The 144,179-nt window shown below is 41.9% G+C and overlaps 3 protein-coding genes across 4 annotated transcripts; all 3 read left to right on the plus strand.

Moving 5' to 3' along the window:
• The first annotated feature begins 11,968 nt into the window (after positions 1-11,968).
• On the plus strand, positions 11,969-57,972 carry LOC134347570 (ribose-phosphate pyrophosphokinase 2-like). Its single transcript, XM_063049924.1, has 7 exons — positions 11,969-12,132; positions 29,384-29,567; positions 42,653-42,751; positions 46,361-46,485; positions 46,670-46,843; positions 56,889-57,048; positions 57,135-57,972. The coding sequence occupies exons 1-7, from the start codon at positions 12,011-12,013 to the stop codon at positions 57,225-57,227; spliced, it is 957 nt and encodes a 318-aa protein (XP_062905994.1). The 5' UTR covers positions 11,969-12,010; the 3' UTR covers positions 57,228-57,972.
• Positions 57,973-63,223: 5,251 nt separating this feature from the next.
• tlr7 (toll-like receptor 7) lies at positions 63,224-110,838 on the plus strand. 2 transcript variants are annotated; one of them, XM_063051004.1, is made up of 3 exons: positions 63,224-63,371; positions 64,213-64,277; positions 105,266-110,838. In XM_063051004.1, the coding sequence occupies exons 2-3, from the start codon at positions 64,248-64,250 to the stop codon at positions 108,410-108,412; spliced, it is 3,177 nt and encodes a 1,058-aa protein (XP_062907074.1). In that variant the 5' UTR covers positions 63,224-63,371; positions 64,213-64,247; the 3' UTR covers positions 108,413-110,838. The 2 variants fall into 2 exon arrangements, with proteins under 2 accessions (XP_062907074.1, XP_062907075.1); XM_063051005.1 differs by lacking the exons at positions 63,224-63,371; positions 64,213-64,277 and adding an exon at positions 91,200-91,360.
• A 17,843-nt stretch (positions 110,839-128,681) lies between these two features.
• On the plus strand, positions 128,682-136,465 carry LOC134347573 (toll-like receptor 8). Its single transcript, XM_063049926.1, has 2 exons — positions 128,682-128,726; positions 133,069-136,465. The coding sequence occupies exons 1-2, from the start codon at positions 128,691-128,693 to the stop codon at positions 136,210-136,212; spliced, it is 3,180 nt and encodes a 1,059-aa protein (XP_062905996.1). The 5' UTR covers positions 128,682-128,690; the 3' UTR covers positions 136,213-136,465.
• The last annotated feature ends 7,714 nt before the right edge of the window (positions 136,466-144,179 follow it).

Below are 144,179 nucleotides of genomic sequence, written 5' to 3' on the forward strand. Positions count from 1 at the left end.
TCAAGTTACCTCGCCAAAGCGAGCCTGCAAAGTTTCCTCACCGAGGTGGGTCCGTTAGTTAACCCGCCGGAGGGAATCAAGAACTGCTGTCGACTGTTCCCGGGCTGAGTCGAGAGCTCGCCATTACCCAGAGGCTCCAAGTGAAGTCCTGGCTCCAGTGGCATTCAAGTACCCGGTCAAGTCCTGGCCCTGGCGGCATCCAAGTACCAAGTCAAGTCCTGGTCCTGGCGGCATCCAAGTTCCGAGTCGAGTCCTGGTCCTGGCGGCTTCCAAGTTCTGTGTTGGGTCCTGGCCCTGGCGGCTTCCAAGTTCTGAGTCGAGTCCTGGCCCTGGCGGTCTGTGATTCCTGATCTATCCCCCCTGTCTGTATCCCTTCTCTTTCCCTCTCGCCTTTAGCCCTCATCTGTAGCCCTCGCCTGCACTTTGGTCTAGTTCTATCGCCGGAGCTAGATAGGTACTGTCTGGTGTGCTTTCGTGTTGGTCTTGTCTTGTCCTCGCCTTTGTGGGGTAAGTCAGGCCGTCTTGCCGTTGCCCCGCGGGGGGATCATGTCCTGTCTGGTCCTTGCCTCCGTGGGGTAAGTCTGGCCATTTAGCTGTTGCCCCGCGGGGGGTCATATCATGTCTTGTCTTGTCCTTGCCTCCGTGGGGTAAGTCAGGCCGTCTTGCCGTTGCCCCGCGGGGGATCATGTTTTGTCTTGTCTTGTCCTCGCCTCCGTGGGGTAAGTCAGGCCGTCTTGCCGTTGCCCCACGGAGGGTCATGAGTCCTGGCCCTATGTCCTGTACCCAGGGAGGGGTCCTGGCTCCCTGTTCTGTGTGTGAGTCCCGGCCCTATGTCCTGTACTTAAGGAGGGGTCCCGACTCTGTGTTCTGTGTATGTGTCCATGGTTCCATGTACCTGCTCTCCCGAGACCGAGGCTCTGTGTTTCCATGTTCCTCCTCTCCCTAGCCCATGTCATGTCCTTGACTGATTCTGGGGTCCGAGCCAGAGGCAAGACCCAGGTACTGGGTCCTTGCCCAACCTTTGGCTCGGAGTCCATACCCTAGCCTCTTCATGTCTCCTCTAGTTCTGGGATCCAATTCCGAGTCCTAGCCCAGACCCTTGGTCCCAGCCTAGTCATAGTCCTCAGTCCTTGTCCAGTTCACTATTCCTACTCCTGCCTAGCTCTCCTGATATCAAACAATAAACTAAATCTAAGTAACCTCACAAGATGTGTCTTGCATTTGGGTCCACCCTTGCTCTCAATGCCCCCACCATTGTGACAGCCCCAAAATTAACTGAACTTAATTCCCCAGGAGATCTAGCAAATTTTAAGGTATGGGACAAACAAGAAAAGAAGAAAGAATGCAGGAAAATCCACAATGGATTGGAAAGTAGGAGACCATAAGATATAGGAGCAGAATTAGTCTATCTGACCCATCAAGTCTTTTCTGCCATTTCAACATGGCTGATCTATTTTTCTCTCAGCCCCAGTCTCCTGCCTTCTCCCCATATCCCTTCATGCCCTGATCAATCAAGAATCTATCAATCTCTGCCTTAAATATACATAAAGACCTGGCCTCCACAGTTGACTATGGCAAAGATTCCACGGATTCACCTCTCTCTGGCTAAAGAAATTCCCCTTCATTTTCATTCTAAAATCACACCCTCTATTTTGAGGCTGTGTCCTCTAGTCTTAGAATCTCCTTCCAAAAGAAAACATCCTCTCTACATCCACTCTATCATGGCCCTTCACCATGTGGTAGGTTTCAATGAGGTCATCCCTGATTCTTTTGGATTCCAGTGAGTGCAGGTCCAGAGCCATCAAACACTCTTCATGCAACAAGCCATTCAATGTGGAATCATTTTTATGAACCTCCTTTGAATCATATCCAGTTTCAACACATCCTTTCTAAGATAAGAGGCCCAAAACTGCTCATAGTACTCTAAGTGAGGCCTCACCAGTGCTTTATAAAGTCTCAACTTTCTATCTTTGCCTTTATATTCTTGTCCTCTTGAAATAAATGCTAACATTGCATTTGCCTTCCTCGACCTGCAAATTAACCTTTAGGGAATCTTGCACAAGGACTCCCAAGTCCCTTTGCATCTCTGATTTTTGTATTTTCCTTCCATTTAGAAAATAGTCAACCCTTTCATTTCTTCTACCGAAGTGCATGAACAGATACTTGCCAAAACTGTGTTTCATCTGCCACTTCACTTCCTATTCTCCTAATCTGTCTAAGTCCTTCTGTAGCCTCTCTACTTCCTCAAAACAACCTTCCCCTCCACCTATCTTCATATCATCTGCAAACTTTGCAACAAAGCCATCAATTCCATCATCCAAATCATTAACATCTAATATAAAAAGAAGCAGACCCCTGTGGAACACCACTAGTGACCAGCATCCAATCAGAAGTCTGTTTATTCCCACTCTTTGCCTCCTGCCCATCAACCACTGCTTTATCCATGTTAGAATCTTTCCTGTAATATCATGGGCTTTTATCATGTGTGGCACCTTGTCAAAAGCCTTCTGAGGATCCAAGTACACAACGTCAACTGATTCTGGTTTGACTATCCTGCTTGTTATTTCTTCAAAGAATTCCAACAGATTTGTCAAACAAGGTCTTCCCTTGAGGAAACTGTGCTGACTACAGCTTATTTTATCATGTCCCTCCAAGTATGCCAAAACTATGTGCTTAACAATTGACTCCAACATCTTCACAACCGTTGAGGTCACACTAACTGACCTATAATTTCCTTTCTTCTGTCTCTCTTCCTTCTCAAGGAGTGGAGCGACATTTGCAATTTTCCACTCTTCCAGAACCATTTCAGAATCCAGTGATTCTTGAAGGATCATTACTAATGCCTCCACAATCTCTTCAGTCACCTTGGGTCCAGGAGACTTATTTACCTTTAGACCTCTCAGTTTCCCAAGAACTTTCTCCTTAGTAATGGTAACTTCACACACTTCATGATCACTGATACCTGGAATGTTCACCATATTGCTAGTTTCTTCCACAGTGAAGACTGATACAAAATACTTATTCAGTTCATCTGCCATTCCTTTGTCCTCCATTACTACCTCTCCAGCATTGTTTTCCAGTGGTCTGATATCCACTCTCATCTCTCTTTTACACTTCATGTATCTGAAGAAGCTTTTGGTGTCCTTTTTTTATTATTGGCTAGTTTACTTTTGTATTCCATCTTTACCTTCTTAATGATTTTGTAGTTGCCTTCTTTTGGTTTTTAAAAGTTTCCCAATCCTCTAACTTCCCACTAATTTTTGCTCTATTATATTGTCTCTCTTTAGTTTTTATGTTGGCTTTGACTTCTCTTGTTAGCCACAGCTGTGTCATCTTACTTGTAGAATACTTCTTCCTCTTTGCGACGTATATTGAATTGCTTCTAGAAATTCCAGCCATTGTTCCTCTGTCATCATCCCTGCCAGTTTTCTTCTCCAATCAATTCTGGCCATCTTCTCTCTCATGCCACTGTAATTCCCTTTACCATAAGACAAAGGAGCAGAAGTTGGCCATTCGGCCCACCGTGCCTGCTCCACCATTTTATCATGATCTGATCCATTCTCCCATTTAGTCCTACTGCATCTCTGTTCTGAATGGGTGCCCTTCAATCTTTAAGTCATGCCCTCTCGTACTGGACTCCCCCATCATGGGGAACAATTTTGCCACATCCACTCTGTCCATGCCTTTCAACATTTGAAATGTTTCTATGAGGTCCCCCCTCATTCTTCAAAACTCCAAGGAATATAGTCCAAGAGCGGACAAACATTCCTCATATGTTAACCCTCTCATTCCTGGCTTCATTCTAGTGAATTTTCTCTGAACTCTCTCCAAAGTCAGCACATCCTTTCTTAAATAAGGAGCCCAAAACTGCCCATAGTACTCCAAGTGAGGTCTTACCAGTGCCTTATAGAGCCTCAACATCACATCCCTGCTCCTATACTCTATTCCTCTAGAAATGAATGCCAACATTGCAATTGCCTTCTTCACCACCGACTCAACCTGGAGGTTAACCTTAAGGGTATCCTGTACGAGGACTCCCAAGTCCTGTTGCATCTCAGAACTTTGAATTCTCTCCCCATTTAAATAATAGTCTGCCCGATTATTTCTTCTGCCAAAGTGCATAAACATACACTTTCCAACATTGTATTTCATTTGCCACTTCCTTGCCCATTCTTCCAATCTATCCAAGTCTCTCTGCAGACTCTCTGTTTCCTCAGCACTACCGGCCCCTCCACCTATCTCACTCTACTGTAGTACTGATATATCTTACATTAGCTTCTTCTCAAATTTCAGGGTGAATTTGATCATATTATGATCACTTTCCCTAAGGGTTCTTTTACTTTAAGCTCTCTAATCAATTCCAGTTCATTGCACAACACCCAGTCCAGAATAATGGAACCCCGAGTGGGCTCAACCACCAGATGCTCTAAAAAGGCATCTTGTAGGCATTCTAGAAATTTGCCCCCGTGGAATTCAGCACCAACCTGATTTTCCCAATCTACCTGCATATTGAAATCTCCCATTGCCTTTTTGGCATGCATTTTCTATCTCCTGTTATAATATGTGGACTACATCCTTACTACTGTTTGGGAGTATGTATATAATTCGCATCAGGGTGTTTTTACTCTTGCATTTCCTTAGCTCTATCCACAATCCCCAACGAAACCAAATTTCCCTCGGGATTAATAAAATATATCTATCTATCTACCTATAATAACTTAACACCTTCCAACACCATGACACCTCTTTCTAATGATTTGATTTCATTTCTTACCAACAGAGCAAGGCCACCCCTTCCTTCTCCCTGCCTGTCCCTTCAATACAATGTTAAGTGTTGGACATTAATCTCCCACTATAATTATCTTTCAGCCATGATTCAATGATGCCTACAACATCATACATGGCGATCTGTAGCTGTTCTACAAGTTTATCTGCTTTATTCTGTATACTGTGCACATTCAAATACAACACCTTCAGTCCTGTATTCACTCTTTTTGATTTTGTCTGCCTTTTACATTGCAACTCATCCTGTTGACTGCAATTTTGCGTTAGAGTTAGGGTTAGGGTTATCATCAGCCTCTGCTTGCTAGGAGTCTTCCTACAGATTATTTCTCTTTGTGAACCACCTACCTCATCTTCAGCACTATCACTCCAGTTCCCATCCCCCTGCCAAATAAGTTTAAACCCACCTAACCAACTCCAGCCAACCTGTCCACAAAGATATTGGACCTCCTCCTATTCAGGTGTAACCCATTGTTTTTTGACTGACCGTTCCTTCCGCAGAAGAAATCCCAATAATGCATAAATCTGTAACTCCTGCTCCCTGCACCAGTTCTTCAGCCCCGCATTCACCTGCCAGATCATCCTATTTTTACCCTCACTTTCATATGGTATAGGCAGAAATCCAGAGATTACTACCCTGGAGGTCCTGTTTCTCAACTTTCTACCTAGCTCCCTAAAATCTCCTTCCCTTGTCAACCTATGTCACTGATGCCAATAGGTACCAAAACTTCTGGCTGCTCACCCTCGCCCTTTGGAATGCCAGATATCTGGTCACTGTGCCCCCCACCCCCCAGCAGGTCGTCCCCCTCCATAGTATCTGAAGTTGTGTAATTATTACTGAGGGGAACAGCCACAAGTGTACTCTGTATGGACTGTGCACTTCCCCTCCTCCTCACAGACACCCAGTTACCTGTCTCCTGCAATCTAGGGGCAACTACCTCCCTGTAGTTCCAGTCTATAACCTCTTCATTTTCCCATTTGGGTCAAAGGTCATGGAGCTGCAGCTCCAGTTCCTTAGTACGTTCTCTTAAGAGCTGCAACTCGGTGCACCTGGTGCAGACATCCCACACACAATACAAAACACTGCCCCAGAGCCATTCACACTAAACTACAATGCACTATCAGATGAGGAATGAACAAATAAGAATAGAGAGAGAGAATCTTACAAGATACTTTATGTCGCCCAAGCCTGATCTCATCTCGGTCTGATGAGCCAAAGCTAGTCTAAAGACTGGCACACTCAAAAGAACGGCAGTTCCGCTTGCACTTGAGTTATTTTTTTGGACCCCTCAAATAAATGAGTATTGCTCTCCAACCCTGAGAAACTGCTGAAAAAGTCTGCTTTTTGAATCTTGAACGCAGACCTGACTGAATGGTAACTTTGTTTATGCACTGCCTCTTCCTGATTGGTCACTTCTCAACTCAGAAAAACTGCTGCGAAACTCTGTCTTTCAAATCACAGCCGCCATCCTGGTTAAAAGGTAGCTTCGTTTACTCACCCCCCTGATACTGATTGTCCAATGACAATGAGAAGTAGTGTTGTGGACGAAGCAGATAAATAGAATGTGTTTCCAGAGACAAATGTTGTAAACTCTGTTTCATACGGGAGAGGGTTTGCTGCATGGCTCTCACAGTTGGAGCAAGGGTTTTCCCAAATAACTAGTCCAATATCCAGATATCTGTCAAAATCATCTGACATCTGTACACAGTCTGCACCAATGCTATGAGTTATCTCAGAACTGGCAGAACCACAGATGAAGCAAGTCGTCCAGAGCACTTGGGCATGGCTAAGCAGAGAGGCAAAGATGATTCGTATTTGAATATTGAAGATAGAACAGAATTAGACAAGTCATTCAGTTTACAATGTTGTGCTGATCTAAATGCCAATCTATACCGTGTTCTCCTCCCATGTGTACGCCATATCCCTTCATTCCTTTTATATTTATGTGTCTATAAGAAAGCCTCTTAAAGTCCACCAAACTGCCTACTTCCACTACTACCCCAGTAACCTATTCCAGGCAACTACCACTCTGCATTAAAAAAAAACTTACCTCCCATGCCACCTTTAAAATTCCCCACTCTAACCTTTTAAAAAAGGTCCTCTGGTGTTTGACATCTCTACCCTATCGAAAAGGTTCTGACTGTCTACAACTATCCATGCTCCACGTAATTTTAAAAACCTCTGTCAGATCTCCCTTCAGCTGCTGATGATCCTTGTACCCTTTAATCTAGATAGCATCTTGGTAAAGAAACTACTTCTGCATCTTCTCCACATTCTTCCTATAATGTGATCAAACCTGTACACAATACTCCAAATGCAGTATGACTGAGGTTTTAGGGAACTGCACCATGACTTACTCTTACTCTCCTCACCCCTACCAATCAGTGCAAGCACTCTGTACACTTTCCTTAACACTTCATCTACTTGCGTAGCTATCTCCAGTGAACTATGGACCTAGATTCTAAGATCTTTCTGTACCTTGCTGCTTTTAAGGGGTCTACCATTAACTGTATACTTTCTCCTTCTATCTGCCACTTCTATGTCCATATCTACAAATGATCTATATCCTACAGTATTCTTTGATAGTTCTTTACATTGTCCATAACTCCACCAGTCTTGGTGTCATCCACAAACTTGCTAATCCACCTATCTACATTTTCATTTAAATCATTAATATACGTTTGTAGAATAAGGTGGTCACTTTATTTGGTAAGAGCCTTCCATCCCCACATCCTGTCTTCTATAGCCAAACCAATTCTCAATCCAAACTTGCAATTCACCCTGGGACAGCCTGGTGGCATAGTGGTTAGCACAACGCTTTACAGTACCGGCAACGTGGGTTCAATTCCCACCGCTTCCTGTACGGAGTTTGTACGTTCTCCCTGTCACTGCATGGGTTCCCTCCCGGTACTCCGGTTTCCTCCCACAGTACAAAGACCTACCAGTTGGTAGGTTAATTGGTCAGTGTGAAGTGCCCCATGATTAGACTGAGATTAATCAGGGGATTGCTGCATGATCTGGCTTGAAGTACTGGAAGGGCCTTCTCTGTGCTGTATCTCAGTAAATAAAAATCTCATGTATATTGATCTTCTGAATCAATCTACCATAAGGGACCTAATCAAATGCCTTACTAAAGCTTATGTAGATAATGAGCATTATTGTACCTCCTCCAAACTCCTCAGAAACCTCAGTCGAGTTTGTAAAGAAAGACCTGCCCCACTCCAAGTTATGCTGACTGTCTCTAAACAGGCTCTGCCTTTCTAACTATGCATTAATCCTTTCCCTCAGTATCCTGTCCAACAGCTTCCATTAATATGAGGCTGCCTGACCGACAGTATAATTACCTTGTTTACCTCTATTTCCTTTCTTGAACAAAGGAACAATATTTCCTCCCTTCCAGTCTTCTCAAGCTTCATCTGTTGCTAGTGAGGACACAAATACTTTTGTCAAAGCCCCAGAAATCTCCTTACTTGTTTCTTTCAATATTCTGGTCTACCTTAATCTCAAAATATCCCAGCTCATTAGCATGCCCCGCTCTGTCTGCACTATCTTTCAAATCCTTCTCCTTCATGAATACTGAAACAAAGCACTCACTTCGTACCGCAGCCACTTGTTCTGAATCTAAGCACAAATCCCCGTCTTTATCACTGAGTGGACCCACCTTCTCCTCAGTCATCCTCCTGTTTTGTAAAATGAGCATAACATGTGTTACATGCTCAAGGAGATCTGTTTTTTTTTGAGAATGCTGTAATGGTCTTTTGGAGGTCACCTGATGTGATTTTCCCACCGATGTGAGGTCATGTGCGCCCCCCCCGTGACTATATAAGGGTCGACTCAGGTGACGCAGTAGGGTTTTTTGAGTTTGTAGATTTCCAGGTAGAACGTGTTGTCCCTCCGTTTCCGTTGCGTGTTTGTTTTTGTGATGCAGTTTCATTTTTAAAACGGAAGGTGTGTTCTCTTACAAGATATGGTATTATTGGACTGGAAATTTGTGACTGGAAGTGCCAATTTACTCAATTCCGACAGTTTTGAAGGGAGAGTGAAGAATTCATCGAAGTGAAGGATCGAGAGAAGTCGGCATTATTTGGCAGTTTAATAAAGAATCGACCTTATTGAGTCTTCATTGAAGAGAACCTGCATCGAGATAACTCTTGCAAAAAGGCAATGAGTTCATGCAAAAAGGTGCTTTCTCTCTCTAAAGGAATTTAAGGTCAGTCGATTTAAACTGTTTATTTTCGGCATCGGGAGTCCTGTAGACAGAACCAGCAGTAAAGGTGCGTCTGTGAAGAAATCGTTCTCCAGAGAAGTCTCTCCCAATTGAATGTGTAAAACTGTTGGACTTTCGAAGTTATCGCTTTAAGAACTGTATCTGACTATCACTTTAAGAACTGTTTTTGCATTTAACGCTTTAAGAACCAGAGCCGAGTGGAGTTGGTGAACGGCTGCGTACCTGTTAACCTCCGGTTAAAGTTTTCCTTTGTTTTTTTTTCCTTATCGTTTATTCGTGTTTAATAAATGTTTGGTTGTTTTTATATACCCTGTCTTGATTAATATTCATTGTTGCCGGTTACGTAACACATGTTTTAGGATTGTCTGTGATCCGTCTCATCAAGGACACTTTATGGCCTGTTTTCCTAAACCTTATGTAGGAGCTTTGAATTATCCAGGATTCTGTTACCTTACTGTCTTTACTGGAATGTACTCCCTACTGTTACAGACTGATCTTGAACTCTAATCAGCTGCTCTTTAAGCAACTCCTACATGTCATGTGTGGACTTTTCCAACACCATTTGCTCTCAAACAATGCCCAATGCTCCTGGTTTATCTTGTTGGAAATTGCTCTCCCCCAGTTTAGTACCTTCCCACAAAATCTAATTTTACCCTTTAAAATAACTATCTTAAAAAATAATGAGTTATCGTCACTATTCCCAAAACATTCACTTAATATCAGGCCTATCACCCGGCCTGGATCATTTCCCAAAACCAGGTCCAGTATGTTCTCTCCTCTGGTTAGATTCTCCACGTACTCTTTCAAGAACCTCTTTTGGATACACTGAAGAAATCCTGCCCCGTCTAAGCTTCTTGTATGACAGAAATTGAGGAACAATATTGGGGAAGTTAAAGTCCCTCACTATGACAAACCTTTTGTTTCTGCACTTTTCCCTAATCTGATAACATATCTGCAGAACAGAGGGACTTAGGGGGTACAAGTGCATACTTTATTGAAAGCAGCATCACAGCTAGACAGGAGGGTGAAATAGCTGCTTAACACATTGGCCTCCATCTACCAGGGTATTGAGTATAGGAGTTGTGCAGAGTATAGGAGTATAGGATATCTTATAAGTAGTTGCTGAGGCTGGACTTGCAGTAATATATACCAGTTTTGGTCTCCCTGTCATAGGAAAGACATGAGTAAACTAGAAACAGTGAAGAAAAAATTTACAAGGTTGTTGCCAAGTGTGGAGGGCCTGAGTTAGAGGGAGAGATTGTCCAGGTTAGGTCTTAATTCAGAGCATCTGAGAGTAATATGATTTTACTTTCTCAAAGATATTTTAGGGATGTTCTTTTAGAAGAATGGAGGAAACTTAATAGAAATGTTTCAAATTATGAGAGGTATAGATAAGATGGATGGTCTTTTTCCTAGCATAGAGGAGACCAAAGCTTGGGGGCATAGCTTTAGGGTGAGAGGGGAAAGATTTAAAAGGGACCTGAGGAGGAACTTTCTCATATAGAAGGTGGTGAGCATATGGAACAAAATTCCAGAAAAAGTGTTTGAGGCAGGTATAATAGGTTTTTTTAAATTTATTCATTTACGGGATGTGGGCGTTGCCAGCTAAGCAAGCATTTATTGCTCATCCCCAGTTGCCCTTGAGAAGGTGGTGATGAGCTGCCTTCTTGAACCGCTGCAGTCCCTGAGGTGCAGGTTCACCCACAGTGCTGTGAGAGAGGGAATTCCAAGATTTTGGCCCAGTGACAATGAAGGATTGGCGATATGTTTCCAAGTCAGGATGGTGAATGACTTGGAAGGGGATTTCCAAGTGGAGGTGTATCTGCTGTTCTCGTCCTTCTAGCCCGTGGTGATTATGGGTCTGGAAAGTGCTGCCTTAGGAACTTTGGTGTATTGTCGCAGTGCATCTTGTAGATAGTACACACTGCTGAAACTGTACATCGATGATGCAGGGATTGGCTGCTTATGGAAGGGGTACCAATCAAGTGAGCTGTCTTGTCAAGCTTCTTTGAGTGTTGATGAAGCTGCACTCATCCAGGCAAGTGGCAAGTATTCCATTACACTCCTGACCTGAGCCTTGTAAATGGTGGACAGGATTTGGGGAGTCAGGAGATGAGTTGCATGTATCATTGAAGAAGCACTTGGACGGGTACATGGAGGGCAGGGCTTAGAGGGATGTGAGCCAAACACGGGAAATGGGGACTAGTTGTATTGGCATTCCTGCCACTGTCTGTAAGGAATTTGTACCTGCTCCCCATGACCACGAGGGTTTCCTCCAGGAGCTCCAGTTTCCTCCCACAGTCCAAAGACATACCGGTTGATAGGTTAAATTGTCCCATGATTAGGCTAAGATTAAATTGGGGGGTTGCTGGACAACTTGGTTCCATGCTTTATCTCAATAAATACATTTTTAAAATTGTGAACTGGTAAGGTTGAAAGGTCTGTATCTGTTCTGTATTGCTCTTAGCCTGGTGGCTGGTGGGGGCCTATAGTATAACCCAAACAGCATGATTGCACCTTTCTTGTTTCTGAGCTCCACACAAATTGTTTCTGAGGATTCTTCCTTATTACTACTGCAACACCTCTACCTCTCTTATCATCCCTCAATCACTCCAAAACAAGGAAACCCAGGATAACTGAACCGCCAGTCCTGTCCGTCACACTACACGCCACTATAATGGCAGCAATCTCGACAGGAGGAAGCGGGTTGGGGTGTGGGTGTTGACACGCCCGGGAAGGGTGGAGTACGGTCCCTTCATTGACAATCAGGAGCGAAGGTGGAGATTGCGGAGCAGGACAGAGGGTCTCATTCACGCTGGGGAGAAGGGGGCGGGCCTGCTCCTGATTGATAGGAGAGCGGCGCCTCACCTCAATGGCCAGGAGGTTCGAGCCTACTTTCCGATTGGCCAAGCGGGCTGGGGCGCGGGTGCGCTGTCATTCGCTGGGCGGTGGCTCGCCTTACCGCGCCAGCTGAGCCCGGTGCTCAGTTGCCTGTCACCATGCCGAACATCGTGCTGTTCAGCGGCAGCTCGCACCGGGAACTGTCGCAGCGGGTAGCTGACAGGCTCGGGCTGGAGCTGGGAAAAGTAGTGACCAAAAAATTCAGCAACCAGGAGACTTGGTGAGGGGAGGGGAAGGACGTGGTGAGGAGGCAGCGGGGACACGGGTCCGGACATGAGACGTTGTCAGGGCTGCACTGGGTTTGCCGTGCACTCATCTCCCCTCTCGTGGGTCCAGCCGCACCTGACTCTGGTTGGCGTGACCCCGCCGGTACAACAGCAAGCTTCCCGCACCTTCCCGGGCACTGGAGAGCAACGCTCTCTGAGAGAACGGAAGCTACTGTGCATTTCCATCAAGAGCTTTGGGTGCATGCCCTTGAATGGCCAGGCACGACACCACTGCCATGTGGCTGGGCTGCTGTTTAACGTGTGCTGGCTGAAAGCTCGCAATTTCCTATCTGCAACTCGGCAGCGCCCTGCTTTGTTGTGCCGGGGTGAGAATCCCTTCTGCTGGTGGGCAGCTCGATTACCGGCCGTTTCAGCTGCAATATAAGGGATGTGGCTGTTAGCTTTTGTTGTGGAATAAACGTTGCTGAAAGTGTTTACTCTGCAAGCATCCAGTAAATAATTATTGAAAGTGTGCGTTGTATCTTTTCGGGGGAACTTGCCGTCACGTTGCGCTTTTAGAATGAGTTGATCATTACGGTGATGCATATGGGTTTGTATTTTACAACCATGTGGGTATGATATTGAAACACTGATGCTCTGCAATTTCAGGTTACATTGCAGAAATGACGGAATCCTCTGCCTTTCTAAGTAAAGTGCAGCTGTGTCATAAATCATTACTAATTTGTCTTATTTTTGCGAGGTGCCTTAAATTGTTCACGTTAAATGTGTAATCATAAGTAGATTTGAGGGACTAGTACATGCAGCTACAGATGGAAAAAGCAGAGCAAAGGCAGGTAGAAAGTAAACTTTATTATTGTGCGTGATGAACTTTGCGAGGACTAACAAGATAGGAACCAATGAATGGAAGGGCCATAACTTGTAGTGAAGTCCAGGGCGATATATGTATGTGATGGTATGTAATGCATGTTTCTCGTTACTGTACTATAAAGAAGATACAGAAAAGATGCTGTGAAGCTTTATCAGGATGTTCAAAGTAAATTTATTATCAAAATACCTGTATGTCACCAGAGACAACCAGGAGATTCATTTTATTGTGGGCCTCTGATGGAGACATAGGACAGGCTGGTTAGTTTTCCTTGCACAGAGGAGGTTAAAGTATGTAAATGAGGTGTGTATTTATCTACAGGAAAGTTCCCTACTGAGCTGACCCAGCATAGGGGCAAGCAGGGGTACCAGTTTTCGAAGAGATCCAAGGACGGACTTTTCTACCTAGAAGGCAGTTGGAATAAAAAGATTTTTAAAGATTAGTTTTATTTGCATTGAAACACACAGTGAAATACATCATTTGCATCCAACAGCCGTCGCAGGATGTGGCGGGAGCAGCTGGCATCACACATCGGGCTTTCAACTTGCTATCCGCACATGGTTAGAATGTGGGAGGAAACCAGAGTACCTGGAGGGGACTCACTCAGTTACAGGGAGAATATATAAACTTACAAACAGAGCTTCAGTTGCTGGTGCTGTAAATTGTTACCCTAACTGCTGTACAACCACACTGCTCTTGTCTGGAATTTGGAACACTCTCCCTGATTGGGTGATGGAGTAAGCTATTTTGTAGCATTTAAGTATCCAGATGAACATTTGAATAGCTAATTTATAGAAGATGCGATTGTATTCGTAAACAGGAGTGGTATAAATTAGGTAGTTGTTGGTTCTCATGAATATCCTTTTGTTAAAGTCGGATGACGTGAACTCTGAAATCTGTTTGCTGTGGTCAAAACTGGAGCAAAGACCTCCAAAGGAAGGTTGTCTAAGATGTAAAGCCATGGGATATTGTTTACTCAAACATTTAAATTAATTGTTTGCCCAGCCAATTGGCAAAATGCAGTGTGATGAAATCAACATGAGATTTTGTATGAATTTTTTTTTGAAGCTGTGGTAAATTTCATCCTGTGAAGAATAGAAATTCAGTTTTGTCTGAGGACAACTGGGGATGTTTGGACTAGATACAATAGTTGGTAATGGTTTTCTTTAGTTGATCTGATACAAAACTTATTCGATTATCAGCATCTAGAGGGAAGTTTTAACGGTAAAGGTGTACAAAAAATTAAGAATTTTAGAAACAAATCATGTTTGGTAACCAAGACTTTAATTACATTTAAAACAACAGAGTGACATTATTATTGTGTTTAATATGAGACAGCAGTTTTCCAGAGCAGATGAATATTTGAACAAAGAGAGTTTAAGAAAATTACTAGGGACCAGAAACTCATGAGACTAATTTGGCCTCTGGATCTCTGTCACATTGCTCTAAGGGTAGATTGAGACTACAGAAAGATTTGTAATTTTTTTTGGTGTTTTTGTACAAGCTTGTAACAAGTAATAATTGTGGCTTTTTGGTGCAAACTCTGCATATGCTTTAAGCTTATGATTCCTTAAAATTGTGAGTTGTAAATTAGAGTTTAATATCACATGGATGAAGTTGCTGGTGATTTGTGAATTCTTGTGGACTGTAAGCCTTTTTCGAAGTCATTTCACTATAAATCAAAAGCAAAAATTTAACCTACTGCTGCAATCTAATGATATTCCATTTGGTCCAGGTTTTGTCTCATCCCATATCACTTCAGCATAAATGCAGGGAGGTTCAAATCTTTGTATTTAAATTTACTTTGAAATTTTTGAGGATGATAGTAGATACGTGCACATTTAGCTTTGACTGGTTAAGGCAAAGGTACCTGTTACTATTACAGTACTTGACAGTTCTGATATCTGAGATTTTGTGACTTTAAAGGGTACAACTTTTTTTTCTTTTGGCAAGCAGAAGCTAGTTATGAAGAAAATGTTAAGCATCATTAACTTTTGACCTCAAAGTCAGTAAGAATAAAGTGTTAATATTTTTCTCCTCCAACTTGCCTCCATTTTTATTTATTTTTTAAGTTTAAAATGAGTTGCTTTTCAGAGGACTGCTTCCTAAAGATGATTCAGGTTGGAGCATAGCATCCATTCAAATTCTGAGATGGATGACGAGTACATTTTAGCACTGAGTATTCCCCTCTGGGTCGCTGATTGAGGAGAACTAGGGGAAGTACATTCCTTCCGCAATTTTCATCGGGCTTCATGTGATCCTGACTAAGAGATTCTTGGTGTCATGCCAAGTGGTCAGGTTTCCCAGTAGTTTATAAGAATATTATGCTTTTTCAAGGAGGGTCTGACAACAATTTTTGGAAGTATTTCCTTCATCCTCCTGCCATGACAGCTGAATCTAAGTTTTGAAGGATTTGAAATTTCTCGTGTAGATTTGACTGTCAATCAGAACTGGTAATTTGAGATGGTGCCCTGGAAAAGGGGATTGCTGTTGGTTTGTGTATCCTGCCAATAAATTTGGATGATTTTGTAGGGCTGGTATTGGTTGTATCTTTCCAGTGCTCTGTGCTTATTGTAGATGTTCTGTGTCTCAAGTATATACCAACATACTGCATTTGAGCCTTGATATTGATGGTTAAAGGCTGTGAAAATGCCGGGTGGCTAATTTTGTATCCACTTTTGCTAAGAGGTGGCTCAGGAAAATGAAAAGTGGCCATATTTTCCTTGTCTGATTGTAGACATTTAATGTCAGATACCAGTACTTTGCTGATGCTTAGCATAAGCTTTTTGCACAGCTCTATTGAATGAGTTAATTATGCTTTGCAGCTTGTGAATGTGTACATTGCAAATATCTTTGCATTCCAAATGCCTCGCTGGTTGAAGTGACCTTCTGCATTGGACCTCCTTTATTTTGATAATTAGATTCACTCCAGCGGGGAGCCTGTTAGACGTGATATTCAATGTTGCAGTGAACAAGGTTGAGAAAACTGGATGGTAATTCAGCTTTTCTTGAACTGGTATTAGTGGCATTATGGTCCATCTAGCTAGTTTCATGGTTTGTATACTACCATGTAGCAGATGTAAAATGGAGATTTTTTTTTAACGGTAGCTAAATTTGCAAAATATTTTCTGTAATCTTTAACATTGAAAAATTAAGGTCAAAAGAGGCAATGTATTTTTTATGCTCCATGCATTTTCCTTGGACTTGTACAGTGAAGATCAAATCCATATTGCCACTTGACGAACTGAATCCACACTAATTCGGAAAGCACCTCTTTAGCCACTTGAAACAGTTCTTGACTCTTTGAGGCAGGTCATCGTTGGTGTTTGTTGTAACTGAGTTGACTGTTCACAGAAATTAACTGAGATATAAAAGGCTTTATTGAACAGAACCTATCTTCTGGAGAGGATCTCAAATCATGTTCTAATATTTCACTGTTTCAATGTACATGTGATAATAAAATGACTCTGAATCTTCTAGCAAACAACAGGAATTCTGCAGATGCTGGAAATTCAAGCAACACACATCAAAGTTGCTGGTGAACGCAGCAGGCCAGGCAGCATCTATAGGAAGAGGCGCAGTCGACGTTTCAGGCCGAGACCCTTCGTCAGGACTTCTGAATCTTCTAGCACAATGTTTTATACTTTTTATACACAGCCATAAATGATTAGCCACAATATCAATGGCTCTATGTGCACACTTTAACATTTTGAAGATAGACCAATAGTAACACATCCCAACCAGCAGAGCCTCTTTGAATATTCAATATCTGTTCCTAATAATAAAGTAGTCAAGTGGTTAAGGCACTGGACTAGTGACCTGAAGGTCGTGAGTTCGAGCCCCAGCTGAGGCAACATGTTGTGTCCTTGGACAAGGCACTTAATCACATATTGCTCTGCGATGACACTGGTGTCCAGCTGTATGGGTCCTAATGCCCTTCCCTTGGACAACATTGGTATCGTGGAGAGGGGAGACTTACAGCATGAGCAACTGCTGGTCTTCCATACAACTCTGTCTAGGCCTGCGCCCTGGAGAGTGAAGACTTTCCAGGCGCAGATCCATGGTCTCGCAAGACTAACGGATGCCTTTATTTATTTTTCTGTTCCTATAGTTTCTTAGAAGGACCTGCAGACACCCAAAGTATACTTCTTTTTGTTACAACAACGTACAATTTCTTTCCTTCCACCGATATTGCTTGGCTTGCTGAATTCTTCCAAAAGATTTTTTGTTACTCTAAGTTCTAGCGTCTGTAGCCTCTTGTGTCTCTATTACAGTATGGAGGGATGGCTCCCTCAATATACAATTGGACAAAAACGTCTGTGTTTGCTGTGTTGGTTCTATTATTTTGTCCATTCTTTTAGTTTTAGTTCTTAAAACAGTTTTTATAGATGTATTTTTCCCTGTATTGCACATCAAACAATGTAATACCAGCTAGCTTCATGAGTAGTCTGAACCTTAGTATATACTGGTGGTTGACAATCCATCTAGTAATTCTACCTTTTTTTTAATATTCTCACAGCTGCTTTACCATCATGCCACTGATATGATTATTAAAGTAGAAAAGCTGCTATAAAACGTGGCTCAGGTAGCAGGGATATGCCTTTAATTATGTGTTTATACAGGAGACGGCTACTTAATGCCTTCACTGATCTCATTCAGAAGTTTTCAATGAACACCGATTTAAAATGAATTGTTTTCCCTTACTGGTTTGTAATAGAGATCTGAATATCCCACACCCAGTGATCAGTTTCAAGAGCCTTAAACTTAAATTGAAGCCATAAAGTTAAATTGTGAAGTTTTTTCTCCCTGAAGGCTGGTTCTGCAGTCTCTTGTCCTCATTTTAATTAACTATCTAGAATATAATTCCAAAATAATCCCTAACAGTCTCAAAAGCGATAACGAATCACCACTTCAAAATTATCAGGAAGTTGTGGGATCATTTTCCATCCAGTATAGTTCGGGTATTTCTTACTTTAGTATGCCTTAATGCATGGACCTTCAAATTGAAGGCAGCTTTGGACTTCTGGTTAATTGGGCATTGATCATTCAATTACATTCCTATCATTCACTAGTCCTGTTGCCACAAAGTAACAGATTTCATTTTGTATGTCAGTGATAGTAATTCTGAATCTTGCAATCCCACTTTGTCTATGACACAATCTAACGTGCCGTGCGCCAGTGCTGGGTTTGGAGGATGCGACTATGGTTTCAATCCCCGTGCTCCCCCCCACCCAAGTTTCCTTTAAAATTGTGTTGGTTGTTTTCAAAACATCTGAAAAAGGAGAGGGCCCCATTGCCGATTCTATTTTCCAGTGTTTTGCAACTTATCCTAGTGCTGAAGCTGCTTAGGAGGGTTGGTTTGCATCCCTCTGGAATGTTGGCGAAATTTAACTCAGTACAGACTGTGGTGATATCATGTCAGAATGTGATTGGAGAGAGTTCTGAGCATGCGCAGAAATGTTAGAATGATCTGGAACATGGCTTGGTAAAAACGTGGTTTGGTTTTGTTGCTGTAAATAAAAGTTCTAATTCTTCCAGAATATGATTCTTTATTGTTAACCCACGGTATGTATAAATATAAAGACCACAACATGGTGTCAGAAGTCGGTCTGGAAGAATAATACGTTCGCTAACATGGGAGAAGCGAAGATAATCGAAGAAAAAAAATTCGAACTGTTTTGCTGTTTGCTAACAGTTTTTAAAAATGGAAGGTTTGCAACCTCCACCGACACTTCATCTGACTGGGAACGTAGCTGAGAACTGGAGAAAATTCAAGCAGCGTTTTGAAATATATTTATCGTTGATTGGAGCTGATGATAAACCGGAAAAAACAAAAGCTGTGCTTCTACTCCATGTAATAGGTGATGATGCAATTGAGGTATATAACCACTTAATTTTTGAAGATGGAGATAATATAAAATTGGATCGATAATGGACGAATTTGAAGTATTTTGTATACCGAAGTGCAATTTGTCATTTGAAAGGCATAAATTTTTTACACGTGCGCAGAGATCTGCTGAAACAATTGATCAATATGTTACTGAATTGAGACACCGGAGTAAAATATGCAGATTTGCAGAATTGACACACTCTCTCATTAAAGACAGAATTGTTTGTGGCATTCGGGATAATGGTCTGAAAGAAAGACTGTTAAGAGAACAAGATTTAGACTTGGAAAATGCTTTGATGCTTTGCAAAGCTTCAGAAACAGTGACGTTGCAGACTAAAGAACTTTTCACTGAGGGCTGCCAGGTAGACGCTGTGAAAAAGCGCGAACATATTAGAAATAATAATAAAACAACAACAAAACCGACAGAGAACAAGACACCATCTGAGAGAAAAAAGCTATCTGATCGCTGTGGACGGCAGCACTGGCCAAAACAGTGTCCAGCGTATGGGGAAAATGTGCAACGACTGCAGTAAGTATTTTTCACACTGTTGCAGAAGTAGAAAAAAAATAAAACAAGTAAATGCAGTGCTTGAAAATGAACTTGAGTTTTATATAGATGTGCTTTGTGAAAACAAGCAAAGTAAGAATGACTGGACTATTCCATTGCAAGTGAACCAAAACAATATTCAGTTTAAACTTGATACTGGAGCACAAGTAAATGTTCTTGGAGAATCTGAGTTTAATGCATTAAAGCCAAGACCAAAGTTACATAAGACAAATATGAAAGTGACTGGGTATTCAGGTGCAGACATTCCAGTTAAAGGAACATTTATGGCAAAAGTATCACACAAAAAGATTGTGCACACATTTTCATTTGTGGTGGTGCCAAAGAATGTACAGTCAATACTGGGTCTATCTGCCTGTGAGAGACTGAATTTGGTGAAAAGAGTATTAGTCCTGGACAGCGATACAGATACAGACTCAGAATACAGTGACAGAATGGAACGGCTAGAAGTCATAAAGAAAGCTCCCAGACCCAACCGTTTGTTACCAGCATCTGACAAAGCGTTGCCACCAAAACCAGGAGTTGCAATTTTTCCCTCTGGAAGTAACGCACATGCATCAATGGGCCAAGCATTCCATCACAATCTCACCTCTGCAGGAGGACAGAGGCCAAACTTGCCGGTACAGTACAATACGGATCTGAAGCCAAAGAGTGACAAGAATCAGGATCCAATTGAAGAAGTGAAAGCACGAGTGAGGCCTGGTTAAAGACGTGGTTTGGTTTTGTTGCTGTAAATAAAAGTTCTAATTCTTCCAGAATATGATTACTTATTGTTAACCCACGGTACGTATAGATATAAAGAACACAACACAGACCTCATCCATAGATTTGTTTTTGGTAGATAGTGGGGGTTTCTGCTAATGGGCATGGCATACTGTTTTTACATTAGTGAGTCAAAGGGTCCCTGGTCCCACTAGAATTGCTGAGGCATTAAAACATATTTTTGCTTTAAGGCAAAACCCACCCACCTCGTGTATCAGTCCTTGCCCTTCCTGTGGCCAAGTTGTTAAGGCGTTCGTCTAGTGATCTCAAGGTCGCTAGTTTGAGTCTCAGCTGTGGCAGTGTGTTTATGCCCTTGAGCAAGGCACTTAACCACACATTGCTCGAGTGTCTGTCTGAGGAGTGGCGCCCCACACAGACTTCCAATCTGCGCCTTGTAAGGCATGAAAATGCCCGATGCAGGCGCCTCGTGGTCTGAGTCGACGCTTCCTGCCCCCCCCCACCCCATGAAGATTGCATTACTATGATTACCTTTTGGAGGTATAGCCAACATGTTGTATTTTGAATTGGTCTTCTCATCACAGTGATGAAGAAATAACAATCAACAAAGACTGTCCAGCAACTAGCTACTGGCTAGTTAGAGTGTCAAAACACTCCAGACCCTGGGCTTCATATTGAGAAGTGAAAGGTGCATAAATGTGATTTCATTTAACACGGCATAGCTATGGCCTATCGGCTAACATGGGTTTGATGGTGAAGTCTTGGACCAATGGTATAATTGTCTTAGTTATGTGATTTCATTTAACAAGGCATAGCTATGGCCTATCGGCTAACGTGGGTTTGATGGTGAAGTCTTGGACCAATGGTATAATTGTCTTAGTTTTTCCACTCTCCGGCTTCCTCACTATCTCTTGTTCCCTACCAACCTCTCACACACCACCCCATTCTTTCCTCAAACTTTAGGCACCTTTCCCTTCTTCTTTCCCTGACCTTTTTTGCATTCTCCCTTCTCTCCACAGCTTCTGTCACTGTTCTTCAGCAAAGTGCAGAACAAGAACAGACCCTTTAGCCCACAATGTCTACACTGAACATGATGTCAAATTGAACTGATTCTCTTCTACCTCTATCAAATCCATACCCCACCCTCTCTGCAAAATTCTTTTGACTGTCTAGCAGCCTCTTGAACCCCATTATCATATCTGCTTGCCCCACACCCTGGCGGTTCATTCTAGGCACTCACCCCTTTTTGTATTTAAAAAGAAAAGTCTCTGCATGTCTCCTTCAAACTTTTGTCTTCTCACCATATTTTCTAGTACTTAACTCTTATACCTGGGTTTAAGGGGTTGGTGGAGTAACGGATTCTGATTATCTACCCTATCTATGCCTCACGTAAGCTTATAGACTCTCGCAAATTTCTACTGATGTACTGTGGGCACATGGCCAAGTGGTTAAGGCATTCGACTAGCGACCTGAAGGTCGTGTGTTTGAGCTCCAGCCAAGGCAGCGTGTTGTGTCCTTGAGCAAGGCACTTCACCACACAGCGCTCTGTGACGACACTGGTGCCAAGCTGTATCGGTCCTTGCCCTTCCCTTGGACAACATTGGTGTCATGGAGAGGGGAGACTTGCAGCATGGGCAACTGCCGGTCTTCCATACAACTTTGCCCAGGCCTGCACCCTGGTGAGTGAAAACTTTCCAGACGCAGATCAGTGGTCTAGAAAGACTAACGGATGCCTTTCTTACTGTGGAGAGCATTCCACCTGGTTACATCACCATCTGGTCTGGTATGCCACTGCACAGGATCAGAAAAAGCTGCAGAAGGTTGTAAACTCAGCCAGCTCCATCAGGGACACTGGCCTCCCCAGCACCAAGGGCTCCTTCAAAGGGTGATGCCCAAAAAAAGTGGCATCCATCATTCAGGACATGACCTTGTCTCATTGCTACCATCAAGAAGGTTTTACAGGAGCCTGAAGACACGCACTCAATGTTTTAGAAACAGCTTCTTCCCCTCCACCATCAGATTTATTTTTGCAGTACTTATTTGGTTTAATTTTTAAATATGTATTTCTTAAAGTAATTTGTAGTTTGTTTATTGTAAGTTCAAAGTAGATTTTATTATCAGTACATAGAGTATGGCTGGGTGGTGAGGAATTCTGAGGATGGATGCTGCTTTCTTACAACAGTTTGTTGCAGATGTGCTCAATTGTTCAGAAGGCTTTACCTGTGATGTACTGGGCCAAATCCACTATCTGTTGTAGGATTTTATGTTTTAGATGTCATGCCAAATCTCCACAGACCCCTAAGACGTTGCCATGTTTTCTTTTCACAATTGCATTTACATGCTGGGTCCAGGACAGGTCCTCTGAAATAGTAATACGCAAGAATTTAAAATTGCTAATCCTCTCCACTTCAGATCCTCCATTGAGGATGGGCTCATGGACCTCTGGTTTCCCTCTCCTGAAGTCTACAATCAGTTCCTTGGTCTTGCTGACATTGAGTGAGAGGTTGTGACTACACCACTCAGCTAAATTTTCAATCTCCCTCCGGAGTGCAGATTGATCACCACCTTTGATACAGCCCACGACGGTGGTGTCATCAGCGGATTTGAATAAGGTATTGGAGCTGTGCTTAGCCACACAGTCAAAGTGAATACAGAAAGGGACTAAGCACACAGCCTTGTGGTGCACCTATGCTGATGGAGTTCGTGGAGGAGACAATGTTGTCAATCCAAACTGGGGTCCAAAAATGAGGAAATCCAGGATCCAATTGCACAAGGAGGTATTGAGGCTAAGGACTTGGAGCTGATTGACTAGTTTTGAGGGGATGATGGTATTAAATGCTGAGCTGTAATTGATGAAGAGCATCTTGATGTATGCATCTTTGCTGTCCAGATGTTCCAGGGTTGTGTTAATAGCCAATGAGATGGCATTTGCTTTGGACCCATTGCTCCAGTAGGAAATCGGAGCGAATTCAAGTGGCCTCTCAGGCAGGAGCTGATGTTTCATCATCAGCTTCTCGAATCACTTTGTCACAGTGGATGTAAGTATAACTGGGTGATGGTCGTTGAGGCAGCTCACCACGCTCTTCTTGGACCCTGGTTTGATTGGAGCCTGCTTGAAGCAGGTGGGGACCACACACTGCCAAAGTGAGAGATTAAAGATCTCCGAGGACACACCAGCCAGCTGGTCATCACAGGATTTTAGTATGTGGCCAGATACCCCATCCTGTGGTGCACCTATGCTGATGGAGTTCGTGGAGGAGACGATGTTGTCAATCCAAACTGGGGTCCAAAAATGATTTCGCCCTCCTGAAGGCTGCCCGTACGTCAGCTCAGATACTGAGATCGTCAGGAGATGTGATGGTTCGTGATGGTTCCTCCCTGTTCTGATGGTCAAAGCTAGCATAGAAGACATAGAGCTCATCTGGAAGCGGCCCTGCTGTCCCCCATGTCTCTTGATTGAACTTTGTAGCTGGATATAGCAATCAAACCCTGCCACAGCTGCCATTTGGTCTGGAATCTCCCCCGTGAGATGGCTTTTCAGAGATCATACCTGCACCTGTTGTAGCATTCTTCGTCTCAAGACTCGAATGCCTCTGATCTGGCCCTCAGCAGATTTTCAGTGTTATAGTTTATCCAGGGCTTCTGATTGGGGAAGACTGAACGATTTAGTGGAGACACACTCATTTACAATTGTTTCAATAAAACCCATTACACCCTGTTCTATTCATTTAGATCTCTAGATGAGTGCTTCAACACTGCACAGTCCACTGACTCAAAGCAATCTGCCTCCTGCGACCACCTCTTAGTCATCCTAATCTCCAGAGACTTGTTTCTTTTTTTGCTCTGCCTGTATGCAGGTAGTAGGACAGCCAAGTAATCTGATTTAGCAAAATGCGATCAGGATCACATTTGATAGGTGTTCCAAGTTGGGGGGAACACAAGTTGGACATAACTGTCACATTGGAGTACAAGTGAGCATTGGCCGTAAAATATACGCCACTTCCCTTAGTCTTACCCGAGTCTGCAGTTCAGTCCATTCTGAAAATCGTAGATTGTTCTGATCTGACTGCTATGTTCGGCGTATCTGTAGATAACCAAATCTTGATACAGCAAACGATTGAGAGATTTCTCATCTGCCTCTACAGCAGACTTGTCCTCAGATCGTCAACTTTATTCTCATGTTTATGACTAAACATTCACCAACAAGATACTGGGTGGAGGAGGCCTCATTCCTCTGTGTTTCAGCCTGGCTTGGATTTTCCCTCTCCTGCAAAACAACAAATCTCACGATGTATGCCAGTGACATTAAAATTGATTCTGAAACTTCTATCAGGTCCCCCTTCAGCCTCTGCTGCAAAGATAACAAAGTTTGTCAACTTCCTTGTAGTTCATACCCTCTAATCCAGGCAGTATCCTGATAAAACCTAAAACACTTAACCCTTTCCAGAATCTCCATTATCTCTTATAATATGGTAACCAGAAACACAAATAGTAATACAGTTGGCAGAAATTTTTTGAAGGGTTTCAATTCACCACTGATGTGAAGCAGGCTGAACTACTTATCACTCAGCTACAAAGTTATGAGGTCCGTTATCAGCTGGAGAGAGGAAAAAAAAGTGTCGTACTTTGAAGTTGTGTGTTTCCCAGTGCTGTTTACAAGTGTTCCATTGCATTTATGTAATGGCTTTTGTAATACAAGGATGTTCCAAAAGTACAAGAACTATTGCCACTAGTTTAGCAGTAGCTTTGTGTGCAATAATATTTAGCATGCTGGATCTATTTTAATGCTCATTGAAGTCTTGACATTGGCTAGAATGCAAGAGCTCTGTCTGTCTTTCTTATATGTTAATAATGCAAATGGAGGTTCATTGCAAAAGAGGTTGCTTTGGATTCTTGGGGGAAAATCTTCATCAGCGATGGACTTGCAACTTGGAGATGAAAATACGTGATTTTATAGGGAGTAGGTTTCAAGGGTTTGAAGAAATGAAAATGAAGAACAATGTGTTCAGACAGGTGGAACTCTGCAGGGCCAGTAGTTGAGAGACCAGGACGGAAGTGGACAGCATGCTGCTGCAGAGGCTAAAGATGATAAGCAATGCAACATGGTCATGAGTGTCAACTGGAGGGTGTGTGGAAGGGAGGAAGCTGGAATGAAGAGGTTCAACTTTTTTTTAAATTGTGAGCTGGCTTGGAACAGGTCCTTCCAGTCCTTTGAGCCGTGCTGCCCAGCAATCCCCAATTTAATCCTATCTCAATTATGGCACATTTTACAATGACCAACTAACCTACCAGTCAGTGCATTTGTGGACTGTGGGAGGAAACCATAGCACCCGGAGGAAACCTCAGTCATGAGGGAATGTACAAACTCCTTACATGCAGCGATGGGAATTGAACCCGGGTCACTGGCAATGTAAAGCGTGGTGCTAACCACTACGCTACTGTGCCACTCCTGTATGAAGATCTGATCCATATATGTATGACATAGTGGTTGATAATGGTTTCAGATTTGCAGTTTATTGAATAGATTTGTTCATTTATTTGCATTTTGCTCTTGGCTATTGAATGTATTAGCGGCATATAGAAACATTGGGAAATTTTACATGTTGCCCTCTGCCCAATCCAAAACAGCTCACTGGCTTTATACATCATTGCATTACAGTGCAGCATACAGTACTGAATCATGTGGTACTGCCTTGAGAACTGAATGTTCAATAATTCCATAATTGCAGTGCTTCTGTAAAGAGCGGCCACAGTATGATAACTGCAGGAAATAGGATACTAAATACAGTATAAGGCTGTCGTGATTCATGTCAGCCTCAATCTTCAAATCTACTCCATTCATAATTTGTGGAAATAAATTCTTGGTCTTGTATAGGAGACCTTTTTCCTTGAGCTTTATATTTGAGAAACAAATGGTATAAAGATATTTTATACCCTTCACTAAATCTGGCTGGAACTAATCCTTGTTATGGGACACAACTGTTGATATTGGCAAAATAAACATTTTAAGTAGTTTCATTGATGCTCTAGGCAGCCTGCTATGAGCTCTGTATTCAAATGATTGCACAGTTAAGATTCAGTTCTTGGTTATTTAGCAGAAGTATAATATTTGGCTTACGATGATTATTGTTTGCTCGTTGTTCTCATTATTCTGTTGAACAGGATGGCAAGGCATTGTTTTATATGGATTGAGCAATAGTTTTTTCCTGTATTTGCATACACATCAAGTTGTGCTAACAAATTCTGTTCTAATCATCGGAGTTACTGAGAGCTCCTCCAGTCCCAAAATGTAATCATAATGGCTAAGAAATTCAGTTTGGATTGGAATGCCTATGCTTTGATAGTTTTACATCACCAAGCTTTACTATATGTGATCCAACAATTGCAGTTAAGGCAGCCCAGCTATTGATAGGAAAGATGGATCATGGTGTGGGGATTGATACTGTGGGGAACTGGTAATAATTCAGCCAGAATTGGGCTGCCTGCATAATTTTGCAATATAGTGAGGTTGGTACCATAATTCTGTGTATTCATAATGGGCTGACACTTTGCATTTTGTTAAAAGCTTGTGTAGAATCAATAAATTCTTGAATATAAGTAGGTGGTTGATTAAATAGATGCAACTTTTTTTCGGGGCGGGGGGTGAATTTGCATGTTGTAATAAAGCAGTTGAATTAGGCTTCAGTGCAAAGTTCCATCCGAGGAAACAGGGTGGATTTGGTTTCTTCTGAAGCCAGTCATGACCTTCATTTACTAAATTAGTTAATTTCATTTACTAAAATTCAGGCTTTAAATGGCTTTTTAAGAAGAAAACCTTTATATTTCCAAATCTAAAATTTGAAATACCTGCAGCTTGCATATGCTATTTGTTTCATAATATTTTAATACCAGTTTAATACTATCAGTTTTATTTTCAGTTGAACATTCTATGCTCTGTCACTTCATTTGGGTGTCAACATTGAAGCTAACTTTAAAATAACTTTGGATTTTAATTATGATCAAAGTCGATGATTACTGTTTCATATAATTGCCTAATAAAATGAAATGTGAACCAATCGTAAGAATAATGGTCGAACTACTAAATGCCCAGTGCATTAAGCCAGTACGGAAGATAGCTACCTTAAAACAGTTGTATGACGTTACCTACCTCCTGTGAATATAAATAGTAGGTAAGTGAATGGAACACATTTCTTCAATTATTTATGGTCTAAAGAAAAATATCATTCTACATAGTATATAATGGTGAAAATTAACCCTGGGTTGGTTGATTTGCAGTTTCTACAGAGCACTAATACTAGAACTATCTGGTCTCTTCCGATTTGAGATGTATGGTCAGAAATATACATGACATAAATGCCCCTTGGAACAAGTGAAATGTTACTATCTGAAACTCAGATTACCAGGTGTGTTCTCAGTTCAATTGTTTTCTACCATGTGAGAGGCATTTCTACTCTGATCCAATACCGATAACAATGTCTCTACCCACCTAACTCCCAGTGTAGTGTAGTCTTATTAAACTGTATAATCTCATACTACAAAAACCTCAATGTTTTGAGTAGAAATGTGCAATACTTTAAAAATTATTCATGGTGGTAAAAATGTGAATATTCTCGGAAGTATCTGAAGGAACAGTAGTATTTCATTCCATAATATTCTAAGTTTTCTAATAAGATGCTTGAAAATGTTATGAACTGTTTCGGAGTTTCTCTCCCGAAGTTGTTGAAGTTCTGTAGAATTGCTCTGCACACGTATGCTCTCATATGAACAGAAATTTCAGTTATGCCATCCAAGCAGTTTGCATGAGTTCAACTTTACCATCCCAGTGCGGGGATATAGGCTGATACTGGAAAATTACAGATTAAAGATCACTCTGAATCTTATTGAAAGACAGCAGGAATAATGGTCTGTTTCTGGTCCTTCCGAGGTATTGAAACTGAAGTACTTCATTTAGTAGGAATGAAAATTGATGCTGTGATTTACTCTTTTAGTTAGTCTTAACAATGTTCTATGGTTATTTTCTGTGCTGATTTACACAGCACTATAAACTGTTTGTCCACAGCATATTCTATATGTTTATTTAAAAAAAACACATGGGGTAGAAGACAGTCAGTCAAACCATTATTTAAATGTGGGTAGCCTACCCATATCCAGTTTGCAGAGGAAAGTTCAAAATGATTGGTCTGACTGTGTGGAGTAGCATTTTAATTGTATTTGTTATTTAATAAGATATTGCCTTTGTGTTTACACTAGTACACAAAGGATGTGTTCCCAGAGTAAGAATACTAATGGAATTAGCACTAAAAGGAGTAATTGAACCTTTGTAGAGAGATACATTATTGACAGTGCTGGGAATCTGGAGTGAATTCCTAGCAGTGCTACAGAGTTAAGGAACCCTTCACAGTCCAGCAGCAGATTACACCGTGGCTTGGTGTGGCCAGGCTGTCATTGGGGTATGGTATTGGAAGAGCCAGGGTAAGAACGTGCTCAGTGCAAATGTATGGGACTTTAGGCTGTATCCTGCTGCTGTGCAGAAACAAGCCATTGTTGGGCAAATGGGCAATGTTCTCCACGGTACTGACAGATCATCCTGACTCTATGGTCTCCTGTGTTGGATGTGCTGCCTTCCTTTCTTTGTTTGACTGCACAACGCTTCTCAGCCCTGATATTTTAGTTAAGTATGATGGAAGTTGCCCTTGACTTCCTTTGAGTGACTTTTATTGCATCCGATAGAAAATTGAGAGATGCTGGATCCTTAGGTCTGTCAGCACATGGAGTGGTCACCGCCAATCCCCAGCAATGGCTTTCATTCTTTGTGCTGCTCAAGATACTTAAGCCACATCACGGCACCAAGCAGCCTCCCTACTTAGCTGAACTAGTTCCCACAAACAACTCTCCACACTGAGTGATAGGTGACTCATTAATCCAGAGGGCAGGGATTTACACTAGGTTCCTGACAAGGACGCAACGAGGACAGTTACCGGCCTAGTTCCTGACATCACAGCTTGTAGCCTGAGTGGAGGCTCTGTACCAGTGAGTGATTAGACTGAAGGAGCAAGAACGTTGTAATGTACTGACGCTCTGTGAAATGACCCTGACCAGGTATCTCTGCTCCTGCTAGGAATTAAACAGTGAGTTGGTTTCTTTTTAAATATTGTTTTTTCTACAGAACATTTCAACAATGATGGCATGTCTTTTGTTTTGCAGTGTGGAAATTGGGGAGAGTGTGCGAGGTGAAGATGTATACGTCATCCAAAGTGGCTGTGGGGAAATCAATGATAATTTAATGGAGCTATTGATAATGATAAATGCCTGCAAGTTTGCATCGTCATCTCGAGTCACCGCAGTTATTCCTTGTTTTCCCTATGCTAGACAAGACAAGAAAGACAAGGTACCACTGAGTCTGACCATTTGTCTTTGCGTATATTGGGGAATGCAACTGAAAGCTGGTAACTGTCAAATAACACACCTTGATATCAATTTAGGATTGTTACTTATGGACTAAAATGTTGGTGTTGAAATGTGACTAAATATAGGAGAGATCTTTAATTTCCACTTACAATATTTTGTGTTTTTGCAGGCTAATTGCTTAAATCATAAGGTCGTTTTAAATTCTGAAACCAGTTCATATGGAATGCCTGCTAAATGAACTCATTTGAAAGTTGAGCATTCTTTTTGTGTTGGAGTGAATTCTTAGAAGTGGTTGCTTTGTAATATCATGCAGTCATTGACCTACTGGATGGAGATTCCTATATACTTAAATAGAGTTGGAAGTTGTAGAACATTTTGTTTTGCAGCCTATTAAAAGTCCTGTTTTGCCTGTGCACTTAATGCCTGCAAAATAGCTTGCAAATGTTCTTGGTAGTTTTTCATCCAGCTTTCAGTTTGGAAATTACTCCTACTTAAAGACTTAAGTGAACGAAGTAAAACAAGGTTTTTCATAAGTTAGACTGAACTCTTTAAATAGATGTGGCCAAAAGCAACAGAGCATGGTCAACCAACTCATTAAAAATGAATGTTTCTGTTGTTGACATTATTTCGGATGTTAGTCTGTGCTGCAGGCAATATGAATTAAAACTTTGCACAAGTCTTTATTTTTTGACCTGCAGCTTTGAACAGGGTTGTCAAATTAACGTAAACTAGCGGAAGTGACAGTTTTTGAGAACATAGAGCATGGATCAGTGTGCACAGTACAGGTCGATTGGCCCACAATGTTGTGCCAATCTTTTGACCTAAGGTTAATCTAATCCTTCCCTCCTGCAAAGTGTTCCATTTTTCCTTCATACATGTGCCTATCTGAGTCTCTTGGATGTCCCTAATGTATCTGCCTCTACCATCTGTCCGGCAGTGCACTCCGTCTCCTCATCACTCTGTACCTTAAAATACCTCTGACATTCCTCTCATATTTTCCTTCAATCACTTTTAAAATACCTTCTTGCCTAGGGGGAAAAAGGTGCCGGCTATTCACTCAAGTAACCCTTCTTGCTCCAAAGAGAGAAGCCCGATCTTGCTCAACCTTTTCTCATAAGATATGCTGTATAATCCGGGCTGCATCCTGGTAAATCTCTGCACCCTCTCTAAAGCTTCCAAATCCTTCCTGTACTGAGGTGACCAAAACTGAACACAATAGCAGTGTGTTCTAGCATGAGTGTAGCTGCACCATTACCTTGTGGCTCTTCAACTCAATGCCCTGACTAACGAAGGCCTACACACCATAAGCTGCCATAATCACCTCATTAACTTTGAGTGCTAAGAGAAGTGAATTTAGACCATAAGATGTAGGAGCAGAATTACAAACAAGAGAAAATCTGCAGACACTAGAAATCCAAGCCACAGACAGACATACACCCACATACACACTGCTGGAGGAACTCAGCAGGCCAGGCAGCATCTAAGGAAAAGAGTACAGTCAACGATTTGGGCTGAGACCCTTCATCCTGTCCTGATGAAAGGTCTTGGCCCAAAATGTTGACTGTACTATTTTCCGTAGATGCTGCCTGGCCTACTGAATTCCTCCATCATTGTGTGTATGTATGTGTGTGTGTTGCTAGCAGCAGAACTAGGCCACTTGGCCCATCGAGTCTGCTGCACCATTTCATCATGGCTGATCCATTTTCCTCTCAGCCCCAATCTCCTGTCTTTGACCCCCTCCCAATTATGAGGGTTAAGACGGGTGAATTTAAATGAACTACAGTAGTTACTGGAAGCAAGTTTTCTTTTTGGAAGGATGGAGATTATTTGTTTAAATTTAGCAAGCCAGTGAGAAGTTTAGCATTAAAATATAATCTGTCTTCATTTGAGCAAGGGGAGGCAGATGGAGTCATCTTCCTCATAATGAATCTGGTAGTTTGTTTTGTGAAAAAAGTGATAATGAGAAAAATGGCTGCTGAAACTTTTTTTTTAAATGCCTAATTAAGTTCTGGCTTTCACCTTGTGTTTCAGATTATTTTAAGACACTTAAAGTGAAAGGAGTTTGATGAATATTGATCTATTTGTAATTCAATGGTGTTTCACTGGTCAAGCTGAAAATGGGAATTTGTGTAAAATCACTGTTCTGCAGTTACTGATGTGAATTATGAAGACTTCTGTGGCTCTTGTTTTTGCAGGGTCCAAAATAACTTTTGTAAGCTGCTATATTTGGATAAATGTCAAAGATTCCGGAGAACAAATTAAATTTATACAGGACAGGGCACGTTTATTCATTCACCCAAGCAGAGAATAAATGAGTATAGAGATAATTCCTGAATGTTTGAATAGTGTGTAGAGTGCTGTGCGCATTTTGTTCACATTACAGGACAAAGTTGATTACAAAAAGGTGGTTTACAGCTGTGTAACAGGAATTACATCTACGGCTAAACTGGAGTTATTTGCTTTGGAACTGAGTCTCTCTCTCTCTCTCTCTCTCTATCTGGCTATCCATCCCATAAGATGATGATGGTTCCTTTCAGTCAGTTAGTGGGGTGGTACCGCACTCCTCAGAAAGGAACAGCGCGTGCGTGAGTGGATTTTAGGTGAGTAGGGGTTTGCACTGGTCCAGACCCACCCTCTCGACATCCCCTCCCGGATCCAGCAGCATGGTGGGGTCCAAGACGGCTGGGGGAAGTTCTGTTGCAGTGAATGGCCAGACCAAGCTTTGATGCAAGGGATGCTCTTTCCGCGCTTCACAGCACGTGTTTGCTAGATGGCCGTTGACCCTACGAGAGGGTTCATCCGCCCTTTGACAGGTCTTGTTTTTCGTCCTGCAGGGTGCCTAGCCACCCTCCTTACCAGGCGAGCCTGGTGGGGGAGCCGGTTTAGTTGCCGACCACCCGACCATGCGACAGGTGGGTTATGTGGTACCAGTAGCACTCAGACGAGCGTATACATTTAAGGGAGATTTAGCTAATTGTCTTCAGAGAGGCTGATAGCCAAGCATCGTAAAGTTAAAATAATTAGTATACAATTCAGAGGGAAGAACTTTTACTAAGATTGTCTTGAAGTTTGCTGCTGAAAGCATAATAGAAGGAGAAACCCTATCCCCTTTCGTTTTTAGAAAAAGTACATGGATGTGCATATCAGTTGCCATACGTATTACATAGCAGAGCAAAGTAGGAGACTAGGCTTTCTCGACTAACAGACAGTTGTCTGGATGGTTGCCACCTACCTCTCAAATTTGATTCTCTGAATGCAATTGCCTTACTATGCTCACCTTAATTGAGCTATTGTTCAAGGGGAATTGGCGTACTTTCTGAGTGAAAGTGAGTGGAGGGACATCATTTTGCCTGTTTAGGTCAAATAAGACTTTAAGGAGAAATACTTTTTTTTACAATTTCCTAATTTTTAGACATTATTTTGTAGAATTAAGTAAATAACACCATCTGGGCCAGTTGCTAAAGAGGAATATTTTTATGGCTGAAGTATGTCATTTTCATCTGTACCTCTACCGTAGATCTTGGGGAGGTATTTGTTCAACAAGGACCAGGATTGAGACCAAGATCTTGCACTTTGTTTGTTCAGCCACTTGGGTGCTGGTCCCACTGATAAGGGAAATGCATTGACACTCTTAGGCAATTTTGAGTTCTGAAGTGACTGATCAATCTGTTCCACAGTTGAGACGGGATATTCCTGAAGGAGATTAAGGCCATAAGTGCTTTCTGCCGTTTATTTATTCTCATTCCCAAGATCCATTCCATCCGACCTTCTGTTGCAGTCTTGCTTGTCTTTGTTTCCTAATCATAATTGTAAGTTCTGCAAGGTATCATGGACTGTCAGTTCAGTCAGACACATTTTACCATTCAGAATAACGTTTGAATGGCATAATTCTAAATGGTGTGCAATATGTCAACAACAGGAATTCTGCAGATGCTGGAAATTCAAGCAACACACATAAAAGTTGCTGGTGAACGCAACTTCAGTTAGTCCTGACGAAGGGTCTCGGCTTGAAACGTCGACTGCACCTCTTCCTAGAGATGTTGCCTGGCCTGCTGCGTTCACCAGCAACTTTTATGTGTGTTGCAATATGTCAACATGGCTGTAATTGTGCGTGGATATCTGAATGTAGCAGGACAAGTTGGCAGACGATTCATTTTAACTGCATTAGAACTTGAATATTGTAAATGGAAGCATCTGAAGCATAACAGAAGGTGACAGTAAAATAAAGACGGGGAGAATGCTGCTGTTGCTCGGCCAGATACGCAAGATCTCTGGAAGGAGGTAGAGTTGTTTCAGACCAAAGATTTCTCACCAGAATAGAGAGAAGTTAAAAATCAAATATGTGTTGAAGAGAAATGTGCTGCATCTTTCTCTCTCCACATTTATGATCTGGCCTGCAAATTTGGACAGAGAAACAGATTTTCCAGCATTGATTATGCTTTTTATAAATATAGTGATTTGCATTTTGGTTCCATCATTTCTTTTTATTTTAAGTTCTCTCAACTCCATTTCCGTTCAGCTTCTTTTGTTTCCTCCAGATGCACCATGTGTTTAATGTGTCTTCACTACCCCCACAATGGCTGCCATACAGTCATGGACTCCACTTGGTCACAGGCATTATTTTTGCTCTCTGCATCCTTCCTTTCTACTTTGCAACCAAATGTTTCTAATTTTTGAGTTTCATTCGCCCGAAACAATAACTTTCTCACTGTCTCTCCACAAATGGTATCTGACCCACCCTGCATTGTTTTGTATCTTTGCAGCTGTTACTATTGATTTCAGTTTAACATGAGACATTTAGTGCTTCCATCAATCTTGTGAGGCCTGCTGTTGTCTATGTTTGTATACATTGCCTGTTTATTTAAAAGTTTTGTCCAATCATTGATGTAACTTTTGAATAAACCAGTTAGTCAGTTATTCAAGTATCAGAATCAGATTTAATATCAGTGGCATATGTCGTGAAATTTGTTGTTTTTCCGCAACAGTACATTGCAATACATAAAAACTATATATGGCAGTGTATATATATAAAAAGATTAAACAATTATTGCAAAAAAGTGACAAAAATATTGAGGTAGTGTTAATAGATCCTTGTCTATCCTTATTATGGGAGGGAGGAGAAGATGGTGGTGCGACGCAGTGCGCGCGGCCATTCCGAATGAATATCGTATGTGTTAACTAGGGGGCCGTGCATCAATCTGGATTTGATGGGGACAGCCATGAAAGCACAGAGGAACATCTGGTGAAACTTCTGAAATGCCTGCTTCGCTGCCGCTGCTACTGTGCGATCGAGAATCTCAAGAGACAAAGGCCCCAAATCCTTTGCTTTGCGTATCACCTCTTGCCGGGGCCGCAGTCGAAACGCTCGGCAGAGATGGTGCTCGGTGTCGAATAGGTGGTCGGAGGCTCAGAGTTTTTTGGACGGACTCGGAGTTGGACTGTGGTCGGATGCTTCCGGGATGCTGCATCGGCAAGTTGGCGGCGCTGGAGGCTTACTGTCTGCGTGAGATGATGGGACTTTCAGGAGACTCTTGAGACTTTTACTGTGCTGTGGTCTGTTCTTATGAAATTACGGTATTGCTTTGCACTGTTGTAACTATATGTTATAATTACGTGGTTTTTGTTAGTTTTTAAGTCAGTTTGTCATGTGTTTTCATGATATCATTCTGGAAAAACATTTTTATCATTTCTTAACGCATGCATTACTAACTGACAATAAAAGGGGACTGCATGTCCTCATAATCATAATCATATTCAGAAATCTGGTGGTGAAGGAGAAGAAGCTGTTCCTGAAATGTTGAGTGTGGGTCTTCAGGCTCATGTACCACCTCCTTGATGGAGAAGATGAGAAGAGGGCATGTACTGGGGTTTTGGGGGCCCTTAGTGATGGATGCAGCCTTTTTGAGGCATCACCTTTTGAAGGTGTCCTTGATGCTGCGGGGGTGGGGACTAGTTCCTATGATGGAGCTGGCTGAATTTACAACATTCTGCAGCTTTTTCCGATCCTGTGTAGGGCCCCTCCACTCCAGACAGTGGTGCATCCAGTTAGAATGCTCTCCATTGTACATCTGTGGAAATCTACGAGTGTCTTTGCTGGTATATCAAATCTCAAACTCCTAGTACAATATTGCCGCGGTCGTGCCTTCTTTATAACTGCATCTATGTTGGGCCCAGGATAGATCCTCAGAGATGTTGACACACAGGAACTTGAAATTGCTCACCCTTTCCACTGCTGATCCCTGTGAGAACTGGTGTGTGTTCCTTCAACTTCCCTTTCCTGAAGTCCACAACCAATTCCTTGGTCTTACGGACGTTGAGTGCAAGGCTGTGACACCGCTCAACCAGCTGATCTATCTTGTACCTGTACGCCTCCTTGTCACCATTTGAAATTCTGACAACAATAGTGTGTACCCAGCAATTTTATAGTTGGCATTTGAGCTGCGCATAGCCTCACAGTCGTGGGTGTAGAGAGAGTAGAATGGTGGGCTAAGCAAGCATTCTTGAGGTGTGCCAGTATTGATTGTCAGCGAGGAGGAGATATTATTTCTGATCCACATAGACTATCATCTCCCAGTGAGGAAGCCAAGGATCCAGTTGCAGAGGGAAGTACAGGAGCTTGTTGGTTAGAACTGAGGGTATGATTATGTTGAGTGCTGAGCTGTGATCAATAGGCAGCAGGTTGATGTAGGCATTACTGTTGTCCAGGTAATCCAAAGCCGAGTGGAGAGCCAGTGAAGTTGCATGAACTGTAGGCTATTGTGGCAACAAGCAACTTCCATCAGGTGCAGGTACCTTAGGCAGGAGTTGATTCTAGCTACGAGCAACCTTTCATCACTGTAGATGTGAGTGCCACGGGAGAATAGTCACTGAGACAGCTCACCCTGCTCTTCTTGGGCACTGGTGGGATTCATTCAAGTAGCATTAAGTGGTTTGACTGCTTTGATCATTCATAGTTCGAATGCAGTATACTTATCCTATCTAATCTATTCCCAGGAGTATTATTTATATTTGTAATCAAATTCTTCCTCCTTAGTGGCCTCTGAATTGCCCCAGTATTGTTCAGCATTAATCTCTTGCTCTGGTTTATGCCACCATCTCTGTTGTTAATAGCCAATCCATGGTCCTCACAAAATCCACAAAGACACTGATTTTTTTTTAAGTTTTTAGAAGAGCTGTATTTTATCTGCTTATTGGTCCCTTTATGAAATTAATTGTATGCCTTGGTTTGAAAGCTGCTTCTATTACAGGGAAAAAACTTTCTTTATCCATTTTGCACATTCACTCTTAGCATGGTAAATAAAATGTGACGTGTACAGTTAGTGCTGTTATGCTTTCTGAGTCAGCAGTTTTAGTACCAGCAGCATTTATAGACAACCTCATCTCTAAGTTTTTTTTACTTGGACATGCAGTAATGTGGTTCCTTTTGCAATTACTTCACTTGCCGTAGAGTCACAGAGCAATACCGCATGGATACGGACCTTTCAGCTCAATCCGTCCCTGCCAAACAGGTCCCTTTTAAATCTCTCTCTAAATCTAGTAGGTGGGCACCCTAGTTTTGGACTCCTCTATCCAGGCATAAGATTGATATTGTCCACCTTATCTAATCCTAAACATTTTATTACCTCCTCTAATTTTTCTACAAGCCAATGTCTTTGAGATAGTAAAACCACTTTATTCTCATACACAGTGATATTTTGCTTTTCATTGTTAATCAACAATGAAATCCCAATTACTGAGAGTATAATTTTCTGATTTAGATTTCTAGCTATGTTTGAAATGTTGACCATATATGAAAGATTTTGGCTCTCAAGTTTTATTTTTCTGAGATATATAAATTGGTAAATATCTTTTAAATGTTTGCCAGTTTAATTCTTTGGCTGATGTCAGAACTAATTATTGTAGTTCTCTGCTCTTTACCTTAACAGGATCCTTGTTAAGCAGCAGTTATTTTCAACAGCCTCTTCAGTATTTCAAATTTAATGTAATCCCTTCCAGTCATTTCAACATCCATGACATATCTGCCCTTTCAGATTCCAATATCTTAATTTAATCTATATTTATTAGCATCAGTCTTTGGCCTTGCCTTAAGCTGTGGGGTTGATGTGCCGGTTCTGTTTTTGTTTGTTTTTTTGTGCAGAGGAGGGATTCGGGGGTTGATGATGGTGCTGCCATTCTTTTTTTCTTTGCTTTCTGGGTTTCATGACTATCTGGAGAAGAAGGATTTCAGAGTTGTATACTTTGATTAATAAATGAACCGTTGAATATTTTTTGAACCTTTTGAAGTTGGAAATCCCTAAGCTTTCTTCAAGAACACATCCTGAAGCCATCTCTGCTTAAACTTATCTTTTAAATTTGTAAATTTTTTGCAGAACTTTAGATAGTGTGCTTGAAACGTTGCACTATATTAAAACTGCTAATGAAGTTTGAGTTATCAGGTTCTAGTTGCAGTGGGTCTAGCCTATTTGACTCTAAGCCAGTAAAACTGATCATGTTACATTTAATATTTCACTTCAAGATTGAATTGTAGCTGTTTTGTTGATGTATTGAATGCAAGTGTGGCATTAATGAAATATTAACTAGTGGGGAGTTTTTTAATAACCAGCTTCATTTAAGCTGATTGCAAATAAGTGTAATTTATAATGTAAATTTTACTGTTTATATGCTCACATTGAGTTCAGTAAGGATTTTAATTACAGTAAATAAAGGTTAAGAATAGTTTTGATTATGCATGATTTTCTTAAATATTATGGCATAACTTTAGATTGTTTTTTAATAATCTGACAAACAGCTAAATTATTTGTGGTTGGTTAACACAATACACTGTTCAAACATAGTAAGCCAATTTACATTGCATGGTTACCTTATTAATCTAATTATTAGAATGCCTCATTTTTCTTTAAGTTGCATTACTGCCACTTAATGTACATCAGTCTTGGGATAAGTTGTCAATTTCTTTCTAGGCTGTGTGAGAGTTTCAGGTTTTTTGTTAGTGTTGATTTCATCTTTGTCGCCTAAATACTGATAGAATTCATTCTGAAGACAAATAAAATAGCTTTTGGTATCGGATGCAATTTCTGCAAATTCATACAGCAGTGGGTACAGTGGAATAGATAGATAGATATACTTTATTGATCCCGAGGGAAATTGGGTTTCGTTACAGCCGCACCAACCAAGAATAGAGCATAAATATAGCAATACAAAAACCACAAACAATCAAACAACAATATGCAAACTATGCCAGATGGAAATAAGTCCAGGACCAGCCTATTGGCTTAGGGTGTCTGACCTTCCGTGGGAGGAGCTGCAAAGTTCGATGGCCACAGGCAGGAACAACCTCCCATGATGCCCAGTGTTGTATCTCAGTGGAATATGGCCGGAGTCCAACGGCAAAAAGTTCAATATCCGGTCTACAAACATGTTCCTCGATCGTAATATGACCAGGATTGCACCATCCGTAGTTAACCAGAACAGCAAGCCCCCAACTCCTTTACGCTTACCACTCTCAGTGCACTTCCGGTCAGCCCGAACGGTCTGGAAGCCATCCATGGAAAAGTTTTGATCAGGTATGTCCTCATGCAGCCCCATTTCAGTAAAACACATAACACTGCACTCCCAAAGTGTTCTCTGACTCCTGGCTAGCGCCGTCACATATCACATATTTTGGTGGATAATCCCCATTCCCTCTGCAGTGGCACAGTAATCCAGCCAGACTGGAATTGTAGCAAAGTGAGCAAAAACAGAACCAGCCAATTAATCTCAGATTCAAGAATTTTTAAGGTGTGCCAATAAAAACTTGCAAATTGCTCCTCCGTAAGGGCGATGCGTCGTTCGCGGAGCTGTTCCACAGTCTTATCCAAGCAAAAACCCGAAGTTATTCTTGGCGTCTTTTGAGGTAATGTCCATTTAATTGATATGATAGACCTCCCAGAAGTTGTGGTGAACAGGCAAAATAATCACCTTGTACTTTGTGTTGACTCTGGACCACATGCAACCTCATGGCATCATATAGTGGCTTCCTTCAGTTAATGAGCTTAGTAGAAGTATCTGTGCCATGAAAACAATGTGTACTTTGAGTAAGGGACTTTGGTTTCCAATTTGAAGATAAGTTTGAACACTGGTTAGGTCCATACCTAACCCAAGGATATTGCTGTAGGAGTTCCAATGTGCTGTGTTCTATACAAATCATTTTCAGCTTCATTATCTTCAGCTGCTTCATAGGTTGGAATGTTCATGGACTGTAGAGTTGAAAACCCTGCGTTTTTATCTGTTCAAAAGACATAAGAGCAGAATTAGGCCATCTCACCTATCAAGTCTGCTCTGCCATTCAATCATGGCTGATCCTTTTTTAATCTCCTCCTCAACCCCAGTTCCTGGCCTTCTCCCCATAACCTTTGATGCCGTGTCCAATGAAGAGCCTATCAATCTCTGCCTTAAATACACCCAGCAACCTGACCTCCACGACTGCATGTGGCAACAAATTCACCACTCTTTGTGTTGGGCACGTGGCCAAGTGGTTAAGGCATTCGTCTTGTGATCTGAAAGGTTGCTAGTTCGAGCCTCAGCTGTGGCAGCGCGTTTGTGCCCTTGAGCAAGGCACTTAACCACACATTGCTCCAGTGTCTGTGCGAGGAATGGCGCCCCACACAGACTTCTAATCTGCGCCTTGTAAGGCATGAAAATGCCCGACGCAGGCCTCTCATGGTCTGAGTCGATGTTCCCTCCCTCCCCGACTGAAGAAATTTCTCTGCATCTCTGTTTTGAAAGGGCACCCCTCTATCCTGAGGCTGTACCCTCTTGTCCTAGAAGCTTCCACCACGGAAAACATCCTTTCCACATCTACTCTGTCTAGGTCTTTCAACATTCAAAAAGTTTCAATGAGATCCCCCCTTCTCTTCCTGAATTCCAGCGAGTACAGACCCGACCCAGAGCCATCAAACATTCCTCGTATGATAACCCTTTCATTCCTGGAATCATCTTTGTAAACCTCCTCTGGACTCTTTCCATTGCCAGCACATCCTTCCTAAAATGAGGGGCCTAAAACTGTTCACAATACTCAAGGTGAGGCCTCACCAGTACTTTATAAAGCCTCAGCATTACATCCCTACTCTTGTATTCTAGACCTCTTGAAATGAATGCTAACATTACATTTGCCTTCCTCACCACCGATTTAACCTGCAAGTTATCCTTCAGGGTGTTCTGCACAATGACTCCCAAGTCCCTCTGCATCTCAGGTTCCTGTATTTTCTGCCCGTTCAGAAAATAGTCCACACATTTATTTCTACTACCAAAGTGCATGACCATGCATTTTCCAACATTGTATTTCATTTGCCACTTTCTTGCCTGTTCTCCTAATCTGTCCAAGTTCTTCTGCATCCTACCTGTTTTCTCAACACTACCTGCCCCTCCACCAATCTTCATATCATCTGCAAATTTGGCAACAAAGCCATCTATTCCATGATGGATTTCATGATGGAATGCAAAAAAATTCTGCACGATATTCAAGCATGGATTGATGAACAGCTGGTACAGGGTTTCCACCTGGGGTCTACAGACAAACAAAAGGGTTGTGAACCTCTAATCTTACCTTATTATTATAATTATAATAATAATAATTATTATTATTATTGTTGTTGTTGTTGTTCAGTGAATTTTCCAGCAATTATGGTATAGTTGCTACTGTATTTTTCTAGAAGCTGCCTAGTTTTCTGTAGCTGGTATCACATTCTTGAATCTGGCTCTTTTATAGTTTAACTATTATTGGAATTTTTTTATCTCTGGACTGACTATGAGACAACCATGTCTGCTTTTTCCTTTTCCCTTTTCTTCTCTTCTGTACTTTGTTCACTCTTTGTTCGTGTAACACTTATAACGGCCAATAGCAACAAGCTTTATGCCTCATTCTTGACATCTGAAGAACCTTTGGCTCACAAATACGTCAGGATTCAGCCACATTATGTATCTGTTAAGGTGCAGCAGAAATGAAATTTAAATGCTGCTGAAAATTAATTCCATGATGTAACATTATCATCAAAAGGAGTAAAAATCAAATGTAAACTCTGTAACAGGCTTCTTTTTGTGTATTAAAAAAAACTTAATTCATTGCTAGCATGTAAAAAATTGGATAATGCCATGTCTGAGAATTCATGATTTTAACATAATTCTGCACCAGTTGTACGATAATAGAGCTCTATTCTTTAAATGTTACCATTTTATATAATTGAGATTTTTGTTTGTTTACAAATTTGAACTGTCCGATTTAATTTATTCAATTAATTGTCACATCTTTATTGGCATAAATCACAAGGCATAGGTTCACTTAATTTGATCAAAAGTAGCTCTGGGCATGCAGGTCCTGCTTGGTGCGGTTGTGACTGCTGAGATGTACAACTAAGCAGATTTGAAGGATTGCTGCTGTAACTAAAACATAGGAGGTTGAAAATCGTAGCATTTTATTTCACAGTCCTTCGTTAGAGCCTTCAGCAATTTGGGCATCGAGGGAGAGAGGAAGAGGAGAGCCATCCGCAGTACCACCGATGCGGCAGAGAGGGCCTCAAGATGGCTGTGGCTCAAAAGAGGGGAGCCATGGAATCATAAGTAGCTAGCCGTCTGGACACAAGCTGGGGTCTGATCAGCCCCGGCTGGGTCACCTGGAGGAGGTTGTATGATGTTGAAAGACCCGAAACACCCGATGATTCCAGGAACATCACTGAAGATGTGTCCAGAAGCATCAGTAGATGTATGTACACAGCAGGTTATTGAAGGGCATAATTCATGGAAAGTGGTTATTTCTTCCAACACCAATGTACAGAATAGGATTATTGGCCATAGACTTGGCAACTTAAGAGGCATTTAAACTGACAAGAATAGTGTTACAGGCAGATGGGGTTAGTTTAGATTTGCACGTTAAGGGGCATGTTCCTTTGCTCTACTACTCTATATTTTGATCAATGTCGCATCAAACTCATTCTCCTATAGTAAATCAATTCTTGCAGAATGTTAATTGAGGCACTTTCTGGTGATTAAACACTTATACTAGAGATTTTATTCAATTATGTCTTATTTTAGAGCCGTGCCCCTATTTCTGCAAAGCTTGTGGCCAACATGCTGTCGGTTGCTGGAGCAGATCATATTATCACCATGGATTTGCATGCCTCTCAAATCCAGGTGAGTGCAAACCATAACTAGCAAACCTCTGTCCTCATGAGGTGTGTTTCAAGTTTAATTTCATTGTGTGAAATTTCTTCAAATGTTTCACAGGACTTAATACTTATACTTCATATTTTATTGTCGCCAAACAATTGATACTAGAAGGTACAGTCATCACAGCGACATTTGATTTTGCACTTCCTACTCCCTGGATTACAAATTGATAATAAATATTAAAAATTTAAATTATAAATCACAAATAGAAAATAGAAAAATGGAAAGGTAGTGCAAAAAAAACCGAGAGGCAGGTCCGGATATTTGGAGGGTACGGCCCAGATCAGGGTCAGGATCCATTCAGCAGTCTTATCACAGTTGGAAAGAAGCTGTTCCCAAATCTGGCCGTACGAGTCTTCAAGCTCCTGAGCCTTCTCCTGGAGGGAAGAGGGACGAAAAGTGTGTTGGCTGGGTGGGTCGTGTCCTTGATTATCCTGGCAGCACTGCTCCGACAGCGTGCGGTGTAAAGTGAGTCCAAGGACGGAAGATTGGTTTGTGCGATGTGCTGCGCTGTGTTCACGATCTTCTGCAGCTTCTTTCGGTCTTGGACAGGACAACTTCCATACCAGGTTGTGATGTACCCTAGAAGAATGCTTTCTACGGTGCATCTATAAAAATAAGTGAGAGTTTTAGGGGACAGTCCAAACTTCTTTAGTTTTCTCAGGAAGTAAAGGCACTGTGGGCCTTCTTGGCAGTGGACTCTGCTTGGTTAGACCAAGTCAGATCATTTTTGATATTGACCCCGAGGAACTTAAAGCTTTTGACCTGTTCCACTTGTGCACCACTGATGTAAATTGGGTCGTGCATTCCGCTACTCCTTCTGAAGTCAACAACCAATTCCTTCGTTTTGCTGATGTTGAGGGATAGGTTATTGTCTTTGCACCATGCCACCAGGTTCTTAATTTCCTCTCTGTACTCAAACTCATCATTACCCGAGATACGGCCTACAATTGTTGTGTCATCAGCAAACTTATATATTGAGTTTGATTATTTAAAAACTCCATGATTCATTATTTGATATTATTTAACTGCTTAAGTTTCTTTTACATGGCCAATAGAAATTTATAAGATTTATCTTTCACATATTAGTCTTCCCATTCTTGAAGAAAAACAGTATTTAATAATCTATAAAGGAATGGTTAATATTGATAGCATGTACTAAGCTAAAATTCTGTCTTTTAACATGTTGCTGTACCACTCCAGTTAGCACTTTGTGAAAATGTTAGTTGAACTGTGTTGGGATTGGTATACAGGTGTTTTATTTTGATATTGTAACTGGTGGAACTATCGCATTGTTGAACACTATTAAACCTTGAATCAGCATGGGGTAATTCCAATGTTGATGTGCATTGAGATGTGGCTCCTGAGTGAGGCAATAGATTGAGGCAGATGTAAATTGGATAATACTGTGGAAGAATTGAATTGGCAGCCTTCCCTAGTGTATTCTTTTAATGAATGCCCACTACAGCACCTACTTACCTGATGTCCATAGTGAGGTGTTTTCATGGTATTCTTAAGCAGTCTCTCTGGGTAGAAGGTAGCTTCTACAGTTCTGTGGGTCTGGAAGTGGCTCTTGTGGGGCCAGTATATGATGCCACAGTTAAAACAGGTGGTGGTTGGTGGGCCACCTTGGGGTGTTGCATGAAATGCTGTATACCCATGCCAGTTTGGTGCTTGGTTTTAAATTCAAGTTGCTCAGTACCTTCCCAGATGCTGCTCCTCCATTTTAAATGGCTACAGAACAGGGATTCCCCATTGGAGGAGATGTGACTTCCCAGGGAGGCCCTCTGTATATCCCTCACATCAGCGGTCCCCAACCACCGGGCCGCAAAGTATGTGCTACCAGGCCGCGAGGAAACGATATGATTTGGTGATATGACTCAGCTGCACCTTTCCTCATTCCCTGTCACGCCCACTGTTGAGCATGAACGCACGCGAGGTCATTACCCGCGCGTCATCCATGTCAGAGCGGGAAGGAGATCAACTCCTCGAGCTTGCAAATGACGGCAAGCTGAAAAGTATGTTTGACGTAACATCTCTGCCGGCATTCTGGATCAAAGTCAAGGCTAAATATCCTGAGATAGCCACGAAAGCACTGAAAATGTTGCTTCCATTTCTAACATATCTCTGCAATGAATGCAACGAAAACTAAATGGCGGAATAGACTGGACATAAGGAACCCCCTTCGAGTATCGCTGTCTCCCATCACCCCTCGATAGGACCGTGTTGTTGCAGGGAAAGAAGCTCAGGGCTCCCACTGATTCAGCGATATTGGTGTGTGGCAATGATTTTATATGTTCATACAGGGAAAATATGTGGTGTGTATTTAATATTCAAATGTTACTTAAAATGTTATGATGCTATTGACTTATAAGGGACTTGAATAACTATATAACCATATAATAATTACAGCACGGAAACAGGCCATCTCTGCCCTTCTAGTCCGTGCTGAAAGCTACTCTCACCTAGTCCTACCGACCTGCACTCAGCCCATAACCCTCCATTCCTTTCCTGTCCATATACCTATCCAATTTTTCTTTGAATGATAATATCAAACCTATCTCTACCACTTCTACTGGAAGTTCATTCAACACTTACTTCAAGCTCCCCTGTCCTCCCCTGATAATTGACTTATCACTAAATTCATGCAAGGAAAATATGCGCTGTGTGTTTAATATTAAATTTGTTTTATAAACCCTTTTAGAAATTGAGTGTATTAGCCACTTATCACCTATATTCCTGTTGTGATTAACAATCCCCCCCCCGTACAGAATCACCAAAAACGATTTGTAGAAAAAAATCGGCAAGTACACGCATGCGTAAGTCACACATGCGCACTGGTGCCCGCGCAAGGCTTCATGGTCATTGTAGTCTTTCTCGGGGTAAACACCAACATATTTGACTGCTACTCTTGTCCGTTGGCAACCCTACCACCTGCCCACCCCCACCCCCCCGACCGCCGGGTCGGCCGGTCCGCAAGAATATTGTCAATAATAAACCGGTCCGCGTTGCAAAAAAGGTTGGGGACCCCTGCCTTACATGGTTTCTATTCTGGAGATGTCATGCTGTGTGAGACTTTAGGAGCCTGGTACCAGACATTGGGTGATATAGCCTGCACACCAGAGCAAGCTGATGTTGGGAATGCAGGTCTAAAAGAGGACACTGACCTCATCGCCTATCCTACCAATTCACTTGTACCTGAATGTATCAAACTTTTCAATGGCCCTAATAAAAGGAATATGAACATTTTTAGTTTGATTGAAGATTTTTGAATTTAAAATTACAATGCAGTGGACACTGTGCACAAAGCTGTATTTCTATTTCCTTGTTCAATTAGTACATTTACTGCCTGGGCCAGGACATGAAATGGGTGCATTTGAAAAAAGCAATGGTTGTTGCTTAGTAAAAATGATATTTTGCTATAGCATGTTGAAAATGGAAATCTATGTGTTAAATAAATAAATAAATTCCAGGTAAGAGATTTGTAGCCAGGAAATTTCAATCTTCAAACTTTAGTTAAACAAAATGTAACCATTGTTGCTTTACAAATTGGCACTAATTTTCTTTGGTTAGGGTTTCTTTGATATTCCTGTGGATAATTTGTATGCGGAACCAGCAGTACTGAGATGGATAAAGGAAAATATTCCAGAATGGATGAATTCTATAATTGTCTCTCCAGATGCTGGCGGAGCTAAAAGGTGAGTTGGAGAGGGCGATTTGGGGAATTGCATGACTTACGTTTGCTCAAAGAAAGAGGAAGTGATGCAATTTGCTGTTTCCAGTTAAGGAGAAAATTGCATTTAAATTTGAATCACTTGTGCTTTAGAAACACAAATTAAGATTAATGGTTTATTGTAATCCAGTTACCTTCTCTACCTTCAGGGTGACATCAATCGCAGATAGACTGAATGTTGAATTTGCGCTAATCCACAAGGAAAGGAAGAAAGCAAATGAGGTGGACAGAATGGTGCTTGTTGGTGATGTTGAAGGCAGAGTGGCCATTCTTATCGATGACATGGCAGATACATGTGGAACCATATGTTATGCTGCTAATAAGTAAGTGAATCTGGCCAAATAGTTTCTGAAGGTTAGTTTTACCAGTGTGGTTTCTTGATTTTTGCATATGTGCTTGGAGTTGACAGTTAGGGGAAACCTCAGACTTTAAGCCTGTTGTTTCCTTGAAATGCACTTCAGGATTAAGAAAGATGTAATAGGAATTAGGACTAAAAAGTTCAAAGTATATGTATGTCACTATATACAACCCTGAGATTCATTTTCTTGCAGGCATACTCAATAAATCTATAGAATAATAACCATAATAGAATCAATGAAAGACTGCCCAACTTGGACGTTCAACCAAAGTGCAGAAGACAACAAACTGTAAATATAAAAAGAAATAATAATAAGCAATAAATATTGAGAACATGAGATGAAGAATCCTTGTGGATGTCCTCAATGGTGGGGAGGGCTTTACCGTGATCAGCTACTTTTTCTAGTATTTTCAGTTCAAGGGCATTGGTGTTTCCATACTAGGCTGTAATGCACCGAGTCCACTGCACACCTATAGAAGTTGATCAAAATTTTAGATATCATCCCGCATCTCCACAAACTCCTGAAGAAGTAGTGGACCTGCTGTGCTTTCTGGGCCAGGACAGGTCCACTGAAATAGTAACACTGCGGAATTTAAAGTCGCTAACCCTCTCTACCTCTGTTCCTTCAATGAGGACTGGCTCATGTTCTTCTGGTTTCCTTCTCCTGAAGTGAATAATCAGCTCCTTGGTCTTGCTGACCTTGAGTAAGAGGTTGTCGTTATGGCACCACTCAGCCAGATTTTCAATCTCTCTCCTATATGCTGATTTGTCACCATCTTTGATTCAGTTTACAACGGTGGTGTCATCAGCAAACTTGAATATGCCATATGAGCCACACAGTCATAAGTGTAAATGGAGTAAAGTACTTGTATTCCATTTTGCAACCAAAATTGATGTCGCTTAAGCGATTAAGCATCTTAAAAGCCCACTCACAGTATTTATATTTAAATTTCATCAGTTGAAGATTTTGGATCTCTCTTTAAGATCCAACTTTTATGAAATCAAGTGCTGTGCTGTGCTAGTTACATCTCCAAGAATTTTGCAGTGGCCACTCTGCAGTATGTGCACTAATTTATTAAAATAAGACTTCTGAATCCTGCAAGGTCTGTTCCTTTTTCTAATGGCTGGACATTAAGTCACTGCAATGTTATTGCTTCCTGTCCAGGAAATCATTCTTAAATCTTTGAATGATATGATGCCCTGCTAGCGTACACATAGTGATGACATGGAGATTGCTTCTAAATTATGTATGTTCTCTTTCTGCGGTCCTTGGAGGTTATGAGAGCATGTTACTTTCCGTCAAAGTCATAGAGTACTAGAACACAGAAACAGTCCCTTCAGACCAACTCGTCCATGCCGAAATTTATTCTGCCTAATCCCATCATCCCACATCCGGACTATAGCCCTCCATATGCCTACCATCCAGGTATTTATCTAAATTTCTCTTAAACGTTGAAATCAAACCCACATTCACCACTTGCGCTGGCAGCTTGTTCCACACTCTCAGCAATTTTCGACTGAAGAAGTTCCCCTCTGGTTTCCTTTAACTATAAGGTCTAGTTCTATTTTTCACTCGACCTCAGTGGGAAATAGTCCAATTGCACTTACCCTGTCTATGCCCCTCATAATTTTGTATATCACTATCAAACCTCCCCTCTATTTTCTTTGCTCTTGGGAATCTAATCCATTCAACCTTTCCTTGAACTTAGATGTTCAGATCCTGCAAACATCCATGTAAATTTTCTCTGCACTCTTTCAATCTTATTGATATTTTTCCTGTAGGGAGCTGACCAGAACTACACATGATCCTTGAAATTATTCTTCACCAATGTCTTGTACAACTTCAGTATAACATCAGAACCCCTGCACTCGATAGTTTGATTTAATCAAAGGTGTACATGTTACTTTTACCACTTTTAATGTTTCATTCTTCATGTATGTCCAAGTCAACAACTCATTCGTTGACAACTATCAATTGGGAAAGGACCCGAGTTTTATTTCCTTTTGAGATCAACTTTAATTAAACATTTCCATGGTTGCACACAATGAATAAACCTTAAACGCATATTAAACACTCAACTCTCCCTCCAGTACAAGCATGACTCCTCCAGAAGTTACTAGTAAACTCCAAACTAGAAATGCCAAAGAAATTTGCTGAGTAGGAGCTTGGAAAAGAAATTCCCTTTTAATGCACTACTACCACTCTACGTGTGATTCTGCTTCCCTCGTGCAGTTTATACATAATGGGTGAGTAATTTGTTTTAATGGTTGGTGAAAATCTCAGTGCTTTTCTTTTGTTCCCAATATGGTCTTGATATTATGAATCTCAGACTTCTCAGCTGGTCTGTGCAGAAGTGAAAGATTTTTTAAAAAATGCTTTGTTTCAAGCAGTAATTAGGATGGGTCAATGAAGTAGTGAGTGTGAAATCTATGCAAGAGCAGGAAGTATTGAAAAGGGCAAGCCTCATTGTGTGCAAGTTTCACTTGGGTCAATAAAAAGGTGAGGTTTAAACAGAGCAGCTTTTGTTGGAGTGGACAAGATTAGAGTAGGGAACTGAGGTTTCGGCTCACGAGGTGGAGGCCAAGGTCTTGGAAGCCATTTTGGATCGGCTATGATTTGAGTGGGCAAGTGTCAAAGTCTGAGATCTGATGCTTTGGCTGAAGAGGTTTCAACAAGGGGGCACAGGTGAGTAGCAGGTAAGAAGAGCCAGGGTTTCTTTTATAGTACTTAACAAAAAGGATACTAAATTAAAGCTGATTAAATAAAATAGAGATGCAGGATCAGGTGATGTGATGTAGCTGCATGATGTGGGAGCTAGTGGACTCCATTGTGGTTCTGGATGACTGTATCTGCAGAAATGTTGGTGGCCTGTGGAACTTGGACTCAATGTCTACCTGGAATTTGATAGTGATGCATAAGGGAGAGCAGAGTTATCTGGGCACTCTGTTTAAGGAGGCAGTCATACCCTTTAGGTTTACTAGTTCAAGTTCAGTCTTGTGTCCAGGGAAAAGAGGGCATGACAACCCTTAGGGAGCTTAAGGTAAGGGAATCCTTAGGAGACAGTCATCATAATATGATAGAATTCACTGTGTAGTTTCAGAGGGTGAAGGTAAAATCAGATGTGTTTATATTACAATTGAGTAAAGGCAACTACAGGGCATGAGGCAGATGGCTGAGTTGATTTGGAAGGGGCCACTAGCAAGGATAAAGGTAGCGCAGCAATGGCTGGAGTTTCTGGGAGTAATTCAGAAGATGGAGGATTGGTTCATCCCAATCCTAGGTTCGTCATGTTTATACTAACATCCCTTGTGCATATCAAGCTACTCCTTGTCCCTACTTGTCTCTGACCATTTACCTCTTCATCTAATTCCTGCAAACCAGCCACTGATTAAACCACTTCAAAGGGGAGATAAAGAACTGGCCAGTATTAAAGACCATTTTGAAAACCGTGAACTGGAACATGTTCAAGGAAGTGGTTACGTATGACTATCACATTAATAGCGATGAATATGTGAGATCTGTGACAGGGTAAAAAAGAGAAGTGCACGGAGGACGTCACCGTTTTTAAACACATCTAACGTGAGGGCAAACCAGAAGCCATGGCTGACAGCTGAGGTACGAGGACAGCTGAAGGATCGGGATGCTGTTTTCAGGACTGGGGGATAAGATGGCTCTCAGGCCAGCAAGACCTGTGCTTTCCCACACCATCAGGAAGGCAAAACAGGATTATACACAGAAAATATACAACCATTTCTGTGACACCAGAGACATGAGGTGCACGTGGCAGGGCATTCTGACCATAACAGACTACAAGTCCACCCTGGGCACCAACCACAGTGATGCTTCTCTTCCTGATGCACTGAATGCCTTTTGTGCTTGGTTTGGTGCATGGAATGATGTGCTGGTGATGAAGGGCCCCTCCCTCCCGAGGAGCAGATACTCAGTCTGGCTGATGAAGACCCTAGCCGGGGTCAACATCAATCAACATAAAGTTGCAGGGCCTGATAACGTACCTGGTTAGGTGCCGAGTGACCATGCAGCTTAATTAACTGAGTTCTAATGGACACCTTTGTGGTAACTTCTACTTTGAAAAAGGACCACTTGACAACTTCATGCCAAAGGGACAACTTTATCTGGGACAGCAAAACTGATTTTTACATACAGAGGCTTTTACCAACCCGTACGGCATGGCAGAGAAACTATATACAATGCACACCGGAAGTAAAAAGAACGGAAGTAAAACCCTGCCAACCCCAAAACCAGCCTCTCTTTTAAAAACAGCTTCCCGTAGTGGGAGTATTGCTATATTACCATTATCCTAATTAGTATTTACTTTTACTAATGCTCACATTAAAACAATCTTCAACATCTTTCTGGAACAGTCCACTGTCCCTTGGGCTTCAAGGCAGCCACCATCATCCCAGTGCCCAAGAAGGCAACAACAGCCTGCCTCAATGACTACTGTCCAGTGGCACTGATCTCAACAGTAATGAAGTGCTTCGAGCAGTTAGTTATAAATCACCTTAACTCCCATCTTACTAAATTGGACTCTGTCCAGTTCGCTGCCATAGCCATAGCCATTCAATGCCGTAGCCTCTGCACTCTACTCTGTCCTGTCCCACCTGAAAAATAGTGTCTCAAATGCCAGGATGCTGGCATACAACGGTTTATCTGCTTCATCACAGTATTTAATACAATCGTCCCTGAAGCTGGTGGGTAAACTGTCATTGAATGGTCTGGCTCCAGGGCTGCATCCTCAGCCTGCTGCTGCAAAAGTCACTCCACGCTTTAAGAAGGGAGGGAGGCAGAAGAAAGTAAATTATTGGCCAGTCAGTGGTTGAGAAGATGTTGGAGTCCTTTATTAAGGATGAGGTTTCAGGGTACTTGTTGACACATGTTAAAATAGACCAAAATCAGCTTGGCTTGCTAAGGGGAAAATCATGCCTGATAAATCTGTTGGAATTAATTGAGGAAATAACAGGCAGGATAGACAAGGAGTCAATAGACATTGTTTACTTGGATTTTCAGAAGGCCTTTGACAAGATGCAGCACATGAGGCTGCCAAACCAGCCAAGAGCCCATGGTACTGCAGGAAAGGTAATAGCATGGATCAAGGATCGGCTGAAGGTAGAGTAGGAATAAAGGGAACCTATTATGGTTGGCTGCCAGCAGCTGGTGGTTTCTGCAGGAGTTGGTGCTGGGTCTGCTACCTTTTGCGTTGGGGTCCGCTACTTTTCACATTACATGTTATTGATATGGATGATGCAATTGGCTTTGTGGCCAAGTTTTCAGATGATACAAAGCTAGGTGGAGGGACAGGTAGTGTTGAAGCAGGGAGTCTGCAGAAGGACTTGGACAGATAAGAATGGGCAAGCTAATGGCAGAAGGAATGCAGTGTTGGGAAATGTATGGTCATGCATTTCGGTTGATGGAATAAAACTATTTTAAATGGGAGTAAATTCAGAAATTGGAGGTGCAAAATGACTTGGCAGGATTCCCTAAGGTTATCTTACAGGTTGAGTTTGGATTAAGGAAAGCAAATGCAATGTCAGCATTTGCTTCAAGAGGACTAGAATATAATAGCAAGGATGTAATGCTGAGACTTCAAGGCATTGGTCAGACCACTTTTGGAGTATTGTGAGCACTTTTGGGCCCTGTATCTATGAAACATTGAAGAGGGTCCAGAGGAGATTTAAGAGAGTGATGCATGGATTGAATAGCACAGCAGATTCAATGGGCTGTACGGCCTAATTTTGTCTCTGTCTTGTGGTATTCACTGCCACATATTTGATATTGTTAGCTTCAATGAGTATAAATGTAAGTATGACTGGTTGCTGGTGTTTGCACAAGTTTAGTGCTGGCACAAAGATGAACTCCCAAATTCTACTTGGAGGACTGGGAATGTCAAAAAGAAGGCAAAGGTGAGCCTTTTGTATTTTGGGTATGCTCTAAACTCCAATCATGAAGCACTAAATACATTTGAGGATATTTACCATAATCTTTGTTTTTTCCATGCTGATTATCTTGTGTATGAATGAAAGAATTTACCTGCTTGTGAATCCCCCTTTCTGATTCTATATTGCTGCAGATGAGCACGTTGTAAAATTATTACAGAACAAGTTCTGAAAAGTACAAATTACTGAAATTAAAGCAATGAAAATTCCCAAATTTGACCTGCAGGAAAAGTGTAGCATTCCTTGGTGTAAGCTTCAGTTCGGCTGTTTTGCTACTGTTGTGACAATATGCTCTTCTGTACAAATCTATTTTGCTTGCTCAAATACACCCTACCCCACTACATTTCTTGTTTCCTGATGAAAGGAATCAGAAAATCCTTGGGGAGCAGAGTTGAGGGCTGCTGGAAAATGGCTGCATCCATGAACAAACTGCAGGCTCACCTTGATTATAATCCGTGATCACTTTAATCTGTTTTCCATCAGTTTTAGGAGCTTTGTATGGATGAATACCAATGAGTGCATAATATGGTTTTCATCAGCATTGATACTAGCATGATTCATCATCAATCCAGTTCAGTCAAAAGCTGGCTTCTAAAACCTTGTGCTTGAAATCCAGCTGTCACATTGAAAACAATTGGAATAAATGTGCCATTTGTAGGCTGGGGAATATAACCAGCAGGGAACCCATGGGATTAGTTTTTGGCCAACCAGTTGTGTACTTTTTGCATTAATGACCCAAAGAAAGAAACAAAATGTAAGACTTCTAAGTTTGCTGATGTATTTTAGATAAGTACCTGGGGTGGGAGGGATATAGAAGGCTATGGTCCAAGTGCAGGTCAATAGGAATATGGAGAATAATAGTTCAGCACAAACTAGATGAGCCAAAGGGCTTGTTTCTGTGCTGTAGTCCTCTGACTCTATGCAAATAGGCGATGAGCTTTGTGTGAAAAGTATATTACAGAATCAGAGTTGGGTTAAGTGATTGGACAACAATCCGGCAAATGGAGTTTAATGTGGAGAAGTATGACCTCATGCACTTCATTAAGAAGAACCAAAATGTGGATTACTATGTAGATCAGGGGTTCCCAACCAATACAATTAAGTAAGTGGTCCGTAGACCCCCAGGTAGAGAACCCCTAATCTAAATAGAGAGAAACTATCAATGAGTGACGTTCAGAGGGATTTTGATGTTCTAGTGTATGGAACACAAAAGATTAACAGGTAGGTCCAACAAATATTTAAGGCAAACAGCACGTTGGATTTTTTTTTATGAAGGAGGTGGGGTTTAAGAATAGGGAGGTTGGTTTAAAGTTGGACAAGGGGTTTGAGATCATACCTGGAATACTGTGCACCTAAAAGAAAGATGCAGTAGCAATGGATGAAATCAAAGGAAATTCACCTGAATAATTCCTGGGATATGAGTTGTCCCGTAGAAGAGAATAGATACTTTGTGTCCATATTCCTTGATGATTAGATAAAAGTGGGATGAGCTTTATTCAAAGATACAATTTAATGGGCTCAGGAGTTGTTCGACAGGGTAGATGTTGACATATGCCTTCACTTGGGGTAGAATCATTAACGAGCAGATATTATCACAAAATAAGGATCCAGTTATTTAAAACTGTATGATCTTCCTATTTCTGGCCTCACTAGCATCTAGCACAGTTAGCAATCCTGAGATCACAATTCTGGAGGTCCTGTCTTTAACTTAGCACCTAAATTCAGAACTCACTTTGCAGAACCTCATCACTCTTCCTACCTATGCCATTGATACCTACATGAACTACGACCTCTAGCTGCTCACCCACCCACATAAGAATGCTGAGGACTCATGTTCTGGACCCTGGCAGCCGGGAGGCAACATACCATCTGGGAATCTCGTTCTCATCCACACAACTTCCTTTCTGTTCCCCTAACTAATGAATCTCCTATCACCACAACTCACTTCTTATTCCCACAGCCTTCCCTTCTGAGACACAGAGTCAGACTTGGTGCCAAAGACCTGACCACTGTGACTTTCCTCTGCTAGTAATCCTCTCCAACGGTATCTGAAGTGGTACACTTGTTGTTGATGGGGATTTCCACAGGGTACACTGCACTGGCTGCCTAATCCCTTTCCTCCTCCAGATTGTCACTCAGTTTCCTGTGTCCCATACCTCGGTGTCTCTCTGTCCTATCTATCATCTTCTCAGCCTCCTGAATGATCCAGAGTTCATCCAGTTCCAGCTCAAAGTCCTTTGTATGCACTTCTTGCTGGTGAAGTTGTCAGAGATACTGCAGATCTCCCTGCCTTCCCACACCACACAAGAGGAGCATTTAATAATCCTGCCTGGCATCCCTACTATTCTAACTGTGCAAATATAAAGAACGAAACAATAAATGGTGGAAAAAAATCAACCTGCAGCTTTTTCGGCTTCTCTCACTCAAGCCCCTCCTCGCTCGAAGCTTCAAAGAGCTGAAGCTTCAAATAACCACTCTAACAAAAGGCCAGGCTCCACATTTTTATTTGTTCTTGCTTATCAATTCTGATCACTGATTGGCCACTGTTCAAACACCAAACTGCCGCAAATTGATGGCCTTATGTACTCAATGAATCTGTGAGCTACCAGTCGCTGATTGGCCACTGTTCAAAGTCACCTGGAACAGATGAACTATGCCTAAAGATTCTTAAAGAGGCAGCTGAAGAGATTGTGGATGCATTAGTAACAATCTTTCAAGAGTAATTAGATTCTAGACTGCTTCCAGAGGACAGGAAAATTGCAAATGTCGCTCCACTCTTTAAGACAGGGAGACAGAAGAAAGGAAATTATAGGCCAGTTATCCCGGACTCAGTGATTAGGAAGCTGTTGAAGTCCATTATCAAGGATATTGCTTTGGGGTACTTGGAGGCACATGATAAAGGTGGCCAAAGTCAATATGGTTTCCTAAAGGGGAAATCTTGACTAACAAACTGCTGGAATTCTTTGAGGAATTAACAGACAGAATAGACAAAGCAGTGTCAGTGGATGGTGTTTACTTGGATTTTCAGAAGGCCTTTGACAGGGTGTAACATGTGAGACTGCTTAACAAGATAAGAGCCTGTGGATAGAAGATTGGCTGACTGGAAGGAGGCAAAGTGTCAAAATAAAGGTGGACTATGCTGGTTGGCTGCTGGTATCTAGTGGTGTTCTGCAGGGATTGATATTAGGATTGCTTCGTTTCACATTACATGTCAATGATTTGGATGACAGAATTGATTACTGTGGCAAAGTCTGCAGATGATACAAACATGGGGGTAGGGGCAGGTAGTACTAAGGAAGTGGGGAAGCTGCAGAGGGACTTGGACAGATTGGGAGAATGGGCAAAGAAGTGGCAGATGGAATATAGTATAGGGAAGTGTATGGTCATGCACTTTGGTTGAAGGAATAAAGGTGTAGACTATTTTCTAGATGGAGAAAGTTCAAAAAATAATCAGAGGTGCGAAGGGACTTGGGAGTTCTTGTGCAGGATTCCCTAAAGGTTAAATGGCAGGTTGAGTCAGTGGTGAGGAAGGCAAATGCAATGTTAGCGTTCATTTTAAGAATTTTAAAGTATGAGAGCAAGGATGTTATGCTGAAGCTTTGTAAGTCATTGGTCAGGCCACACTCGGAGTATTGTCAGCAGTTTCAGGCCCCTTGTCTAGGAATTCATTGCTATGTATGGTTGTTGTTGCTGTGACTCATTGAGTGTATTTAAAACAGTTTGATTGGTTTTTGGTTTGTCAGGGCATGGAGAAGACAGTAGAATGGGGTTGAGAGGGATAATGAATCAGCCATGATGGAATGGCAGAGCAGACTCAATGGGTTAAGTAATTTAATCTGCTCCTATGTCTTTTTTCAAAAAACAAACAGCTTTACCTTCCCGTGCCTCCAAGCCTGAACACCATTGTGTTTTACATTGTACATGGGATCAGAGACAATGTGAAAATCACAGAAATCATTGCTTAGTCAACCATTGTCTTTCAGATGCTCAAAGGTAATTTTTTTTCTCTCTTTTACTGTTATTTGCTCAAGCTTTTGGTCTTGTTTTCTATTCAGATTGTTGAGTGTTGGTGCAACCAAAGTTTACGCTATTCTTACCCATGGCATCTTCTCTGGCCCTGCAATTAGTAGAATAAACAATGCTGCTTTTGAAGCCGTTGTTGTAACAAACACCATTCCACAAGAAGGAAAAATGAACAATTGCTCAAAGGTTCAGGTAAAAATAACCAGTATTTAACTTTCATAGAAGATAATGAATAATGCTTTGAATGCACAAACTTAACATGTCTACTTCCCTTTCAGGTGATTGATATATCTATGATCCTTGCTGAGGCAATTCGTAGAACTCACAATGGTGAATCTGTGTCATACCTATTCAATCATGTTCCCTTGTAAGCTGAGTTTCCAACACTTCCCTTTTGCTGGACTAACATTGTTCTGCATTTCTGAAGAGATCATCACTACTTACAGGAATATACAGTTAACTAGTCACCAATTGAAAGGATTCACTGTCACTACACATACATGCTGAAAGCATGAAAATGTAACTATTTCTACATTTTATGGATTGGTTTGTACTTACTATCAGCAATTCTATAAGAAAAAAACTGTGCTATATATAGACAAGGTTCTGTTTTTTGTACTTTATTAGAAATGTAAGCCCTTCAGGTGAATTTCTATAAAATATAATTCTTGTTAATGGTTATGTGGCTTTTCTACACCACAAACTATTTGAATACTTGTGGTTATATGCTGATTCCTTTTATGTGAAACAAATGTTTGGGGGGGAAAAATGCAATGTTTAGGATACAATGCAGTAATTCTCAAACAGACATTCCATTGAAATCGACACCTGGTCCCGGCTGGAAGCCTAAGATTGTTTATGAGACATTCCATTAGATTATTAAAAAATGATTTGGTGGTATTGTCACCTATTTGCATGCTGCAGCAACAGGAGCAAACTAATCAGTGGATTTGCAAATTGATTTAATCAAATCACTATTAAACAATTGCAATGCACTGCGTCGTTTGTAAGTAAAAACTCTGAAGTAAAGGGTTATCTGCAGTAATTCATAATTTTTGTTCAGAAGCCAATTGTGTGTGTGAACGCAAACACGAGGAAATCTGCAGATCCTGGAAATTCAAGCAACACACACAAAAAATGCTGGTGAACGCAGCAAGCCAGGCAGCATCTATAGGAAGAGGTACAATCGACGTTTCGGTCCAGGACCCTTCATCAGGACTGACTGAGAGAAGAGCTAGTAAGAGATTTGAGAGGGGGAGGGGGAGATCCGAAATGACAGGAGAAGATGGGGGGAGGGGTGGATCTAAGAGCTGGAAAGTTGATTGGCAAAAGGGATACCAGGCTGGAGAAGGGAGAGGATCATGGGATGGGAAGCCTGGGGAGAAAGAGAAGGGGGGAGGGGAGCCCAGAGGATGGGCAAGGAGTTATAGTGAGAGGGACAGAGGGAGAAAAAGGGGTAAAAATAAAAAATATATTTTAAAAATACTAAATAAACAAATAAGGGATGGGGTGTGAAGGGAAGGAGGGGCATTAACGGAAGTTAGAGAAGTCAATATTCATGCCATCAGGTTGGAGGCTGCCCAGATGGAATTAAAATGTGTGGCCCCTGGGAGATCTTGCTAACACCTATGCTCTGTCCGCCAGAGAAAGCAAGATCTCCCAGTAGCCACACATTTTAATTCCACGTCCCATTCCCATTCTGATATGTCTATCCACAGCCTCCTCTACTGTCAAGATGAAGTCACACTCAGGTTGGAGGAACAACACCTTGTATTCTGTCTGAGCAGCCTCCAACCTGATGGCATGAATATTGACTTCTCTAACTTCCGTTAATGCCCCTCCTCCCCTTCACATCCCATCCCTTACTTGTTCATTTAACATTTTTTAAATATATTTTTTATTTTTCCCCCTTTTTTCTCTTTTTTTTCTCCCTCTGTCCCTCTCACTATAACTCCTTGCCCATCCTCTGGGCTCCACTCCCCTTTCTTTCTCCCTAGGCCTCCTGTCCTATGATCCTCTCCCTTCTCCAGCCTGGTATCCCTCTTGCCAATCAACTTTACAGCTCTTAGATCCACCCCTCCCCTCCTGTCTTCTCCTGTCATTTTGGATCTCCCCCTCCCACTTTCAAATCTCTTACTATCTCTTCGTTCAGTTAGTCCTGACGAAGGGTCCCAGCCCGAAACGTCAACTGTACCTCTTCCTATAGATGCTTCCTGGCCTGCTGCGTTCACCAGCATTTTGTGTGTGTGTGTGTGTGGAAACTGTGAATCTAAGCTCTTAAACATGAAGCAACTTTTTATTCAAGTGAAAACCACATCTGGTCTCTTGTTTCTAAATTCTGTAAAGTTCAAATGTAACAAATTAAGTTGTTTACTGAAGTACTGGGTGAAGCATGTGCTTTTAAGCATTGCAAGTAACCTTAAGCAGATTTTATTGATTACATGAGCAGACTGTTCTGAAATTAAGAAATTGAATAAATGATTTGGAGAACTTTTTTAAAAAACTGTTATCTCTATCTCTTCGCACAGCATTGCTAAAGAGACTGCAATATTGTACAGTATCTTATAAAGGATTCAGCCCCCAGCCCTTGGTTCATGTAAATGAGTATTACAACCAGAGATTTTGATCAACCATCTGAGAAATTTTATTTGTGAATGACATGCTCCTTCATTCATGGTACTGCCCAAAAAACATGAGAAGCACCAAGAAAATGCCTGTTACTGGTGTGCGCTAGTACCAAAACCTGTTGGACTGACTGTGGTTAATTTTGCTGTTGTCTCCAATTTAAACTGCAAAATAGTAACAGATTTTTACCACAAAACAAAACAGTGAAGTTCTCAAAGATGTTACAAAAATATCTCGAGCTACATCTTTCATGCAACCTAATTTCTCCTTCTCCAAAAGGCCTATAGAGTATCTATAATATCTGTCTGCACTGGTCCCCCATAATTAGTGCTAGCTTAAAAAAAACAGGAATAATTTAAAGTGAACGACCAGGAGTTAACTAACTGCAAATGTGAGTGTTTCTGGATTGGCAACTTTGCTTTCCAGGAAAAGCTCCATGGGCATGGGTAGACCAAGGCCAGCAGAAAATCCAAGATCTGAAGAACAGGTGGTGGGCTGAAAGTGCAGCAGATCCAGCACCTAACCATGACATCTGTGATTTGAAGTACCAAGAGCCAAATTGGACTGATCGACCACTGGAAAGACCAAAGATCCTCACAGCTGTGACTCTTCTTGATTTGGACAAACCCTCCGATTTCCTCACAACAAGCTTGCTTTATCTTTTTTGCCAACTCTGACCAACTTTTTTTTTAAAAGCCATCTGCCAGCTTACAAGTCTTTGTGAGCAGTTAGTATCCCTGCTGATGTCCCAAAACTTAGAAAAGAAAACAGTCTGTCAAATTTGCAACCTCATCACCACATGTACCTGAGAAGAGGAGGGTGTACCAGGGAACCTCTGACTGTAGACATGGTCACCTTCAGGAAAGGAGATGATCTATGGTGACTGCAAGATGGTCTCCTTGGTGTCAGTCATAGGCAAAGTCCTCATCAGGGTCCTCCCAACCACCTATTGCAATGGCTACAGAGCTGTTTCCTGAATCAAAGTGTGCATTCAGTCCATCTAGAGATAAATGACATAATCTGTATATAACTCCCAAGAGGCACATAAGGAGTAGCACCAACCATTATAGATGCCCTTTTTAGATTTGCTAAGATCTCTTGACCACATTTAGTGGGAGAGCTTGTGATGCAGTATCCTCTAATTCAGGGGTTCCCAACCAATTTTATGCCATGGACCAATACCATTAATCAATTGGACTCTGGATCTCAGGTTGGGAACTCCTGCTCTAATTTGACTCCAACAGAAATTTATGACCATCTTATGTTTGCTTAACACTAGATCCAATCTCAGTACAGACCAGTGTCAAGCAAGGCTAGATCATTGCTTTAACACTTTTTTCTCACCTCAGTGCTCTAGCAAGTGCCTCCCACTATCCAGGTCATGCTCCATTCTTGCTACTACCACGCTGGTAGGAGGTCCAGAAGCTGTGGGTCTCACATCACCAGGTTCAGGAACAGTTATTACCCTACAACCGTCAGGCTCCTGAACCAGTATGGATAACTTCATCACAATTCTGAACTGATTGGAAATGTTAACTCATGTACTTAGTATTTCTTGTGTTTGCACAATTTACCTTCCTTTGCACATTAATTGTCAGTTTGGTTTTATGTATAGTTTTTCATAAATTCTGTTGTGTTTCTTTACTTTTTGTAAATGTGCGCAGGAAAATGTATCTCAAGGTAGTATATGGCTACACATACATACTTTAATAATAAATTTTACCTTGACTTTGCCAAAGTGGAATGAATGTACAAAACTGATAGCATACTGTTCAACCTACCTCATCTGTTCCCTTGGCCTCTTGTTACACTGAGGAACACTGCCAATGCTTGTATATATGCACAAACAGGCTGAACTCTATTGTAAACATGCTCACTGAAGCACCCACCAAATATTCTCCACCAATCTGCACCCTCCTGTGCAACCTGACAGTAAAAGTCTGTGATGAGGTTTGGGAGAATGAGACCTGTCTTGGGAGCCATTTCTCATCAAAACCAGATTGCTGATGAAATTCACTGTCACCTTCAGTGTGCCAGCTTGCCCTTTGGGCCTCTGAAGAAGTATATATGAAGATCAGTAGCTCAAACTTGTCACAAAGTTCAGAGTTTATGGGGGAACAGTGATTTTTTTTGTCTTTCTGTGCACTTTTGAAGCTTTAAGGAGACTGAAGGCATGCTGCTATGATGTAAAGAGCACAATCCATGAGTAGGATAAGCAAGCCCACATCAGTGGCAATGTCCCCAGTACTGAGTGCCTGATTTTAATCAATTGGCTCTGTCAGAACGATGACATTATTAGTGTTCCCAGCACCTGGTCCCAAACAGGCTTTTGCCATAACAGAGCTCAGAACAGAGATTACCAGCTGCTTTGAAGAAAAGATTCAAGGTTGTTCTAAGAGCCATCTAAAAATACATGACTTGGAAATCTCTGGCCTATGATTGTTCCAAGTGGTCCAAAGATGTGAAGAAGTTTTCCAGCTGGCACATCTGCCTCGAGCTCCTACACAAAAGCCTGATGTGATCTATAAGGTGCATCTGCTCTGCTCTACCTGTGGCAGATATATTGGCCTCGTCAGCCTCCTGAAAACTGTCAGAATATAAATGGAAGTGAACCATCCTGTTTTGAAGTGATTTTTAAAGTTGTATACTACAGCATTACTACTTCACATTCCCAAGATGTAACTACTGTATTCAGCTACTCAACTCATTCAGAATTCAAGTTAAGTCATACATGGTTACTATTATGCCAGGTAATTTAGGATGAATACCTGAGCTGTGTTGACCAAGTAAAATTCTTGCTAAATTATGGAATTCTTCAGAGTTTTCAGATTTGAATTGTGATTGTTGGGGGCATCCTAAATTGGCCTTGCCTTTTATTATTGTATTATTAGCATGTATTTTATGTTACTCTTTTGTGGATGGAAACCCAGCTGATGGAAAGCATGTTGAAAGTAGGTAAGAGATATAACATGTTTGAGGGAGCTATTTGCTTTCATGATTAGTGGGTTGAGGGAATGTGGGTGCCTTTGCACTTTCCTGGGAGTATCTGTGAATGTAAGTATGGGGAAATGGCAAGTTTTTATGTACTAGGGTTAGGTTGAGTGGCGAAATTAGATATGGTGTTTTAGAGAAGATTTTTTGTCATCTTTGAGCAGTGGGCAATCAATATTGTATTTTTGGACAAGCAGTAACTGGTGAACTCAATACTGAGGAAGTAAATCGATGACTATGGCATTTGAATGAGATCTGCTCTGCACTTACAAAAAGCGTGACTCTGAGAGAGAAAACCCAACTGTGTTGCAAGAGCCAGATATTGTATTGGGAACTGCCTAAGTGACTCAGAGGTTAAATACGGAAGTATGTGTGTGTGGAGTCTGGGGGATCGGGATCATGTTGTTAAGTAATATGACAAATGTGGGCGAGGGATATTAGAAGTCATTGTGAATACACAAATACCCTTATTCTCGCCAATGGAAACATTTCGTGAATGAACTACAGTGCAGGATTAACTAAAGTGCCTAGTGCCAGTACAACAACTAATTGTAGATTTGTAATTGCAGTATAAATCATCGGACTTTAAATGACCCCAACATTTAAAGTTCTGGCCCAGAGCCATCAAAGCTTTTAATGGAAATGCACTCCTGCTGCGAGAAAGGCCCTGTAGCCACATTCATGGCCACCAGCAAAGTTTAATCAGCCTTTACTTTGGAATTAAACTTCCTGATAATGGCTAAGTATAGTCACTGTACTTGGCAGAAGTGAGAGAGTAGTCTGGGTGTGCGACACAGTGCCAGTAGCGTAGCAGGAAGTAGGGAAATGTTAAGTAGTCTTTGTGGAGCAGCAAGTGCAATAGAAGCAGTGGCAAATGGTAACCAAGGATCCTGGAAAATGTAAGTGTATTCTTATAATAAACTAGATAATCTGCTTGATAATGGAGATAATATCTTGCAATGCATTAATTCATGGAGTTTTGAGGTTAGCTGATGAGAGGTGCTAAATGTTAGTTTAGAGATCAGTAAGTTGCTGGTACAAAGCAAGTTTCTCCTATGAGACTAGACCTGGAATATTATGTACGGTTTTTGATTCATTGTCTAAACAAGAATATAATGGGGAGTACAGCAGTACTTTAAAAAAGATTGTGTTGCCTGGACTATGATTTAAAGAGAAGTGATCTAATTGAAAATACAAAGGCCTTCCATGGCTTAACAGGGTAGATGTAGGGATAATGTCTTCTCTAATGGGGTTTCTTGAACCACTGTCACAATCTTTTTAAAAAGAAAACAAGATTGGCAAATCAGGACAGGGATGAGAAGAAATTTCTTCACTACAAGTGTAGTGAATCTTTAAAATTCTCAGCCCAAGCAAACTATGGTTTCCATTACTGAATATATTCAAGACATTTGGATAGATTTTGAATATTAAAAAAATGATTATAAAATATTAATGTAGGAAAATGAATCTGAGGGAAATGGTCAGCTGTGATTTTATTTAACGGCAGAACAGGCATCAGAGACTGAATATACAGTATTATTCCTATTTCTTATTAAATGTGGCAAACAGAATGGCTGACAATAGATCAGATAGCATCTTTTTTTAAACTTATTGTCAATGTCATATGACGTACAGGCTTGCCTGCACAAGGTCTCCTGACTGTTTTCCACCCAGGCTTATTTCTGAAATTCTCTAAATTCAGCTCTACTGTTTTCTTTTTTGTTTTTGGATGTGCTATAGTTGCCAAGTGGTGATCATTCTGCACAACGGCAGTTATGAAGCAAATCATCTCAGATGCCATAATGGTAAGTGCAAGGATTTAGGAATGTGAGTAAGCAGGTCATGGGCTTGTTGAGTATGCAAATGCTGAGTGGGCACCACTCCCATTTTGAAACTCAGTGCCCGTCCCTGTTCAGTTTCACCATGCATGAGTTCAACAGTAGAAAAATAACCAGCATTGCTATTGTTACAATTCCAGGTTGGTTGGGGCTTGATTACTGCTGGCTGCTGTCTAGGTTTTTTATAAAATTGTTAATATCTGCAGGAAGTAGTGGTAACTGCTGAGTTGTTTAGTTTTGCTCTGTGGCTTCTGCAAAAGCCAGTTGCTTCTGGATATTTGTACAGCACAACTGGAGATTGTCTCATAGTTCCATCACACAACCACATGTGATTAATTTGCATGCAAAACACATTACCCTGCTGTGTGAAATCCCAAGCCAAAAACAAGATAAAACAGAGCACTGATATCCAAAAGTCAGGCCTTTGACTACCTAGACTGTTCTGGAGTCTTTTGATTACCTGGACTTGCAAAGTGGCTGTGTGTGTGTTCGTGTCCGTGTTCGTTCCGGTGGAGCTCAACTATAAAATCTGCTATTATTAGAATGGGGATTTTATTACGAATCTATCCCACTGATGCCCTAGTTTGTTTTAAACCAGGGGCCCTTCCAATTGTAAACGTACTGTTACCTCAGTAGTATACTCCATGTCAGATTAAATTCTGACAAAAGGGAACAACCTGGACAAACTCTTCGTCCAGCCTGTAAGCACATGACCAACTTTTCCTGACTTGCCTTGGGGCAGATGATGCACTAAAGTGTCAACAAGTTGCTTCCATTATTTAATGAAATCCTGGATAATCTAAACTCAAACTCTGTTGAGATTTGGTCATCAAAACTATCAGTTTTAGATCTCAAGTTAAGAATTCAATTGCTATCTTTAGTGCAGAGCTCCAAATTTGTATCACTAACTGTATGTCCAAGTGTTTCCTCACTTAATTCTTTAAAGGCCTGGCTCTAGTGTTAGTTCACGCTGTTGCCTTCAGACTGCACCATCTCAACGTGTGGCAGCAGCCTAGGCTGATAGGAAACAGCAGCGACACTGGCAGATTAACAGTGCTGGAATCACAAATGTATCACCTCGATAGAAGAGAGAAGACCTGCAGCTCCATAAAACTGTAGGCACTCTTAAGACTCTCCTACCCATCACAGGAATGTGCCAGAAAACAGATTACTTTGCACTTTACACCCAACAAGTCCTGAAGAATAATAGAAATTAAAGACATGATTAATTCTGTGCATCCATTGTTGTAACTGGATACTGGGTTGTTTCACTTGCAATGGAAGATTGTTCATCAGCTGCCGTCCTTAAATTGCCCCATCAATATCTTTATCTCATTTCCTCTATCAGTTCTATTGAAGAGTCTTCAATTTGAAACACTAATTACTTTCCTTTCCCACGGAGATTGTTACTTGTGTTTTTGTTGCATATTTTTCATATTTCCTGATGTCATAGAAAGAGGCCAATCAGCCCATCCAGTCTAGACCATCTCTTGGAGCAATTCCATCAAATTCCATTCCCCCACATACTTTCCCATAACACATTCTCTCCAATATGGACATGGCATCAAAGGTTACGTGGCGAAGGCTGGGAACAGGGGTTGAGGAGGAGATAGAATGAATCAGTCATGATTGAATGGCGGAGCAGACTCGATGGGCCACATGGCCTAATTCTGCTCCTATGTCTTATGGTCTTATATGCTCATGTATTCTACTCTGATTTTTCCTACCACTGACCTACGAGGAACATTTTACAATAAATTAATAACCTACCAATCAAGTGTTGGGAGGAGGGTAGGAGGCAGAATTGGAGCCCATACTATAACAGAGAGAGCATGTAAACACCACAGACAGCACAGAAGGTCAGGATTGAACCCCAGTTTTTGGAACTATACATATGTGTATAGGTAGGGTTGTAATAAGTGTGTGGAAAGTCTACTGCAAAATAAGAGGTGCAAATTTACATCATGAAGTTTATAAAGCAGAAGAATTTGTTGGAAGAGAAAATATTTGGATGTGTGATACAAACACTGAGTATCAAGTATTAATAAATAATATTAATTAAGTATTAGGTAATCTTCAAACATCTCATCCCTGTTGTGGGCTGCATCCTCACTACAACTCTAACGATGATCGTGGTGCGCATGATCGTCCCTATATAGTCCAGCTCCCAATTATGTGGCAAGGACACACTTTTGGTTTTGTGTTCCTGCTGAAAAACAAAGGTAACATTTACTGCTTGAGTCAGAATGCACATTTTTTTTATCTGCATTAGGAGTAAGTGATAAGGTATTACTACTGACACTGTCAATGACCCTGTTCCCTAGAGCTGCCAAAGGAAGGTAATCACATTTACAGCGAAATACATGAAATAGGATAGACAAGTTAACCTGTTTTTTTTTCAAAAGGATGGAATCTGATGGAATCCACTTATAGCACCGTGGGGCCATTGCAATGACACATGAGCAACTTAAATTTGGCTGCCTATTCTATGCCCTGGATGTAATTGGAGTTTGGCTTCCAGAAGTTTGTGGGTGCCCAGAGTAACACGTGGTCAATCTAAGCACAATTGTCAGGCCCTACTTTCAAAATGGCTTTGACAACTGATCAGGCCTCTCCTTCCTTCAATTCACCTGGTTGTGGAACTTGTCACATGGAATTGAATGTTTGTAAATGTCTTCAGCTGCGAAAGCATTTAGAAAATCTAGGAGTCAATGGACTTATAATTCTTGTTATTTTGTTATGTTAATAAATATTAGCAGAGTTGCTCTCCAAGGATTTTAAAAAGACCAGGGTTTCTTTATTAGTAAGAATGCATTGAGTTAGTATTTATTTGGATGGCATCCATTAGTCTTGCGCGACCATGGATCTGCGCCTGGAAAGACTTGCTTCAGTCTCTCCAGGGCACAGGCCTGGGCAAGGTTGTATGGAAGACTGGCAGTTGCCCAAGCAGCAAGTCTCCCCTCTCCATGCTACCAATGTTGTCCAAGGGAAGGGCAAGGGCCGATACAGCTTGGCACCAGTGACATCGCAGGAGTTGCCAGAACGAAGTTGAAAACAACGTTGGACTGCCTTAGGGATTCCAGCTCCGGATTTGTCCTCAGGGTTTACTCCCGAAGCCTTTCCCATAAGTGGGTATGGCAGCAAGGCAGCGGAGATTTGAAATCAGATTTTCCCCTCTCTTGGATGAACTGCCTTCCCAGGCTGACGAGCTCCATCTACCCAAATGCATTTATTTACCCACTCCTAATTGCACAGATAGAATAGGTTCCTTCAGCACATTCAGTTCTTTTGTTGTTAGTTAACAAAAACACATTTTGTGGGATTTCAAAATGTTGACCCCGGTGTCGCCCCTTGAAGTTATGTACTGAGTCAACACAGTGTGTCAATACCAATGGTACTGTTAAATTCAGTGACAAGAATGCAAAGCACTTTTATGCCACATGGTATTAAATTGAATCTTTTGTCACGAATCCCGTGATGGGTTGAAAAGGACCAGCAGAAATGGAACACACCTGGAGTCTGGTTTACTATAAATTAAGACTATATTTATTACTCTACGAATTAATATCATTAAACCGAATAATACAATACAGGTTATAAACTATTATATATATGTGTGTATGTATGTATGTATGTATGTGTATATATATATATAAAATATGTGTGTGTGTGTGTATGTATGTGTGTGTGTGTGTATATATATATATATATCCATCCGTAAATGTGTGTGTGGATACAAAAAAAATAATAGACCAGGAGGTAGATATCAGTCTTACGATGTCAGGTATCAGTCTTAAGCAGTTCAGTTCACTTCGTGTTGCGTCGAGTTGAATTGATAGAGAGAGAGAGAGAGAGATAATTGAGTTGATGTTCAAGTTGGCAGCTTTAGTTGTTCTTGCTTTGGAAGTCTTCAGAGTCACTTTGTGTGACCCCCACACAGACACAGATGGACAGACCCCCTTCCAGGGAATGGACTACTAACCCACAGCACGGGTTCACCACCAGCAGACCCCCACAGGCAAGCTCTCACCCACACTGGTAATCACGGGTCGAAATTAATCGGTCGGTTGCCTCCACACTCGTGGTGGCCTTAATCTCCACCAATGGTTTCTCGGGTAGCTTCCGCAGTTCTCTTGTGTCATGTCTCCTCTGCCGTTATCAGACCGAAGGATCAACTGTTTATAATCCATCCAAAATTCCAGCGTCCATTAGCTCAACCACTCTGAGCTGTTACCATGGTGACTTCCCAGCTCGTGTCTCAGCTCACGCCATCTCAGTTCATTAGACTGCTGAACTTCCTAGCAGTTTCTCACCTGCGTGACACCTTCCCCCTTTTGGGAAAATTTTGATCTTCGAGCAAAGTTTTTGCTCACTCACAGATTCTACACACCAAGCACTACATTCTACTTCACAGAGTGTACATTAAGCATTTACACAGTTCGTCAGCATTTTTTTAACAGCGGGATAGGCAATCCGCAATGACATCGGCCGTACCCCTTAAGTCTTATCTCAATTTCGAACTGCTGTAAACACAGGCTCCAGTTTACTAAGCACTGATTTCGATCTTTAATCTTATCTAAAAACACCAAAGGGTTGTGGTCAGTGTACACCACTAACGGCTTTTGTGAGGGACTAACGTAAACCTCGAAATGTTGAAATGCAAAAGTGAGGGACAGCAATTCCTTTTCTATTGTCGGCTAATTTTTTTTGGTGCACATTAAACTTTTTGGAGAAGTATGCCACCAGATGTTCAATACCATCATCTCCTCTCTGTAATAGCACCACCCCTGCAGCTTCATCACTAGCCTCTGTCGCTAGGGAGAACAGCTTAGTGAAGTACGGTGCCTTTAGCACTGGATGGTGACACAGGATACCCTTTAACCATTCGAATGCCTCTTGGCAACGCTCATCCCACACAAATCGTTCACTCTTTCTCAACAGTTTTGTCAGTGGAAGGGCAATATCCGCAAAGTTCTTGCAAAATTTTCGATAATACCCCACCATATCTAAAAACCTTCTCAATGCTCTCTTACCCGTTGGAATGGGTACATCAGTGATAGCCTGAACTTTCCCTTTCACAGGAGCCAGTTGACCCTGACCCACCACATAACCAAGATATGTGACCCTGGCTTGACCAAACTCACTCTTGGCAACGTTCATTGTCAGATTAGCTTTAGAGAGCTGATCAAATAATTTCTCTACTGTTACAATGTGTTCCTCCCACGTGTTGTTCCATACTACTAAATCGTCAATGTATGCCCCGGTATTCTTCAAGCCTTGAATCACAGAATTTATCATACGTTGGAATGTCCCAGGGGCATTATTCATCCTGGAAGGCATCACATTATACTCGTACAACCCTGAGGGGGTGACGGATTCTGATATCGCTTGAGCCCTATAAGTTAAGGGAATGCGTCAGTACCTTTTTAGCATGTCAATTTTTGTTAGGTACTTAGCCTTTCCCACCCTATCGATGCAGTCATCTATTCTGGGAATAGGGTAAGCATCTGTTTTAGTTATTGCGTTGACCTTTCTATAATCTGTGCAAAATCTCATTGTACCATCAGGCTTGGGAACTATCACACACGGGGAAGCCCATACAGAGGTGGATGGCCTGATTATACCATTGGCCAACATATATTCGATTTCCTGTTCCACTACTTTACTACATTCTAAATTCATCCTGTAGGGGTTCTGTTTCACTGGATCAGTCTGCCCTACAATGACATCATGGGTAGCTATACTACACTGCCTCGGTATATCTGGGAATAGATCGGAATTTTTGCCAATTAGCTCCTTTATCTGTTGCTGTTGTTTCGGTTCCAGGTGGTTAATTTTACTGTCTATGTTCTCCAAAACACTAGCATTCTTGGCTCGAGCTGAAACCAGACACTGCTCATTACACTCCCCCGTTATCTCTGGGCTAGTCTTTGCAGCTGGGTCTTGTTTGGTTGTGACCCCAACTGATATGGATTTAGAATCAAAATAAGGTTTGATTAGGTACACATGCACTAATTGAGTGGTCTTCCTTCTACCAGGTGTCCTGATAACATAGTTAAGCTCATCAATTTTCCTCATTATTTCGTAAGGTCCACTAAATTGAGCCTGGAGAGGGTTATTCTCCAGGGGAAACAAAACCAAGACCTCATCTCCAACCTCATAGCTTCGCTCCCTCGCCTGTCTGTCATACCAGCGCTTCATATCAGCCCGGAAGTTTTGGAGACTGTGTTTCGCAAGGTCACAAGCCCTGCTCAGCCTGTCTCGAAACTCTAAGACATAATCCAATACACCAATTCGCACTTCCTTATCAGACCGTTGCTCTGTCGGTAAGGTCAAAGGTCCTCGAGGCCTATGACCAAGCACGAGCTCAAACGGACTGAACCCCAATGATTCCTGGATCGAATCTCTTATCGCAAATAGAAGTAAAGGTATGCTCTCATCCCAATGTTTTTCGTTTCCCATACAGCATGCTTTAATCATGGATTTGAGGGTAGAGTGAAACATCTCTATCGCTCCCTGTGATTGGGGATGGTATGCCGTGGACAAAATTTGTTTCACTCCCAGTTCTGTAAATATCTGTTGGAATACACCCAATGTAAAATTACTGCCCTGATCTGATTGTATCCCCTTGGGCAGACCCACTAATGTGAAGAACTTAATAAGTGCCTTCACCACTGTTTTAGCCTTTAGGTTCCTGAGGGGTATTGCTTCTGGGAACCTAGAGGCAGCACACATAATGGTTAACACATATTGGTGGCCACCTGCAGTCTTTAGCAGTGGGCCAACAGAATCCACAATGACCCTGGAGAAAGGTTCGCCAAAAGCTGGTATGGGGCGAAGTAGCGCTTTTGGGATAGTCTGATTCGGTTTCCCTACCACTTGACAGGTATTACAGATTTTACAAAAAACCACCACATCCTTTCTTATACCCGGCCAATGAAATTCTTTCATAATCTTGTTCCCTGTCTTTCTAACTCCAAGATGTCCCCCTAAAGGCATTGTATGAGCCATCTTTAAAATTTCTGTACAGTAACCCTTCGGAACCACCACCTGGTGCACCACTCCCCAATCCTCATTGGCAGGTACTGTCAGTAGCCTCCAATTTCACATTAATACCCCATCATTTAGATAGTAACCCATTGACTCCCTCTGAATTTCATCCTCAGAAAGAGCTGTCTCTTTTAAGATTACAATCTCAGGAACCCTATCCTGCTCTTCCACAAGCTTCCGCCTGGACAATGACAAACCCCTCTTATCAGCCTCACTACCTGGGTCCTGGTTGAACACAGACAGTAGAAAAGTTTCAGATCAGTCAGTAGGATCCATACCCCATCTTTGCTATTGTGGGTACCTGACCCCTCCCGTCCAGATCACTTCACCGCTGCAGCCTTCCTTGTCATACTTCTTGTGACCGCACATGTGGGATGAAGTTCACTGTCTGCACTTGTCTCACTAACAGCAGGCCGGCTTGTTAGCTGTAACCCTGGGTATACATCTTTTCCTGCCAGGTCATTTCCCAACAAGACGTCCACGTTAGCTATCAGTAATTTAGGTCGTATCCCTATGTCAGCTGGTCCAGATACTAAGTCACATTTCAAAATTATTTTGTGCAAAGGCATGACCTCTGTTCCCTTGCCAATACCTTCCAGAATATTCACTTGGTCCGTTTTTGTCTCGTCACCAAATTCTAAGACATCACTTAATATCAGTGACTGAAAGGCTCCAGTATCATGCCAGATTCTCACTGGAACTAGTGGTGACCCCTCCTTGATAATGAACCACTCAATCCCTTCCTGAACTTGGCCAGACCCCACCTTCCTTCGTGTGGTCTCAGCCGCTGGCACACGCGCATTGGGGGTTTTCCCCTTCTCCTTTCCCATTTCTTTCTTCCAAATAAGACAGTTAGACATCACAGGGCCAAGCTTTCTGCAATAGTAACAGGTAAAACTGGAAAACTTATTTTTGGTTGGTTTCCCCTCCTCTTTACCTCTATCACTAGCCCCTGCCTTGTTTTCTGTTTTACTCGGCGGATTATCCCGGTAACTCTTCTGATAACCCTTGCTCGGGTAAAACTTAATCTTGTGAGTCAGGGCAAACTCATCCGCTAACCTAGCGGTCGCGGAAAGGATCTCAACCTCTTTCTCTTCTACATATATCCATATCTCACTAGGGACACACTCTTTAAATTCCTCGATCAGCATCAGCTGTCTCACTTTGTGGTAGTCCTCGTCTACCTCTTTCGAGCCACACCACCAATCAAAGTACCTGTACTTTATCGGGCAAACTCTATATATGTCTGGTTCCCAGACTTCCTCAAACCCCGAAACTTCTGTCAGTAGGCTTCTGGCACCATTTCATAGACCTTAAGCACAGCCTCCTTCACAGTATCATAATTAGTCGACTCGGTCATAGATAAGGCAGAATATGCTTGCTGCACCTTCCCTTTTAACACACTTTGCAGCAATACTGCCCAGTCCTCCCTCAGCCACTTCCTGTTCTGAGCCACTTTCTCAAAATGTAGGAAGTACCTATCAATGTCGTCTTCAGCAAATGGAGGTACCAACTTAATTTCCTGACTGATAGATAAATAGATATATAAATATCTGTAAATGTGAGTGTGGATACATAAAAAAATAATAGTCCAGGAGGTAGATATCAGTCCTACGGTGTCAGGCAAGTTTAAGCAGTTCAGTTCACTTTGTGTTGCGTCAAGTTGAATTGATGGAGAGAGAGAGAGAGAGATAATTGAGTTGATGTTCAAATTGGCTGCTTTAGTTGTTCTTGCTTCCAAAGTCTTCAGAGTCACTTCGTGTGACCCCCACACAGACACAGATGGACAGAGCCCCTTCTACGGAACGTTCTACTAACCCACGGCACGGGTTCACCAACAGCAGACCCCCACAGGCAAGCTCTTACCCACACTGGTAATCACAGGTCAAAATTAATCGGTCCGTCGCCTCCACCCTCGTGGTGGTCTTAAACTCCACCAGTGGTTTCTCGGGTAGCTTCCGCAGTTCTCTCATGTCGTGTCTCCTCTGCCGTTATCAGACCGAAGGATCAACTTTTTATAATCCCTCCAAAATTCCAGCATCCGTTAGCTCAACCGCTCTGAGCTGTTACCATCTTGACTTCCCAGCTCGTGTCTCAGTTCATTAGAGTGCTGAACTTTCAAGCAGTTTCTCACCTGCGTGACACCTAAACCTAACCACAGCCTACGTAGATCTTGCCTAGCCTAAGCAGAGGTTTGAATTAGCCTTGCGCCTGCCTACTGCTACCTTAACCAGTGCTGCATTACTGATAAACTTTATTTATATCAGTTGTCAATGATTTGTGAAATAATTTGCCCAGAGTGCAAAAGAGAAAAGATAACCAAATGTGTTCACTAAATTATCTCAGAATCTTCAAACTCTAGTAGTTCATTAAAGCAATAAAATTGGTACTAATTGCAAAAAAGTTGATTATAAACAATGTTTTAATAATGTATACAAATAATCAAATGATGCAGCAAAAATTGTATGTATGGGAATGTCCCTTGAAGGAAATTTCAGTCTTTCCTAAAATAAAGACCCCCATCTGTGGAACTAACACAAGAAAAAAGCCATGTATACACAGAAAGGCTCTTGACATATTCCTGAATTGGTGCACTCATCTCAGCCCTATAATCTAGTTGAACTCCATCCACTGTTGTATTCTGTAACTTTGTTTTGTTCTCTCATGCTTTCTAAAACCAAAGATTAAATATACCCTTATTAACAGCCTTATTAGCATACCCTGTCATCAGCAAAGATTTCTGTATGTGAACCTCCGATCTCTCTATTCCTAATGGCATCTGTAAAAGAATACCATTTTAATTCTAAGTTTTCTCAATTTTTATTCACCAAATGCGTCACAAAATATATTTCTATGTTAAAATTCACTCACCATTGACCATATCACAGTTTCACGTGCTGTTCCTATTGCTCATTGTTCACATTCGGTCTTTGCCTTGATTCAATAGGTAGGTCCATACTCAACAGGCAGTCACTAAAACCACATCGAAGCCTGAATTGCAGCATCTTTAGACCCACATTTAATGGAAAGTGTTGAAGCTGAACGTAGCTACAGCAGATGTTGAGCTAAATTTTAAATGTCAGCACGTTTACAGCTGGCATTAAATGTAACTTCCAGACACTATAAATTGGGTTTCTTCACTCTGTTCCACTCAAATTGAGCACTAATCAGATATAGTAATAGCTGTCATTAAACAGATCCATAGATGAAAAGATGTGCATCGGTATTTATATAACTAAGGTCACAACAACAACCTTGCACTCAACTTCAGTAAGACCAAGGAATTGATTGTGGACTTCAGGGAGGGGAAGTTGAGGGAAGACAAACAAGTGCTCATTGTGGGAGCAGAATTGGAAAGGATGAGCTGCTTCTGGTTCCCAGGCATCAACATCTCCAAGGATCTCACCTGGGCTCAACACACTGATGCAATAGCAAAGAAGGCATAACAGCAGCTATATTTCATTAGGAGTTTGAGGAGAATCGATGTCACCAAAGGCACTCACAAATTTCTACAGTAATACTGTGGAGAGCATTCTAGTTGTTTGCATCACCATCTAGTAGGGAGAGGCCATGGCACAGGATCAGAAAAAGCCATAGAAAGTCATGGCATCTAGCCTCCTCGGCATCGAGGACACTTTCAAAAGGTGATGCCTCAAAAAGGCAGCATCCAGCGTTAAGGACCCTCATCGTGCAGTACATGCTCTCTTTTCATTGCTACCATCAAGGAAGTACAGGACCCTGAAGACACACTCAACGTTTCAGCAACAGCTTCTTACCCACCATTAGATTTCTGAATGGACTACAAACACTACCTCAGTACTTTGCCCCCTGTCTTTGCACTATTTATTTAAGTATTTTGTGTGTGTGTATGTATGTATACGTGTGTGTATATATTATAGTAATTTAGAACTTTTATTATGTTTTGCAATGTACTACTGCTGCAAACCAACAAAGTTCACAACATGTATCAGTGATATTAAACCTAATTCTGATAGTTATCAGAATGCAGAATGGCTCAAGATTAATATGAGATTGAAATATACATTTCCGTTTAGGGTCAGTACATTCCAGCTTTGTTTAGACTCAGGGAGAGTTATGTGGTATATTTTGCTAATAAATATTGCACCTTGTCATTAAGGAAGGCAAAACAGCCATGCATTTTGCAAAAAAAAAAGTTAAGGTATTGTCCCAAGCATGCAACTGTGAGCTTCTGATTCTGTGTTATTGCTATCTCACCGAGACGGTAACCCTGGTGAAGTTCTGAAGCTCAGCAGTAATGAGATTCTACTGTCCACAAAATGGAGAAGGTGCATTTGGGTTTCATGGTTGTATTCACCAGCTTGAGCTCTGCAATAGGAGAATACAGGAGCCCAGAGTAAGTGGTGAAAGAAGTACACTATCTCAGTCTATACACATATCTGTCCTGTCAGACACCACCTAATACATCTGTGGAAGATTTTGCACTTCCCACGTCATTCTCATCGATCACTTTGAATCCACAATGGAAACAAGTCATCCTAAGGGACTGCAACACCTCATATTCCATCTGGATAGCCTTCAACATTTAGACATGAACATTGATTTCTCCAACTTCCAATTAATTTCTCCCTTCCCCTTCTCTCTTTTTTCAATTCCCCATTCTGGCTTGCTCGTACACCACTTATCTTGCCTCATGTACACATCACCTCCCTCTGGTGTCCCTCCTCCTTCCCTTTCTCCCGTAGTCTGCTGCCCGCCTATCAGATTCCATCTTCAGTCCATAACCTTTTCTACTTATCATCTCCCAACTACTCATTTCAGGCCCCACCCACCAACCTTCCCTCTCACCTGGTTTCACCTATAATCTGCCAGCTTGTACTCCTCCTCCTTCACTCACCTCTTTGTTCTGGCTTCTTCCCCCTTCCTTTCCAGTCCCGATGAAAGGTTTTGCTCTGAAATATCAATTGTTTTTTCACCTCCTTAGATGCTGCCTGGCCTGCTGAGTTTATCCAGCTTTTTATGCTGATTGCCAAAGAAGTTACCAGTGGAGTTTCAGTCCATAAACAGAAAATATAATTTCTGAAGTAACTTTGTGGGCTTCCATGCAGTGCTGATTTGCAATGAGGTCACAAGATGTGGATGCAACAAATTAATTATGTAGCAAATTAAGAGCATAACTGTCATAATTAAAATAAAAGGTCAATTCTTAGTTCAAAAAGATGTGACTAGACGTACTGAGTGATTGCTGCCCAGGATCTGAAAGCATTATTCTGATCTCAGCTAGCTGTACAGTATAAATGCTTAACGGATGTAAGCCAAATGTGAAAGAATGTGACTGCCGTTTCCTCGCTCTTCCTAAATTTAGAAGAAGCTCAGAAGATTTAGAAGCTATGCTGCTTACAAATTCAGCAGTTTTGCATTGGATGTGCCAGAAAATCATATGACTTTTAGTTCTTTAATGAACAAAATTTTGGGGGAACGATAGATGATTTTCTACGGTTGTAGACTTAAGTGTTCGTAAAAGATCTGCGCCTGATTAAGTCATTGATCACAAAATCAAATTTGAACAAAACTTTATAAAGCTGAGCATTAAAGAAGATGAACATTTCTTTCTTTTCATAGTAAAAAGTTCCTCAAGGGATTTATTTAAAAAGCTGTATGATAGGTGTTTACAAAAACTATTTTTACCTTTTTAAGTTTATTGTTCACGAGCGTTACAGTTGAGAAGTCTTGGGTTCTTTCTGGTGCCAGGATCCTGACATACACAACAGAGAATCTGAGGTTCTGAATTGTGGGTCTCAATTTATCTTTGAAACTATAAATTGTGTGTTAGGCTGACTTAAAGCAGTAACCTCATGCTACGAAAAATTGCAGGTTTTGAGAAAGCTACTTAGAGTACCCAATATATAGTGATGCATTATAAATTGGACTAGGAGGTATTTTTAGCTTTGGCACGTGAAAGGCCCTAAGAGAAATGGCAAAACTTTGCACAAACTCTTGAGAGTTCACCAGTCTAGTCACAATAGGGCTATTTGCAGGAACTGTCTAGGGCAGATAGACTAAGGAAGTTGTGAGGAGGAAAGAAAACTTGTGGGTGCAATGGCTATAAAAGCTTTCCGGTGACTAAAGATTAGCTTCTCATGTCACACAGTCTTTCATCTAAATGCACAGGGGACAATATCTTCTCTGCAACTCCAGCTCCAAGAGAAATAGAGCATCAATCAGTCTACATAGCCCTTTGCAACCTCAGTATACCCTCTATCCTTAATCTTCAGAACAAATGGGAGATTATTCAGTCTGCAGTGACTACCCTCCAGCACCATCGTCAGCCCAATGTCACCTAGTCAAGGCACCCAGTGTAGATAGTTTTATTTGCTAAGCTGCAAGCTATGGTAGACTCATTCACTGAAGCATATGAAATATTGAACTTGCACTTAAAAATTGTAAGACAAAAATCTAAAAGCTGCCCCTGCACCACTCTCACAATAGATCGCATTATATGTAACCTATAACTTTGCATTGTTTAAAGCAATCACTTAATTTCTACCAACAAATCGGGTAAGAAGAAACCAATTGGATGTCAGAGGTAGGTTTTTTTTATGGTGATGGGTGCATGGAATGTCCTGCCAAGGGTGGTGGAGGTAGAGTCAGATACATTAGGAACATTTAAAGAGTTCTTAGATAGGGACATGGGTGATAGAAAAATGAAGGGTTACGTAGGAAGGAAGAGTTAGATTGATCGTAGAGTAAACTAAAAGGTCAGCACAATATCGCAGGCCAAAGGGCCTGTACTATGCTGTGATGTTCTATATAAATCAGTGAATCATAAATCTATACTTCATGGAAGCAGGCTACGGACTCAACTCATTCATGCTGACCAAGTTACCTAAGTGAGCTTGTCCCATTTGGCCCATATTTCTCTACTTCTTTTTTCCCTATCCATGCAACTGTCCGAATACCTTTTTAAATGTCAGAATTGCACCTGTCTATCACTTCCTCTTACAGCCTAGTCCAAATTCTCAACACCCTCTGTGTGAAAAAGTTTCCCCTCAAGTGCCTTTTAAATTTTCCCCCTCTCACCTTAAATTTATGGCCTCGGGTTTTGGATTGCCCACCCTCGGGAAAGGAGTTCAGGTATTGAACGTATCTGGTGCATAAGGTAATTTTATAAACATCTGTAAGATCACCCTTTGGCCTCCTACACTGCAGGGAATGAAGTCCCAGCCTCACTGGTTTCTCCTTATAATTCAAACCCTCCACTCCAATATCATCCTCCTAAATCTTTTTTGTACCATCTCCAGTTTAATGACATTCTTTCTACAGCAAGGTGACAAACAATGCACTCAGTACTCTGAATGTAACCTTACCAATGTTGAAGTATTCTGACAGCTGAAGACAAGCATGTAAAATGTCAGCTTCAGCACCCTATCTACCTGTGTTGCTATTTAACAGAATTATGTACCTGCACCCATACGTCACTGAGGGCCAGACCATTTATTGCATAAATTCTGCCTTCATTTGCCTTACAATGCATTCATTATTCCTAACATGAGCATTGATATCGGTATTGCAGATGACACTGGATATACAGACTGTAAAAGAGATCTGACACTGCCCTTAACTTTGCCCCAGTACAACCCTCAGCACTGTCACATAACAGTGCTTAACAGTACTGCCCTCTTACACAGTTCCTCAACACTGCTCTCTAACTCTGCCCCCTAAGGCAGCCCCAAAATGTAACACCCCACCCCAACACATGCAAAATATCCCCTAATGCTGTCTCCTAACTTAGTCCTGTATATCTCCCTGATGATGTCATCCAAATGCAGCCTCTTAAAGCAGCCCCCAAAGGCTGTCCTATAGTACCGCCCTCTAATTACAACCCTCTAAACGCTGTGCTCTTCCTGAGGCCCAGAAAAGCATAGACATCTTCTCACGTATCTGGAGCCACCAGCTCGTAGAGCCAGGTATTGATGATGTCAGCACCTCCACCACTTGATTGAAGAGATGATTATTTGATTATCAAGACCTCAATCCTGACCTAAAACTACTGATCTGCATGGCAGCAGTGCTTCCTACCCTCCTAGGTGTTTTGGGAACCTGTACTACCAACAGCAGGCATCTCAAGTCACTGGGAAGATCCAGGAATGCTGTTCCTGTACAGCCCTCTAAATGCACGAGAAGGATAAGTAAACCAACATTAGCAATTGAGAGCCTAATTACACTAAGTCAGCCATGTTGAGCAGCCTTGTCATTGTATGCTTGAAATTAGGCTCCAGAAAAAAGATTTATTTTCAAAGCTCTTCACAATAAAATATAAGAAGGACGACAATGAAAAAGGTTTAATGTTCTTAAGACCTCCTAAAATTACCACACACCCACTGACACTTGGGGCAGGATTATCCAAAATAGAGAGGGAGCATTCAGGATGTTACTGAGAAGCTGCAGACCATGTATCAGGAGAACATGGAAGCCTAGCACATGAGATAGAAAAAGCACACCACCTGCCCACATAGCCCTTTAAGCACCGGCCTCATTTGCCACTTCAGAACCTACAGAATGGAAATGATAGTCATCATTGATCCCAAGGGACTGTCTAAGAAATCTTGGAGTCCTATAGTCAGAGAACGGTACAGTACAGACTCATTGAGTCTGCATTGACTACCAACCACCCATTTACATTAATCCTATATGAATCCTTTTTTATTCTCCTGACAACTTGTCAACTCCTTTCCAATTCGAGCATTCACCTACACACCAAGGATAATTTACAGAAGCCAATTAACCTACCAACTAGCAAATCTTTGATTTGTGGGAGGAAACCAGAGCACCCAGAGGAAACCCACTGGGAAAGTGTGCAAACTTCACACAATAGATGATAAAAACTGTAAATTACAGCAGGAAGTACATAATTTGCACACATATACAATTAAAAAGTTAAATATAGTGCAGACAGAGAGAAAAGAAATTAGTGAGGTACTGTAATAGTGTAAATGGGTTCAATGTCCATTTCAAAATCTGACAGCAGAGAGGAAGAAGCTATTCCTGAATCATTGAGTGTGTGCCTTCAGGCTCTTGTACCTCCTGCCTTATGGTAGCAATGAGAAGGGATGCCCTAGGTGATGGGAGTCCTTAATGATGGATGCCACCATTTTGAGGCACTGCCTTTTGAAGATATCCTGGATGCTGGGGAAGCTGGACCCATGATGGAGCAGACTGGGGTTACAACTTCCAGCAGCTTATTTGGATCCTGGGCATTGCCCCCTCCCCTCACACCAGACAGTAATGGAGTCAGTTAGGATGCTCTTCATGATACATTTGTAGAAATTTGTGTGTGCCTTTGGTGACAAAGCAGATCAACTCAAACTCCTAATGAAACATTACCACTGTGGTGCCTTCTTTGTAATTGTTTCCTTGTGCCGGGTCTCAGTGATAGATCCTCAGAGATGTTGACACCCATGAATTTGAAATTGCTCCCTCTTTCCACTTCGGATCCCTCTGACTGCTGTATGTTCCCTCGTCTTACCCTTTCTGGAGTCCACCTTGAGTGTAGGGTTGTTGCTGTGACACCACTCAACCAGCTGATCGATTTCACTCCTGTGTACCTTGTCGTCACCATCTGAAATTCTGCCAACTACAGTTGTGTCGTCAGCTGCACCTAGCCCCACAGTCATAGGTATAGAGAATAGAGCAGCGGGCTAAGCACACATCCTTGAGATGTTGATTATCAGCGAGGTGGAGATGTTATTTCTGATCCACACACTGTGGTCTTCTGGTGAGGAAGTCGAAGATCCAGTTGCAGAGCGAGGTACAGAGGCCCAGGTTTTGGAGCTTTTTGATCGGAACTGTAGGAATGATTGTGTTAAACACTGATCTGTAGACAATATACAGTAACCTGCCACAAATATTAGTATTGTCCAGCTGATCCAAAGCACGCTGACTGGCACATGTTCAGGGAGGCTGCAACCGATGGCAACTCTACCAATTTAGAAGAGTACACGGCATCAGTGATTAGCTACATCAGCAAGTGCATCAATGACGTCACTGTGGCCAAGACCATCACTACACACGCTAACCAGAAGCCATGAATGACCGCGGAGGTGCGTGCGCTGCTGAGGACCAGTGACTCCGCCTTCAGAGCAGGCGACAAGGCAGCCCTAACAACAGCGAGGGCCAAACTGTCCCGGGCCATCAGAGAGGCAAAGTGTGCACACACCCAGCGAATCCACAGCCACTTCCAGGACAGCGGAGATACGTGGTGCATGTGGAAGGGCATTCAGGACATCACCAACTACAGGACAGCATCACCTGCCTGTGTGGGTGATGCCTCTCTCCCAGATGCGCTGAACAACTTCTACACTTGGTTTGAGGTGGAAAATGACGTAGTGGCGAGGAAGACCACCCCTCCTCCAAATGACCACGTGCTATGTCTTACAGTGGCCGATGTGAGGAGAACCCTGTGCAGGGTCAACCCACGGAAGGCTGCCGGACCAGACAATATTCCTGGCAGAGTGCTTAGAGGATGTGCAGACCAGCTAGCAGAGATTCTCACTGACATCTTCAACATCTCCCTGAGCAGTGCCGTCATTCCTACGTGCTTCAAGGCCACCACCATTGTCCCTGTGCCGAAGAAGTCTTCAGTGTCCTGCCTCAACAATTACCGTCCCGTCGCACTCACATCCATCATCATGAAGTGTTTTGAGAGGCTCGTCATGAGGCACATCAAGACCCTGCTGCCCCCCTCACTGGAGCCCTGCAGTTCACGTACCCTCCCAACCGTTCAACACACGATGCCATTGCCATCCCCCTCCACCTGGCCCTAACGCACCTGGACAAAAAAGACCAGTACGTTCGAATGTTGTTCATAGACTTCAGTTCAGCATTCAACACAATCATTCCTCAGAAACTGGAAAGCTGAGCCTACTGGGCCTGAACACCTCCCTCTGCAACTGGATCCTAGAATTCCTGACTGGGAGACCTCAGTCAGTCTGGATTGGAAGCAGCATCTCCAACACCATCACACTGAGCACGGGGGCTCCCCAGGGCTGTATGCTCAGTCCACTGCTGTTCACTCTGCTGACCCACGACTGTGCTGCAACACACAGCTCGAACCACAGCATCAAGTTCACCGATGACATGACCATGGTGGGTCTCATCAGCAAGAATGATGAGTCAGCATACAGAGAGGAGGTGCAGCAGCTAACGGACTGGTGCAGAGCCAACAACCTGTCTCTGAATGTAAACAAAACAAAAGAGATGGTTGTTGACTTCAGGAGAATCTCACCTGGTCCCTCAACACCAATTCCATAGCAAAGAAAGCCCAGCAGCGTCTCTACTTTCTGTGAAGGCTGAGAAAAGTCCATCTCCCACCCCCCATCCTCACCACATTCTACAGAGGTTGTATTGAGAGCATCCTGAGCAGCTGCATCACTGCCTGGTTCGGGAATTGCACCATCTCGGATCGCAAGACTCTGCAGCGGATAGTGAGGTCAGCTGACAAGATCATTGGGGTCTCTCTTCCCGCCATTACAGACATTTACACCACACGCTGCATCCGCAAAGCAAACAACATTATGAAGGAACCCATGCACCCCTCATATAAACTCTTCTCCCTCCTGCCATCTGGAAAAAGGCACTGAAGCATTGGGGCTCTCAGAACCAGACTATGTAACAGTTTCTTCCCTCAAGCCATCAGACTCCTCAATACCCAGAGCCTGGCTTGACACCAACCTACTGCCCTCTACTGTGCCTATTGTCTTGTTTATTTTTTGTTGTTATTTATTGTAGTGCCTGCACTGTTTTGTGCACTTTATGCAGTCCTGGATAGGTCTGTAGTCTAGTGCAGTTTTTGTATTGTTTCATGTTGCACCATGGTCCTGGAAAACTTTGTCTCATTTTTACTGTGTTCTGTACCATTTCAGTTATGGTTGAAATGATAATAAAAAGTGACTTGACTTGACCTAAAGAGCCAATGAGATCACATCCATTGTTGACCTATTGTGGCAATAGGCAACTTGCAGTGGGTCCAGGTCCTTGCTTAGCCATAACCACCCTCTCAAGGCACTTCAGCACCGTAGATGTGAGTGCTACAGTATGATAGTCATTAAAGCAGCTCACACTAATCTTCCTGGGCACTGATATGATTGTTGCCCTTTTGAAGCAGGTAGGAACTTCCAGCTGTGGCAATGCGAGATTGAAAATGTCTTTGAACACACCCGCCAGTTGGTTGGCACATGTTTTCAGAGCCAATCAGGTACACCATCAGGGTCTGTCACCTTGCGAGGGTTCACCCTCTTGAAAGATGTTCTGAACCGATGTCTCTGCAGTTCTATTAGCTGCACCACTGTGCCTATTTAATTTATTTTGAATCTTGATATATAGTGAGTTAAAAGTTCAAGTAATTTGGAATCCCTGGTTTATCAAGTGGAGACAGGGCATTTGGGGTGGACACTGAGAATACTGACTTAATGCCTCAGGTGAGTGAGTGTCAAAGCCATACTACCTCTCTAACTAGCCCATGCCATCAAGATCCTCCTGCCCCATCTTTGGTTGAGCCTGCCAGACCTACCATTGACCTCTCTCTCACCCCAGTACCCATAGATTTGGGGTGGAAACAGAAGGCCCTCTACCCTGAGGGACTGTCGAAGAAAGTATTATCTTTAATGCAATAATGCCACCACCTACTGGTATAATGTGGGAAAACTGTTTATGAAGAAATTATTTGAATACTTAAAGCAATGCCATTTAAAGATCATTAAGTGTTACTCTTCACAACCACTCCTATATAATATGTAATCTATTCATTAACTTCCCTTTTTCAAATCAAAATAAATTTGTTTTTATCAAAAAATAATCTGTTATATCCATGAACAGATTTTATTATGAATAAAACATGACGGAGGGTTGACAATATCATTGAAATTAATAGTAAGGAGAAAGGATTCTTATAAAGTATTTGATAAAGAGAATGTGATAGAACTAGTTGCTAGGATGAAGCCCATGAGTTTAATAGAACAATGGCACAAGATTAGTTATTAGATGGAAAATAGAGAATGAGGCAGAATAATTGTTTTCCTGATTTAATAGATATCAACAGTAATGCTCTACATTCATGGTGTTAGGATTATTGCCCTTTCTCATATGTGTTGGTGGCTTTAATGTAGATATTTGCAGCAAAATTTCTTGAAACTAAGAAACTAGAGAACAGTAACGTTTTGGTGAAATGAATAGAATAGTTCAGGACTTATTACTGAAATACCAGGTGTTACATCGTCTCAGGAAGAATGATCAATATAAATAATATAATAATAGAAGAGGGCCAGAAGAACCTTGGGTGTGTGAACACCATTTTGTGAAGATAGCTCAATAAAATGCAAAGACTTCAAAAAAGCTATGGGTGCCTTGGATTTATCAATAAAGGCATAAATTACCAAATGCATTCATAGCTGGTCACCACACACCTGGAAAGGCGCTAAAGTCTTGGAGACTTTATGGAATGAGGAAATGGATGTCAATGCAAGAATGAAGATGATGGAAATATTCTTAGGGAAGTGATTAAAAGATGATGTGATTAAAGTAATTCAAAATCATAAGAATTTGCCTTCAATTTCTCCTTGTGAAAATAATGTTCAGAATTCAAACTACTCTAGGACAAGGGCTTCCGTTAATTTTCAGTTCTTTTCTATTATTTGCAAGCAAGAACTATATTATATTTAAGGCCTTGCCTGCAAGCGGAAACATCATCTTTATAATTATCCATCAAACACTTCGATAATCTTAAAGATCTTACAAAGGGAACTGAATGTGTTATTGATGGCTTGATGCTGACCTCCCAGTGGGTGTAAAATCAACCATCTCCCCAGTTTGCTTTGCTGGAGAGGCACCAACAGAACCAGCAACGAGAGAGAAAAAACATTTTGAAGAAAAGTGGTAATGTCAAACATATAACTTTCAATAACAGGTGTATAAATGTGGTAATTAGGAGCAGACTAATTCCTAAAAACATTGAAACTATTGTAGCAGTACACCCTGCCACATCTAACCCACATCTGTTTTAAACCTCTAGTGTAAAGCTAGCACGGGTTAAAAAAAAATCAGAGATTGGTGGGGTTCCACATACTTCTGAAGAGAAAAGTTCACATTATGAGTCCACAAAACAATGAAACAAAAGGGATATGCTGTTCAAATTAAGGAGTGTGTGTGATACTCAGTAGTGGGGAATGGCAGGTGAAAAATTCAGGCATTACATGGTCTGCATTTATCCAGGATATTGCCAAGGGTGATTAGGATTGGCCCAGGTGGCCATGGAGTTATTGGCGGAAGCCAGAAGCTGTGTTGGTCATTGTGTGGGTAGTGATATGTGGTGGTTGATCTTCTACTGAATGTGGAAGCTGGTGGTTTGGAAAGTGTAGTTAAAGGTAACAGTGAAGGGGGAAAGAGTTAATGATCGTACAGGAAATGGAGAACAGCCAGTCAAGGGCAATGTTAACCACAATAAAGGGGCATACTAGACCAAACAGAATCAGATGTGTTTTGGAAGCACTAATGTGGACAGTAGCATTATCAGAGCACAAAATGGAGGTAGTAAATATGGGAGAAAGGGACAGAATATTAAAATGATTAATTAAATAGCTCCATTATAAAATGAAGAGCAATCAGAATCAGGTTTATTAGCACCAGCATGTGTCGTGAAATTTCTTAAGCTGGCAGCAGCTGTTCAATGCAATACAGAATATAGAAGAAAATAAATAAATAAATAAATAAATAAATCAGCTACCGTGTACGTATATTGAATAGATTAAAAATTATGCAAAAAAAACCAGAAATAATATATATTAAATAAGTGAGGTAGTGTCCATTTAGGAATCAAGTGGTAGAGGGGAAGAAGCTGTTCCTGAATCACTGAGTGTGTGCCTTCAGGCTTCTGTACCTCCTTCCTGATGGTGAGAAAAGGGCATGCCCTGGATGCTGGAGGTCCTTAATAATGGATGCTGCCTTTCTGAGACACCGCTCTTTGAAGATGTCCTGGGTACTTTGTAGGCTAGTACCCAAGATGGAGCTGACTAGACTTACAACCTTCTGCAACTTCCTTCAGTCCTGTGCAGTAGCCCCTCCATACCAGTCAGTGATGCAGCCTGTCACAATGCTCTGCACGGTACATCTATAGAAGTTTTTGAGTGTATTTGTTGACATAACAAATCTCTTCAAACTCCTAATGAAGTATAGTCACTGTCTTGCCTTCTTTAAAACTGCATCGATATGTTGCGACTAGATTAGGTCCTCAGAGATACTGACACCCAGGAACTTGAAACTCCTCACTCTCTCCACTTCTGATCCCACTATGAGGCTGTAGTGTTATTGATAAGCCTTTGGACAGAATCATATAAGTTACATTCTTTCTTAATATTTTGGGAAAGGTTAAGACCCAGAGATTATTGGTTTTTAGAATAAATTCAAAATGTGTGGTGAATATGAATCCTTTTGCAAAAAAAAATCAAAATTGGAGTTGACTAAGACTAATGTTGCTATGTGAATAAAGTAGATGGTATATTGGATAATGTGCCTCATAAATATGGCTAAATGCAAGAAGTTCTTTTTAATTACATCTAACAGCAGAGAATATTTGCTCCTTGACCAAGATTTTTGTAAACCTGCCTTTTATCGCTCCAGGGAGATTACAGAGCAGGTGGTAGATGAAAGTGTTGATAGACAAGTTTGTTCAACTGTTTTTAGGATGGATCAACTGGCCTTTATCAAATTGTCTTCAGCATATATAGTTGCAATATTAATTACTCTAATTGTGGTACAGGTCGACCTTCACTAATCCGACTAATTGTAATCCAGTTCCTTCGATAATCCGGCACTGCTTATACTTTATGTGATCCTTCTGTAACTCAGCATTTTCACTAATCCGGCACTCCTCAGGTCCCAATGGTGCCAGATTAGTGAAAGTCGACCTGTATATGATTGCGCGTAATAAATAAGAAATAGAATTTCTGAGTCAATAAAGAATCACATGCTTCAAGTCTGTGGAGATGCCTTGAAAAGTCTTTCCAAGTATCCAAAAGCACCTTCTGTGTTAAGGGTGCTGAATCTGAAACATGGACTGTTTCTTGCTCCACGTTGCAGCCTGGCCTGCTGAGTGTTCCCAGCACTTTCTGCTTTAGTGTCAGATTATAAAATATCCATTTTAATTTAATGTTTCACACATTGAAACAGAGATGTACATTTCACCTTCATGTAAGATGAAGACAGAAAATGCTAAGAGTATTCAACAGGTCAGATAATGATGTCCCAACAAAGATCATGGAACTTTATCTCTACTTCATTTGGGCACATTACTGCCTTCTGAACTCAACAGAGAGTTCAACAGTTTTAGGTAATCAGTCTTTAGCATTTTGATTTCATATTTCCAGAAATTGGTCATCAGTACTGTGAACACTCTCATAATTTTTCTGCACTTGCAATGCCTCCATTATGCTACTTACACCTTCTTACCCCTTTCGTCATTTAATCCTATCAGTGTCTTACCATACTGTAGGTCTTCCATTTTGTCCTGTCCTCCCATACTCTTTCTCTTTGCACCTGCAATATTTTTTTTATCTTTAACTGATTGTAGTTCTGATTAAAGATCAGAATCGGAATTAGGTTTATTATTACTGACATTTGTTGTTTTGGGGCAGAAGTATAGTGTAATACACAGAAGTTCCAAGTAAATGTATCATCTGAGTACATATACATCACCATATACAACCATAAGATTTCTTTTCTTGTGGACGTACTCAATAAATCTACAGAATATTCAAACATAATTGAATCAATAGAAGACCACCCAACCTGGGCGTTGAACCAATGTGCAGAAGACAACAAACTGTGCACATACAAAAATAAATAAATAATATTAATAAATAAGTAAGCAGAAAAATATTGACAACATGAGATGAAGAGTCTTTGAAAGTGAGTCCATTGCTAGTGGGAACATCTTAATGATGGGCAAGTGAAGTTGAGTGAAGTAATCCTAATTGGTTCAAGAGCTTGATGCTGAGGCATAATAAATGTTCCTGAACCTGGTGGTGTGAGTCCTGAGGTTCCTGTACCTTCTTCCTGATGATGGCAGTGAGAAGAGGGTATGGCGTGAATGGTGGGGACCCTGATAATGGATGCTGCTTTCCTGCGACAGTGTTTCATGTAGATGTGCTCAAAAGTGGGGAGAGCTTTTATTGTGATGGACTGGACCATATCCACTACTTTTTCTAGAATTTTCCTTCAAGAGCATGAGTGTTTCCATACCAGGCTGTGATGCAGTGGAAACCTGATTGGTTGAGCACTAACCAATCAAGAGGGATGGACAATGGGGGTATATATACCACTAGAGTAGAAATGCCAAGGCATCATCCCTGATGAAGATGGCAGAGTTTGTCATCGAAATGTCAGTTAAAATCAATACCTATGCCTGGCTGGAAGCCCAAGAAGAGCTTATTCCTCTATATTATATTTGTTGATCAGGTGTAGGGAGGGAGGAGGCTCAAACGATGTCTAAGTACTTGAATGGACTGACTAGCTTATATGACCAACTTCCGTCTTACATATCCATTGTGTGGTCAGAGTATCACAGTGGCACAACTTAGTAGAGCTCCAGGTTCAATTCTGACCGCGGGTGCTGTCCATGTGGAGTTTGCATGTTCCACCTGTGACTATATGAGTTTCTCAAGGATGCTTCAGTTGCCTCCAATGTTCCATAGATATGCTGATTGGTAATTAGCCACGGTAAATTACCTCTGGTGGAGGTAGGAGGCAGTGGAATCAATGGTGTTGATGAGTATTTGTGGGAGAAAAACCATGGAGATTAGAGATTGATGAAGTTGCTTTGAAAGACAACATTGATAGGATGCGCTGGATGGCCTCCTCCCTCACTACCATTCAGGGCCCAAAGCAGTCCTTCTAGGTGAGGCGACACTTCACCTATGAGTCTGTTGGGGGTCACATACCGTGTTCGGTTCCCCCAGTGTGGCCTCCTGTATATTGGTGATACCCGACGTAGATTGGGAGACCGCTTCTCCAAGCATCTACACTCTGTCCACCAGAACAAGCGGGATCTCCCAGTGGCCACTTATTTTAATTCCACTTCCCATTCCCATTCCGTTATGTCCATCCATGGCCTCCTCCACTGTTGGGATAAGGCCACACTTAGGTTGAAGGAACAACACCTTAAATTTTGTTTGGGTAGCCTCCAACCTGATGGCATGAACATCGATTTCTCAAACTTCCAGTAATGCCTCCACCACCCCCTCTCCTTCACCATTTCCTATCCCCTTTCCCTCTCTGATGTTATCTCCTCCCCCACCCCCTTCTTCTTTCTTCCTTGGCTTTCTGTCTATTTCACCAATCGACTTCTTAGCTCCTTGCTTCATCCTTCCCTCTCCAAGTTTCACCTATCGTCTGGCATTTCCATCTCCCCTCCCCCCACCTTTCAAATCTACTCCTCAGCTTTTTTTCTCCAGACCTGCCGAAGAATTTCGGCTATGTAAAAACCATGTTAGTAAGCTAAATGTACAATTTTCCTCTTTGACATAACGGAGCATAGTAACTAACCATCAAAATACATGCCAGATTTTTTTTTCTTTTTCTGTATTAAAATATGAATTATCTCAAGATTACCTCCAGAATGCTATGCTGGCAACTTCTTTATCCAATCTATTTGTCACTATCCTTTGTTCTGAGCTAAGTATCTGTCGAAACCTATAACACACCTTTACTAATATCCTCTTATGGATAAATAATCAGAAAACCTGTTCCAAATAAAAAGTTAATTGTAAATCTGAAATTAAAACAGAAAATGTTAGAAACACTCAGTAGGTCAGGCAGCATCTGTGCCGAAAGGAACAATATTAACATTTTAAGTCAATAACCTTTCTCCATGGTTGAATTCTCATGAAGGTCATCAACATGAAACATTTACTCAATTTTCACTCTACAAAAAGTAGCTGAAATGCTGAGCATCTCAAGTATTTTACATCTTATTTTTACAAAGAAAACTTAAGCAGGATCTTAAATATAACATTTTTTTACAGGATTCATCTTTTAACAAGTTACAATTTCCAAATTATTTAGTATTGGTGGATTAATGGTGTTGTTTTCAATAGTTGACCTATCCCAGTGTTTATGGTATATCTCCTCATACTAACTTCATCTTCTCTAATCAAAACAATTTTTCTCCATTACGTACACTCCTAACTTCTCAGTAAATATGTCTTTTCTATAATCTTCTTGGTTCCAAAATGAAAACAAGACCACACTATTTCTTACCATCCAATTATTTACTCTGCAGAATATCTATTTAACTTTTTCTCAGCCAAATCCTTTCACTTCTGATTCTCCAGGTAGTCTGATATGTTACATATAGAATAATATTTTTCGACATTCTTCTTTTATGACAAAACTGATATAGTTCAGTTTTGTTAGAGATAAAATAAAGCATCAAGTTATTGCCAGCAGTTTGACATTCCTTGATTGGTTTCAAGCAAAAACAGCAATAACTATTGGTGCAACACACACAAAATGCTGGTGGAACACAGCAGGCCAGGCAGCATCCATAGGAAGAAGCACAGTCGACGTTTCCGGCCGAGACCCTTCGTCAGGACTGTGGTATACCAATAACAATTGGTAACAGGTGTGTAAAATGCACAAAATAGAATATGTATTACGAACAATTGCTAATGTGTGGCTACAGTTTAGGAACAACGCAAGAGGTTTTCTCATGCTATCTTTAGAGAGGCGGAACCAATTACAGAGTTTCACTTTCTTACTTCTCGATCATGTGAAACTTTATCCAGCTTTAGCTTCGAGGTGTAACTGCTCCTGGATCTACAGTAACAGATAGAACAAAATACTTCATTTGCCATTAGAACCAGGTATTGCTGAAGGCACTGTCATTATACAAAGAATATTCTGTCAGTTTAGTTTAAAAGAAGATGTAAACCCAAAGAAACAGCTGCAGCAAGTCTGAGCAACAGAAAAAAATGGTAGGTGCTGTATCACTTCCACTTTTTACCATGTGTTATTCTTTGGAAGCTTGAATATAATCTATTTTGTTTCATAAATTTTAGATATATTAAGATATAGAGTGATACTTGTACTATAATTTCAAGCCAAGTTAAAGGCAGCACTTTAATTGTAATCTCTTTTGTGTCATATGGTTCTTTGGCATAGAAAGCAGCTTACATCATAGTAGAATCTATCTGATGTAAGTTATTCATTGCTGAAGAAATTGTAAAAGGTGGTGATTTTAAAGGATGGCCATACCTTCAGCACAGAGCAGTGTACTGCGATGTATGGGTACTGTTCAGAATGGGGGTGAAATAAGCAGGTTTCATCCTGATCTGCCCTGAGCTGATTCATGTCTACTAACCTCAGTATAACTAAACTAAGGAACAGGAAATTAGCCACAGTTCTCACTGTTGAACCCTGTTGATGATTTATGCTGGAAATTGTGTATCATTGAGGTACAGTATAGCGAACAGGCAAAGTGGGGCTCCTGGGCCTTCAACTGGTTACCTATCCGACACACGCTCTCTCAACCAACACAAGGAAAATGGTCAATTGCCCAGTCTGCAGAATTTTTGGTGCTGGATCTCATTATAAAGTAATAAGATACCAAACACTAGCATAGTGGTAGCTGTCTCTCTGCAGAAAAAAATGAAAATATTTGTTTCAAAGAATTCCTGATTGGCAATTTGTTCCACCTCTCATGCGTGTGACCTTTGGAAACTATTTGCAAACTCACAACTCACTGTTACAATCTTTTTGTGTATAACTATCCTATAACAACATACGTTATAGAATAGAAGTATTTATCAGCCAAAGATACTGTATGTAGTCCATAAAATAAGACATGGTAAGTATGTGTAAATGTATATTTTTCTGTAACCTTTGATAATTTACTCAACATACTGTAGACATTAGAGATAACAGAGTTTTCAGATGCTGGATATTCGATTCAAGTGAGCATTCTGCATTTATTATAAGATGAATCAGAAATATTCTTCATCCACTGCGTTATTTCTGTTTTTATGTAAAAAACCTTCCAGTTTATTTTACAAGCCACCTAAGTTCTTCAGACATTTTCTAAAAGCTGATGTTGAGTATATTTTAACATGGTTACAAGTTAGTAGAATGCACACAAGTTATTGCAAAATTAAATATATGCCCCAAATTGGAGTTCTATTGTACATGGATCTGCTTAATATTTAATTATTTTACACACATTTACTGCAAGTAAAATTTCTGGAGAATATAAATTTAGTGATGGAAGTGGAACTTATTACAATTTTTGTGGTGAATTTATTGTTTATCAAGTTATGGCATATTGCCTCTGGAAACTATTTTCACCATTGAAAGACAGCATTCAAAATCAAAATCAGGTTTATTATCACCGGCATGTGTCATGAAATTTGTTAACTTAGCAGCAGCAGTTCAATGTAATACATAATATAGAAGAAGAAGAAACAACAATAATAATAATAATCATCATCATAAATAAGTAAGTAAATCAATTACAGTATACATAGAGTGAATAGATTTAAAATCATGCAAAAAACAGAAATGATATATATTTAAAAAGTGAGGTAGTGTTCACAGGTTCAATGTCCATCCAGACAGATGCTGCACTGTTATACCATCTTCCCATTTTTCACCATTCATCCTTCCTATTACCTTAGTGAGCAGCTTTACACAGTAGGTTTGTAGCCACAAGGAACCAGATTGAGACAATCTAATTTCACTTTACACCAATACTCCAAAAAAAAGCAGGAGGAACTGCTTTTAAAACCCAGTTATGGAATGGGTGGATGCTATTTACTGATTCTAGTAAATTTTATCTGTTGAATCAAATATCTTGAATACTGATAATGTAGGTTGGCTCGCCCAAATCAACAAACAGGTGGATCAGTACATGAAATAAATATATACTTGAGCTTGTAAGCACATTTGTTTTCAGAAGATGGATTGAAAAAGGTAATGGTGGTTCAAAGTCATCAAGATTATAAACAATGATATAACCAAGCTACAGAGAGAGGGAGAGAGGCTCGTTGACTTTTTCAGTCTGCACTGGTTCTAGAGTGATGTTTTCCACTTAAGCTTTGACCATTTATCTTTCACACCCCTTCTCCTTCCTCACTAAATTTTAAAGGTGCTTATCTAGTTTTCTACTGAACGTTACTACCGCATCAGCAAACTCCAACTTTTCATCTGGATTTTTGCATTCTGAATCACAACAACTTGCTGTGCAAAGATATTTTTCCCATACAGCAAACAAAAGAAATGCAGATACTGGACATCCGAGTTGATGTTTATATCTGTCATCTTTTGTCTGACATCCCCTTTCCACAGCAGCTTCTGTGTCAGTATGACAAAGCAGGTCTGCACAAGTAATTTCTTCTTCCTCCCACAACCCCCCACCCCTCCCCAGTAGCCCCATCGTTCTCGTATCCCTGTCTGGCAGCGATGACGTTATGCTTATCAGGTGCACTCGCTAGGCTAACACGCAGCATGGACACTTTTGTTTGTACTTGCACACTCCAGGATTGTGGCATTCTTTGACATGTCCTTTTTGTTGTTGCTTTCAGTTTCAGAGAGGGGACCTGACTTCTTCTTCTCCTTCCAACTTTTAATGGCAGTTGTCAGTCCAACTTCAAGGTGCATTACCACCTCCAGCTGGTCTGGAGTGTGGAAATAAAACCCCTACTAGTTCTTTATCAAATGAAAACTAAATTACCCTTATGAATTGTAAACATTGAAGGACAATACTGTGAATTAAATTGAAGTTATTGATTGATTTTGATTGGGCAATGTCATTGTGATCTTATTGTGATGAATGCTTTTGTGAATATTTGTGATTGTGAAGAAGGATGTGAATTCCTGTGTTTTGTTTTCATGTAATTGTTCACACTCCTGATAACAAACCCCTCCACATTCCAAAGAAATGACTATCCCTTTTCTCCTAAACTAAGGAGGTCCTTACTTAAAGGCCTATTCTGGTGTAAGTAGGGAAGGCAGAGGCAGTGTGGTAAGATGAATTACTTCAGACTGATGTTTTGCTAGCTGTAGTCCTAAAGGGCTGATGGTATATATCGGCATTTTCTCTTTTGTCATTCTTATTATTTTGCCAATTTTTGCACTGTAAATATTTTTGCACTTTTTCTATTTTTTTTAACCTCTGGCACATAATAAACACATTTTAACTGAATGTGTTATTGCAAACTGCCCTCTGATGTTTAAAATCCACACAATCATAAGGGTACCTGGCTCTCACTAAAATCAGACGGTATGACAGAGTCTGAGATTGAAAATAAGTTTCTAGTATTTACTGTTTTTATTCTTGGCATCCAGCATCTTCATTTTCCCTTTTGTTTGAACAAAGAATCTTAACGCAGATTGTTGCAACTTTTGTTTTTTTTTATTTCTCCCTGCTTTGTCTCTGGTACTTCTGTAGAATGTCCTAATTCTGTTCTCCCCTCAACAATCATTCTGCCAGTGGATGCAGTTTCTTTTTATTCATTTGAAAAAAAAAATCCTGATTCTGAGTGTTTTCTCAAAACCACCTCCCTTCCTTTCCTCATCTAAGAATGTAAACGATGACTTTTCTGCCCTGAAGGTCTTACCCATGCCACCATTCTCAAAAATCTCTTGTCTACCTTCTCCGGCTCTCTTTCCACTGTATGCTTGTGCATATGAACAAATGAAGGTATTTGCATTTTTTCATAAAGGCTCTGCATAACTTCCAAATATCCCATAATAAGTTAATGACAGTTGATCACCTGTCCAGCTCTTGGCTCCATCCCTCCCCGTCCTGTCTTCTCCTATCATTTCTGATCTCCCCCTTCCCCTCCCACTTTCAAATCTCTTACTAGCTCTTCTTTCAGTTAGTTCTGACGACAGGTTTCGGCCTGAAACGTCGACTGTACCTCTTCCAATAGATGCTGCCTGGCCTGCTGCATTCACCAGCAACTTTGATGTGTGTTGCTTGAAATTCCAGCATCTGCAGATTTCCTCGTGTTCTCATTTATATCTCCAATTTTGTAGCATACTATCTTTACTTTGCCTCCCAACACACTTCACTTTCAATTTTCAATCACAACCATCCTTAGTAAAATGAGGCTAGTTATGTGCACACATTCATGGTTTCATATTTTACATATTTTGGTTTTCTTTTAGGCTGAGGGCTTTTCTCTACCCTCCCTGCCCCCATCTCATGAATTCACAATCTCCCCAACCACCTTTTTTGTGAGAGAGAGGTTTGGGGATTTGATGTTATTGTCGCAGTTTTTTTGCGAGGGAGGGGTTTGTGGGTTTGATATTATTATCACTGTTTTTTATGAGGGAAGGGTTTGGGGTTTGATGTTCCATCCAGCGTTTTCTGTGTGGGCGAACTTTTGTGCGAATGAGAGGGTGGGGGTTTGTGGTATGTGAGTTCTGTTTCTTTTTCCTTTAAGTGCGGGGAGGGGGTTCATGTCCTTTCTTTCAACAACTTCCGTGGTTTCTTTTCTGTATTTCATGGCTATCTGGGGAAGATGAATATCAGAGTTGTATTCTATTAAATCGCCTCTGCTAAGGGGAAGAGATTTTCACTATCTACCTTTTCTATACTCTTCATTCTTTTGTAAATCTCAGTCAAATAGGTCTTCACGCTCTTTGGCTCTAAGAGAAATCAAACCAGGCTATGGAGTCTTTCCACTGAGCTACACCAAGGGATCATCCTGATGAACCTCCTCTGTACTTCTCCTGTGTAGTACATCCTTCCTATAGTGCAGAGAGCAAAACTGCACACAGTATTCCACACAGTATGATGGTGCTGTAACGTCCCTGATGTTATGTCTGTGCAAACTTTCAGCATGCCTTCTTCACCGCCTTCTCTACTTGGCCTGTTGCTGGCAGTGGTCCTTGAGTATGTACATTAACAGCCATCTGTTACTCTAACTCAGACCATATTTCTTTCTCTGTCAACTTGCACCAATGTCATTATGTTTACTTTCTGTCATTATGTAAGTTGTGAGCAATTCAGTTTAGTTTACATCTAATGTAAAAAATTTTCATTTCTATGATTTAATAATTCTGTAGGAAGATGAGAGGTGACTTGATAGAGATGTATAAACTGATAAGTGCCATAGATAGTGGACAGCCAGTGACGCTTTCCTCAGGGTGGAAATAGAGAAATGGCTAATATGTTGGGAGAGGGTCAATATAATTTTAAAGCGATTGGAGAAAGATATAGGAGTGGATATCAGATATGTTTTTTTAAAACACAGAGCGGTAAGTGTACGGAATGCACTGCCAGGGGTATGGTAGAGACTGAGGGGATTTAAGAAGCTCTTTGACAGCCACGTGGATGGTAGACAAATGAAGGGTTATATGGGAGGGAAGCATTTGATTGATCTTGGAATTTATTAAAAGATCGGCACAACATTTTTGGCCCAAAGGGCCTGTACTATGTTGTACATTTGCATGATCTATGTGCTATGAACTGTGCTGCAAAAAAAATCTAATTTTCATGGCATTTATATCCTGCCTATGTACTGTATGCCTGTGACAATAAAATTGAAATTCAGTCACTCAGTACTTTTCTGGGTCTTATCATTCTTTGCACAGACTTAGTAGCTGAGAAAACTTAATTAATTAATTAAAAATCAAGAATAAAGACCATAAGACCACAGGCTATAGGAGCAGATGTAGGCCACTTGGCCCGTCGAGTCTGCTCCACCACTTCATCATGTCTGATCCATATTCCCTCTCAGCCCCGATCTTCTGCCTTCTCCCCGTATCCCTTCATGTCCTGCCTAATCAACAATCTATCAACCTCTGCCTTAAATACCCCCAGTGACTTGGCCTCCACAGCTGCCTGTGGCAATGAATCCACAGATTCATCGCTCTCTGGCTAATGAAATTCCACAGACCATAAGGCCATAAGATATAGGAGTAGAAGCAGGCCATTTGGCCCATCGAGTCTGTTCCGCCACTTAATCATGGGCTGATCCAATTCTTCCAGTCATCCCCACTCCCCTACCCTTTGATGCCCTGGCTAATCAAGTACCTATCTATCTCTGCCTTAAATATACCCAATGATGACACCCAACAACCAAATTCCTCCTAATCTTTATTCTAAATGGACACCCCTCTATTCTGAGGCTGTGTCCTCCTCTGGTCTTAGACTCCCCCGACAAGAAACATGCTCTCCACATCTGCTCTATCTAGGCCTTTCAATATTCGATAGGTTTCAATGAGATCCCTCCTCACTCTTCTGAATTCCACTGAGTATACAGGCCCAGAGCCATTAAGTGCCAATATACGTAATGGCAGCCTTAGGTCTATCAGGTGATTATAAAATAGCATCTGGCTTGTGAATGTCCTCTGGTGAAGTAAACCAGTCTTCCTGACAGTCTGGTCTGTGAGTGACTCCAGAGGCTGACTCTTAACTATCCTGCAATGAGGCCCAACTGTGTCAGGCAGGCAAAAATGTCAGTGATACTTCCCCAATACCGCAGCAGATTATGTGACTCATTCATTTGATTCTCCTACTGTCAATAACAAACCATTATGAGAAAACTTACAGTAATGCAGCTGGCAGAACTGGCAGCTCTACAGTTCAATCCTGATCCCCAGTTCTACACAGGCGGAGTTTGCACATTCTCCAACGTGGCTGCATGGGTTTCCTCTGGGTGCTCAGGTTCCTTCTCACATCCCACCATCGATGGTATGGCAAAGTGGGGTGGCAGTCAATGCTGCTGCTGTAGCATTCCAGCAATCCAGCATCAGTCCTGAGCTTGAGTGCTGTCTATGCTGAGTTCAGGTGTTCTCCCTGTGAATACATCAGTCTCATCCCACATCCCAGAGACATGCTTGGTGGTAGGTTAAGTGGGACCAATATCCTCGCAGGCAGGTTTGTTAGAGCTGTTGGTGAGTGTTTAAACTAACTTGGCTGGGGGTGGGAACCGGAGTGTAGGGACTCAGGAAAGGACGGATAGTTAAAACGTAAAGATAGCGTGCAGTCAGAGTGTCAGGAAGGGCAGGCAGGTGACGGGACTTAGTTGCAGCCAACAGGCTGAGTATCAAATCATTAGGGATGCAGAGTGAGAAAGGACAGCAAATACAGTACTCAGTGTGTTGTATCTAAATGCAGGTAGTAGATGATCTTGTTGCAATATTACAGATTGCCAGGTATGATGTTGTGGCCATCACTGAATCGTGGCTGAAGGACAGTTGTAGTTGGGAGCTGAATGTCCAAGGTTACTCTTTATATCAGAAGGATAGGAAGGTAGGCAGAGGGGGTGGTGTGACTCTACTGGCAAAGAATGGCATCAAATCAGTAGAAAGATGTGACATAGGATCAGAAGATGTTGAATCCTAGTGGGTTGATTTAAGGAACTGCAAGGGTAAAAGGACCCTGATGGCAGTTATATACAGGCCTCCCAACAGTGGCTGGGAGGTGGACCACAGGTTACAATAGGAAATAGAAGAGGCGAGTCAAAAGCGCAATGTTATAGTAGTCATGAGAGATTTTAACATTCAGATCGATTGGGAAAATCAGGTTGGTAATGGATCTCAAAAGAGTGAGTTTGCTGAATGCCTAAGAGATAGCTTTTTAGAGCAGTTTGTTGTTGAGCCTACTAGGGGATCAGCTATACTGGATTGGGTGTTATGTAATGAACTGGAGGCGATTAGGGAGCTCAAGGTAAAAGAACCCTTAGGAACCAGTGATCACAATATGATTGCGTTCAACTTGAAATTTGATAGGGAGAAAGTAAAGTCTAATGTTGCAGTATTTCAGTGGAGTAAGGGAAATTGCAGTGGTATGAGAGAAGAGCTGGCCAAAGTAAATTGGAAGGAGCTGCTGGCAGGGATGACATCAGAGCAGCAATGGTGTGCATTTCTAGGAAAAATGAGGAAGGTGCAGGACATGTGTATTCCAAAAATGAAGAAATTCTCAAATGGTAAAATAGTACAACCACGGCTGACAGGGGAAGTCAAAGTTATTGTAAAAGCAAAAAAAAGGCATACAACAAAGCAAACTTTAGAGGGAAGATAGAGGATTAGGAAGTTTTTAAAAACCTACAGAGAGCAACTAAAAAAATCAATAGAAGGGAAAAGATAAAATAAGAAAGCAAGCAAGCAAGTAATATTGAAGTGGATAGTAAAAGTTTTTTTCAAATATGTTAAAAATAAAAGCAAAATGAGAGTGGGTATAGGACCACTAAAAAATGAGGCAAGAGAAATAATAACGGGGACAAGGAGATGGCTGACGAACTAAATGAGTATTTTGCATCAGTCTTCACTGTGGAAGACACTAGCATTATGTCTGATACTGTAGCATGTGAAGGAAGAGAAGTGGATGCAGTTACTGTTACAAGAGAGAAGGTGCTTAAAGAGCTGAAAGACCTAAAGTACATAAGTCACCCGGATCAGAGGGTTCTGAAAGAAGTAGCGTTGGAGATTATGGTGGCATCAGAGGTGACCTTTCAAAAATCATTGGACTCTGGCAAGGTGCCAGAGGACTGGAAAATTGCAAATGTTACTCCACTCTTTAAGAAAGGAGGAAGGGAGCAGAAAGGAAATTATAGACCAGTTAGCCTGACGTCAGTGGTCGGAAAGATGTTAGAGTCAATTGTTAAGGATGAGGTGATGGAGTACTTGGTGACACAGGACAGGATAGTACAAGGTCAGCATGGTTTTCTTTAGGGAAAATCCTGCCTGACAAACCTGTTGGAATTCTTTGAAGTAGGATGGATGAGGGGGATGCAGTGGATGTTGTATATTTGGACTTTCAGAAGACCTTTGACAAGGTGCCACACATGAGGCTGCTTACCAAATTAAGAGCCTGTGGTATTACAGGAAAGTTACTAACATGGTTAGAGCATTGGCCGATTGGTAGGATGCAGCGAGTAGGAATAAAAGGATCCTTTTCTGGTTGGCTGCCAGTGACTGGTGGTGGTCCACAGGGGTCGGTGTTGGGACCATTTCTTTTTATGCTGTATATAAATGATTTAGATGATGGAATAGTTGGCTTTGTCGCCAAGTTCACAGATGACACGAGGATTGGTGGAGGGACAGGTAGTGTTGAGGAAACAGGTAGGATGCAGAAAGACTTAGACAGATTAGGAGAATGGGCAAGAGAGTGGCAAATGAAATACAATGTTGGAAAATGCATGGTCATGCACTTTGGTAGCCGAAATAAAAGTGGGGACTATTTTCTAAATATGGAGAAAATCCAGGAATCTGAGGTGCAGAGAGACACTTGGGAGTCCTTGTGCAGAACACCCTGAAGGTTAACTTTCAGGTTGAGTTGGTGGTGAGGAAGGCAAATGCCATGTTAGCATTCATTTCAAGAAGTCTAGAATACAAGAGCAGGGATGTGATGCTGGGGCTTTATAAGGCACTGGTGAGGCCTCACCTTGAGTATTCTGAACAGTTTTGGGCGCTCATCTTAGCAAAAATGTGCTGGCATTGGAGAGGGTCCAGAGGAGGTTCACAAGGATGAAACCAGGAATGAAAGGGTTATATGAGGAACGTTTGATGGCTCTGGGTCTATACTCGCTGGAATTGAGAAGGATGGGGGGGGAATCTCATTGAAACCTTTCAAATGTTGAAGGGCCTAGACTGGGTAGATGTGGTAAGGATGTTTCTCATGGTGGAAGAGTCTAGGACAAGAGGGCACAGTCTTAGGATAGAGGGGCGCCCTTTCAAAACAGAGTTGTGGAGAAATTTCTTTAGCCAAAGGGTGGTGAATTTGTGGAATTTGTTGCCACATGCAGCTGTGGAGGTCAGGTCGTTGAGTGTATTTAAGACAGAGATTGACAGGTTTTTGATTGGACATGGCATCAAAGGTTATGGGGAGAAGGCCGGGAACTGGGGTTAAGGAAGAGATAGCAGAAAGGATCAGCCATGATTGAATGGCGGAGCAGACTCGATGGGCCAGCTGGCCTCATTCTGCTCCTATGTCTTATGGTCTATTGTCTAACTGACCACAGTAAACTGGGAGGCAGGAAATCTGAGAGAGAGAGAGAGGGTAGATTACAGGAAAATTAGTGCATGGGTGGGATTAGCGTGATTGTTCTGAAAACTGTCTTAGACTCAAAGGTCTGGCTGGCTTCTTTCAAAATCAGATTTATTATCACTGACAGACTTGTTTTGTGGTTCAAAGGCATAAAATTACCATAAATTATAAACATAAATAGATAGTATTTAATAAAAGGATTATCAAGTTGGTATTAATGGTGTCACGAACCCCGTAACTGGGTTGCCAAACCAGCAGAAATGGACCACTAGTTGGAGTCTGGATTACTGGAAACTAATAAAGTTTTATTAAAGAAATAAGTAACCCAGTACTCTAATTGTAAGGATATAAATGCAACAGGTTAGCAATGATAAAACACACATGTACACAGAACTAGGGTAATAGGATCAATCAAGCTCTATCACAGTCTAGGGGTAAAATGATCAGTCTCAAGTGACGCAGAATTCAGTTCAGCTTAGGACAGTTCTCAGTAATCGCTGTTGTGCAGTTGGAGAGAGAGAGAGAATGCAAATTTGATTCAGCAGACCTTTGATGTTCACAGGTGGTTTCGGGCGGACCCTTTTATGTCTTCTATGGTCACCGACTGTGACCCCTCTGTTCCGGATATGACCGTTCTTCCGCGGTGAACCCGGCACCCAGGCAAGGGCGGACACACACACCAGGTTCCCACCGATCATACCCTTTTCACCCTGTGTATCTATGGTTGGTTCCCGTGACCAGACCTTCAAACACTCACCAACTTGTGGGGGCACACCGCTCTTCCAGGATCTCGTTATCTCGTGATCTCGTGGTGTCTGTCGTGCCTTAGCGAACCTGTTCTTTTTATCCCCCTACTGGGGTATCGCCTGTCCATCAAATTTCAAACAGTTCAGGTTCAAAGCAATCGGTCTGTCAATACTCTGACTTGTGTCTCTTTTCGTTATCTCTCTCCTCTCTCATTAACATTTTGAACGTTTCTCCATTTGTCTCCCTTATCTCTCTCATCAGCATCAATCTTCTGATAACTTGGTTTTTTCATCACAATGGGTTCAGGAACCATTCAGAAATCTGATGTCCGAGGGGAAGAAACTGTTCCTAAAATATTGAGTGTGTCTCTTCAGGCTCCTGTGCATCCTCTCCGATGTTAGTAAGAAGAAGAGGGCATGGCATTGATGGTGGGTGAGGGCCTTAGTGATGGGCACTGCCTTTTGAAGATGGCCTCAATGGCGGAGAGGGTTTTGGCCTGTCATGAGGAGGAGGCAATAGAATTTGAAGGGAATTAATGGGAGTGCAGCAAGAATTTTTTTTCTGACAAAATGGAGTAAGATGAGTGTGGATGCATGTTTTGGGAGGGCCTGTTTCTGTGGATACAACGGACCGCTGATGCAGAAATTTGGAGGAACAAACAAGATGCTAGAGGAACTCAGTTAGGCAACATATGCAGAGGGATGTAGGTTTTATAGGCAGCACACACAAAGTGCTGGAGCAACTCAGCAGGTCAGGCAGCATCTAAGGAAAAGAGTAAACAGTTGACGTTTTGGGCTGAGAACCTTCATCAGGACTGGAGAAAAAAAGGTGCGGATTCAGAGTTAGAAGGTGGGGGGAGGGGCGGAAGAAACACAAAATGATAGGCAAAACCTGGAGGTGGTGGGGGATGAAGTAAAGAGCAGGGAAGTTGACTGGTGAAAGAGAAATAGGGCAGGAGAAGGGGGAGTCTGATGGGAGAGGACAGAAGGCCATGGAAGAAAGAAAAAAGGGAAGGAGCACCAGAGGGAGGTGATGGGCAGGTAAATAGATAAGATGAGAGAGGGAAAAGGGAATGGGGAATAGTGAAGTGGAAGGGGGGCTGGATGCATGACTGGAAGTTCGAGAAATCGATGTTCATCTCATGCCATCAGTTTGGAGGCTGCTTAGATAGAATATAAGGTGCTGCTCCTCCAACCCAAGTGTGGCCTCATCACGACAGTAGAGGAGGCCATGGACTGACATGTCGAAATGAGAATGAGAAGTGGACTTAAAATGGGTGGCCACTGGGAGATCCCATTTCTTCTGGAGGACAGAGGGTAGGTGCTCAGCAAAGCAGTCTCCCAATCTACATCAGGTCTCATCAATATACAGGAGCACCGGATACAGTAGATGACCCCAACAGACTCATAGGTGAAATATAGCCTCACCTGGAAGGACTATATGGGGCCCTGAATAGTAGTGAGGGAGGAGGTCTAGAGTCAAGTGTAGCAGTTGTTCTGCATGCAAGGGTAAGTGCTAGGAGGGAGATCAGTGGGGAGGAACAAATGGACAAGGGAGACATGTAGGAAGCGATCCCTGGGGAAAGCAGTAAGTGGAGGGGAGAGAAAGATGTGCTTGGTGGGGGGATCCTGTTGAAGATGGCAGAAGTTGGATGTGGAGGCTGGTGGGATGGTAGGTGAGGACAAGAGGAAACCTTTTCCTGGTGGAGTGGCGGGAGTATGGGGTGAGGGCAGATGTGAGTGAAATTGAAGAGATGAGGTTGAGGGCAATGTTGATGGTGGAGGAAGGGAACTCCTTTCTTTGAAGAAGGGGGACATCTTCTTCTTGTTGAGCTGCCCTCAAATGCAATATGTCCTCCTTCTTCAAAGAAAGGGGCTTCCCTTCCTCCACCATCAACACTGCCCTCAATTGCATCTCTTCCATTTTGCGTACATTCTCCCGCAACTCCACCAGGATTAGGGTTCCTCTTGTCCTCACCTACCACCCCACCAGCCTCTGCAACCAGCACCTAATCCTCCGTAACTTCCAACGTCTCCAAGGGGATCCCACCACCAAGTACATGTTTCCCTCCCCCCACCCTGCCTTCTGCTTTCTACAGGGATTGCTTCCTATGTGACTCCCTTGTCCATTCTTCCCTCCCCATTGATCTCACTCCTAGCACTTATCCTTGCAAGTGGAACAATTGCTATACCTGCCCCTACACCTCCTCCCTCATTACCATTCAGGGCTTCAAACAGCCCTTCCAGGTGACAGGACACTATACCTGCCAACCCATTGGGGTCATATACTGTGTCCAGTGCTCCCAGTGTGGCCTCCTGTATATCAGTGAGAACCAATGTAAATTGAGTCTCTCAGTGGCCATTCATTTTAATTCCACTTCCCATTTTTTACAACATGTCCGTCCATCGCCTCCTCTACTGTCGTGATAAGGCCATACTCAGGTTGGAGGAGTAACACTTTATATTCTATCTGGGTAGCCTCCAACTTGATGCCATGAACATCGATTCCTCAAAATTCTGGTAATGCCCCCTCCCCTTCACTGTTCCCCATTCCCTTTTTCCCTCTCTCACTTTATCTCCTTACCTGCCTATCACCTCCCTCCAGTGCTCCACCCCCTTTTCTTTCTTCTGTCCTCTCCTATCAGCTTCCCCCTTCTCCAGCCCCGAATCTCTTTCACCAGTCAAATTCCCAGCTCTTTACTTCACCCCTCTCCTCCCGGTTTCACCTATCACCTTCTGTTTCTCTCTCCCCTCCCCCTCTTTCCTACTCTGACTCCTCACTTTATTTTCTCCAGACCTGGTGAAGGGTTTCAACCCGAAACATTGACTATTCTCTTTTGCATAGATGCTGCCTGGCCTGCTGAGTTCCTTCAGCATTTTGTGTGTGTTGCTGGGATTTTCCAGCATCTGCAGATTTTCTCTTGTTTGTGATAGTTTTTTTGAGGAATGATATCCTCCATCTGAGCAGAAAAACAGAGGGGAGGCAGCCCGTATAATGAAATGAGTAAAAGGAGTACAGCAAAGCTGGTAGGTGATAGATGGGTAGATCCGGGTGACGAGGGGTGACAACCGCTAAAGCAAGGTCCTCCAAACGCTTCACAAATGGTTGCTTCAGCTACCCTTTGTTCTTTCCGTTGCAGGTCGCATTAACCAGATGGTCTCTCGTGCTGATTTACATCGTCTTCCCGTGGACCCCAGTTTTGAATTTGGGCCAGTGGTTTCCCAAAAGCCTCCCGTGTGATGTGGGGCAGGTGGGCTCCGAAGTCCTTGTGGACTGCAGCAACCGGCAGCTGCATCATGTCCCGACTGGCTTCCCCTTCAACTCCACTAACATCACATTGACTATCAACAGCATCTCCAAGGTGCTCCCGTTCTCCTTCTCTGGGCTGACCCACTTAATGGAGATTGACCTCAGGTGTAACTGTGTGCCCGTCAGACTTGGACCCAAAGACCGGGTGTGCACCAAGCCCCCACTAGTAATGAAAAATGCATTCTCCTCTTTGCCAGCATTGAGATCGTTGTACCTGGATGGTAACCAATTGTCTGGCATACCACAAGGGCTGCCTCAAACCCTCACCTTACTCAGCCTGGAAGCCAACAGCATCTTCTCTCTGGGCAGGGTAAACTTTTCAAAGCTGACCAACCTCGAGAGCATCTATCTTGGCCAAAACTGCTACTACCGCAACCCTTGTAACACTACATATTGGATTGAGCAGGACACCTTCTACAACCTGAGCCACCTTGCTATCCTGTCGCTCAAAGACAACAACTTGACCCATGTCCCCCAACATTTGCCTCAAAGCTTACGGCAGCTCATCTTGTACAACAACGTGATCTGGCATATCAACGAGACAGACTTTGCCAACTTGGTCGAGTTGGAAATCCTGGACTTGAGTGGGAACTGTCCTCGCTGTTACAACGCTCCATTCCCTTGCCAGTCCTGCCCTCCTCCAGGATATATTGATATCCCTCACAATGCTTTTGATGCACTGCGAAAGCTAAGAATCCTGCGCCTCCACAGTAACTCACTGACAACCGTGCGCAGCTCTTGGTTCAAATACACCACCAACCTCATGATGTTGGACCTCTCTCAGAATTTTTTAGTGAAGGAAATGGCTACTGCCTCATTCTTAAAACACCTCAATAGTCTGAAGGAGATAGATCTGTCCTTCAACTACCAGCTGTCAGTGTACCCCAAGTATATGAACTTGTCCACCAACTTCTCACATCTCAAGTCCCTGCAGAGCCTGAAGTTACGGGGCTATGTATTCAAGGATCTGACAAGCGAGAACCTCAACCCACTACACGGACTCAGCGAGCTCAAGCTCTTGGACCTGGGGACTAACTTCATCAAAGTGGCTGATCTCCAGATCTTCACCCATTTCCACAACTTGCAGGTCATCAACCTCTCAGAGAACAAGATCTCACCCTCTTCCACCGAGTCAGTAGATGGCTCCTGTGGGCTGACCAGCCACTTGCAACAAGAAGTTGGGTTGTTTTACGGATCCTCAGACCAGTTGCGATACTTTCGCTATGATGAGTTCGCACGGAGCTGCAAGTCCAAAAACAAGGCATATTACCACCTGCCACCAATCACACAAAGTGAATGCAGCCACCACTTCTCCACTTTGGACTTAAGCAGGAACAACATCTTCTACATCGCCAAGGAACAGTTCAAGAACCTGTCCTTCATTATGTGCCTGAATCTCTCAGGCAATGCTCTCAGCCAGGCACTCAATGGTTCCGAGTTCCTTCATCTTCCTCACCTGCGATACCTGGACCTCTCCAACAACCGCATTGACCTCCTCCATAAGTCAGCCCTCCAGGAACTGCAGGAGCTGGAAGTGTTGGACCTCAGCAACAACAACCACTATTTCCAAATGGAAGGCTTAACTCACCATTTAAACTTCATCCACAACCTGGGTAACCTCTCAAAACTCATTTTGAACAAGAATGATATCTACTCATCAACTGACCCTCAGCTGATGAGCGAGTCCCTGAAGGAGCTGGAGTTCCGAAGAAACCAGTTGAATTACATGTGGAGTGATGGTAATGACATGTACATTGGGTTCTTCAAGAACCTCTCCAACTTGAGCCGCCTCGATCTCTCAGAGAACAGACTGAAATTTGTCCCACCCGGAGTCTTCGATCACTTGCCCCATGTCCTTAAGGAGTTGGTGTTGAGTGATAATGAACTGCGGAGCTTCAACTGGGGCAGGCTTCATCTATTGAGCCAGGTAGAGCTGCTGGATCTTGGGAATAACCAGCTGAGCACCGTACCCCGGAAACTGTCCAACTGTACCCGCACTCTCCGAATCTTCAACCTCACCCGCAACCAGATCTCCAAGCTGACAAAGGACTTCCTCCAGGATGTCACTTCCCTGCAGCACCTGGATCTGAGCTACAACAACCTGAAGACCATCCAGAAGTCCAGTATCCCGGACAGCGCTGTCATACACCTCCGGGAGCTGCTGCTGAACGGTAACCACTTCCTCTGTACCTGTGATGCCGCCTGGTTTGTCTGGTGGATCAACCACACCACGGTCCATATCCCCCGCCTAGCTACTGATGTCACCTGCGCCTCCCCTAAAGCCCATCTTAACCATGCTGTGGTTACGGTCGACCTGCACTCCTGTGAGCTGGACTATCTCAGCATTTCTCTCTACTCCTTCTCTTCCCTGACCACCTTCTTGCTGCTCGTGACCTCCATTGCTGGCCACCTGTTCAGCTGGGACGTCTGGTACAGCTACCATTTCTGCCTGGCCAAGTTCAAGGGCTACCGGCGTATTCCCAATGACAAGACAGCCTACGGGGCATTCGTTGCTTATGACACCCATGACAATGAGGTGGCGGACTGGGTCCTGAATGAGTTGATAACCAATTTGGAAGAGCAGGGAGAGCGGCAATTCACTCTCTGCTTGGAAGAACGGGATTGGGTGCCAGGTAAACATGTCATGGACAATCTGTCGCAGAGCATCCATCAGAGCAGAAAGACCATTTTTGTCCTCACCAGCTGTTACGTGAGCAGTGGGAGCTTTAGAAGTGCTTTCTACATGGCTTACCAGCGGCTGCTGGATGAGAAGGTCGATGTGATCATTTTGGTTTTCCTGGAGAAGGTCTTGCAACGCTCCAAGTACGTCAGGCTGAGAAAGCGACTGTGTCCGAACTCTGTCCTGGTGTGGCCCTGTAACCCCCATGCCCAGCCCCTGTTCTGGCAGCGCCTGAGGAATGCATTAGCGACAGACAATCATCCACAGTATAGCAAGGTCTTCAGTGACATGATATAACTATCTACCTTAGATTAGTGAGAAATGATTATCTAACGAACCTAAGTGGACAATGTAACACTGGAAAACCTTTGCTATTTTTACTACAGTCATACAGGGACTTCGTACTCCTGGTGTGTTATGTGCAATTTTGGTCTCCCCAACCAAGAAAGGATACACATTTGTCTTGGAAGGAGTGCAGCAAGGGCTCACCAGACTGATGCCAGAGTTAGCTGGATTGTCCTTCAAGGAGAGATTGAGTCAACTAGACTTGTATTCCAGAAAAATAGGAAGCTATTTTATTGAAGCCTACAACATTCTAACAAGGTTTGACAGGCTAGACAGGAGGAACATTTTTCTCCATGCTGGAGGTTTGGGTTAAAGGTTATCATCTCAAGATAACTGGTCAAGATATTTAGGAGTTTCTCCACTCAGGAGGTCAGGTGAGGTGAGGGCCTCTCTCGGTCAGAGTTGACCATGAATATTCCATCCTAGCTGTACGCAAGCCTGGGCAGTACGATATGGAGAGCAAGCTGTTGCCCATGTAGCAAGCTCCCCCTCTCCACACATCTGAGGAACACAAAGAAACAGCAGAGACCCATACAGTTTGGTACCAGGAGCATTGCAGGAGTTCTCAGCCAGCACTGAACTCAATGTAAGACTGCCTCAGGGACTCCTGCTCCGGATCGTTCCCTCGGAGTTTAGTCCCAAAGACTTCCCCGTGAATGGGTATAGCAGCGAGGCAACAGAGGTTTGAGATCAGAGTTTTCTTTCTCCCAGATGAACTGCCAACCACGGCTGACAAGCTCCATCTGCCCGGAGCGACTGATGTTAAGGCTCCAGTAACCGATCTTTGCCCCCTCTCCTGTTAGTTCTTCTGGGCTTAGTAGCTAAGCCACACGTGAAGGCCAAGAGCTGGACTTGATTGTCAGAGGCTATTTGAGGCGCACTCCATAGGGAGTGTTTAATAGGTAGTAGGAGCTTGTCCCCGTTACCACTCCCACCTATAACCTTTAAGGAACCAGAAGGTGGTGAACCTGAAAAGCTCCTTGCTGCAGAAGGTACTGGAGGCCAAGACTATTAAACAGGCTCAGTGCAGATTTCTAGACAGCAATGAAAGCAGCGCTTTTGAATATTTGTAAGACAGATTGTTGATAAGCAGGAGTGAAGAGGTGTTTAAGAAGATAGGGAGTGGACAAGAATATGGTATGAGATACAAGATTTGCCATGACTGTATTGAATGGCAGAGCAGGACATATTTTCTATGATTAACATTATAATACCAATCAAACAATCAATGTAAATGTTGGAAAGGAAAGCAAATAAAGCAGGAGATGCTGAGATCTGAAGCAAAAATGTTGGAAGAATTCAGCCAGCCAAGGAAACAGAAACCAGTGAACTTTTCTGGACAAAGACCTTTATCAGATCTGACCTGTTAATGATGCTGTTTGACCAGTTCTGTTCTCCAGGCTTTTCTGATTTTGTTTTAAATATAAGAAAGGTTTGTGTTTTGTTACATTGTCAAACTATTAGCCACCCTGTATGCCTGTCATACGTATTGTCTCAGTTGATACATATGAATTAGGAGCAGCCATAGCCATTAGCCCGCTCAAGCCTGTTCCACCATTCAAAGAAATCATAGCTGATCTCAGTTTAATAATGACTACTCATAGACGCCTCTTCACTCCCTGCTTATCAACAATCTGTCTGCCTCTGTCTTAAAAATAGTCAAAGCTACTGCTCTCACTGCCCTTTGAGGAAAAGAATTCCAATCGCTTATAATCCTCAGAGAGAAAAGAAATTAATCTCTTCACTGGTGCAAGTAATCAGACCCTTGTTTTTAACTTTCTTACTTACTTACTGCCTAATATGCCACTGGCATTTAAGGCAGCAATGAAGGTCCTCCATCTCTGACGGTTTGCCAGTCAGAGTTGTTAGCCCTGAGCTGAATCCACGAACCCGGAGGACCAATGGACCACTCTCATTCTGGCCTCTACCCGTTCATCTGTCTGACATTGGTTGCCCTACCAAGAGCCAAAGCATAAAGCCCAGTCAACATAGCTCTCAGGATCATTGAGGCACACAAGCCTCCAAACTCAACAACATGGCTGTAGTCCTCTTGGAAGTTATTTTTAAGCAGTGACCCCTAATTCTAGATTTTCCCTTAAGTGGACACAGCCACTCCTCATCACTACTATCAAAACGCTTTAGGATCAAGAAAATATCTGGAAGAAATCGCAAGTCAATGAATGAGATAAATCTTATGACTAATTGGTACAAAAGTTGAAAGTAGACAATTTGCATAATTGCTGTCAATTATTCCCCTGATTAACATCAGACTGAATTTTTAATCACAGGCTTTTCAGAACCAATAAGTGACAATTCCTACATCCTTGTATAATGATGTGATTTAATGTATATCACAGCAAGAACTGTGCCAAATAAGCAAATAAAAGGATTGAAAGAAAACTGTTTAAAACTCATATTGTTTTTACTATTTTGGTGCAAATACTTAACAGTTCAGGGAGCATCTGTAGAGAGCTGACTGAATTGAAGCTGAAGTTAAATAATATTTTATCAGAAATGGGAAAGTTCAGAGCATGGGCACATTTTAGGTTGTACAGAAAGCACAGTGTCTATGTTAACATCTACGATGAATGGAGAAGAGAGAATTCATGACAAAATTTGTGTCTCGTGAATGTATTAAATATGTAGCCTGGGGAAAAGTACACACTAAGGACAATACTTTTTTGGGTCTTTAATTCCTTTATCTGTTTTAATGCAGATAAAATAAAAATGACAAAATGGATTTTTAAAAAAACACAGTTCCCGCTGTTACAATTTCAGCTTAATTCCGGTACACACCCTTGTTACGTATGAAAATATATAAAACAAAATATACAAGACCAATACGGTAGTGGCAATTCTAAAATAGAACAATTCAAACAATATCTGAATCCTGCCAACCCTGTACCTTATACACAACATCAAAAATATAAATAAATACATCTCATCTTAACTAAGAAGTATACTCACTTTGGCACACACGTGCTTAACTTCCAAACACATGCAGGCTAGGCCCTGAAACGAGTTCTGCTCGTTCACCCTGCGTAAACAGAGATTAACCCATTCACATTACTCTGTTACATTCACATTCGGTGATGAAACAATAAAGAAAGACAAAAATAAACTTTTATAAAATCTTTAACAATATATTGTTGTGGAGTTTAAATTGCTAAAAGACTAATTTACCAGGCCAATAAGGAACTTTGCACATCCACGCTATCCAGCACTGATACCTTATTTGCGAAAATCTAAACCATTCACATGTAAAACATGTCAAATTACTGATATTCTAGATTTACAATCAAGTATAAATGAATTTAGAAGAATATTGTTAAATATTATTCACCTTTCCTCACCATACAACCAGACTTCGCCATTCTTTCTAGAGCCTCACAACGTTTCTTTCTACTTCACACGTGCATAATGATATCACCGCTTTCTCTTAAATGCACAGACAGCTATTTTAGCATTACCAGGGTGAATACATAGTGCACCTTAACAATAAAAAACAATATTCAACAGTCACCTGGTTACAAGTACTACTTTTATTTATAGAGTCATAGAGCACTGCAGCACAGAAACAGGCTCTTCAGCCCTTCTAGTTCTTACTGAACTGTTATTCTGACTAGCCCAATTGACCTGCACCTGGATCATAGCCCTCGTACCCTGTTCATTCATACACCTATCCAAACCTCTCTTAACTGTTAAGATTGAACTTGCATCTACCCATTAGCAGCTTGTTCCACACTTGCACGACCCTTTGAGTGAAGATCCCCCTCATGTTCCCCTTAAACAATTCAGCTTTCACTCTTATCTCATGACCTCTAGTTCTAGTCTTACCCAACCTCAATGGTTAAAGGCCTACTTGCATTTACTCTATCTATACCCCTCATAATTTTCTATACTGCTATCAAATATTCCCTCATTCTCCTATGCTCTTGGGAATTAAGCCCGAACCTATTCAAGCTTTCCCTATAACTCAGGTCCTCAAGTCCCTGCATATTCCTTGTAAATTTTCTGTGCACTATTTCAATCTTAATAACTGCCCTAGAGATAGGTGATGAGAACTGCAAACAACACCCCAAATTTGGCCTCAATAACAAAGTATACAATTTCTTCAGTACAGTATACAATTTCTTCATAACATCCCAACTCCTGTATCAGTACTTTGTTATGAAAGCCAATAAGCCAAAAGCTCTCTTTATGACCCCACCTACCTGTGACACCAATTTCAAAGAATTACAGATCTGTATTCCCAGATCCCTCTTTTCTACTGTATGCTTCAGTAAGTTCTCTGTGTAAGTCCTGCCCTGGTTTGTGCTCCCAAAGTGTAACACCACACATTTGTCTGTATTAAATTCCATCTGCTATTTTTCAGCCTATTTTAGTCCAGACCTCACTTCAAGCCTATAAGGTTGGTTAGCCATGACTTACCATGCACATAGCATGTTATCTATCCCTACTCAGGTCCAGTCTGTAGAAATACTTACATATCCTGTCCCCTGGAATACCTTCCAGTAACTTCCCCACTACTGGTGTCAAGCTCGCCTGGTTTATTTTCCTGGTTTATTTTTAGAGCTTTTCTTAAACAGCTGAACAACATTGGCTACTCTCCAATCCTTCGGTACCTCACCTGTTGCTAAGAATGATTTAAATATCTCTGCTAGGTCACCTGTAATTTCTGCACTTACCTCCCACAGGGTCTGAAGGAGCACCTTGTCAGGTGCTGGGGATTTATCCACCCTAATTTGCCTCAGGACAGCAAACACCACCTCCTCTGTAATCTTTACACAGTCTATGACCTCACCACAGTTTTGCCTCATTTCTATAAAATCTGTGTCCATGTCAGAAGCAAAAAATCCATTTAAGATCTCTCCCCACTATTTTCGCCCCATGTATACTGTAGATTGCCACTCTGATCTTCCAGAGGACTCAATTTTGTCCCTTGCTATCCTTTTGTTCTTAATGTATCAGTAGAAGCCCTTGGGATTCTCCTTCACCTTGTTTGCTAGAGCAAACTCATGTCTTATTTTTGCCCTCATGATTTCGTTCTTAAGTGTTCTCTTGCATTTCTTGTACTCCTCAAGTACCTCATTGGTTCCTATCTGCCTACACTTGCTATACACCTCCTTCTTCTTCTTAAGCAGGGCCTCAAAATTTCTTGAAAACCAAGGTTCCCAAAACACGTTTGCCTTGCCTTTTATCCTGACATTAATGTGCAAACTCTGTACTCTCAAAACTTTGCATTTGAAGACCTCACATTTACCAAGTACACATTTGCAAGAAAACAAACTGTCCCAATCCATTCTTGCCAGATCCTTTCTGATGCCATCAGAATTGGCCTTTCTCCAATTTCGAATCACAACCCGAGGACCAGACCTTTTCCTTCTCCATAATTGTCTTGCAACTAATAGAGTTATGATCATTAGGTCCAACGTGTTATCCTATGCACACTTCTGTCTCCTGCCCTATGTCATTCCCCAAATGGAGATCCCATATCACACTCTCTCTAATTGGGACCTCTATTATGACCCACTAATAACCAGAGCATTTGTTACTTTGTGTAATTAGATCCAGCGTTAATTACATTCTAATCAGATTAAATCTATCAAAAGACACAGAAGATACTGAAATAACTCAGCAAATCAGTCAGTATCTATGGAGGCAAATGGTCAGTCAAACTTTTGGATCAAAACTTCATCAGATGAAGAGTCTCAACCTGAAAAGTTGATTGTCCATTTCTTTCCTTAGCTGCTGCCTGACCTGCTGAGTTCCTCCAGCATTTTGTGCAATGTTAAATATTCCAGCATTTTGGGTCTTTTGTGTCTCTCTCTGAAGACAACCTGCAATTGCTTTGGATTACACCTTTCAGACTGCATGCAGGCAGGGTGAGCAAAAGTCATCCCAATTTACTCGTAAATTGTTTCATTCCTTGCATATTGTGATGTCAAACAGGTATAATTCTCAGTTGCAAGTGGTGGTTGTGTGAAGCCGTTTCTCCTTTGAGTCCTCCACTGTCAGTTTTCAAGCAAGTGATTTGAGCAAAGCAGGCCTTTGCATTCTAACTAATGATGCATTTTAACTGAGGTGCTAATGGTAATCTCAACACAGTAAACATGTCATAAAACATTTTGGGGATGAGGTACAAGACTAATGAATTCTGTAATCTGTTTTTTTGTGGATGATTACATTGAACTAAGAACATGTCTACGATTCCATGCATTAACTGACTGAGGTCTTGGAGGCCTTTAGGTAGGAAGCCTGAAAATGGAACAGGGCTCACATTTATAAAACACCTTTGACAGCTTTACCATGAACTACAGTACATTACGATGAAGCAATTTATTAAATTTTGTAACTGATTTTCGGAGGAAGCATGGCAAGTCTCTGTGAGTCCAGTGGGGAGGTTGAATCGTGATGTCTCGAGGGGCCCAAGTCTGTGTCGACTGTGTCCTTTAGCCTGCTCTGGGGCTAAAGGACTGTGCATGTGTGTGGGTGGGGGGGGGGGTGGGGATGAAGGGCTTTGCTTTTGTTGTTTGTTGCTTGTTGTGTTCTGTTTTGCTCTGCCCAGCATTGTGGGCATACTAGGTTGCTACTGGAATGCGTGGTGAAACTCCAGCACACCCTTGGGTGGGTTGGTTGTAAAACAATTGATGCATTGCACTGTATGTTTCTATGTACGTGTGACTTGAATCTTCAACCTTGATTATCCAGGCAGAGCAAGATAGCACAATCACCAATGAAATGATTGAGTGAAAAATCTCTCCACTTATTTTTGTTTACTCTTGGATTGGTATCTTTTTCACCCAGTCACAATAAAATGCCTTAGAAATGTTTCACTATGTTAACACATACGATTGGAAGTTGTTGCTGGTTAACCTTTTGGTTTAGTATCCAAAACATCAGTGTACTTCACTGAAGCAAAGTACCTGGCATTTTAATAGATTTTAAAAAGGAAAAGACAATAGAAGTGGAAAGAGTGAAATAATTGCCTTTTTATGAATTCTAGTTACAAAGTAATCAATTTGAAAAATGATCAACTAGGATAGTGGCTTTCACACATTTGCTTCAAATGGAAAGCTCATCATCATGGCATTCAGAATTGTCAGCAGTTCAGCTGTGCAAGCTTAAATTCTAATTTAAAATATAAAATACATGAAAGGAAATGCATTCAGAATTATTCAGTGTAACAGCTTGTGGAAACATTCTAAAGATGATCACGGACAACTAATTCCTTTGAAATGCAGTCAATGATTTCATACAAAGATAAACTTAGCAGCTTTTTTGCATATAGTAAGGTCTCATGAACACTGATTTGATCAGCTATCACTTAATTTGTTTGGTTCACTCTGGAAAGAATATTGGACACAAACTCCCTTCTCTCCTCAATATAAAACTGTGAGATCTTTAAATGTCAAACAAGTAGCTGGATCTGAGAATTATAAGTAGATTCATATTCCTAAGTAACAAATTAACTAATATAACTGGGCAAGAAAGTCAAAATGATAATCTGGCATAGCAATCAGTAAATATTGTCCAATAGGTGGCAGTATAAGTGGCTCTTAATCTGAAATAAGTGGGTGGAGGATAATCATTTAACTCAAGTTTGATTTTTTTTTCCATTGCATAAAGCAGTTGGGATGTAATTTAAAATGATTTAATAATGTATTCTGTAGATTTCAAAACTGTGGAGTGCCTTAATTCAATTGAATCCATCTTTCAAAGCTCCAGTGTAATATAGCCAATGTAACATCAAAATGTAAGAAAAGAGGGAGAGTAAAAGAAGGGAACTTAACCTACCTAGCTGATATCTGTGGCTTGCAATAGCAGAAGTCCATCAAGCAGGTAATGATAATATTGTGGCGAGCATTTGGTCCATGATGATTGTGAGAAGAGCTTGTTTATAACTGCTGGTTCTATTGTGACAAGAACAATAACAGACAGAGCGCCATCGGCCGGTGAGAATCCACAGTCACATACAGACTGGGGGAGGTGATTATTACCCACCCCGGTTACGGTGAGGGTGACACACAAACAGGGTGAACAACTGTATAACCCAACCTATAATGTAACAATAAGTGACCTTGAAAATCTCACCATAATTCCACGGATGCATTTTAAAACAAGAACAATAAGTAGAACTGACTGTGAGGGATGCTGGCGTGAGCTGTTGACCACACCCCCAGAGCACCACATTGCTCCCACGTGATGGCTCAGCCCGTCAACCCGAGTCCAAAACAAAATCCAAAAGTCCCACTGGTGACTGATGCCGCCGTCTGGGGCACTAGGGAGTTTCTGGAGACCCCCGTGGAAGGCACTGCTTGGTGAGACAAGAGGCAGGGCACACAGAGTGATACTTCTTTCCTTCAGACCCGCTGGGTCAGTGGTGGCATAGGGCTGATACAGTGCCAGCCGGTCTGGGTGCAGCACGACTGCCTTCTGCCACTCAGGCTATTGCACCTGGTGTGCCCCATCAGAGATGCGTTTCAGCGCCTCTCCTCTCTGCTTCCAGTGGCTTCCAAGCCTGGGGGATAGTCCCTTCTTCCAGGTGGGGCAATAGACCCATACTGGGGCCTCCACCAGGTACTGCTGCATTGGCGCTCCGGACTGGCTGCCCGGCCCTTTCTGGGATCTGCAAGTGTCTCTGCAATGTCATGAACGGCTCCACGTCCTGCCCGTAAGAAGGCCAATAGAAGCATCTGCACAGTTTGCCCAACATCCTTGTGACTCCAAAATGGCTGGCCCTGTCCAGTCTGTACACTGACCGCAGCACCATGGCACCGAGCCCTCCATCTGCAGTAGATGTTTGTCACCAATGGAAAATTGCCACCTGTTGCACACCTCCAGTGTGCCCTACTGAGGGTATAGGGCTTTGGCCTCTGGATCCAGAGCAGAGACCTCTGACCACACCGGCCGTTGCCCCCGACACTCAGCCATTGCCTCACCCGTGGCAGCACGGGACCACTCCCCTGCTCGTTGCGCAGCCTCTGGTGGGGAGGCCTACCTCATCACTGGCACCACCGCTTGCCGCCTGGCCCCGCTGTGTTGCGCTGGGCCGCTGCAGGGTTTGTTGCAGTGCGTCCGGCAGCTGTGAGACAGGTGGTGGCTGTCGCTGTGCCCGCCTGGTCCGCTTCCTGGAGCTTCAGTGCCAAGGTAGAGTGTAACCCCCGGCACATCCACACGGGCCCCCAGCGGGACAGCAGGTCCACGCCAATGATGAAGGAATCCCGGATGTCAGCCCGCAATACCTCGCGTCCCACTGTATTTTTTCCCCACTGCGATGCACAGCCACCTCTTCCCTCACATCACCGCACAGTCGCCGGTGACCGTAGCCAGCTGGTCTGCCCAGATGGGGATGGTTGGCCCATGTTGGGCAGGATACCTGGACAGATGATGGTGATGGTTGGCCCCGTGTCCACCAATGCACAGCATCTGATGCCCTCCACCATACAGACCACACATAATCCTTGCTCGTCACCCAAATGGCCCAGCCAGAGAGGCGATAATGGAGGGTTCTGCTGGAGGTTTTGGGGGACGCCGCCTACTCGGCACTTCCCAATGGCTGTGCTAGGCCGTAACGTAATGCTAGTGTGGGACAGTCCCAGGCCAAATGGTGGCAGAGATTTCACCGTGGCCTTCGGCAGGATCGGTGCAGCACTGGTCAGACCTGTCTCACGGGCTCCTCCTCGTCAGTTTCCTCCTCCACCTCGGCGACACAAGCCTGGGCTCACAGCGTGTGGGGCGATGCTGAAGCACCTCGGGGGGAGGCTAAAATTGCCTCTGCCATCGCCTCGCCCAGCAATGACTGTGGTGTCAGGCGTACGCGCTGCCGAAGGCGTTCTGGTGAAAGCACCTTTACAAAGGCATGGAGGGGAAGCTCTTCTTGGGCCGCGAGAGGGAACTGGGGGCAGCCTTGCCAAGCGCATAGACGGAGAGCTGCTGCCCAGGCCTTCCCTCACGGCTTCCTCCAGTGGCCTCTGCTCAGAACGCCGTCCCAGCACTGCTACAAGGGCCCCGTAGTCACTCTGCTCAGCCGGCGTTGGGTCAAGGAGGGCCCGCAGGGCATCCCCCTCCAGCTCCAGGGCAAGGTTCACAGCCGTCTCAATGGAATTCCACCCCTTGTCCAGTCTACAGGAGCCTGATGCAGGGGAGGCATACTGCTCAGTCCCTCGATTTATTCCCCGGGCCTTATGGTGCTGCATCTGCTGGCATAACTCTTCAAACTTGCTGTCATTTTCTAATCCCACTCCTGACCAATGTGGCGAGCATTCAGTTTGTGGAGACAGACGAGAAGAGCATGCTTATCCCAGTTGCCGGTTCTATTGCGACGACCGCAATAACAGACAGAGCGCCATCGCTCGGTGAGAACCCACTCAGTCACATACAGATGGGGTGGGTGTTTATTGCCCACCCCCAGTTACAGTCAGGGTGGCACACAAACACACACGCAAACAACTGTATAACCCGGGCTAAAATATACCAATAAATGAACTTGAACATCTCACCATTATTCCACAGATACTTTTTAAAACAAGAACGATAAGTAGCACTGGCTGCTAGGAGTACTGGGACGAGCTGCCAACCGTGCCCCTGGAGCACCTCAATGTTATTTTCTAATCACAAGACCATGAGGCTGAGTTAATGTGTCAAAGAAAGTTACATTTGATCACTGATAGTTTTTTGAAGATACAATTATTTGAGTAAGAACTGGGAGAGAATAAATATTTTATATTTGGATTCTCCAAAGTTATTTGATTTGATACCACAAATAAAATGTTTGTACATAAGACACAAGAGGTGCTGGGAATCCAGGGCAGCATACACATACTGCTGCAGGAACTCGGCAGGATGGGCATCAGCTAAAGAGAGGAATAAACGGTCAACGTTTCCGGCCAAGGGCCTTCAGCAGGAGAAGTTGGGGAAGGAGAACAATCTGGACTAGGTGAGTGGGTGAGGGCGGGGTGAATGAAGTGAGGAGCTGGGATGTGACAGGTAGAAGAGGTAAAGGACTGAAGAGGAAGGAATCTGATAGGTGAAGAGAGTGGACCATGAGAGAAAGGGAAGGAGGAAAGGCGCCAGAAGAAGTTGATGGGCAGGTGAGAAGAAGAGAAGAGGTAAGAGAGGAGACAGAATGGGGAATGGAAAAACTGAGAAGGGGGAGGGAGGAAAAACTACTGGAAGTTAGCTAAATGGATATTCATGCTGTCAATTTCGAAGCTGCCTAGATGAAATATGCTCCTCCAGTGGCCTCATTATGGCAGTAGAAGAGGCCATGGTCCAACATCTTGGTTTGGGTATGGGAGGAGGCAGATGGAGGGAAGATGCTCGCTGAAGCAGTACCCCGGCTTGTGTTAGGTCTCACCGATGTAGATGAGGCCACAATGGGAGCACTGCATAACCTGACAGACTTGTTGTTGGAGTGTCGCTTCACCCTGTCGGGGTGTTTGGGGCCTAAATGGTGGTGAGGAAGGAAATGTAGGAGTAGGTATAGCACTTGTACAGCTTGTAGGGATCAGTGCCAGGAGGGAGATCAGTGGCGAGGGACGAATGGAGAAAGGAATCACGTTGAGGATCTGTGGGGACAGATATAAGATATTGATTCCCACGATCAATGGTATTACATTATCAGAGTTTTGTTAAAGGACTGGCAATAGATTAGAAATGTGTTACTTTTCAGATTGGCAGAGTGTTTCCAGAGAGATGTAACAGTAATCAGTCCTGAAGCACTCACAGTTGATATTAAAAACAGAGGAAAAGATACAGACATCTAATGATCCCTATTTATTTGTTTATGTTTGTGGTCATGAAAGAGACTGTGCTTTCAGAAAGTATATCATATTTATTTGCTTTACAATTCATTGTCCTTGAACTATTTAGTCCATTGCTGTTGTCACTATTTTTACAATTGATGGCTCAGAATCCTATGAATTATGCAGAACATGCAGCTGAGAAAGATAACAGTTAAAGTGAATAAAACGAAGTGATCAGTTCTTTTTATGCATATCAGTTATTGGAAGTGAAGCTGTAATCCCTACCCGTGACTTCTACCACTGATAAAAACAAGAGCAGCATGCACATGGGAATATCACCTTCTGTGGGTTCCACTTGAAGTCGCACTCCAAGCTAACTTACAATAATAACACCAGTCTTTATCAGGCCCAAATACTGGGATCCCCTCCCCAAAGTTCATCGGAAGGACTGCAGCAGTCTGAGATAGCTCATTGCATCCTCCTCAGAGATGGGTAATTAAAGCCCAACAATGCCTAGATTTTGAAAGATGAACAAATAAACTAACATAATGCTGAATATTATGAATGATCTTGCTGGTGGAGTGCAGGTCATAAAACTGAAAGCACACTTCTGCATTCTTATCTCCATATTGTGCATTTATTAAAGGCTATATTCAAAAGTGCTCAAAATGACAGGAAAATAATGTGGTCTTGCATTCAGATTTACTGGACCCTCTCTGTAAAACAAAGAAATTGCCTAAATTATTAAATATCATGTACAATTTTAAAAACTGACATTTTTACAGCATCTTAAATAATTTTGGGACATCTCGAAATGATTTGCAGTCAAAGAAGTGCAAGGCTGTAATGTAGGACGTGTGGCAGCTTATGGGTGCACAGCAAGATCTCAGATGAAGTCACGTTAATGACCAATTAACAGAAGCAGATAAGTATGGGCCGGAAGTTTAAGGTGGGTTTCCCTGCCTTTCTTTGAATAGTGCCATGGAATATTCTATGTGCCGTGGAGAGGCCAGATGAAGGCTTGGTTTAATGACACACTTGAAAGGCAAAATGCTACCTGGAGCTTTAGGAGGCTTCAACTCATCGGGAAGTGGATATCATGCATTAGTCAGCTATTATAATGCAGTGCTGACAGAGCGATACTCCATCAGCAGTGACGTCCATAGGCTGAAAAATTAAATCAAAGCTCCATCTGTCCTTTGAGGTGAGACACAGCACATCGCTAGTCAAAGAATAGGTGAGACTTCTCCAATGGGTGGCATAGTGGTACAATAATCAGTGCTACCGCTGCACAGATCCAGCAACCCAGAATTCATTCTAACCATCAATAGTTCAATAGTTCCATTTACTATCAGGGAATGTATATGTAATGTCCTGGCTTAGATCTTTACAGCTATGCTGCAGGTTTTTCATTTGAGCAGTTCTGTAAGAGCAGTCTGTTCTGCTTTCAGCCTGTTTGGGTTTGAGAGGAGATAAGGGGGTTTGTTGTTCAGCTTAGGCTCTGGTGTCAGTCAATCAGGATGGTAGAATTGGGAGAAGGTTCTAGAGAACGCTAACCGGAGAGGTCCTTTTTGACAGGAGCTGGGAGAAGACAGGAGGGAAGATGGCTGAGGATGCCATCCCCGTTGCACAAGGTGCTTAGTGCAGAGGAAGGGTTTCTAGGAAGAAGGACCAATATTCCCACAGGAGACCCGTTTGTTTGAGATGGACCTTGAGCAACATTCAGAAGGCGGTGTGTGCTCTCATGCAGACCGAGGGTCTGGTGCGTGTGTAACACCTGTGTAGCGTTTGTCTTGTCTCATATGACTGGTCACCACACTCGTTATGAGAAAAATCTAATTGCATAGTACTACAATAGTACTGCCAAAGGGTTTCGGCCTGAAACATCGACTGTGCTTTTTTCCATAGATGCTGCCTGGCCTGCTGAGTTTCTCCAGCATTTTGTGTGTGACACTAGGTACTAGTAGGCCAACAGAAGTCTGGATATCAGAAGGAGACTGTGAGCAGAAAACACACTCTTCTGGAGGTAAGTTTTGTTTATTAAAAAAATCAAGATATTTGCATGAGTAAGAACAATTCAAAATTCCAGCATTCTGTTAGGTTCCAAAACTCAGAGATATCCCAGACATATCAACAAAAACCAAATTCCTGTTTAGTTAGAATCACTTGGATGAGGGAATTAAATGCAGCATCTCCAAGTTTGCGGATGACACGAAGCTGGGTGGCAGTGTTAGCAGTGAGGAGGATGCTAAGAGGATGCAGGGTGACTTGGATAGGTTGGGTGAGTGGGCAAACTCATGGCAGATGCAATTTAATGTGGATAAATGTGAAGTTATCCACTTTGGTGGCAAAAATAGGAAAACAGATTATTATCTGAATGGTGGCCGATTAGGAAAAGGGGAGGTGCAACGAGACCTGGGTGTCATTATACACCAGTCATTGAAAGTGGGCATGCAGGTACAGCAGGCGGTGAAAAAGGCGAATGGTATGCTGGCATTTATAGCGAGAGGATTCGAGTACAGGAGCAGGGAGGTACTACTGCAGTTGTACAAGGCCTTGGTGAGACCACACCTGGAGTATTGTGTGCAGTTTTGGTCCCCTAATCTGAGGAAAGACATCTTTGCCATAGAGGGAGTACAAAGAAGGTTCACCAGATTGATTCCTGGGATGGCAGGTCTTTCATATGAAGAAAGACTGGATGAACTGGGCTTGTACTCGTTGGAATTTAGAAGATTGAGGGGGGATCTGATTGAAACGTATAAGATCCTAAAGGGATTGGACAGGCTAGATGCGGGAAGATTGTTCCCGATGTTGGGGAGGTCCAGAACGAGGGGTCACAGTTTGAGGATAGAGGGGAAGCCTTTTAGGACCGAGATTAGGAAAAACTTCTTCACACAGAGAGTGGTGAATCTGTGGAATTCTCTGCCACAGCAAACTGTTGAGGTCAGTTCATTGGCTATGTTTAAGAGGGAGTTAGATATGGCCCTTGTGGCTACAGGGGTCAGGGGGTATGGAGGGAAGGCTGGGGTGGGGTTCTGAGTTGGATGATCAGCCATGATCATAATAAATGGCGGTGCAGGCTCGAAGGGCCGAATGGCCTACTCCTGCACCTATTTTCTATGTTTCTAATCAGTGAGATTCATTACAGTAACCTTTGTTACTCTAATTTCTCTAACTAACTAGATCTAGTGTTATTCTCCAGTTAAAGGTTTACAGACTAACTTTTCCTTTTTATTTATCCCTAGTTAGAAAACTAATTGAATTCCTATTCTTAAGTATTATGGTTGACTTCAGTTTCAGTTCAGGTGAGTATGTCTACAAATTGAAATTCAAATTCAAAAATTTTTATCTATACAGCTTAACGCCTTTCATGACAACTCTCCATCATCACAACTTTTAAACAAAGTAAATCCCATTCAGTAACTGACCAAAGTCTTTGCAAAAATAATCAGTTCTTGCAGAAAATTAAATTCAGATCCTTCGAATGAAAATAAACTTATACGTCCAACCATATTAAATCCTCGACATCACAAAATATCTCGTTCCCGCAATGATTCTTCATCTTGGTTGGCTCGCGATCTTGTTTCTTGGTTCATTGGATGAAATAGTTGATCATCCATGGAAAGTCGATTCACAACATTTACACAAAAAAAACCTGACCTGTATATAACAAGATTACCATCTGTAAGATTTATACACATTCTATTTTCTATTTCAAATTAACCCAATGTCACATTGTCACTTCCAAACATTTCACAGTTACACTACTGAATGTATTTCACACACAAATTTATATACTCGGAACAATAAAAGTTTTATCTCACCAAATCCCTTGGTATGATTTAACAGAACTAAGTCCCGGTTATGTGGTAGAGATCTTGGACATTCGTCCTGCTGATATTGTCTCGTTACAGCTGCTGCTTGTTATAGCTGTAGCTTCAATAGATCTTTTATCGCTATCATCTCTCCTCCAGGGATTTCATCCTGAGGTTTTCAAGTAAGTAGGTTAGAGATACTCACTACTAATTCCACTTTTAACAATTTATATCTTTACTTTCTAATGCGATGTATCAGCCATGCCTAGTTCTCACATAGCTTTTTTTTAATCCAAGTTCTCTCGTTTTTAAATTAGGTAAACTTCGTTTTCATCACTCAACAGGTGGAGCTTTCTAACATTACATATGTGGGTTTAATTAACCTGGGTTACACGTGAGTTAGACAAGTTCAAGATGAGCTCCAACTTATTTGCACAGTTGACTGTTTAATTGAAATTGGCCCTTTTTATTTGTTTCTTTCTTTTCTTTTATAACTCTTTGGTTAAGTTAATGTTCATAAATATATTTTCTTTATAATTGTATGCAGTGTGCGATCTGTTATTTCTTATCAATGTGCGATTGTGGGGCGGGGAAGGGGTAGTAAGTCATTCAGCATTCACACAAACTGTGCTTTGGATGGCCGAGACATCCCAACCTCAAGGGTTTGGTGTGACCAAAGTCATATACACTGTAGATGTACGAAGCCTGACAAAGATAGATTTATCACCATGGAGTCCAGCACCTGTTAGCAAGGGGCTAACAAGCCATATTTCCAAAGACACACAGTAAAAAGGGGTTTCATATGCAATATACAACCTGAGATTCTTACTCTCCATAGATATCCTCGAAACAGAAGAAAAACCCCCAAAGAATGAATGACAGAAAGAAGACGTAAGAACCCCAAAGTCCTCTGCCCCCTCCCCAAATTATTCCAGCAAAAAGTATCAGAATTCCCACCACCCACCATGCAAGCAACAGCAAAGTCCCTGAGGAGACACTATGACCTACAGTCCATCGAAAACTATCTGTTCACTCCAACATTTCGACATCCCACAGGCTCTCTCACAAACGAGAGAGAGACAGATATCGCTCCTTCCACAGTGACAGGGGAGACAACAGTCGCCATTTCAATGTTACAGTCAGTCTGTAGTGTTGCTTTTTGATTTCAAGTTGCTAACTTGAGAATTGGCCAATCGATTACTGAGTGTAGAGCCCTCTGACAGCCGGTCTCGCCGTCTTCGATGTTTCGACTCCTGCTGCGCTTCAGTGCGTGACACCGGTGTGAATTCATGTCCACAGGGGCCGCACGTGCCCAAAGTCACTTGACTTCAGGCCAAACCTGGACATACTGAAACACAGCCGATCGGTAAGTTCCAAGAAGAGGAACATGCAGTCATGCAAAACCGCAGTTTTTGAGTGCCACTGTAAATCAAAGATCCTAACAGGACACCAGTCACCCTGAAAAGGAAAATAAAGACATTAGAATAGGATGAATCTAACTATTTCACTGATGGGCTGGGAGAAGTCGCCCTCCGGTGCCATCTTTAGATCCACACACTCCGTCCAAGTTGAGTTGACAAGTTCTGTCTGTGACCGCATGAGCATTCTGGTTTTTTTCCATGCCCCAGATACATTCAGGTTAGTAAGTTAATTGGCCAGTGTAAATTGCTCCTGTTGTAGGTGTGGTGATAGGTGAATCAAGGGCTGGGAGGGCAAATGTTGATGGAATGTGAGAGAGAATAAGTCAGAGGGAATAAGACTCATTGGGAATGCTCTGAGAGCCATCTTAGATTCAATGGGCCAAATGACCTCTATATTATATAAAAGAATATGGGAAATGGTTCAATCTTACAGCTTAGAAAGCATTGCAGCCCATTGTCTTTTAAAGTCATTCAGTTGGTCCACACTTGTTCCCCATTGCAAAGAATATTGTTCTCATTTTGAAATATAGATCCCATTCTCCTTTGAAAGTTATATGGAATCATAAAACTCACATTGTTAAGAAGAAACTCCTCTCCCCTTACTTGCATTTATCTTTATTCTATCTTCTGGTTATCTTATCAACGTCCTGGCCAAAGTCTATTTCTTGGCCAACTCGACAAATGTTATCGTTGTTTATTTTTTAGCTAAATATATCCTTTTTCTGGGCCTAAAAGGGAGTCAGTATTTGTTCCATTTCACCTGCGATTAGATTTTTTGCAATACATTCTTCACTGAGTCCTGTAGATTTTATGATACTCTAAAGCAGTCATTTTTAAAAAGGTTCTCATGACCCTTAGGGTGTTAAAAATAAAACCATACTTTCAAAACAAATGGCCGTTCTACAGACTGGAGAAGTTGTTGTTATTATTATTGGGTCACCTGGATCAACCATTGTTACACTTATACCAATCCCTTTTACCTACTTTAGGTCCATAACCTTGGATATTTAAGTGGCTGCCTACATGCTTCTCAAATATTGTGATTGCATTTAACACAGCACACAAAAGTCTTGAGGAACTCAGCAGGTCAGGCAGCATCTATGGAGGGAAATGGACAGATGCCATTCGGGTGAAGAACCTTCATCAGGCCACTGTCTCCCATACTATCAAAGACCTCATCACCTGTGGAGATCTCCCCTTTAGGGCCTCCAACCTGATTGTTCCCCAAACCCACATTGCCTGTTTCTACTTCATACCCAAGGTTCACACCAAAGCTGCTCCAATTGTTTTTGCCTGTTTCTGCACCACCAAACTCGTCTCGTCATAGTTTCTTGTCCTCCTGGGTTCAGTCCCTTCCTGCCTACGTATGTGATACTCACTTGCTCTCTCTCCATCACTTCAAGAGGGATGTTATGTTGAAGTTGTATAAGACATTGATGAGACATAATTTAGAGTATTGTAGGCAGTTTTGGTCACCTACCGACAGGAAAGATGTAAATAAGGCGAAAAGAGTACATAAAACATTTACAAAGATGTTGCCTGGTCGGGAGGACCTGAGTTATAAGGAAAGATTGAATAGGTTAGGACTTTATCCCATGTAAGGTAAAAAATTGAGAGGAGATTTGATAGGTGTATACAAAATTATGAGGGGAACAGATAGGGTAAATTGTTGTTATTCCTCTCCATGCCTTGTGGCGCATCAAGTGGCAACCTCTGCCATTTCCTTAGCATTTCTCTGGGTTGTTTTTACAAGGCCAAGTTGCTAGCTTGATGCTCAACCCAGCACAGTTGGAAAGCATGCAAGGGGCCAGCTGGATTCGTACCTGGGACCACTTGCCTTGAAGCCTGGTGCAGATACCGTTAAACCACCAGCCGGCAGTAGGGGAAAATACAAGCAGGCATTTTCCACTGAGGTAGGGTGGGACTGCACCAGAAGTCATGGGTTAAAGGTGAAAGGTGAGAAGTTTAAGGGGAACATGAGAGGAAACTTCTTCACTCAGAGGGTCGTGAGAGTGTAGAAGGAGCTGTCAGCGCAAGTGGTGCGTGCAATCTTGATTTCAACGTTTAAGAGAAATTTGGATATGTACATGGATGGTAGGGGTATGGAGAGCTATGGTGCCAGTACAGGTTGATGGGAGTTGGCATTTTAAATGGCTTAGTGAAGGACCTGTTTCTGTGCTACGCTTCTCTATGACTCTAACTTAAAAATTCAAGATAGCCCAACTGTTTGTGATTTTGCTTTACAATGGCAGAGGACGGGGCCTGGCAGGAGGGTGGTTGTTGTAGAGATTGTGCATGTCTATAAATAAAAATAGAAATATCACTAATGTGGGATTTTGAAATTGTTTAACCACGTTTTCCTAATAATCTAGCCATCTGTTGAGTGAGAAGAAAGGAACAATTTTGATTACACTTTCGATGAGAACTGCAACTGGATTATTTAGGGCCATACACAAGCCCACAAAATACCAACAGGTGCAAATTGCATAAAAGGTGGTGGTTTCATAGTCTCCCAGCTCTCTCAGAGCTCTGTCCAAACAAGGAAGATGTTTTCTGGTCTTAAGAGGAACTTTATTCACTTCTCTATACATAACCAAAAGACTAAAATGAAAACAACCAAATGTTGTTTAAGAGGAACATTGTTTTTCTAAGAAGGAATATTTTTTTCAGGACTTTTCATTGCACTGAGGATGCCTGATATCCTTCGATTGAAGTTAGTCAACAAGAAAAATCAATGCTATTCCCTTTAGGAGTTTAGCAGCCACAGATTTGGAGATGAACCATTTACTTTGTGTTGCTTTACCTTCAAATAATGTGGGCAATGGAAAAATCATCAGTATGTGGAATGGTTGTTCTATCATCATACCACCAGCGATAATAGGGTTCATGATTTACCTTTGTGCTTCACAGGGAAATACTTTCAATGTTTCCCATTGTTAAGGTATTTATGTTTGCTTACAGCTGATAACTTCCCTGCACATCCATTCACCACTTAGCTGAATTCCTGATTTAATTGTGGTTAATATCTGGGCATGGTTATTCTGTCCAGTGTGGCTTTGGTAGCTTCTCAGACTAATTTTAGTCACATCTAGAGTTTTGCAATACGTAAGTAAAAACTATTGGGGCAAATGAAATATTGCCTTGACGTAGTAGCTTGAGCTGAACTGCTGGTGTTGTTCCTCTTCGATTAAACACACACTTCCCCAATTTTGTCTTTGCACCCATCTACTAAGATCATTGCATTTTAATGCTAGAGGAAGCCTCCAGCAGAGACTCTATAATGGTGAGCAAAATCTTTCCTTTACTGAATTGTTTCTGTTAAGCAGACTTGATTAAAGTTGGGTATTTTAACCCTAATTGGTAGCACAAAGGGGCTGTAAAACTTACTTGTCCATTTATAGTACTGGGCTTTCAGTTGCTTGGTTTGAAGTTATGGGTTTGTAGACCTTACAATGACTCATTTGGATGTACAGTAGGATTTTATGGGATATTTTGATGCAGGAAATAATTAATGTTGAGCATTTTTGTGAATCGACCTATATTGTTGTAAATCATAAGATTCTCTGCATTAAATGTGAATATGTAATAAAATAACTTCAGCAACATTTTGCTGATTTCTGGAAGAGGTTTCCTGCTCCAAGAACAATTTATTTATCTCTGTTAGATAAAGTTGAAGGATACATAACTATATCACATTAAAAGGAAGATTTCTATTGATTGGGAATTATAAGATAGGAAAAGATAGCCTAGCTGGGTGATAGATATGATTATTGATCACTGAACTATCAATTGCTTTTTCTCATGAGCTCTTACACATGCAGATATCTCTGAATTCTGAAAGGCTAATTGCAAACAGAATTGTGATCTCTCTAGGAAAATGATCCATCCATGCCTTGCTTCAAACATTATCAACATTAAGAAAGCTGAGTTGTAACAAGTGATAACAGCAAGGACATTTTATGCTGAGACCGGGTGATGCATCAGGAAGTTTAATTCCCAGTGTTGCATTTTTAAATGTGGAATTAAAATAGTAAGTTCTCATCATACATGGTTAACTAGTTAAGACTTATACTCTTCCCTAAAGCAGATAATCTTTGAAAACTGTTTCAAAACATGAAGAATTATAACTACTGATATAACTGGTTTGTTGAAATACTGTATATTGCCAAAAAAACATGTCATGGAGCCACAAAAAGTCAAACTAATTGATCTGTTTGGTAATGTAGTATCTTACATTAATTGACTTAGACCTCAAAAAAAAATCAGGCTTCCTGGGTGCATGGTTATGTTATGGTGAGTGCTATCACACTCGCCACCCTTCACAGTGGCGTTGTAGTCCTTCGCAAAGTGACTCACAGAAGCTCAGCTTTTAAAGTGAATTCCATTCTCTTTGAGAAAGGCCTTTCCTTCATTGAGAGTCTTTGCTCTAAAGCCGCTGCATTGCCTGAGTGGGTGTGGCTTGTTATGAATGGGTCAGTTCTTCACTGGTCCACCACTCTTCTTTACAGAGGAGTCCACATGCAAACCCTCAGCTGAGGAGATCTCCATCCTGCGGACAGACATCGTGCTCTATGTTCTTCAGTTCTGTCTGATTTCCTGGGTGCACTGCTGCTACTCAGAACAGTGAAGCTGGGGTAGATTCCTTTGCGTGCCTCATAGCAGATGAACCTGGTGAGGTAATTAAGTGGAGGAAAATACCCTCTGTTTTCTTCCTTGAATCTCATGCCAATGGATATTCACTTTTCTGTAGTCCCTGGAGGAGTTTCTCCACTATGGGGCTAATGCCACAGGCAGTTTCCAGGTAGGCCAAACCCGGCAAGTACCCTTTGTCCTTAAGAAACTGAAGTTCCATTAGAAAGGTTTCCCACTTCTCCTTAACTTGACCTGGCCCTTGGCAGAGTTTCTAGGAAAATCATCTAATTTCTTAAATCGAGACCTCCCAATAATTTCGGATGCGGTGTAACATACTTGGAGCCATTCCCATGCCTTCTCTAGAGCTGTCACAGGGACACTTACATGCACTGAGGGTATCCTCCTGACGTCCTCACTGGATTCTTTGCCAAGCCACCTTGCCAGTAGATCCGGCACTTCTGTCGCGGTGAGGCAAAGCTCCTCAGTGGCATTGTTGAATGACGACTGCCACACTCTGTAGCTCTCAAGTTTGCCATCAAACTGGTAAAGGCTTGTGCTCACTAAGTCACAGTGAGCCAGATATTGTGCAAGGGGCTCTGTTGCAGGTGCCAAACTGGTAGAAGCTGACTTGTTCTGGGAACATACGACTCTGCTGTAGCATTCAGTGGTGAGCTGTGGAGGTGGTGAGATGTCTTTGCATCCATCCACTGCTCATTATCCCTGTGGTGGGCCCTTGGGTTGGTATTTTTGGGAAGAGGTATGAAGGTATCAATAAATGTATCATCAGCCATAGGTGATTTACTGGCTCTGGTGGGTTGTCGGCATGAGCCATCAACTGGAAGGAGATTGCCACATAATAACGCTGCCACCAGGAAACACTGAAGTCAGGGAAGTGGCAGGAAAAGCTGCTGGGCTCTCTGACACGTGAAGTTCAAGCTGTGCTTTCATGTATTCGCCTGTACACTCCACAATGTCCTTTTCTGACACAGCTTTGCTGTCCCTTTCCAATTTCGTTGCTCCCTCCAGTTCTTCAGCTGCCTCTAAGGCCTCAGCCTGTGCGATGGCTACAGCTTGCTCTCGGTGCAGGGTAAGTGCGCTTAGTTCAGCCTCTAAATTTACCTCTTCCAATTGCACTTCTGCTTTTTCTATCTTAAGCTTTGCCTCCTTCTCAGCAAATGAAGTGCATTCCTTTGCCGCCTCTATCCTTGCGTGGACTCTTGCTGCTGCACGAGCTGACAACGCTGATGTATGAGAACTCTAAGATGTGGAGATAGAAGCACCTTGATTCTGTTCCATGATGCAGTTTTTTTAGATGTAAGGAGGTTTTAGCTGTAGCTGCAGTTGTTGAAGCACCTGCTGATCTCTACTTTTTCACTGTACTGCCCTTGCTGAGTTATTGTAACATCAACTAGACAGTCAGCCAAACTCCATTCAAAAATGACATGAGAGTCAGGATACAGCCTCCTAGCTCCTTGGTTTTATTGTAGACTCAATGGTATAACATAGTGAATAAGGAGTAAAACTGGAAAAACAACACAATTCAGTGCAATTACCACATTGCTCCATTCACACAAGTAAATATACACACATAAGTAAGAACTTAGTTAGGTTTCCTGCAATTAAGTATTATAAGATTCCGACATGTAAGAACTAAAAGTAAATAGTGTATGCAGTCCATTAGCATCTATGTTAGTGTCTAATGAACTCAAAATTAATATTTTATTTCAGCAAAATCTTATTGATACCTTTAGATTAACTTCTAAACAATATAACATCAATTTACAAGCAATGCCTCTGCTGGGAAAACAACAGAATGGCTTTAGATAGAAACTTCTTTAAGCTCCTGACATAGACCTCTAGTCTTCTGCCAGTCAATGTGTTTTTCTACTTCTTATTCTCTGTATTAGGAAGTGACCTAATACAGATCTGAAACTGCTTATTTCAAAATTAAAGCTAAATGTGCTTAATCACATAGAAAAAGAACATAAATCAATTGACTGAAAGGCAGAACAGGTAGAATCTTCTTGTTCCTGGAATTTAAAAACATAGAGGCTTTTAACCAACTGTAGGTTACAACAGAGATCTGGTGGCATTGCCCTGCTGGGATCTTGTAGCAAACCCCTGCCACTGCTGGCTTCTCCAGCAGTGAAACTGTACCACAACATCACACTGCTTGGTTTGCTTCTGAGGGCTGGGGCTAACGGTGCTGCTGTTCCTTGCCGAGATGTGGGGCTCTCCTGCTCAGCCCAGCTGAGTACAGAAGACACCAACTCCCAACTTATCCAACACGGGAAAGGTGAGAGACAGCAGGGTCCGAGTGGTGTGTAGTGGATTGGAGCAGCCACTGCCCAAGCAACGGCCCACACTCACCATGTCAGCCAGGGTGCAGCCCTGAGTCCCCACATCTAACTACTTAGTAGCCACACTGGAGCACCCTCACAGGTAGTCCCTCACTACCAGCTCATATGCTCACACCCACACTAATGGGGTGACAAGATCACTTCCTGCATTTCACTGGTGTGCCAGTGCCAGTGAAGGGCTGATCCCACAACCGGGTTCCCAGAACCACAGCATTGTCAGTAACACACCTTTTAGACCTACAATGCAATAAAAACTAACACCTGTTAGCTCTGATTCCAGGGCTGCTCGCACACCTGGGAATTCTAAGCAACATACTGCTGTGATGAACTTGACACTTGCAAACCCAGGGTAAATAGGATTTTACTCATTCTGATGTCATTAAGTGGTGACAAAAGCATTCGCTTTTGAACTATATAAAAATAAAGCAATGATTTATGTAAACTGTTTAAAAAAAATGCAGACAAACTTCCTGGATTTCTTTTTTTTAAATGGAGGTTTGTGACTCTATTTTCTTGTGACAAAGTTAAGAGTCAAACATGTCTCCTTTCAAAGAAAATTATTACTTTTAAATGTAGAACATGACAAGAAAAATTAACTTCCCTTTTTTTAATTCATTTGAAATGCTTCTTTAGGCAAAAGGAACTCCAGCTCCAATGCTGACTTTAATGTGCTTCCTCCTGCTGCTCAACTTTGTCGTAAATCTGCTTGCAGACAGTTGGATACCCAGAACTCTCCCTTGTGACGTGAGTACAAAGAAAAATGGATCCTCCATTCAATTGGACTGTAGGAATCGCCGCCTTAAAACTGTCCCTGGAAACATACCTTCAAATACGACCAGTCTAAATCTAGCAGACAATCAGATAATGAATATTTCCAGTTCCTCCTTTTCAAATCTCCAATATCTAACCAAGCTAGATCTGAGCTATAACTATCATCCTGACAGTTCAGAGGCGAGAGGCATGATAATTTCAGAGGACAGTTTCTCCTCACTGGTAAAACTGCAAGAATTGTACCTGGATGGAAATAACCTCCTCAACATCCCAAAGGGTTTGCCATCCAGCTTACGAATTTTAAGTCTCAATGAAAATAAGATTTTAAAAATAACGAATAAAAGCCTACCAAATCTCTCCAACATAGAAACACTTTATTTGGCAAGGAACTGTTACCATTACAACCCCTGCAATGTCAACATCCATGTGGGAGATAAGGCATTTTCACGTTACACAAAGCTGAAGAACCTCACTCTTGACTTAAATAATTTGACCTCTGTTCCTGGTTACTTGCCAAAAAGTTTAAGATCACTCCATCTCTCTTTCAACAAGATACAAACTATAAATGACAAGGATTTCAGTCAATTTTTTAAGCTGGAGCTCCTTGATTTAAGTGGAAATTGTCCCAGATGTTACAATACTCTTTATCCTTGTGAACCATGCCCTGGAGGTCTTTCTATACAGATACATCCTCATGCTTTTCGAAGTCTTGCACAATTGAAGACATTATTTCTTTCCAGCAATTCTCTAAAAGAATTACAAAGCAGCTGGTTTCAGAACTGTACCAACTTAAAGGGCCTTTACCTTCGCTTTAATTTCCTTACTTCTGAAATTGCTAATGGTGACTTTTTAAACCACTTGCCTGAACTGGAAGAACTTGATATATCATACAATTATAAAATAATGGCTTATCCACAAAATATAAAGCTTTCAGAAAATTTTTCCAAGTTAGTGTCCCTGAGGAAATTACATATTGAAGGCTACGTTTTCAAAGAACTTAATCATCAGCATCTGCAACCACTGTACAACCTGCATAACCTCACCATCCTAAACTTTGGTACAAACTTCATTAAACAGGCAAACTTATCGATCTTTAATGAATTTAGAGCACTAAGTTTAATATATCTACCAGAAAATAGGATATCACCTCTATCAGGTGATGAAGATCTTTTTTACGGTTCAGTTTACCGAGGTAAGCATTTTCCTTACATGGAATCAGGTTTTAAAGATCCATATTTACTCTTTGAAAATGATCATCAGGTTTATGAATCACATGATGTTAATGATAATTATCATATTGAAAGACCAACAATAAAATGGCCTTGTCAACGTTACGGAAAAACATTGGATCTGAGTGCAAACAGTATTTTCTTCATTAACCCAAAGCAATTTGAAGGCTTTAATGAAGTAAGGTGCCTAAATTTGTCAGAAAATGCGATTGGGCAAGCTTTGAATGGGACTGAGTTTATGACCCTGCCGAATTTGAAATATTTAGATCTTTCTTTTAACAGACTTGATCCAGCTTATGATAATGCTTTTAAAGAGCTGAAGCATCTTGAAGTATTAGACTTAAGTTACAACAAACACTACTTTGTCGTTGAAGGTGTCACACACAAAATGGGCTTTATCAAAAATCTTAAATATTTGAAAGTTTTAAACTTAAGCAGCAATGCCATCTTCACCTTGACAGAATCAGGGTTGAACAGTGGCTCACTGGAGGTTCTAGAATTCAAAAGTAATCGTCTGGATATCTTGTGGAAGAAGGAAGACAAACGTTATAAAAAATTATTTAAAAATCTAATTAATTTAGCACATCTGGATTTATCCTCCAATAACCTTGAGTCTATCCCACGTCATATTTATAAACACTTACCATGTAACTTGACATATCTGTCTTTGAGTAATAACAAGCTAGAAAAGGTTCATTGGAAAGAATTGCAATATTTGAAGAGTCTGCTGACCTTTGATCTCAGTAATAATAAATTAACCGCTGCACCCAATAAACTCTACAGAAGCACCAAATCTCTCCAAAAACTTTTACTTGGAGGAAATAGAATCAGTAAGCTTCCTTTAAGTTTTCTTACAACAGCAAATAGATTAAAATATCTTGATTTAAGCTATAACAGAATTACAACTTTCAATCAATTAATTTTCCCTGCAAGTGAAAAGCTTTTCCTGGAAGTACTGATTTTGAAAGGGAATCCATTTTATTGTACTTGTGAACTGGCGCCACTTATTGCCTGGATTAATACGTGCGACCTGGATATTCCTCAACTGGCTACTGATGTTACCTGCTATTCACCTGAAGATCATCGGGGGCAGAGTATTATTCTGCTTGATCGATATGCGTGTACAATGGATGAAGTTGAAGCTTCATTATGTTTGGCTTCTGCCATTATAATTGTTTCCACTGTGGTTATAATGATTACCCACCATCTGTTTTACTGGGACGTACGGTACTTTTACTATTTCTGCACCTCCCGGTTAAAAGGGCATAGCTATCATTCTCTTGCAATGCATAACTGTTTTTATGATGCTTTTATTGCTTATGACACTTCTGATCTGGCTGTGACAGACTGGGTTGTCAATGAACTATTAGTTCACTTAGAAGACAAAGGAGAAAGGAACCTTTGTTTATGTTTGGAAGAGAGAGACTGGGGCCTAGGCTTAGCTGTTGTCGACAACCTTTCTCACAGCATACACGGGAGCAAAAAGACTGTGTTTGTGCTCACCAGAAATTACGTCAAGAGGGGAACATTTAAAACGGCCTTTCAAATGGCTCACCAAAGACTATTGGATGAAAGCGAAGATGTGATTGTTCTGATCATGTTAGAGCCCGTTTTAATAAACTCAAAGTATCTGAGACTGCGGAGAAGGCTCTGTAGCAGCTCTGTGCTGCAATGGCCAAAAAACCCTAAAAGTGAGAATTTTTTCTGGCAGTGCTTAAGAAACGTAATAGAAACTGACAATCAGTTGAGATACAATACAATTGCCGAGTTCACTTAACTTCAATTGAATAATTTTATTTTTATCCGCAGGCTGAAAATTTAACTGTGTCTGTTTAATTAATTATCCTCAACTACATCTGGACCACCTTAAGCCCAAGTATGTCTCCCTTCCTTGGATTACCAGTAATTCTATATTTCTCAGAAGGGATTAATTTAATTAGGCACTGTTAGCTTAATTAGTCTGTGTTCTTTGTTCATCTTTTTTTCTTGGTTATAAACAGTAAAACTATCCCCTCTGACGATACCTTTCAGCTCCTTCCATCTTCACTGTGTGGACCTCACATTCACTTTTCTGCCCTCAAAATTAGGTCACCCTACTGTCAATCTCCAGCTGATCTTCCACTGTTGTTTATTGCACTCCCATCCAACTTCCAACATTATAAAACCTACTTTTTCCTTTCAGCCTACCATCTATTCTCAGTTTCTTCTACTGTTAAACTCGATTCTCTTTTGGTGTGGCACAGTTGCAAAGTTCTGGAATGCACGGTTGCTTTGCAATTTCAAGCACACTTCTCCCACTCACATCCATTTGAGGCCTACCAGTCTTCTTCTTTACATAGACAACAAAAACTGCAGCGATCAGTGACACTAATAAATTCTTGTGTAACCACACTTCAGTTCCTCCTTGGCCTCCCTACTGTTTATGCACCAACTATTCCATGAACAAAGATTCCCTTTGGTATTTCTCTGCCTTTTCTCCATCTAGAGGAGTCAATTTCTGCCGGAATGTCTGTGAAGCCTGTTGCTCCCCACTCACAATCAATCTATGATTGACATCTCTTGTTAACTACTTAACCAGCATGACAGCCCAGATAAGACATGATTATCTCTAACTTAACAAACGCAATCATATTTACTGCTGACAAAGATGTGGGATTTTTAGTGTTGCTCTCATGAGCCTCCCAGCTACCAGGCCAGGTTGATGTTTGAAACATTGCAAGTCTGTTGGCTACTGCACTCAATGTTCTCTGCAATATTCAATCAATCATTCAGATCATTTTCTTCAATCACCTGGAATTCGCTCACTCTTCTCCCTCAGCTACAAAAGTTAAAATTCTGCCTTTAAAAACCATGCAAATATACGTATGCCTTTGTGTTCTTCTCTTCCTTCACCCTCCGTACATTGCATTGTTTTTATTGCAACAAAATTACCCTAATGCTTTCAATAGCTATCAGCTGAGGAAGTCAGATTACAATCAAGACTTGACTGCACTATTTCAGTTATGTACATAGAATTATGAACTTTTAACTTTTACACATGTCATGAGTTCATTCGCTCACAAAGGTGTTGTAGATGTGTTTGGAATCAACTGGCCATTTCCCTTTCCATTCTTTGTATACTTCATACAATTTGAAGGTTGTATAGTGTATACACACTTTGATAATAAATGTACTTTGAACTTTCTATTTGCATGGTGCTTTACAAGAAAGTAACAGGCATGTTATTGGAGGCCTGAATGCATGAAGGATAATGGGAAATTAACCTTCCAAACTCATTCTGATTTGACCTACTAATTGTTTATGGTGATAGGAAGTCATATTACTGCCACCTTGATTACTTAACACATCTAAAAATGTGCGGTTTATAAACATAGTTCACATTTTAATTACCTAAAGATATATTCTGTTCTAGCACATAAATACATATATTTTGTTGTTCTATTTATTTCATGCTGCCTCAATAAACTACTTTTACCTTATTCACCGCGTCTAATATTCCATTTCATTTTCATGTCTGGAAAAATCTTGTGGATGAAACTCAGGATGGTAAGAAGGTTTTCTTCCAGAAGTAGAAGAAATTACACACATCAAAGTTGCTGGTGAACGCAGCAGGCCAGGCAACATCTCTAGGAAGAGGTACAGTCGGCGTTTCAGGCCGAAGGGTCTCTGCCTGAAACATCGACTGTATCTCTTCCTAGAGATGCTGCCTGGCCTGCTGCGTTCACCAGCAACTTTGATGTGTGTTGCTTCAATTTCCAGCATCTGCAGAATTCCTCGTGTTTGAGCAGAAGAAATTAGTTTATTTTCAAAAGAGAGTGAGCTTATTTGCACAACCATTAGAATAAACTGATATAAATTTTATATAATGTCAGTAACTCATGGGGCCACATGGAAAGCAGTCTTTAAAATAATTCTTCTATCTGAATGGTAGCAGGAGAAAGAAGTGCTGGGATCACTTTCAGAAAATTCTGGGGATATTTACTAGGTCAGACAGTACCTGTGGAGAGAGAAACAAAGTTGATATTCCAGGTTATCAAAACCAGGTGAAGTGGGGTAATAGTGATGTTTTAAGTTGCAGAGGGGGAGTGGAGAAGCAACAAATACAAAGGAAATATCAGGTAGAAAAAATGCATGAAACAGATTGGTGTCAAGAGAGAGAGTGCTGAAGACTTGTTAGTGGAACCGATCTTCCTGGCAGAAGTGGAGAGAAGCAAAAACAAACCATGCTAGAACCTTAGGATTTAGAATACAGTAGTTTGTGAAAATCCAAAATAAAGAGGAATTCTGGGAAGGCCAAATGGATCTACAACGTCTTGGAGATAGTAAAACTGAGTTACATCAAAACCTGCCGCTGATTGAAAAGCAAAAAATTAAAATAAAAACAAACACAAAAGCTGGAAACTTGAAACAAGAAGAAAAAGTGTTAGAAACATTCATCAGGCCAGACAGCATCCATGGAGAGAGAAACAGATCCAATGTCCCAGGATGACAACCTAAAAGTCATGCTCTTCAAATGCCAGACCTGACATCAATCTCTGTTCTTCAACAGGAGAGATTCTAAAGAAGCTGGAGATCTTGCACCACACACACAGTATACAAAGGAACTCAGCAGGTCAGGCAGCATCTATGGAGGGAAATGAACATTTAACTTTTAGGCTGAGACCCTTCATCAAAACAGGAGTACACTCCTTCCCCTCCCCCCACTTTCTCATTATGGTGTCTGCCCCCATCTTTTCCAGTCCTGATGAAGGATCTCAGCCTGAAACACTAACTGCTCATTTCCCTCCATAAATGCTGCCTGGCCTTCTGAGTTCCTCCAGCAGTTTGTGTGTAATTTTCAATTTTTATTCTAGAATTGGTCATTACTAACATACAAAAAACAGGTAACACACATCAAAGTTGCTGGTGAACGCAGCAGGCCAGGCAGCATCTCTAGGAAGAGGTACAGTCGACGTTTCGGGCCGAGACCCTTCGTCAGAACTAACTGAAAGAAGAGCTAGGAAGAGATTTGAAAGTGGGAGGGAGAGGGGGAGATCCAAAATGATAGGAGAAGACAGGAGGGGGAGGGATGGAGCCAAGAGCTGGACAGTTGACTGGCAAAAGGGATATGAGAGGATCATGGAACGGGAGGCCTAGGGAGAAAGAAAGGGGGAGGGGGGAAAAACCCAGAGGATGGGCAAAGGGTGTAGTGAGAAGGACAGAGGGAGAAAAAGGAGAGAGAGAGAAAGAATGTGTGTATATAAATAAATAACGGATGGGGTACGAGGGGGAGGTGGGGCATTAGCGGAAGTTTGAGAAGTCAATGTTCATGCCATCAGGTTGGAGGCTCCTCCAACCTGAGTGTGGCTTCATCTTTACAGTAGAGGAGGTCGTGGATAGACATATCAGAATGGGAATGGGACGTGGAGCTAAAATGTGTGGCCACTGGGAGATCCTGCTTTCTCTGGCGGACAGAGTGTAGGTGAGCGTAGCAGAGCGTACCGCTTCCTAGAGATGCTGCCTGGCCTGCTGCGTTCACCAGCAACTTTGACGTGTTTTGTTTGAATTTCCAGCATCTGCAGAATTCCTCATGTTTGCGATACAAAAAACAGGTTGGTCTTTCGGAACCATTGACCTCTTGAGTTCTCGATAGCTGTTTCTGGAGATTTCATTGGGGTTGTTGAAGGAAAGCAAGTATCCATTATCAGGGACCCCCACCACCAAGGTCATGCTCTCTTCTCAGCGCTGTTATTAGGAGGAAGCTACAGGAGCCTCAGGACTCTCACCACCAGGTTCAGAACCAGTTATTATCTCTCAGCCATCAGGCTCTTGAACCAGTGGAGATAACTTCTGTCTCATCGCAGAACTGTTCCCATAACTTTTGGACTCACTTTCAAGGACTCTTCATCTTATCTTCTCGATATGACTTGCTTATTTACTTATTATTATTTTATTATTATTCCTTTTTTTTGTATTTGCACAGTTTGTTGTCTTTTGCACACTGGTCATTTGTCTGCCCTGTTGTGTATGGATATTTAAATTGATTCTACTGTGGTTCTTCGATTCACTAAGTATGCCCACAAATAATTGAGTCTCGGGGTTGCATAATGTGACAATAAGTATCTTGACAATAAATTTACTTCGAACTTTGAGTGTAATAACTCCCAAAAAAACCCAGATAGGTCAGAGTGGGAATAGGAAAGAAAAAGACAGTGATAGGAACTATAAGGTTTTAAAAACTGAAGATTTTGCATGACTTCATTTTCTTGTAATGTTTTAACAATTTTTTAAAAAATCATTTTCTCATGTGCTTTTGAATGTTTTATGAGATAGATTCCCAGAAAAATTTTAAAAGGGTTCCTCAGCTGCATTTGCTCCATCAGTCCCACTCTAAGTAAGATGCAGAATAGCTAAAGGTTCAAGAGTTTAAATTGTGAAAAGCAAGCACACGTACAGGGAAGAGGTTCAAATAAGGTGGTAGCATTTAGCTGGATGTTCATGACATTTACTTGATGGGGTGGGACTTCATGATCCATATTCAAAGAGACATAGACTCTTAAATATCAGATCTAAGTGACTGATACCTTGTCAGTAATAGTTGTGCTACATTCCTCTTCTGGCCATGGGGCTGCTCTTTGTAAAATATCATTGCACAATGCAAACAGAAAATATCCTCCGCCCGATTGATTTTCGGACCTGAAACATTTGGAGCTACTTGTGTTGATCTTCAAAAATGATGGGTTTCAACATATAATTCCTCAGCTGGAAACTGGATGAAGTGTACCAGCATAATCTCTGAAGGCTGTGAAGAATAGGCTTTTAAAGTTCAAAGTTCAAACTAAATTCATTATCAAAGTACAGACAGTAAATGCCACCATATACAATCCTGTGATTTACAATCCTGTGATTCGGTTTTCTTCTGGGCATGCACAGTAAATCCAAGAATCACAATAGAATCAATGAAACACCACACCTAACAGCATGGACAAACAACCAATGTGCAAAAGACAACAAACTGGACAAATACAAAAGAAAAAAAAAAGCAATAAATATCGAGAATATGAGATGAAGAGTCCTTGAAAGTGAGTCCATAGTTGGTGGGAACAGTTCAGTGACGGGGTGAGTAAAATTGAGAGACTTTATCCCCACTTGTTCAAGGGCCTTATAGCTGGGGGGAATTAATTGTTCCTGAAACTGGTGGTGTGGGTCCTGAGGCTCCTGTACTTCCTGATGGCAGCAGTGAGAAGAGAGCATGATTTGGGTGGCGGGGGTTCTTCATGATCGATGCTGCTTTCCTGTGACAGTGCTCCATGTAGATGAGCTCAATGGTGGGGAAGGCTTTACCTGGGACGGACTGGGCCATATCCACTAGTTTTTGTTGGACTTTCCATTCAAGGGCATTGGTGTGCTCATACCAGGGCTGCGATGCAGCCTGTCAAAATAATCTCCGCCACACATCTATAGAAGTTTGTCAAAGTTTTAGATATCATGCTGCATCTTCATAAACATGTAAGGAAGTAGAGACGCTGCCATACTTTCTTCATAATGCTGGACCCGGGATAGATCCTCTGAAATGATAATACTGAGGAATATAAAGTTGCTGACCCTCTCCAATGCTGATCCTGTTAATGACTGGTTCACAGACATCCAGTTTTCTCCACCTGGAGTCAATAATAAGCTCCTTGGTCTTGCTGACATTGAGTGAGAGGTTGTTGTGGCGCCACTCAGCCAGATTTTCAGTCTCTCTCCTATGTGCTGGTTCATCACTACCCTTGATTTAGCCAGTGACAGTGGTGTCGTTAACAAACTTAAATATGGCATTGGAGCGGTGCTTAGCCTCACAGTCATAAGTATAAAATGAGTAGAGCAGGGGGCTAAACGCACAGCCTTGTGTTGCATCTGTGCTAATGGAGATTGTTGCCAATTTGAACTGACTGGGGTCTGCAAATGAGGAAATCAAGGATCCAAAAGAAATATTGAGGTTAAGTTCCTGAAGCTCATTGATTAGCTTTGAGTGGATGGTAATATTGAATGCTGAGCTGTAGTCAATAAAGAGCATCCTGATGTCTGCAGTTTTGTTGTCCAGATGTTCCAGGGTTGAGTGAAAAGCCAATGAAATGACATCTGCTGTGGACCTGTTGTGCTGAAAGGCAAATTGGAGTGGATCCAAGTCGCTTCTCAAGCAGGTGTCGATATGTTTCATCACCAACATCTCAAAGGGCTTCAACACAGTACTACTGGACGATAGCCAGTGAGGCAAATTACCACCTTCTTCTTAGGCACCAGTATCAGTGAAGCCTGCTTGAGGCAGACAATAGACAATAGACAATAGGTGCAGGAGTAGGCCATTTGGCCCTTTGAGCCAGCACCGCCATTCACTGTGATCATGGCTGATCATCCACAATCGATACCCCGTTCCTGCCTTCTCCCCATATCCCTTGACTCCACTATCTTTAAGAGCTCTATCTAACTCTTTCCATTCAGAGAATTGGCCTCCATTGTCTTCTGAGGCAGAGCATTCCACAGATCCACAACTCTCTGGGTGAAAAAGTGGGTACATCAGACTGCCAAAGTGAGAGGTTAAGGATATTGGTGAACTCTCCAGCCAGTTGATCAGTACAGGTATTTTTGTACCCAGCCAGGTACCCCATCTGGGCCGGATGCTTTCCATGGGTTGACCCTCCTGAAAGATACGTTGGTCTCAGAGACTGAAATCACAGGTCAGCAGGGGCTATGGGAATTCATGAAGGTTCCTTTAAACCCAAGGAGCCAAAGCTAGATGTGTCTTTATGGGTGTACTGTGGAGTTCCTTAAAGCAAAGTCATTGCCACAGCTGCTGAAGTAAGTGAGTATTTAACTTGAATAATGACATGTTTGGAAATTTTTTAAAAAGCAGCAGACTGGGAGAATAGAATCCTTTCCCAATGATATGTTTGACCTTTAATGATAGCTGCTTGGTTACATTCAACTGCTTTCTTGATCTTGGGGTATTGTACTGTTTGGTAAATTGAAATTTGCTTTACATATTGCAGCAGCATTCCCTAAAGCAAAAGACGAATTTTAACAACTTGCTTGGCGTATGTATTGACTGGCTCACATTCTGAGTTACTTCAAAACATCTCTCACGATACAAAGCTCAAAAATGGTGGTGATTTCAACAGCAACCTGGCAAGGTTTTTTTTGGTTTATTCAGGATTATGGCCAGAGGTGAATATGTCCATCTCCAAAAGCATCTCCTCACTAAGAACAGGTCTGCTAGGAGCAGGAAGGAAATGATCTTCCAAGGACAATCATTGGAGTAATCAAATATTACTACACAGGATGTGGCTCTTCAACCCTCAGCTCCGTACCAGCCTAAACAGAATTCAAGTTATTCCTAATTCCCAGGTCCAGGTCCATCTCCTTGCAGGTTATTGCTTTTCGTGCTGTATAACTGTGGGTGAGGGTACTCGCATTATCAGTGATCCAAGGCATATCTGAAATAGAAGGAATGGGTGAGAACTTCCTAGCAGGTCAAACTCATTTTGTGTGTTAGCGCAAAATGGACAACAATGAATCAATACTCTGGTTTAAAACCCACCTAATTTATTTTCTCTGTTGAGATTTGTATACAGAGTATAAAATGGACTGCTGCTTTTCTACAGAGTGTCTAGTGCCACTGTGCAAGTAAATGACTTCACCCTTACTCTACTGATTCCATTATCAGGAGCATTGTGATCAGAGAAACCCAGAAGAGACTTTAAAAATCTTCTGTTGTGTTGAGCT

This window comes from Mobula hypostoma, chromosome 6 (genome assembly GCF_963921235.1).
Source record: "Mobula hypostoma chromosome 6, sMobHyp1.1, whole genome shotgun sequence".
Taxonomy (NCBI): Eukaryota; Metazoa; Chordata; class Chondrichthyes; order Myliobatiformes; family Myliobatidae; genus Mobula; species Mobula hypostoma.

Coding starts and splice junctions, on each gene's coding strand:
- tlr7 (XM_063051004.1), top strand. CDS start 64,248: ATGAAGCAAATCATCTCAGATGCCATAATG. Junction 64,278..105,265: donor TCATCTCAGATGCCATAATG/GTAAGTGCAAGG, acceptor TTTCCGTTGCAG/GTCGCATTAACCAGATGGTC.
- LOC134347570 (XM_063049924.1), top strand. CDS start 12,011: ATGCCGAACATCGTGCTGTTCAGCGGCAGCTCGCACCGGGAACTGTCG. Junction 12,133..29,383: donor TTCAGCAACCAGGAGACTTG/GTGAGGGGAGGG, acceptor TTTGTTTTGCAG/TGTGGAAATTGGGGAGAGTG. Junction 29,568..42,652: donor GACAAGACAAGAAAGACAAG/GTACCACTGAGT, acceptor GTCTTATTTTAG/AGCCGTGCCCCTATTTCTGC.
- LOC134347573 (XM_063049926.1), top strand. CDS start 128,691: ATGCTAGAGGAAGCCTCCAGCAGAGACTCTATAATG. Junction 128,727..133,068: donor CCAGCAGAGACTCTATAATG/GTGAGCAAAATC, acceptor ATGCTTCTTTAG/GCAAAAGGAACTCCAGCTCC.